At 40.0% G+C, this 144,179-nt stretch overlaps 2 protein-coding genes and 1 pseudogene across 2 annotated transcripts; all 3 read left to right on the plus strand.

Moving 5' to 3' along the window:
* Window positions 1-19,847: 19,847 nt before the first annotated feature.
* Window positions 19,848-69,184, plus strand: ubtd2 (ubiquitin domain containing 2). The gene is made up of 3 exons (NM_001101807.1): window positions 19,848-19,961; window positions 54,027-54,263; window positions 68,412-69,184. Exons 1-3 carry the CDS (start codon window positions 19,892-19,894, stop codon window positions 68,807-68,809), a joined length of 705 nt encoding a protein of 234 aa, NP_001095277.1. The 5' UTR covers window positions 19,848-19,891; the 3' UTR covers window positions 68,810-69,184.
* Window positions 69,185-80,745: 11,561 nt separating this feature from the next.
* LOC105945720 lies at window positions 80,746-82,672 on the plus strand (annotated as a pseudogene).
* Window positions 82,673-86,982: 4,310 nt separating this feature from the next.
* Window positions 86,983-143,212, plus strand: stk10 (serine/threonine kinase 10). The gene is made up of 19 exons (NM_001079155.1): window positions 86,983-87,221; window positions 100,462-100,626; window positions 115,378-115,426; window positions 115,868-116,017; window positions 123,857-123,929; window positions 125,695-125,889; window positions 126,478-126,559; window positions 127,546-127,671; window positions 130,111-130,620; window positions 134,256-134,386; window positions 135,020-135,143; window positions 136,793-136,972; window positions 138,569-138,661; window positions 139,821-139,950; window positions 140,042-140,166; window positions 140,405-140,593; window positions 140,906-141,031; window positions 141,963-142,076; window positions 142,669-143,212. Exons 1-19 carry the CDS (start codon window positions 87,066-87,068, stop codon window positions 142,804-142,806), a joined length of 2,856 nt encoding a protein of 951 aa, NP_001072623.1. The 5' UTR covers window positions 86,983-87,065; the 3' UTR covers window positions 142,807-143,212.
* The last annotated feature ends 967 nt before the right edge of the window (window positions 143,213-144,179 follow it).

The following is a 144,179-nucleotide window of genomic DNA, read 5'->3' on the forward strand; positions in this document are numbered from 1 at the left end:
GATTGGCTGGTGGGCATGTGTAGCTCAGAACAGGAGACAGGATCAAGTTACACACATGCTCAGAGAATAGGAAGGCTGCGCTGGCAGCATACAGGAAGGATAGAGAGATTTCAGTGATGTCACTGTAGTCTTCACACTGCTGTAGGCTGCCAGCACCATATCTCAGAGAAGCAAGCAGGGATCTGGGAATTTAGATATGCAGTAAGTACTTAAAAAGAATGCCTTTAGACTTACTTTTAATTTATATTAACCTTTCAATGTCCTTTAAATACTTTTATGGCTAAGGTGGGTTTATGCATTGATATGGGGTTTTTCCTTATTTGTTTTCTTGCTTTTACCTTTTTTTTTCACTTGTGGGGTTAATGGTTGATTGCCAATTGGTTAAGTGGGTGTGGATTGTTGTGCCTATTTAAACTTTTGAGGTATGGGTCACTGATTCAGCTTCTGAGGAAGTGGCATGTAGCCATAAAACGCGTTAAGCTATGTGGTGAGGACGTTTTGCTATGTTTTTAATAATGGAAATAAACATATGTTTTTACTAAGAAGCAATCCATTGCTCCGCTTTTCACTTACAATTTTTGCACTATAAAGTAACATTTCTTTCCTATTGTAGGACAATTCTTATCACAAAGCCTGAAGGGCAAAATGCAGGTATTCCTAAACTATGCCTGAAGGACTACAAATTCAAATGTTTCCCTAAATTTCTTATGCATACCTACCAACAATTGAAAAACAGAAAGAGGGACAATAAGAAATGTTGTGAGCAGCCTGGTAAATTTTTTTGACCACGCCCATTTTTGCAACCACACCCCCTAAATACCACTCTCATTTTACTAAATTTGGCAGGTTATTTAAAGTCTGAACACATTTCTTGGGGTTTCGGGGTTTTGTTTTATGTATTATTACAGTTTTGCTAATGCAGGTGAAATTGCTGCCAGTCTCAGTTACCCCAAGAGACCTGTTTAGCTTATTAGGTACAATGGTATCTCAGTGCAGGTGTGGCTTGCTAACTTTCTGAGCTCTGCCAAAAGCCCACTGATTTAATTAAATGTGAGAAACAATGTATCAAAGTGAAGGTGAAGCTTGTTAACATTTCTGGGCTCTCTGCCAAAAGCTACTTTTTAATGTTTGTATTTTTTTTAGCTTCAGTGCAGGAGATCAATGGGAAATCAGGGACTTTTCAAGAATCCAGGACTGTGAGCTAAGCTGTTAAAAGAGGGACTGTCCCATGAAAATCAGGACAGTTGGCATGCTTATGAACTATGGAGGAGCTGATGCAAGGTTAGACCTCCAAAAAAGGTTTTGAAAAGAAAAAGTCTAACCACAGTTTACAGTATTAGCATGCCATATGATAAAATACATTAGCCTTTAGAGTGCTCCACTACCCTTAGCTCACTAAACTAACTTGATTTAGTCCACACCTCAATGCAAAGCTAACTGTTACTAATTTAGCTACAAGCTAAGCAGAATAACAGAAAGAAAAGCATACAGTATCTTATGAGCCAAAGAGAACACATCCATCGCATTTTTTACTGTATGTTGTTAGAGTTAAAAGAGAGCAACATAAACCATATGGGAAGTTCAAACGTCTAGAAGAACCGCTGACAAAATAACTGTTTTCTTCATGGAGAAAAAATTCCCTCCTACATATTATAATTTGTTTTATCTGCCAGCACTTATTAAATTACAAATGTAAATAAAATAGAAGACTAAAATAATACTAAAGTGACAAGAGCTTCCTGGGGGGGACATAGGAGATTTGGCTTTGGCTGAACACATTTAGCAATTTTGAGGGGAATAAAAGGGCATTTTCAGAACATTCTGGTACATCAAACAAACGTTTTGGTTTATTTTAATAAGAAGAGAAAAATGATACATTTTTTTATAAATGTAGTATATCCTCATTGGATTTATTCTTAAAGTGATACTGACACTAAAAAACTACTCTTCAAAATATAAATGTACATGAAGTTCCCTATAGATCATGTTGATCATTTGTTGCTGATAGTTTTGTAAGTAACTGTTACTAGAAGTAAACCTGACTGTTTTGCCAACCTGGCTGTCCCTTCTCAGCCTGTCAGTTATAGCTTCTAATGCTAACGGCCTCCTGCTGCACAAATATGGCAGCCCCCTCATAGAGGAACATGGGGAATCAGAGAGATTATGTAAAAACATCAGACAAATTCTTTTAAGACAAAATTATAAATAGCATGCAAAGACAGTGTTATGATTTGTTATGATTTGCGCCCAAAGAACACCCTCACTCTGTATAATTGTGTGTACTACACACACAAGGGGGGCTGCAGTACTGCTTACGTTATATTTCCATAGATATTACTATCTACAAACTGTAGGGTTGTGGTATATATCATTTATTCTATGTCCTTATTAATATGTTTAGCCAGAATTTTACTGGCAATGGGCTAACAGAATAAGGGATGCCTTACAGTATGTGTTTTCAATTGTAGCAGTGAAGAAAAGCCCAATAATTTACATTATTGTGTAAACTTCCTCCATCCTCCTTAAGGAGATGCAATTGGGGGGGCGTTCTTTAGTTTCCATCTACTGGCAGAGCTGTCAATCAAAAGACTTAGCGGCCCACTGAAATTTTTTTGTGATACCCAGACCCACATGCATCACGCAAGTGATGTCAGATGGGAGAATGCTGCTGGGGGACAGGAGATGCAGTAGTGCGGCCAAAATCAGGTAACTACCAAACAAATGGGGGGGGGGGGTTGACAGCTCTGTACTAGTAATGGAAGTGGGATGGGCAGTAGCCAAATGCAAGTGCTCCTGAAGTTTGGGAAGGTGTCCCAGCAGCATCTTCTAGAGACAGGGGTAATTCTGTATGAGGGACTTTAGGAGTAAAGACAAAGTTGTAAGAAGAGCAGGGGCAAAGCTGATCTGTTTTTACTAGTCCACAGAAACCAACCAACAGATACAGTCAAATATTTGCTTTTCAACAACAGACCAGTAATTGCAACCTATTGATTGGTGTCATTAACATAATAAAAGGTGGAATGTATGCTACAGGACTAGTAACCCCTAACAAGTGATCAGCAGTTGATTTATTATCTGTTTGAAAGCAAACATCTCATTGGTTACCAGACCTGGGTATCCTTTGCCCTTTCTATTACATTTCTATACTACTATCCCTTTCTATACTACATTTGGGTTATTTGAACTGGGACAAACGTTGCGCTTGTCTGTAATGCAGACACCAGATATAAATGATACATCCTCAGCTGTCAAGAGTTTGTATGGGTGTTATATATAATGCTGAGAACTTTAAATACATTAAAACCAGGGTATATTTTCATATAACCCCTATGTGAAAGCTGTGACCAGTAACAGTTGGTCTCTTGATATTAAGAAGCGGAAGCAGGTTTAGCATCAATGCAATTTTGTGTTATACATGAAGTATAGCAGAGGAACAATATTCTTTGCCAATAAAAAGCAACCCACTAGAAAGTCCAATTATCATATTCCCCTGACTATGCGGCTCTTCTCTAGTGTCAAATCTGATTTCCTTTCTGGCATTAGTAGGACTGTAATACACGTTTTGGTTAAGAATACATTTTGTCATAAGTTAAAACGAAAAAATGTACTGGGAAAACACAGATTGTACTAATCCTTGAACTAATCCTCTAGGGCAACTTAACGGATTTGTACAGCTGCAAAAATAGATTTGTGTTTGTCATATCAAATAGTTTTGTATTAATTACAGTTGCAATTATTTAAGTATTATTTAAGAGTGCGTGTATTTGTATCATTTGGAAAACATATTCCTCCCAAAATATTTAAAACTAAGGGGGTAATTTATCAATGGTCGAATTTGATTTTTTTTTTTCTTAGTTTTTTTGTGCTTAAAAAAATTGTAAATTGAGTTATGGTTACAAAACTCGATTGTCTGTTATTTATAATATGCAAAAAACCCGAAAACCTGAATGTAAAACTTTGCCATCTAAAAGCTTGCGAGTTTTTATAGCAGTCAATGGGAGTTGTCCTAGGCAAGTCATGCCATATTTGCAAACTCGAGTTTTTTAGTTTTGTAATCGAAAGAGTTTTCCTTATTAATAAATAAGTGACCATTCAATATGTGAGTTTGTTTTATCGTAACAAACTTGAATTCACAAACTCGAAAATTGGTAAATAAGCCCATAATACTCTTCGTTAGCTGTGGGTGGCCCTGACCAAAGGTTGGATTGCCAAATGGGATGTTTTGCAATTATTTTGGCCAAAGGTGCAATCTATTTTCTCAAAACAACTATCCCCAAAGACTAGAAAGTACAGTATTTAATTATAATAAAGGTCAGAATGTGCCGCTTCAGATTACTGTGAATATAAACATGACCACATAGGGGCCAAAATAAACTGACAAGAATACATTTTTTTTTTTTCATAGACTTTGTCATTTTAAGTCATTTTAAGTCATTTTAAGTCATTTTGTCATTTTGTCCTACTGAAGTTGAGGATTGTTGACTACTTGAGAGATCAGTGAAGATTAAGGTGTGTGATTGCTTATCAGTGAATAGTTCATAGTCGCTCCACCTGTAATTTCTTTGGCCCATGTGATTTTGACTCCATTCCAGGAAACATTATGCATTGTGTAGCTTAGGTTGTGTTATTCACAGGTATGGGTGGTATGTGCATTACCTTTAAAAGAGTTTCTGCTTTTATTCCTCCTGATCTTGCTAAGATCTTGCTAAGATGACCTCAGTAGAGACCAAAGAACCAGAAATTTTTTGAAGGGGATATTTTATATATCGGTTGAGAGTGAGTAATCTATAGGGGTGGTTAACCTTTGGAATGTGGTATTGGTAAATCTTTATCAAATTTGCAGGAGGAAGGCATCGATCAATGATCCTTTCTTATGCTCATTTCCAGTTTGCCCCCCTTACATATCACTTTTATTTGACTTCTCTTCCTACTGTTTATTTCTGCAGATACCAGTAAGCACCAACAGTGGGTGAATAGGAATTAACTCTAACTCTAACTTCATTACACAAGCAAGAATGGTGTATAGACATGATGGAATGATCAGAGCCATGGATGGCCTATAACAATGGAAAATGTTTGCCAATTTTAAAATGCCACTTGAATAAATGTACTCAGTGACTTAGTGAGTACCATTTCTGGCTTGCAGCCTTGCCTTCCACACTCCAAACACATACAGCCAGGTTAATTGGCTTTTAACTAAATTGACCCTATAGTCGATTATAGCAATATTAAATAGGTGCCAGCATATTTTTGTAGGAAATGAAGATCATTTTATATAAAAATTAGTTCTATGTATACACAGAAACTATTGCTGACTAAATTAAGTAAGCAATCGGGATCAACAACTATGCTTGTTTGGTTTGTATCACTAAATAGAAAAGTAAAGTTTGATGTGCCCTGATGATGAACAAACTGCCAAAAATCATACATTTTGGTCATAGAACAGAATAGGATGCAACACAAGGACAAAATGATCTGGGAGTCTTGTTTTCTCAGAGACAGACAGGGTATTTCTATAAAGAGCTATATTTTTGCAAGGACCTGAAAAGTATAACATTGTGTTCCTTTACGCAAGAGGTGGCTCAGTGGAAAGACGGATGGAAATTTGGGTCCTTGTAACCTTGAAAAAGTCATAAAATGATACTATCAGCCTAGGAGAAAAGAAATCCTGTTCTGATTCAAATTAAAGCAGAGCCCAGAATAATTATAGATCTGTATTCAGTGATGCACCCAACAGAGCTGTGTGGAGAAGCAAAATAAAACTGCTACTATGTATGAGTAGCAGTGCAACAAGATTTAGTGCATAATAAGGACTACTAGGGGCTGATTTACTAATCCACAAATCCGAATCCCGAATGGGAAAAAATCGGATTGGAAACGAACATTTTGCGACTTTTTCGTATTTTTTGCGATTTTTTCGTCCCCGTTGCGACTTTTTCGTAGCTGTTATGACTTGCGCGAATTGTCGCGACATTTTCATAGCTATTATGACTTTCGTGAATTGTCACGACTTTTGCATAGCCATTATGACTTTCGTGAATTGTCGCGACTTTTGCATAGCCATTAGGACTTTCGTGAATTGTCGCGACTTTTGCATAGCCATTACGACTTTCGCGAATTGTCGCAACTTTTTCGTATTGAGCGCTCGAAAAATTTGCGACAATTCGCGAAAAAGTCGCAAAATACCGATCATTATGAAAAAACGCATGCGGACGCTTTTCGGACGTTCGTGGATTAGTAAATGTGCCCCTTAGTCTTAAAGGGGTATATTTATCATGCTGTGTAAAAAGTGGAGTAAACATTAATGGTAATGTTGCTCAGAGCAGCCAATCAGATGCTTTGCTTTGGTTTTCTAACCGTTGAAATCTAATTGCTGATTGGTTGCCCTGGGGAACATCACTGGTAATGCTTGACCGCACTTTTTACACAGCATGATAAATGTACCCTTTAATGTATCTCTGCCTAGTTTACTGCACCATTTTAAAAAATGAGAGATAAAGGGGAAAAATATACCCTCCTTTTTTACATAAGTTGGTCTTATATAGAAAATAATAAAAAAAAATCGAATATAAATTGAATATAAATTAGCTGAACTTCCAGCTTGGATCCCTGACTTGTAAGAACCATTTCCCAACCTCTCACAGTTTCAAGCAACCCCTCCCTTATTTTGTTCCATTGTGAAGTGATGGATTGTGGGAAATGAAGTTCCTTTGTTTTTCAGAGATTCTGTGCTCTGCACACTATGGAGAGCAGAGAGACATCAAGTCCCACAATTAGAGCTGAAACCAGGGGAAGGCAACAGAAATAGCTGCCTAGGGTACAAAGAGGAGGTGGGGGTGGTAGTAAATGACCAGCAGAAGGGGGGGGAGGGGGAGCAACGTGCTCTAGGAACAATGTAATTGTTATTTGTTGTAACTCTGACACAGGAATAATATACAACAAATTCACACTGGCACCCACTTGCTGGTACTGAATGAACCAGGGTTTCTCTATTGTGACATGGAAAGAGGCTGGGTATCTGGTACACTTTGGTGCAGTGCCTTGTCCTGGTGGGATCTGAGTATACACCAACAGGTGAGCCATCAGGAAACCTATAGCACGAACCCACACAAAACATAAACCTGGTAAACATTTAGGAATAAGGAAACATCTAATAGAACTGACAGTATCATTAAGAACTGTTGTGATCTTGTACCCAGCTCTGCCAGTGATAAAGAGTCACTAACTAATATAGTTCTTGGAGTCTTAAAAACAACACCCACCCTTATACTGCTCTTTGCAGAATAACAGAAATGGCATTCATAATCACAGGATTTGCTTATCTGTTTCCTTTCTCTGGTCCTGACTCTTAGGGCTCTGGCACACACTGTTCAAACAGTGCAGCACCCCTGAGTCAGTATCTAACCGCTATATTATTATATAATGTAGCGGTTATATACTGACTCAGGGGTGCTACACTGTTTGAACAGTGGTTATTAAAGAACAAAGGGAAGATAAGTTCTGCTTTAATTTGCAATTGCATTTCCAAATAACTTTTTAACCAGTGATACTGTTAATTAATCGTATATTGATAAATTGTGTTAAATTACTAACTGTTCTGGGGTAAAGTTTCCCTTTAAGGTTGATTCCAGCATATCACCCTTTCTACGTGCATCTCTCAATCTTTTTCCACCAGCCTGCCTCCTATGGGCTCCCAGTGTGTTCTCTACTGAGGGATAAGGGTGTTTTTTTTTTGTCTGAAGAGGCTACCAATAGAAGGCATTTGCAGAACTTGCAATCACATATGAATGTAGCAATTAATCACTATTTGGGGAAAATATGCCTTCCTAAATCTTCATTATTCTTCCACTATGCTTATCTCTCTCTTTCTCTCTCTGATTTTCCAGGGCTTTCCTTTCAAGCTAATTACAGCTTCCCTGGTTGCCTAGAACAGAAATTAGCAAATTACCTTAATTCCCATGCAACTTTATTTTGAGGAGAGGGTGGGGGACAAGTACAAAGTGTTGTGCGGTTCACTCATGAAGAAATGAATTTGAAATTTGCTTATTATTCATTCTTGCTGGTTTTTCTGAAGGCTTCTGTAATAAAGGAATACATCAACCTAAATGGACAAAACATATCTGTAAGCGTCTGTCATTTTTACACTGGGGGAACTTGCTTCTTAATTGTGTATTTATTCACTGTAAGCGACTCCTGGACAGTTGAACACATATAAGACCAGTATCAGCTATAAGACCAGACTGGATAGATGGAGAGAGAGATAGCCTCAGTGCTGAAGGGCCTTCAGTAAATTGTGTAACTGCCCAATTTTAGGAGTTAGACTGAAAAGGTTAAGCAGCACTGGGCTAAAGCATCTGCTTCATTTGTTAAAATCACAGTATAGTTTAATTAAAATAAGACTGCAATCCCTACTGCTGATTCATCTGTACATTAGGCATATTGAACCTTATAATTTGCTTTTAGGGCAAGAACACATAGAGTGTTAGCTCCACTGCTCTTAGTCGACTTTAATCTGAGAGAAGCAGATCCGCTCCTGCCTGCATGTAGCTACACAGATGGAGCAGAAGCAAAGATAGGCCCAAAAATGCCTTTGTATTTACTTGTGTCTGGTGTGTTGTATTCTGCACCTAGCTCTGGATTGTGAATCAATCTGAATGATGTGCAGATAAGGGCATGGGTAGAGGACAGGAAGGTGAAAGCTACCAAAATGCAGATCTCAGTGCTCTGTTTCTGACAAAGTGCAAAAACTATTGTGGACTGCACACGTTTGCACTTTGCACTCTGCTCTGCAAATAATAAATGACCCCCTATTTTACCTGTTGGGTTACCTATATAAGAAAAAAATAATTCTTAGAAGACTGGATACCTTAATATTCATTGACTTGACTCCTTAATTCCTTATAAGGAACATACTGTCAGCTCTTCCTATTTACATTCCTAAAAATCATGTGATTACGAATTAGTCACTTACTAACAATTACAGCAGTGGTGTAAAGTTTAGGTGACTGTAGAACATAGAAATGGCCACAAGATGCCGCTAGTGGGTTATTTTTAAAAAAGACATTTTTACCTCAAGATGCCAGTATTCACCCAGTTTGTGTATATATGTGTGTGTATTTTTTCTTTTTTGTACGGTTACGGTAAAAACTTAGCCCCCCTAAAGTTTTTTCCGTAACTAACATTTGGATTTTCAGGATTTTATTGGGTTTTTTTTTTCATCATTTACATGTTATCAGTCCCTTCCCTAGTGGGGTTTGCACACTAAGGTGGTCCCTACTATGCATACACTAATGTCTATTTCATCATTGGAGGGTGAAAAGAAACTTGAGTAGCAAGAGAAAACCCAAACTGGGAAGAACATACAAATGTCTCACAGTTGGGGCAAATTTATCAAAATGTGAGATTAAAGCCCTGGTCATTTTTCCAAATTAGAAAAACCAGGCAGGCAGTTTTGGCAACCCTAAAGGGCCAATTTATCAAAATGTGGAGAGTTCTCCAAAAAAAATTCTCCCACTTTCTATTCATTTCTATGGGATTTTCAAAAGCTTATTTATCACATGGGTGAGAGTTCACGCATCTAAAAATCCCATAGGAATGCATAAAAAGTGGGTGAATTTTTCTGTGGAGAGCTCTCCACATTAAGGGTTGCCAAAACTGCCTGCCTGGTTTTTCTAATTTGGAAAACTGACCAAGACTTTACAAGATTGATGCAGCAATGATTGATGCAGTGATTTGCTGGCATTACCCCACCCTCATGATGTCATTACCCAATGCTTGTGACTACACCATTTCCACCCTGTGATGTCACTGCCGAAAGTTAGGCAGGGGGAAAGGAGGCAACCCTAGTCACAGTGCCATGATTGAAATCAATGCTAGAGTCTGTGTTAAACACAACACTACTGTGCTTCAAATTAATGCAATAAATCTGATGTTTTGGTACATTTGAAATAAAACTGGACAATACATATACTTTATTGTAAGGGAATTAACAAGAAATATATATCATTTGAAAAGTATTTACAAAAATTTGCGGTAACTTTAAAATAAAACATGAATAGTGAAGCATTTCAAAGAAATGGCAGAACATTTTTGAACAATGAAGACTTCCCCTTTAAATGTACATTTTAAAAGTACATCTAAAATGTTCCATTGAGCATAAGTAGCAACCAGGTACAAACAATATGAATATTGAATGCTTTCCCCATTACATATTTGGGTCTGTAAATGAATTATGAATTTTGAGTGTATTGATTATGAGACAATTTGCTGTGCTTTGCAGTTTACCATCTCAGGTTGTGCAGCTACATCAGTAATAAGCATATAACTGGACAATGTAAAAGCAACGTGAATTCTAGGGCAATGAAATGAGGAAATGTTATAATGGGTCAAGGAAGTGCTGCAAGGGCAAGCAGCCTGCTGATATAACTACTGATTATGGGACTGTGGTATAATGGCTCCATATTGGATCTTTTTTCTGTCCTGTATTACATGTGTTACAGTCACATATGTGCATTAAAGCCACACATGCCTAGTACTAGTAATATTTGGGAACAAAAATTGTATAGAGGGATCATCAAGTTGTTCAGCAGGGTGCTCACAAATGTGAGGGGTGCTTCCAATCAAAATGGTAAAGCTAATCGAGCAATGTGCATTTTTCTTCTAGAATCAGTAGGTGTAGAAATTTTATGTAAAATGCTCTTCGTATAAATAAACAAGAAGATGCAGAAAATGTATTTAACAGTTATTAAACATTATTATAAAACATTAATGTTAATGCTAAACATTATTAACAGTGTAACTCTGTAAGATAAATGCAATGATTGTGTGATTGTTCACACCCTAAAGTGCAAATATAACTCTCCAACACCCAATGTAAGCGCTGTTTGTATAGTTACCCAGTGGCATTAACTATAGCGGCAACAGACCCGGGGACCCGGGAACAGGTGGGTCCAGACTGCTCCCTACCCGGTTGTGCTGCCTGCTCACATTTTAGGTAGGAGAGTGGCTGGGGAGATTTCTACAACAATAGAGGAGGCAAAGGATGGAAGCTGGCAGGTATGGGGGGGTAGCTCTTGCTGTGCATGCTGGGCCCCTCCAAAGAATTTTAGTAGCTTCTCAAATGTATATAGGGCCAAATATTGATTCAGCTAATATAATTATGTACATCATAATACCCATCCATGGGAGTGTGTTAGCATTTGGAAATAGTCATTATATGGTCCCTACGGTGTGTAATTATATGCTGGGGGTTGCTGTGCTATCCACAGGGGAGGAGGAGGCATATGGATTTAAGAATGTGTCTTAATATGACATAATATAATTCTTAACATATGAATGAAAGGTGATATCCCTACAGTGAGCACCAGCCATTTGGGTTTTTGCTGAACTACCACCATTAGTATGGGTACAGTCTTAAAAACTCTTGTAATAACATGGGTGGGGCTTGAAGGGAAAAACTTGGCTGTACGTTTTTTTATTTTGTACCCTGACCACCATTTGTTAATCTGCCCTCTGGTCCCCATGGGAATAACTGTCAGATCAAAGCTAGTTAAGCTCAGATGGAATCCAAATACATGGGCACTTGTTTCCCCCCTTTCCCTTCTGCAGTTTCCCTACTTGTTCCCATTTATATACCCAGAAATAATCATAAACAATGTATCTTTCATTAAAAAAGAATAACAAATATAATATTACTGATAATTATCCTGTCAGTGTGTTTATCTTTATTCATTTCATGTATTGGCTTTCTCTATTGCTTTAATAACATTTAGGATAGAAAACAAATACACACTCACAGTATAATGGTAATTATGAGCTTGTCTATAAACGAACTGGTCTTATAAAAAAGAATGTGTGCACGGGTACAGGCACAGGGATAAGCACACAGCTTAGGTGAGTTAGAGTGCGATTTGCACAAAACACTTATTGGCTGCCCTAAATATTCTTACAACTCTTTGTGAATGACTGACATCCTTAGCTTTGTTATACAGTGGCCTAACCAAATGTTGCACTTTAAAGGGGCAATGAACTGAAAACTCTGAAACCCTGGCTTAGATGGAACGTTGCTCCAGACTTTACTGCACACTCTGCTGCAATATGCTAAAGATGGTCACATTTGGTTCAATATTTATCCTATTTTATCCTATATACAACCATGTCAGGAGCCCAGACTGATTAAAATCAGGTCAAGATCAATCAGATTACCTTTTTAGACAATGACTGCATGGGCATGCATTGATGGGAACTGGCTGGGTACCCCTATGAATCTGTTGGTTAATCCTACTGACCAAATATTAGTGCCTTTAGCAACCATTCTGGTCAAACAGCTAGATCTGTATGTGTGTGGCCAGCACTAAATCCCCTGTAGGTGTTTAACCAACATATGTATGCTGTCACTATTTTTTGTAAAGTTTCCATTTTGTATGGTGTAACATTTGGTCAGTCCTTCCCCATAACAAACTTTACAATAAATGTAAATAGTATCTAATTTTCATAGTTAATTTATAGTTCAGAGAATAACATTAAAAACATCCATTTAACCCAAATGATTTGCTGGGATTTTAGAAATATATGGGACAGCAAAGAAGGATGGGCCCACCATGCTTTGGACCCACTGGAAAAGGAGGGAGCTTATACGTAATTAGAGGCCAGAGTTCTGGACAATGGGGGAAATAGTGTTGGTGTGGGGCGGGGGGGTAACATTGTTTGCACAGGAGTGAGGTCTGCACAAACTTTAGCATAAACATGCAATCAGAGCAATAAGAACACTGCCATTGTTGCCTCAGAATCTGAGAAATAATTAGATGATTTGCGTATACAGTATGTACTTCATGCAATCCCTGTCAAGGGGTTTTAAATCTGTGTTGCTTGACGTCTTGGCTGTTTCCAATCACAAGGTCTTGTTAAAATATTGCAGCACTGATGAATTTGATGTGCTGTTACTAGGATTTTGCTTTTGTGTGTGCTCGCCTGGTATCTGCAGAGGTGGGTGCTGTAGTACAGCTCTCACTGATAATTGTCAACTCCTCTCCCACTTACAGATGACTCACTAGGGGAAAGGCATTCACTGCAGCAAGAGCGCACATATTCACAGCTGTGTCCTCCGACAGACAATCCACACACAAGCAACACATCTCATTCCTGCGCCATTCTTACATGAATGAGGACAATACAGAGTTAATTGTGCAAAGCTTTCGCTGTGGTCCCTTTACCATGGAGTTTTTTTTACTCTGTTCCAACAAGTTGTCATCACTGGATCAATGGATCATCACTGATCACACCAGTGAAGCTTACAATCTATGGGTCATACCATGAGCACACAAGGCCAAATTTAATCAGGGCCCAGTTAACTTGCATGTTCTTTAGAATGTGAATTGAAATGGAGTAGCTGGAGGGAATCCATTTAGACAAGCAAAAAAAATCTCTTTTAAGTGGCATTTAACCCAGTACATAGTTGATACAGAATGTGAGACTTTAGAAACTAGATTGTAAAATCCCAAATTGCAGAATGCAAAAGTAAAAATAATGCAAAAGTCACAAAGAATAAAATATTAAGACACATTATGACAACAGTCACCACTGTCTACATTTTAAAGTAATATTTCAAGGTCAACTGTTCCTTTGAAAACAAACTTTAGGATTTATTAAGGATGTTAAAATGTTAAAGGAGACATATTGGATAAATGGAAAAAACCCAAGTTTTGTAGGCAATTATGAATAATATATGGTGCTGTTTTTACATTGGTCTAAAATTAATTACAGTCTGTATAATGGCCCCTTTATTGGAACTCCCTATAGGGAGTCTCTGTCCGTGTTTCAAATGAAGGGTGGGCGTGTCCTAACAGTCCCTACCAGAAGCACAGCAGGAGGGGTTTAGTCAATCACAGCCCTGCACTCACACAAGCAAAGACAGGCTTCAGTTCCCTATCAGGTCAGCCTAGCTGCTGATTGGTTCCAATCCTACAGTGCAGTGTACTGAGAGCCGCCCGGTTCTCCTGCACATCCAGAAAATTCAGCCAGCAGGAATGGAACAGATGGGCAGGACTAGTGGGGTTTTGGTGGAATTTCTCAATAAATCAGTCCAAAACACAACTTTTTTAAGCACAATCCTTCTATATTTGGAGGAGTATAATTCACTGGTACATTCTTAATTTTTATATGATATGTCTCCTTTAAAGGACATGTAAAGCCTACATTTGCCTACAATGTATATCAGTTGGGCACGTCTCCCCCACCCAAATGGCATCATTTGTACTGCATATATCCCCTCTGCTTGCCAGCACCATCATATTTTCCTAAAGCAAATAGCAGATTTCAGCCAGTGGCCATTTTCCTCTGATACATAATCAGATACATTTAAATCTGCAAGCAGCATACAAACACAGACCCTTATTCAGGATACATTTCATCAAGAATACAGGCTCATACAGGCACAACTGTTTGTTCTGCTTTGTTTGAGCACTGTAATGGTAAAGCTGAACTCAGGAGAAAAAAATTGAAGCAGACAGCTAGAACTGAGTTTCTATGGGCAATGCCATCTCTTAACTGGCTGCTAGACTGGGGGCGTGTTTAGTAATCTGAGCTTAGAACAACAGAGCATGCCCACAAGCCAACAGAAAAAGCAAGTTCCCGGGGCCGAGTGGGTTACAGGAGGAATAGGAAATGTAATTGATTAAGGGGATGCTGCAGCCTTACTATTAACCTCTGGACAACCAGTGTGGCAGGTATTGAAAGATTTCAAAGAGGCTGTTCACTGATTAAATTTGTGTGTGTGGGGTTTGCATGTCCTTTAATAAAGCTGCCCCTGTATGGCCACCTTAAGATCTAGTTTGTGTACAAAAACATATCTCTTATTTCACCTCTACACATCCCCTTTTTGGGGCCATTCTACCAGCCAAGACTGCTTGGCAACACCCATTGGTCCTGTAAAAATGCTGGGAAAAGTTAGCGTTTCCTTTTGACCAACAGATAAAACATGAAATTACCTGTTTAGCATTTTTGTGCAACAATTTAAAAAAGTCAAATTTTCTGTGCGACAATTTGAAAGAGTTGCAGTTTTGTGACTTTTTCCCACATTCAGATTTTTTTTTAAATGTCAGACATTCGTTAAAATGAGTTTATTTAAATTTAAAAAAAAAGAAAAAAATTAGAAATGTTAGAGTTTTAGTAAATCTACCTCTTAGTGGGAGTAGGCTTGCAAGTGTGTTTGTAAGTGGACATTGCATTGTGCAGTAAGCGTGGTGGGGGCATGGATATTTGTGGCTGCTGCAACAAGGGAACCCATCAAATCCCAGTCTGAACCCTTCTATATTTATTCTGTATGGATTTCACTTCCGATAAGTCACTTCCACAGATTGGCAGCTCTGTTCCTGTTTTCCCGTCCTGCTTCTAATCTATACCAATACATCTGTCAATATACAATTTTTAAAGCATAAAATGTTATATAATATAATAGTGGCTGGCCAGCCTTCTATGGAAACTGTCTCATATAACCCATATAGGTCTTTATTAGTTCCATTTTGGACAGCCACATAAGTGACTGCCTTGCAATTAATCTCCTCTAGCGGTGATGACTAATCTCCTTGATGCTTTCCTACCAGCAAGAATAAATGCCATTGCACGTCTTGGGTCAAAATGTTATCTATTTTATTTAGTAATTATACTGACTTGTCTAGGGTTGTCTGGCTTGTCTAGGGCTTATAAGCTCATTCATTTTCTATAGTAATTATACTGGCACATCTGGGTTTGTTTTGGTATGATGGGTGTGGTTAAAATGGCTGTGAAAGAATAAATACATGCAAATCTTGGTAAAGGTTTTTATAAGTAATTCCACCTTATTGATTAACGCAGTTGAGATAGAGGTATTGTCAAGAACTAATTCTACCCTTTCCCTTAATACCATGATTTAACCGTATTTGCACTTGATATGTCATTAAATACACAGGAGGTATATTATGAGCATACTTAAAACAGACGTGGTTGTGTGTGCTTAGACTGGCTATCACAAAGCATATAATAATTTGAGTTAGTAAATCAGTCCAGACAGGCACCTGTATTTATAAACTAATTTCCATATTTAAACTAGCCCTTAAAATGTGTGCTGTGGATATATAATTTTTTGAGTAAATCAGTCCAGACCTACTAAGTTACTAACTAGTTATTATACGCTTTGTAATTCTTCAGAAGCCTGTGAGTAGCATGCATTAAGCAGGAGGCTTTCATTTTATTGTAACAAAATTTTATCATGCTTTTGAATCTTCTTTTCTTTATGTACCATACTGAATGTGGATTTGGTGTTCATCGTGAAGCCTCTATGTTCCTGCTTTGGACATTATTTGGCATTTATTCTTTTACACAGTTTACTTTATTTGAACAGGTTACATATATAGTGAAATGTCTATAACTACTTACACTTTGTGGTGTGATTATTAGTTGAACATACTACACTATGGGGCAAATTTATCAAGATGTGAATTCAGAGCTTAATACATAAAAACTCACCCACGTTCTATTCATTCCTATGGGATATTTAGGAGCAAATTTATAAAATGTTGGACTCTCACTTTCACCCATTGATAAATACACTTCTAAAAATCCCATAGGAATGAATAGAATGTGGGTGCGTTTTTATGTATTAAGCTCTGAACTCACATCTTGATAAATCTGCCCCTACATATATATATAATGTTTATTTTTTTTTGTGCTTTGTATTATCAAGCCTAATCAGAGGGGTGAAAGGAAGGCAGCTGCAACCAATTTAATCACCTGTTCGGACTTTTACTCACAGAAAGACCATGCACAGCACTGATTGTCTTTCTCTTCTGTATTCATAGGTGACTGTACATGGGCACCGCCTTAGATGCCCACTAGCTTGCCTGTCCTTTAAACATACAATTTGGGGATGTGGGTGGAGCAGAAAACGAGCATTTAATCTGCCCCTGCGTACCATTATAAGCAAAAGGCCACTGTGTGTTGTACTTCCATGGGACTTAAAATGTTAGGACATATAATTATAGGATTTACTATTCCATTTTGTACTGGTTACTATGACTTTTTATGCCAGCTATAACTAGAGAATTAATGCTGGGATCATTGCCCTCTTATTTGCTGCTAGAACACTTATAAGCTTATTTATCAACTTTCAAGTTTGTGAATTCGAGTTTGTTTTTCTAAATCAAATAAAGTTGCATATCAAATGCTCACTTATTTATTAATGTAGTAAGCTCATGCAATTAAAAAAACTCAAATACCTTAAATTGTTGAGTTTACAAACTCAAATATCTTGTATTGAAAATATGACTTGACTTTGCCTAGGACAACTTCCATGGATTTGTATAGAAGCTTGCAAGCTTTTAGATGGCAAATTTTTACATTCAAGTTTTTGAACCATAATTAGAATTCGAGTTTTTAGCACATTTTTTTTTCAGCTCAAAAAAATATCAAACTTGAAGATTGATAAGTCTCCCCCAAAGGGTTGCTACCATTTCTGGGAAAAAATACTGGCCTGTTTTAATCTAATTTCCCTATAAAAGGAGATATATTGGATAAATGGGAAAAACCCTAATTTTGTAGGCAATTATGAATAATAAATGGTGCTTGTCAAGCTGGACTAGTAAGGTCCAGCATAGAAAGGGTTAGGCTTTCAATTTAGAAAGTATGTTTGGAATCCACATTTGAGGGAAACCCCTCACAGTAGGGGGTAATTCACAAATACCCCCTAAAAGACACTAAAGACGGACTGTCTGGCTAGGGGACTGGGAGGTGTGAAGAGCCAGACAGGGCCAAATGAATCAGCAAGGTAACTAAATTATCATTCCTGTGCTACATTGGAGTGGTCTATCTCAGGGCAGATTCTTAGCTAATATTTCTTTAGGCCCATAAAATAAATATCTTTTACTAAAGAAAAAAATCATGGCGCTCAGCAATTAGCTTGTAGCTAGGGTTTCCCACAGACTCCAAACACTCCCATGTTATGATGATCCATCTCAGGATTATCCAATATTCTGATATAACCAGAATAATATGTGTTAGGCCTGGTGTGTTTGGTGTCTATGAAAAGAGAATTCCATTTCCCACATTATGCTCATGGTTCCATAATTCTGAATACCCATAAGTATGTGAGGCTAGCTGGAAAATAAAATGTCACCAGAACACCCAGTTACCAAATGGTGACCTACCTTGTAACATGTATATCAATGGCCCAGACAACTAGGAACATATATGCCTTTGGGGACCGAGCTGCTCGGGAGGTATATGTCGCTATTTTGTCCGTCCCCCCGGAACAGGAATTACATAGGACCATTCTATTGGTGATCTATGTAGGTTTCTGCATTTTTATCCCTTTTTATTTTAGAGCTGTTTGCAACCTGTATGTAATTTTGTAACATTAACTGTTTTTATAATATATATGTCCACTTTGGATTACTAAATATAACATTTATTAAGTTTGTCTTTATGCTCTAAATGAACCTTTATGCCTTAAGCGGAGTGTGTATGTTAAATGTGTTTTAACCCCTTGCTAGTTAGAAGGGAAGTGTGTCTGCTTAACCCTTTGTTTGCTTGCGGGAAAATTGTGATTGTCTGCTGGAATGGCTAGAGTGCCTTGCTAGAAAGTCTAGGGTGATTTGCCTCTGTGAAGCGTCAGAGTGCAAAAGAACATCTTGGGGCCGATTCATTAAAACACGAGTTCGAATCGAATGGGAAAAATTCAGATTGGATACGATAATTTCTAAAGATCGCAAATATCACGAAAATGCTTACAAAAAAATCTTATTAGTCATGATAATATCGTATTGGCGATCCGAAAGTCACAAAATGTTCGTACCGAACGATTGCAAACAGCGGCAGAACCTTTCCGAATTTTTTGTGCAAGCGTACGAAAAAGTTGCGCGGGCGTACGAAAAGTCACGCTCCGAGCGTTCGTGCCTTATTAAATCTCCCCCCTAGACTTGGGTGCTTGCGGCCCTTAAAACATGGTGGTGGCAGTTTTGTCAGGTGGTCAAGAAACTGTATAGTTGATGTGTCAACCCTTACAGCCGCATGTCTGGTCACGTACGTCTGTGGTGGCGTTCGTGACAGCGCTAGTTTCACTTTGGGCTAAAAATTAATCCTATCTGGAGCTCCCTATAGATCCTATAAGTTCTCTGTCCAGTTTGAAATGAGGGGTGGGCGTGTCCTAATGGTCCCTGCCAGAAGCACAGTAGGATGGGGATAGCCAATCACAGCCCTGCAGTCACACAAGCAAAGACAGGCTTCAGTTCCCTATCAGGTCAGCCTAGCTGCTGATTGGTTCCTATCCTACAGTGCCCCCCTGCACAACCAGAGAATACAGCCAGCAGGAAGTGGAACAGATGGGCGGGACTATTGGGGTTTTGGTTGAATTTCTTAATCAGTCCGAAATACAACTTTTTTTAAGCACAATCCTTCTATATTTAGGAGTATAATTCACTGGTACATAAATAATAATAGGATATGTCTCCTTTATTATATATATTAAGTATATATATATACTTAATTTTGCAGCCAGTACCCATAGCTTTCAGTCAGTCTGTGTTAACTTCACATCATAAGGTCGTGACCAAATTCTGTTACTGTTGGTAAGTAGTTGAGAAGCATTAAACGCAGGTTGCACTCACTACCCTTACTATACCGCTGTGCCGCTACCTGTAATCTACAGAACCCTCACAGCCTCACTGCACGTCACAGAATCTGGGGCGGGGACTGCGCTCACGACTGGGAGGCGAGTGTGTGACGTCACATGCGCGTACCCGAGCGGTTATTCGCCTTTCCTGCCCGTGCCCGCTTTTGGGGCCGCGCTTCGTGAGCGCGCCCGCCTGCCACTTTGAAGGCGAGAGAGCGGTAACGGCCGAGGCTGCCCCCGCCGGCGGCACCCATGGGAGGGTGTGTGGGCACTCACCACGACTCCTCGGGAAGCCTGAACGAGAACTCAGACGGGACCGGAGGTGGGTGAGGGAAGGAGAGATGGGGGAGGATGATTGGGAGGGAAAGGGGGAGGAGGGGAGATAGGGAAGAGATCCGCTGCTCTTTTGTCTCATATTTGCCAGATGCAGAGAATCACCCCCTGTGGAGGGCACTGCCAATGTGCTTTTCCGTACATCCCCTCCTGGCTTAGTTACTGACAAGGTGGCAGCACCGTCCTTTCCTAAAGGGCCCTTACTGGCACAGCCAGGGATGCCAGGTACCCCTCATGGGTGGGTTGGGGTCTGTGAGTGCACATAGGAACCAGCATGAATGGACCTCCCTGCATCACTTGCCAACTGGCCCTCATGTTTGGGATAGGGTATTATTATCTATTGTCCCAGCATTTTAATAATAAGAACTCTGCAACTACTGCTCCTAATAATGCACATACTATACTTGTGTGGGGGGTTGGATGGGAATGATATACAGGTGTATGGTTGTATAATTAGTTTTAATATTCAGGCTCTACTGTAGACAACATAGACCGTAGAAGCCTAATATACTTACCTTTTAGATATCGGATAAGTTACTCCTGCTGAAGGCAGTCTTCTTATGGGTTAAAGGACTTTTATTTATTCAAAGGTTATGTAAGCCCATTAATATATGTTTTTTAAATATTATCAAAGACGTTGTAAGCAACTCTCCTATATTCATTTACTGTAACTTTTGAATGGTTTTAAAGTTATTTGTAAATATTAGTGTCGCTAAAGGCTGTATATATAGTCTGCTCCTGTTCTCTGCCCTGAAACACTCTGACTTTCAAAACAATGTAGCAGAATCCAAAGATGAAAAGAAGCATGGCTGACTTCTGCACCGGCAGTGCCAAAAAGGGACAGACAAATAATGCTTTTTACAAATAACTTGGCAAATAAATATATATATATATATATATATATATATATATATATATATATATAATATATATATATATATATATATATAGGAAATTGCCTATCTTTTTTGAAAGAGATGTGGATAAAAGTAACTCCCTCCTTCCATTCATTCCGTACAGGCAGGAAGCATGCTGGCACAGTGTTCTGCAATTCAGGTTTCAGCCCTCTGGTTGTTTGAAGTACAACTCATAATAAATCTGAAGGGATGCTGGGAATTACAGTTAAAATAGGAAGGCTGCAAGTTAGATACCCCATGTCCAGGAAACCTAGCAGTATGCATGCTTCTAATGACATTCAGAATGTCCACCTAGGTAGCTCAACTCCACAAGGGCCTGCTGAGATCAATAGGACAGGTATTGTCAAACATCACTGTCAGCAGAAGAAGAATAAAACAAACCTTAAACTGTTTGTGTCCTGCTGCACCCAACTGCTTGCCGCAAATATATTCACTTATATAAAGGTTGCGCAGCCATTTATAATGCCTTTATTACATCGGGAAGTAAGCCCCCCGGATGTGTGACTGTGTTTTCATTTGGCAGGATTTATTTCTGGAATAAATTTTGCTCTGGGCTTGTCAGCTGGCAGATTGGCTGAACGTTGCCACGAGAATTATATAATAAATGTATCTGTCAGTATTTTTCATTTTTTAACCTTGTACACTGTCAAATGATCTTGACTTGCTGGGCTTACAGATCTACTTTAACTTTGATAAGGCCTTAATTCATTGTGACACAGATGTGGAAGTGTAGCACATAGGGAAGCTGACCCGCTGCAAGGCAGATATTCCTTGAACTTGGTAAATAGACATCTCCGGTGTCTGACAGCTGTGTCAGCCTCCTGCTGATCTATGCACTACCACCGGCCCAGTGCAACTCCTACATCTGCTAGTCTGTCACCCACATGCTCTGCTGCTGCATTTCACTCCTACCCTTCAATGCCACAAGCTTGATTTGTCACTTTAATTACTCCGGCAGGCATACATGCCGCCAACTGTCCACTATTGTAAAGGGCAGATGGGGAAATACAATAGCTGGCATATGTTTTTGTGAACTAATATGATTGTCTCCATCACGCTGAAGTTCTTTGTCAGACTTGGACTGTCCCTCTGATGCATTTCAGCCCACCATCTCCAGAGCACTGCTCTACAGCTGTCATTGGCTGAATGTTGCCCATTACATGCCTAGTAACTCTGTAGCTTCTAATATACTGTATTCATCAGGTCTAGTAACGTGTTTTTAATTAAAGTCTGAAAATTGTCCAACTGCTTAAAAAAAGTAGGGCAACCATGCATTACAGTGTAAAAAGGGGATTTCCAACCTGTGGGTTTCCAGCTGTTGCTTAAATACAACATCGAATGTCATCTGACTATTGATGGTTGAACAATAGCTGCTGAACTGTTCACTGAACCCAAAAATAACATTTTGCCTAATAAAAGTAATTCTAAGCAACATTCCAGTATGCATGTATTGAAATGGTATTGTGTAATCGTGGCTGAAAGCACTATCCTTTGCTGAGAAGCCAGCCAGTCTGCTTTGATAAATTGTACATAAGAGCACTTATTGATGCTGAATGTGGTGGTAATTCCATAGTTTCCACAGTGGATGCTGAACATACAGATACATACCAAAAACCATTACAAAAGGTAAGGAGGGCCCTGCCCAAAAGAGCTTACAATCTAAATAGTTCCTGTTTATACAAGCACAATCAAGCCAAGTCACTAGTTTACCGAGAAGCCTTCATATGAGCAGATCCCCTCCTTTCCCTAAGATGAAGCTTTCGTTAGGCTTTGTGTATTGCTGATTTGTTTTCATTTTGCTCATACAAATGGGTTAGAATGTGACTGCTTTAAGTTTCTGGCTTTGCTTTGTTTAGTGCAATAAATAACACAGATATTTCATAATTAAACCAACTTATACAAGGTATGTTCAGCACAAGCTCTATTGTGGAAAACTATTGTAGTTCTTATGTCATTCACTTAGAAGAGAAAGGACAGAAACAACAATGACTATAGGGTAGTCGAAGAGGTGAGCCTTCTGTGCATGCCTGACATAAAAGACGCTTTCAGGGAATGCATAGTAAGTTAGGCAGTTATGTATGGGTACAGAAAAAAAAAAGCTGCTGCATACTGGCCCCTGCTTCTCTGTGCATTCCCAGAAAGCTTCTTCTCTGTCAGGCATCAGAAGGCTCTACTCTTGACTGCCCTGTAGTCAGAGAGATAAGGAGATTGGAACAGAAAGAGGGGGCAGGGCTTCACAGTGTACAAGGAAGAAGAGGAAAGAAGCTAGAGATTTCAACTCAGGGCTGTGGCACAGGGGGAGACTAGTCGCCCGCGGCATATCTCCCTTGCCGCGGACGACTTATCTTCCCGAAATACCATCCATTTCCCCGAAATCGTGGAAGTTTTCTCTCAAGGCAACTTCCGCAATATCGGGGAAATCGCGGCGCCGCGTATGCTATCCCACTGCCGATTTACGTACTCTCCGGTGGGATGGGATTTCGGGGAGATTAGTCGCCCGCAACAAGGGAGATTCGTTGTGGGCGACTTGTCTCCCTATCTGCCACAGCCCTTATAAATCAGATACCAGATCAGACTGAATGCAGGGACTAAGGTATGTTATTCTGGGGGTTGTTAAGAGTAATTTTAGAGATATAACCTTCTTTAAAGGGGAAGGAAAGGCTAAGTCACTTGGGGGTGCTTAACATTTTAGCACCCCCAAGTGACTTAGCCTTTCCTTCCCCTTTAAAGAAGGTTATATCTCTAAAATCGGGCTGGTGCCCCTGTTAGGAGAAAACTGCACCAGCCCAGGGCACCTGGGGCGGTGCACTTCCTCCTTCCGCCTTTGTTTCGCTGCGACTCCGAGTCCGGCGCATGCGCAGTAGAGTGAAAAAGCCGACTTCTCTGTTAAAGTTCGGCTTTTTACTCTACTGCGCATGCACGCACAGCGAAGGAGGAAGCGATCGCTGCTACCCCGGGCTGGTGCTGTTCTCTCCATACAGGGGCACCAGCCCGGGGTGGAAGGTAAGCGATTCAAGTCACTTGGGGGTGCCTAACTTTTTGGCACCCCCAAGTGACTTAGCTTTTCCTTCTCCTTTAAGGTACTCATTTTTTTACACTGAACTCCCACTGAATTTGTGGGATCCTGTCCCATATAGACTAATTTACTCACACAAGTATCGAATGGAAAAACTGTGCGAATGCCCATGTATATTTATCCTCAATGCAGTATTATTTTCCGGAAATTCCAGGTGCTCACAAAGTAGCATGTGCTGCATCTTGAGTACGAATTATTATTAGTGTGGGCGAGATTGTTTTCTGCATTGGTAAAATGCTCACAAGTTGCATTCACATTTTGTGGGTTTCGGTGTAGGCACAAATTGCATTAATCCAGCTGGTGATGATTGTAGCACTGGAAAAAAATCAGTTGTGCCTAAAGTGTAATATGCAAAGGGTATCCTGGAATTCATCAAGGCAGTTTTGTACACATATACATTAGTAAATTATGCCTATAGAACATGGCCAAGGAACTGGTATGATCTAATAATGTAATTTTTAAAGCCTTAACTAGTATGCACAATACATATGTACAATACACACAATCAAATATATATTCAAAACTTCTATTGCATTGTGTAACTTGTCCTTTATCACCTTCTTCATTACAGCCAGATTTAAGCTTATGTTTGTAAAGCTTTGTTTCAGTTACAGGTATAGAAGCTGTTAACCAGACTACTTAGGGCCTGAGTTTTCCAGATGAGGGATCTTTGCCTAATTTAGATCACAATACCTTAAGGCTGCTAAAAATTATTTACACATTATAAACAAATAGGATTGTTTTGCCTCATATATGGATTTATGCAGCTTAATTAGGATCAAGTACAACCTACCATTTTTTATTATCACAGAGAAAATTTGAATTATTTGCTAAAATTGAGTCTATAGGAGATGGCCTTCCTGGAATTCTGAGCTTTCTAGATAACTGGTTTCCAGCTAAGGGATCCTATACCTGTACTAAACTGTTTAGTACTTTTTAATTAGGGTGCATTTGGCACATACTCCTATCAAATTCCTATTGTACTGGTGTTAACTGGTATACATATGTTCATTGTACTGGTAGCACAATTAAATACTGTATTTATTTTAAAAAAGACTTTCACTGCTAATATTCAAAAATATTCAAAAATTCTTCACAAAAATGTGTTTGCCACATGTAAGGTAAAGTTAGGGAGAGAAGGGCACAAAGACGTAGGAGCACTCTACAATAGTGTAAAATCAGTTATTAAACAGATATAAAAGGTTAATGTACAGCTCATCAAACACAGTGGTCGTCTCACGTGCATACTATTTATATCTTGTACCATTACAATGCTCTTTCATGAAATGCATTGGGCTTTACTGGTAACCACTGTGTCTGATGAGTTGATTGTACATGCCACACATCTATTAAATAAACTTTTTATTATTTTACACTATGGTAGGGTATCCTTCTGTCTTTGTTTGGTTCTAGAAACCTCTGGTCTGACCAACCATTGAGGAGGCTGTGCCCAAGAGTGTCATCGATTGGAACCATTTTGTGGAATTGGATGATATGGACATTTTTTTATCATTGTAGGAAAAATTTATATTTGGCGAGGGTCATTTGACTATTACCTACTTGGAATTTAAGTCCTTAGTTATTCCTTTGATTTAACCTTTATCCTCTGGTTCATCTCCAGTTACTATTTTTCATATTTTATATTCTCTAGGAAGAATGCAGCTCCATGTTTTTTTTTGTTTTTTTTTGTTTTTTTTTTTGCACTGATGAGATCCTAAAAAGATAGGAACATGCTTGCTGAAAGTTTAGCTCTTTAACCAAATTACCAGGCTGTATCTTTGCTATTAATCCATATGTTCTGGATATGTAGTCACAAGGACATTAAGGGGCCGATTCACTAATGGATGAATACGAAATTTCGTACTTCCAATCTGAAAGTTCCGAAATTTTCGTATTGAAACAATCGTTAACGTATGGCGATCCGATAGATACGACATTTTTGTATCCCGACATTTGTAAATGGCGTGAAACCCTTTCTGACTTAGACACTTCAATGCATGATGTGGGAAGCTTTCCAAAGGACTGAATGGCACTCTGCAGCTCCAACCTGGCCAAAAGAAAGTCACAATACTGAAGCTTGAATGAATTCCAAAACTTTCGTACTCGTTGCAACAAATACTATTTTGTCGTGCAAATTGTCTCAAAGTATGAAAATGTGGCGGAAAATACGCACAGTTCTAAAAGTTATAAAAAATAAAAAAATTTCTATTCATAACCAATCGTACATTGATAAATGGGCCCCTTAGTATCCATTTGCATGTCTTCACCCATGATCCCTTAAATAAGTGCTAAGTTCCCATGTGGAGATTAGTCGCCCGTGATAAATCTCTGTTATTGCGGACAACTAATCTCCCCTGCCTGCAGGACAAAATTTATTGCGACTTCGGGAAAAAAATTAGATTAGTCGCTTGCAGTAGCAGAGGTTTAACTGTGGTGACTAATCTCTCTGTGGAGCATTAAAGGAACAGTAACACCAAAATATGAAAGTGTATAAAAGTAATAACAATATAATGTACTGTTGCCCTGCATTGCTACAGCTGGTGTGTTTGCCTCAGAAAGACTACTATAGTTTATATAAGTAAGCTGCTGTGTAGCCATGGGGGCAGCCATTCAAAGGAGAAAAGGCACAGGTTACTTAGCAGATAACAGATAAACTCCCATTATATGGGGCTTATCTACTAGTTATCTGCTATGTAACCTGTGCCTTTTCTCCTTTTTTCCAGCTTGAATGGCTGCCCCCATGGCTACACAGCAGCTTATTTATATAGTAGCTTTTCTGTAGCAAAAACACCAGTTTTTTGCAGAGCAACAGCACATTATATTTTAATTACTTTAAAACACTTAAATTTTTTGATGTTACTGTTCCTTTAACCTAGGGCCAGAGGCACACGGGGAGATTACCATGGGCGACTAATCTCCCCGCAATGCCATCCCACCGGCAAGAATGTAAATTGCCACTGCCCTAAGGGAGTGCTATGTGAAAAGCTTTTTTTTTTTTTTTTTGTGAAGGCTTTTTTATTGTGAATGTAAAAATAAATACTAAACCTTCACTGGTAAAGTTCTGGTTCAAGCCATACATATACTTACAAACACAATAGCATGTTTTATATGCGTGAAATACTGTATTAATAAAAGTGTCAGGACCCTAAATATGAACATAATGCCCATAACAATAAGTTCTTTTTATCAAGATTTGTATATTGCTACGGGAGGAAGAACGTAACTGTTTGAATCACTGAACTGCATCATTTTGGGGCACAATGTTTTTGCCTTTTTTTATGTAATTTCTGCCACCATTGCATAACCCAACCGGTTGGTGCTGTTTATAACAATGTGGCAGTTGCACGTAAACCTTCATGCAGCAATAAAAACTCCAGAAACAGCCTCTACTTATTTAGCAAGCTTCACGACACATGATTTCAGCAAGTTTTACACACCATTTAATAAAGCCTTCCCTTTTGTAAGCAGATGCTTTGCCATTTAGAATGTGTAAGACAGCATAAGTGTAAATGCCCAGTGCTGTATGTAGGTAGCATTCTTACATGGTCTTAATGTTGCTCAACATCAAATATTCCTATTAATCTTTATTTGTTATTTTAATAGTGTTTTTGTAATATTGTAATAAGGGACTAATTCTAGAACAGTGTATCACAGGTATGAGATCCTTTATCCGGAAACCCATTATCCAGAAAGCTCAGAATTATGGAAAGCCTTTCTCCCATAGACTCCATTTTAATCAAATAATTCCTTTTTGTCTGTAGTATTAAAGCAGTACCTTTTATTTGGTCCCAACTAAGGTATAATTAACAAAACAAACCTATTGTGTTTAATTAATGTTTTATTTATTTCTTAGTATCAATAAGGTACGGAGATCCATATTACGGAAAGACCCCTTATCTTCTGGAATACCCTTGGCCCCGAGCATTCTGGATAACGGGTCCTATACCTGTACTAAAATGTTGAATATGTTTAGGGTAATGGGGACCTGCTTTTCTTTGGAATGTGAAAATTGAGGCTATGCTGGACAGTCTACCCTGTCATGGGAAAGCGGTGAGTTAGAATAGTTTGTCCAATAGAAACATTGCAGTACTGGGGAGGCCTATGTCAGTCACCTCTAGTTATGCACTTAAACCGCTACTGACACAATATTTTTAAACTACAAGTTTGATTCCTTAAGTATATTAAGTATCTTTTTCTGTGACAGAATTGTAATATTGGTCTCTCAGTAGTTAGGTGACTTCTGGCTATTGCCTTAAAGGAGAAGGAAAGCTACTGAGGCATTTTATTGGCAATAGATTAGTCACAATAGTGCAAACTAGAACTCTATATTTAATCTGCAGAATGCTTTACCATACCTGAGTAAACAGCCCTAGAAGCAGGTGCCTGTCGTGCCCAAATAAATGTGTTATTTTTCCGTTAGTGCTTATTGCTGTATTTACATAGACCTTTCTAATAAAGCTTACTTAGTTTTTACCTTTCCTTCTCCTGTAAAACATGTGAGGCCTCGGTAAAAAAAAGTTTAAGAAGCGCTTATCCTCAGCCTAACTTGGAATACTTCAGAAGACATGAAAATTAAATGCATTAGCACATGGTTATTTGTGGTTTTACATGGTTACTTGTGAGGTATTCAACAGATTTTCTGCAGGTCCATGAATACTTATAACAACACCAAAAGCAGACTGAGATGGAGCAGAGTGAAATGGTGCCATGTATTATATAAGGGGATATATTGTCAAAAATCATAATCCTTGTGTGTGTTATTTAGACCGAAGAGATAAGATGTGTCCAACAACTCACCACAGAGATGGAAGTCTTCAGGCAAAATTCTTAATTAACCCTTTAAGTGCCAAGGGACGTAGATTCTACGTCCCAGGTACCAAGGGACCAAAGTGCCATGGGACGTAGAATCTACGTCCAATGGCACTGTCGGGTTTACAAGCGCTGCGCTCGCTTTTAAAGCAGCGCTTGTAAACCCCTCAGATCCCCCTAGGCAACGAGCAGAGCAGCACATACATACCGATCCGGGTCCCCCAGCCGCACCGATCGCGTCGCCAGCCAATGACAGCAGTGGACACGCGTTGATGACGTGTCCACTGCTGTCCCTTTAAATAGCGCCGCCTACTGTCGGCTCCCTCACTCCTGCTGCGCACTTTGGACAAGATGGAGCTCCCCTGCTGCCTTCCTGCTGGATTGATCGCCCCTGATCGCCCCTGATCGTCTGCCTGCCTTGGGTAAGCTGAACTACAACTCTCTACCACTGTTTATTTTGCTTATTTCTATCTCAACTGTCTAAAAATTTTTTTTTTTTTTTTTTTTGCATTTTTTCTTCTATCTTTGTCATTATTACACTTTTGTACACATACACACTTATTTACAACTTTCCCAAGCACACACAGACACTTACACACACACTTACACTTTTTTTTTTTTTTTTTTTTTCTTTCTTTCTTTCTTTCTTTTCTTTTCTTTCTGTCTTTGCTTTCTTTGGCAGTCTTTTTTTTTACTAAAACTTTATTTCTGATCTTGCTCTATAATTATCTGATTTATTTGGTTGCATTTTAGTGTTTTTTTGGCATTTTCATAATTGATTTCTGTTTTTGAATTATTCTATTGCACTGTAACTTTTTGTATTGCTATTGGGTGCTGAATTTGCAGTGACGTTGGTGGATCCAGGGCTCTGACCACCGATTTCATTGCAATTATTGTTCTTCTGTTGGTTTAGGTGGTTTTATTGGATTTTACGGTGTTTTATCTTTGCATTGTTCTTTATTGTGTGTTTAGTGCCCCCAAAAAGGTTGCTTTTGCAGTGACATTGGTGGATCCAGGGCTCTTACCGATTTCATTGCAACTATTGTTCTTTGATTGCTTTTAGTGGTTTTATTCCATTTGATTTCAGTTGTTCTAGAAAGGTCCAGAGGTGCTAAGATTGTTCTGTTAGTTTCTGTTGCCAAGGGTTAGGCTGATGCCACACGAGGCGTAGGGCTGATTTTTTCAGCAAGTGGAAAAACGCTTGCCGAAAATTCAGCCCTACGCCTGCTACTTGTTCCTGCACCCGAATGAATGGGATACGCTCGGGTGCAGGCACGTGTAGCCGATATACGCATGAAAACGCGAGACTTTGCATTCTCACGCGTTTTCATGCGTATATCGGCTACATGTGCCTGCACCCGAGCGTATCCCATTCATTCGGGTGCAGGCAAAAAAAAAAGGGGTGCATAGAGTGCAGCCCCAATATTATGCATTTTCAGGTTTGGCGGCCATGTACTTATGTGCAACCAGACATAGGTATCGTTTTATTCAGGGGAACTTGCAGATTGATGGTTAGTAAGTTTTTGGTAGTTGCCATGGAGATTTTGGGGAGAAATCTAGGTTTTTTATCTGGTTTTTCCTTGATTTCTGACCAAAATCTAGGTTTGTATCTGGTTTTTCCTTGATTTCTGACCAAAGCGCTGACTTCTGCAAGGGACTGCGGCCACAATTTTCCATGTAGAAAGAGAAGAGTGGCGTCTCTGAATAGCTGAAGGTGTGCACTTTTCGTAAATATATAGATTGTGGGGGTTATCTCACAGGTAGGGGGGGTTAACACTGAAAAACTGCAGGTAGTGCACATAGAGCGCAGCCCCCAAAATTTCAACTGAAATTGCCCTTATGCATTGCCCCTGTTTGGGGGCATTTGGTGGCCACGTCTTTATGTGCACCCATACATATGGGGTATCGTTTTATTCAGGGGAACTTGCAAATTGAGGTTTAGTAAGTTTTTGGTAGTTGCCATGGAGATTTTGGGGAGAAATCTAGGTTTTTTATCTGGTTTTTCCTTGATTTCTGACCAAAATCTAGGTTTGTATCTGGTTTTTCCTTGATTTCTGACCAAAGCGCTGACTTCTGCAAGGGACTACGGCCACAATTTTCCATGTAGAAAGAGAAGAGTGGCGTCTCTGAATAGCTGAAGGTGTGCACTTTTCGTAAATATATAGATTGTGGGGGTTATCTCACAGGTAGGGGGGGTTAACACTGAAAAACTGCAGGTAGTGCACATAGAGCGCAGCCCCCAAAATTTCAACTGAAATTGCCCTTATGCATTGCCCCTGTTTGGGGGCATTTGGTGGCCACGTCTTTATGTGCACCCATACATATGGGGTATCGTTTTATTCAGGGGAACTTGCAGATTGATGGTTAGTAAGTTTTTGGTAGTTGCCATGGAGATTTTGGGGAGAAATCTAGGTTTGTATCTGGTTTTTCCTTGATTTCTGACCAAAGCGCTAACTTCTGCAAGGGACTGCGGCCACAATTTTCCATGTAGAAAGAGGAGAGTGGCGTCTCTGAATAGCTGAAGGTGTGCACTTTTCAGAAATATATAGTTTGCGGGGGTTATTTCACAGGTATGGGGGTGTTTAGACTAAATAACTGCAGATAGAGCACAGCCCCCCCTTATGCATTGCCCCTGTTTGGGGGCATTTGGTGGCATTTGGTGGCCACGTCTTTATGTGCACCCATACATATGGGGTATCGTTTTATTCAGGGGAACTTGCAAATTGAGGTTTAGTAAGTTTTTGGTAGTTGCCATGGAGATTTTGGGGAGAAATCTAGGTTTTTTATCTGGTTTTTCCTTGATTTCTGACCAAAATCTAGTGTTGTATCTGGTTTTTCCTTGATTTCTGACCAAAGCGCTGACTTCTGCAAGGGACTGCGGCCACAATTTTCCATGTAGAAAGAGAAGAGTGGTGTCTCTGAATAGCTGAAGGTGTGCACTTTTCGTAAATATATAGATTGTGGGGGTATCTCACAGGTAGGGGGGGTTATCACTGAAAAACTGCAGGTAGTGCACATAGAGCGCAGCCCCCAAAATTTCAACTGAAATTGCCCTTATGCATTGCCCCTGTTTTGGGGCATTTGGTGGCCACGTCTTTATGTGCACCCATACATATGGGGTATCGTTTTATTCAGGGGAACTTGCAAATTGAGGTTTAGTAAGTTTTTGGTAGTTGCCATGGAGATTTTGGGGAGAAATCTAGGTTTTTATCTGGTTTTTCCTTGATTTCTGACCAAAATCTAGGGTTGTATCTGGTTTTTCCTTGATTTCTGACCAAAGCGCTGACTTCTGCAAGGGACTGCGGCCACAATTTTCCATGTAGAAAGAGAAGAGTGGTGTCTCTGAATAGCTGAAGGTGTGCACTTTTCGTAAATATATAGATTGTGGGGGTTATCTCACAGGTAGGGGGGGTTATCACTGAAAAACTGCAGGTAGTGCACATAGAGCGCAGCCCCCAAAATTTCAACTGAAATTGCCCTTATGCATTGCCCCTGTTTTGGGGCATTTGGTGGCCACGTCTTTATGTGCACCCATACATATGGGGTATCGTTTTATTCAGGGGAACTTGCAGATTGATGGTTAGTAAGTTTTTGGTAGTTGCCATGGAGATTTTGGGGAGAAATCTAGGTTTGTATCTAGTTTTTCCTTGATTTCTGACCAAAGCGCTAACTTCTGCAAGGGACTGCGGCCACAATTTTCCATGTAGAAAGAGAAGAGTGGTGTCTCTGAATAGCTGAAGGTGTGCACTTTTCGTAAATATATAGATTGTGGGGGTTATCTCACAGGTAGGGGGGGTTAACACTGAAAAACTGCAGGTAGTGCACATAGAGCGCAGCCCCCAAAATTTCAACTGAAATTGCCCTTATGCATTGCCCCTGTTTTGGGGCATTTGGTGGCCACGTCTTTATGTGCACCCATACATATGGGGTATCGTTTTATTCAGGGGAACTTGCAGATTGATGGTTAGTAAGTTTTTGGTAGTTGCCATGGAGATTTTGGGGAGAAATCTAGGTTTGTATCTAGTTTTTCCTTGATTTCTGACCAAAGCGCTGACTTCTGCAAGGGACTGCGGCCACAATTTTCCATGTAGAAAGAGAAGAGTGGTGTCTCTGAATAGCTGAAGGTGTGCACTTTTCAGAAATATATAGTTTGTGGGGGTTATTTCACAGGTAGGGGGGGTTAACACTGAAAAACTGCAGGAAGTGCACATAGAGCGCAGCCCCCACATTTTTAGCTGTAATTGCCCTTGTGCATTGCCCCTGCTTTGGAGTGTTTGGTGCCCATGTCTTTATGTGCACCCATACATATGGGGCATCATTTTATTCAGGAGAAGTTTGTCTTTCAAATATGCCTTTGTTAGAAAATTTTTATGAGATTTTTTTTTGTCAAATCCACATTTGATCATGCGTCCAAGTTTACGTTTTAGAAAAAAAAAAAAATGTCATAAAAAGTTCCAAATTTCACAATGCACTGACAAAAGGTATTTGGCTTTTGAGTGAAAACTACATTGCACCTAGAAACCTGAAGGTCTGTAGTTTCTAAAGATACCAAACATGAGGGGATATTTTAGATTTACATATAAGTTATGCTGCATTAACTGTTACAAGCGCTTTTCTGCTTTGTTCTGGTGTGATATTGTACTAAGTATTGCCTTAGTTTGGGGGTTACTTCTGGACAGGAACTGTGGGGTACCACCACATATTTGGTATCGTTGGAATTGGGAGTATCAGGGCTTTTACAAACAATAAAAAAAAGTGAGTAAAATTAACTTTTCTATGGAAAAAAACCTCAAAATATACAGAAATTTTTCATAATTTTATTTTTTTTTTACATATTTCACCCAAAATACACATCATATCTCCAGAAAAGTTATAAAATTTGGTATGTATGTCGAAGCCCAATTAGTGACGAAAAAAACGATATATAATTTCCCTAGTTTCGTGGAGGTTTTCCTACCAAAAAACATTGTTAAAGTGAATGAGTACAAAATGCTTAAAAAACGTCTGGCACTGGGGGGAACCGAAATGACGAATTCGGCTGGCACTTAAAGGGTTAAATATAGTTTTATTAAAGTTCCATGTATGTATGTATAACTTTATTTATAAAGCGCCACAAGGGTACGCAGTGCTGTTCAATCTTACAAAATACAAAATTACACACAGGGAGCACAAGGGGTATCATAAATAAATACAATAAATATGTATATAAATGCACAGGGAATAAGTGCCATGTGGTATGAGACACAGTAGGAAGGAGGTCCCTGCCCTGTAGAGCTTACAATCCATGCACAATTGCCTTACGTATTTTGTGTTCAGAGACACTTAAAGGGTTTGTTTATGTTCAACTTTTTTAGTATGATGTAGAGAGTGTTATTCTAAGATTTTTTATTATTTGTGGTTCTTTAATTCAGCTTTTTATGTAGTAGCTTTCCAGTTTGGAAGCAACCAGGCTTCAAATTGCATGTGAGAGAGAGTATTGGGTGTATGCCCAAGTTACCTTTACATTCAGTTTACTGCTGGGCATCTAGCACAAGAACCTTCAAGGAGGGCTTTTGTAGCAGCATCAATCGGTAGCAGTCAATAAATAAACTGAATAATTAAAAAAGTGAAAAAATTACTGGGTTTCTGAATGGGGGGGACACTGGGTAGAATTAATTTTGTTTTAGAATTAGGATTTATAAGTAAAGAACAATACTAATTACAACCATATCCATTTTATAAATTACATTATCCTGTACTCTTCAGATGGTAATAAATCTTGGTGACAGTTTTGGCATTGGCGCGAGATGGTCTTGTGCTTTGGTTCCTCTTCCAATAGATATGTTCAATTGCAATAATATTAAACCAGTGACTTTTTTGGCAAAAAAAAAAAAATGGTGCAAAATGTGGCTGTCAAATAAAATTAACCCCTAAGAGATTTTTCGTATAATGAAAATGTTGTGTTTCAATTACACCGCAGGAAAAGACACCTTATAAAATGCAAAGGCTGTGTTATAAGCAGCAGAACTAATGTTTGAAATCAAATACCTCTTCAGCAAATTGAATCCACTCTGTATGAGAATCCTGAAATCGATTTCAGTTGAGAAACCTACTAAACACCATGAATATACAATTCAGGAGGCTGAGAAATAGAATCTCCAGTTGACTAGCTGCCTATTTAATTCCATTATCATTGCTTTCTTTGATTATCATCTGCCTTCAGTATTTCTCTGCCTGTCTGTATTACATCTTTTTATATTTCATTTTCAGATCTGTCTTTCTGTATCTCTATAGATCATGCATTACACCTTCTACTTAACTTATTTTGCCTTACTTCTTGACCCAGTAAAAGGCGCTGCTTAAGTAGAGTGATTATGGCTCACTTTCTAGTTTTGTATTTGCTGAGGATTTGGTCCCACATTTAGAAACAATGGGAAACAATAACAGAACTTTTTAGGCCAGTGACACACACAGCATCCTACCAGCTGAGAAAAGGCGAGTCTGCTCAGGCATGGCATCAAGGTGATTTTGGTGGGAAAATTAATAATTTAGTTTCTGTGCTAAATTCCAGCCCAGGCTGATGCCGTGCTTATAATTCATCCCTAAAAATCATGGATGGATTGCTTGTGCTCACTTTATTTAATATGTACTTTGCAATAAAATCAATGTAATTGTAAGCTGGTAATGTAAATTAATCTAGCTTCCAGTAAAAGCACAATGCTTGTGACTGGAGTAGTCAATCACTACATAGTGATTTGGTAGTCAGTCAGTCCCAGTAAGCCTTAGGGTGAAGACACACTGAGCTACTAGTAGCTGCTACTTTTTCACTACTACTAAACTCAAGCAGATACCCTGCCATAGACAGTACTGAGAATTGCCTCTGCTAAAACACACGTAGAGACAGTTATCACTAAATGATCAGTATTGTCTATTTTAGTAGCCACGACAAGTAGCTGCTGCTAGTAACTCCTTATGTCTTCACCCTTAGAGACTCCAGTGATGCCTGATAGGCTGGGGCTGAATTTCTTTTTAAGTACTTAAAACTTGGTGCCGTTATCCAAATGTAGGCTAATCAGCTTAGGGTTGCCACCTTTTTATAAAACTTATACGGGAAGGGTAGGGGTGGGGCCATGAGTGGGCAGCCAGTGGTATAAACGAGAGGCGCGGAGATGTCTCAGGGTGGAGTTGTGACATGAAAGGGCCGGAGACAGTTTGGCAAGGACCTAAACAATACAGCATTAGGTTGGTTTTGAAACAAAAGGGGGCTGAGTAGAGTTGTTCGGGGGGGGGGGGAGTGAAGAATGACAAGTTATTACAAATTTATATTGCTGGAAAATTTGTAATACTGGACTGGTGACAACTCTAAATTAACAGGGTTCCCTTTACTTTGCAGTGTGCACACATTTTACTCAGTTGTTACTTGGCTACAGATCCAATCATACTTTAATATAGCAGTGGTTAACTCATGCTAACTAAACAGCAGTATGTGCCGCCTGATATATGAGTACAGTGTAATATGAAGATAAGTTACTAGGTGATCTCTATATAAGGTAGCAGCAAGATGGCTGACATAGGGCTCATAAGTGGTATACTCACTGTTGAATTTTCTTGCACAGTTTTAGGCTATCTATTTTAGGGAATTTAAGGAAACTAGGGACAAGGCAGAGGATACACAAAACTGCCCCAAGTACATAACACGGCAAATATAGAGGGATAACATGAGTTTAGTAATAACTAGCAGTGTGCAGAGAGTTGAGTTTGGTGTGATTCCAAAATATATACATTTACAGATACTTCTCATGTGGAAGGAAGGGGGGGGAAAGAGCAGTTTTGCAATCAGCTGAGTAGCTATTCTCAAGAAAACTTTTTATATCAGTTGGCAGATCAGTTATCTAATGGAGAAGGCCCTCTTTACCCAATTAGGAAGTAAAGAGTTTGAATGAGGTTGAGTCTTTTTACTGTTGCGTTTGCCATCCAGTTATTGAATAAAAAAACCTCATGATTTGCCGGTTGCTGTGACGTATTGATTGCCACTCAGTCCAGCAGTGTAAATGTGCCCACATAGCAACAGTGCATTCAATCTAGGTCATGAGTAGAACAGAGAAACGCACTTTGGATTTGCTCATTACAAAACAGTTTAAAGGGCAAACAAAGCCTCACACATAATGTTTTTCATATCTTATTATACTCTTATAATAGGCAAAAACTCCATAAACAGTTATTATGAGTAGTTTTTATGGACTATTTCAATTATCCACATTATGATTTAAAGGTAGTTATGATCGGTAGCCCATTCTGGGTCCTTCTGTCAACACCTATCTTGCTGGATCCTGTATTGATTAAATTCTCTCGGAAACAGCAGGAATTTGTACCGATTGGCTGGATATAGGTAGATATAGGACCAGGGAGTTTCTATTGATGAGTGACCTGTGTTTAATCGCTTAAAACTGGGTGCAGAAGGAGTCTGCGGTGAAGCCAGAATTGCAATTTAAATGTGCATGCAAAACAGGAAAACAACTTACAGAAAACATTGCCACTAACCCAGAGCATGTGGTAAATACTGTAGATAATCAGTCGCTCCGGTTCTCTGTTTTGGCTGATTAAGTGTGGTGCAATCACAACACAGTTTGATGGGCCAAATCACTTAGTAGCATGGCCTGCATGTGGGCTGATGATCATAGATCATAGAGTTCAGAAAATGACTCCTTTCTTTGTATGAAAAAAATCAGTGCATGGTTTAATTAAAATAACTCTGCCTGTCTGCTCACAATCAGCAGCCACCAGTAGCTCATAGGAAAACATCCAGCTTCCTATCATGGTGGGAAATTGTAATTCCATTTGGATAATAATCATGTCTTTCCCAAATGTTGTGGTTTTTTGTTTTTTTTTTTAATTTAGCAAAATTAAGATGTTTGAAGTTGCAGTATAACTGCTCATATTTTTTGTTGTGTGTTTGTCAGATTTAAAATTATATGTGTAACATGGCACTTTGAAATGGATAGTGAAGACTAAGCTGGGAAAATGTTTTTTTGCCATTTTTACAGTTTCACTTGTCCATATTTTAACATGAAATAGGACTTATTGTTATTTCTTGAGGGAAATTTGATTTGATTCTACCTTCAAATTGAATACATAAATGAAGATAGCAAGGTGCAGACTGACCCAACTATATTCACATCTGGCTATAGGTGTGATTAGAAGTTAAAAGGCATTACACTAAACCCCATTTAAGGGCTCTGGCACACGAGGAGATTTGTCGCCTGCGTTTTTTCCCCCTGGCGCTTTGGCGACAAGTCGCCACGACAATACCCACGAAGAGATTTAATGCGAGTTGAGCTCCAGGCGATCTGCTACCCATGGTACACTCAACAGTTAACCCCCCCTCATGTTTACTCAAGTCGCTCAGAAAAGGGTCTGTGTGCGATTTGAAACAGCAGGTGATTTGAAGTAGCCTCGTATGTTTTGACGCTGGCGATTTCCATTGATTTAGCATTGGCGTCTTGTCGCTCGTCTTGTCGCCAAATCGCTCTTTTAAAAATCGCCGGCGACAAATCTCCTCGTGTGCCAGAGCCCTAAGACCCCTACACCCCAGACCTTGAGGAAGATGATGATCGGTTTAGAAAGAATATAAATGCATTTAAATCACACAAGTCAAATCCATGGAATTTACTTATTCTTGTAGTTTGGAAGCTATGTGAGAGTGTGTCAGATTACTCATGAATACACAATACAGCATTCTGATGAATACTGGATTTCATGTGTAATTACTTACAGGTTTAATTCCAGCATGCAAATTTGTTTGTGTAAACCTAGACATTTTTCCCTTTGGGTGACAAAAAACAGAACTCAAACAGCCGTCTGCATCCAATAAAAAAGATGAGTTTGTATTTTCCTGTTGCCTGTAGCGCCCATATACTGAAACAATTATGCAAAGGATCACAATACTTGCTCATGAGTAGAGGAGCAATGTGTCTGCTTTGTCCTGGAGTCCCCCACCCTTTTTTGTCAGATTCCCATATAAAGGCGATCTTCATTAATCCCTGATAAAGAGTAGGTCATCCCCCTAAAGCACTGTCCCACAAGCTAGCCTGCGAAAAAAAGTGTTTAATGTCTTATATAATATCCTATGGAGAGATTAGTTGCCTGCAATAGATCTGTGCTACCGTGAGTGACCAATCTCTCTGAAACACATTTGCACTGGCAACAAAGGGAATCGCTGGTGGAAAGGCCTATGCATCATTTCGGTTTTCCAAAGTTTCCTCCTGTAGGCAACTTCACGTGACTTTGAAAAACCGAAGCAATGGGGCGACTAATCTCGGTGGACCATTTTCCCTAAAGGACATGTAAAGCCTACATTTGCCTACAATGTATATCAGTTGGGCACGTCTCCCCCACCCAAATGGCATTATTTGTACTACATATATCCCCTCTGTTTTCTAGCACCATGACATTTTCCTAAAGCAAATAGCAGCTTTCACCCAGTGGCCATTTTTCCTCTGATACATAATCAGATACATTTATATCTGCAAACAACATAAGACCATTTTTTGTGTGTGGGGTTTACATGCCTTTAAACGCAAACAAGTGCCATCAGTTTGATTATCTTTCTAAGGGAACAACTTAGTGAACCCTGTGACTTTTTTCCAGAACTAAATTTAAAAATAGATGTATTAACTTGATTTAAAACTAGTGATATTAAAAAAAAAAAATTTGCCTACAACTTTTGCCTTCTTGGGTGTTTTTAGGAAGCTCTCTAGAGATGGCAGAGATTGTGGGCCTGTTTAGGCCAATTTTCTACTAAACCAGCCAACGTCGTCTTCAGTATAGTGCCCTGGCTAGTCGGTTTTCTAAATGAGGTACTCTGCAATTATATATATATATATATATATATATATATATATATATATATATATATATATATATATATATATATATATATATATATATATATATAGGACTTTAAGACACAGCCCTCCCCTTTAAACAAAACAGGGGTTGTATGTCCATATATTGCAATATACTTCAAGCTGGCTAACTACGTCACAGTCATCCCCGCTCTGGCCAGTCCTACACTCACTTTCATCTGATTCACTAAGAATTCTACTGCTTCATTATACATTTTACACAGGGACTACATTTTGCCTGCAACTTGCTTGCTTTCAAGGATAAAACTCCCGAATAGTTGCCCTTTTATTGGCCACAACTGGGGTCACCTGACTCTAGCTGTTAATGATAACAGCTACAACATGGAGCTGGCCACTGCTTTTACTTTTCTGGAGCAGAATATCAATTTGGCTCACTGGGAGGTACCCTAATAAATTGGCAATTCCTTGTGAATTAACCTTTTCTTTTGTCCTTAATGAATCTGTGTGATCGTTGAGTGGTAGCAATGGGGAATGATGAAATCCCTAGCTTTGATGGATGTTTGTATCTACTTACTATGCATGCCTGATTAGCCCAAGAGCAGGGGTATTAGTTTTACCAGTACTTTGTCCATTCATTGATTGATGTAAGCTAGCCTGTATATGTGCCCTTGGTTTGTTTGGGCGCAGTGCCTCTTAGGAGCCAGAGGACTTATTTAAAGCAGATATTAACCCAAAAAATGGATGAATTTAATCTTACTCAGTGAATTTCTCTAAGCATGTAGGCAGTTTATGTTCATATTGTTTTTTTATTGGTTTCTAAGATATTTGCATGTCTAGCTTTCTGCAGATATCAGGTGCAAGCAAAGTTGGTTTGGGGGCTAGCAACCCACAGGAACCAATCAAAATTGGCACTGTGCCTATATTACAAGCCTTTACGTGCAACATTTGAAAGTGATGCATTTATTGAGTAATAAATAAGCATAAGAAGACAAGACTTGGCGTTATAATGTAAAGTCACTTGGTGTGAGCAGAAACCTTATCCTGTGTATGCAAAGCAAGAGCTCCTTGCCTGTATACACTGCTTTGTATATGCAAATTGTATTTTGTAATATAATACAAGCCAGAAATATGGCAGGGAATTTTCATTTTTCATGTTTTTATGTGGTTGCATTCAATGGTTTTGAGTGGCGTGTTTTGTGTGTATTGTAAACATAGGATTTTTTATGCGTTTGCCTTGTCTGATGGGAGCAGGGGCTTTCATGCAGTGACTGCTAGATTTATTCCCAGCTGGCAAGTTACTGTGTCCAAGTAACTTGCCAGCTGTGTCCAAGGCAGCACTGGTGTGCTCTGCTTTGGCAACAAGATATTAGTAGATTAGCCCACAGTGCGCCTCATCATGCCCAGTGCAAATCCAAAAGCCACCATTCCAAATGTAAGCAAATGAATTCTAGCTGCTCCATCCAGCAAAATAAAAAGAAAGGGACACAAATAAATTATTTAGTGAATTGTAGATTTAGTCAATGTTTTGCATGAATATTGTAGTATAATATATTTTGCTTTTATGCACCAAATACATCATTTTGGAATAGGCCTAACAGAGAATCCTGTTTGGCCAGATACCATGCTTAATTTGCGTATTCAGATCTGAATTAAACAAATATATTCACATTAATGCCACTAGGTGGAGCAATCAATGAAAGCAGATAAAGATGGCTTTTAGATACAACTGAAACAAGCCCTCTCATCATTGTTGCTAATCTCCAATAAACTACAGCACAGTAAAACAGATTCCTTCCATAGACTTCCTAGAGAGAAGACACATGGGGCTACTAGTAGCAGCTAATTGTCACGGCTACTAAAATAGACAATTCTGATCCTTTACTGATAACTGTCTCTACATGTGTTTTAGCAGAGGCAATTCTCAGTATTGTCTATGGCAGGGTTTTTTCTGGTGTTCAGTAGCTGTGACAAGTAGCTGCTACTAAGTAGCTCTGTGTGTCTTCACCCTTAGGGCAGTGGCACAAGGGGAGTCACCCATGATAAATCTTCGCTATGGCGGGTGATTAATCTCCCCAAAATGCGAGGCAACTTGGGGAAACCGAAGCAACGTGTATGCCACCCCACAGGCGATTTACATTCTTGCCGGTGGGATGGCATGTCAGGGAGATTAGTTGCCCACAATAGCGAGGATTTATTGTGGGTGACTAATCTTTTGTGCCATTTCCCTTATAATGACAGAAGGCAATAAATAAAAGGGTAACAGAATAAAGCAATTAGAAGCCCTCAGTATAAGTGCATTAATAATCAGGAACACAATATATATAAGGCCAGCATTTGTCATGGTATCATTAGTCAGGTATGCTTGCCAACTTTCAGGGGCTTCTTACCAGTGGGTGGGCAAATCCAGAGGGATGGTGGTAGGGCTATTTGAAGGCAAGCTGAAGGCAAAACTGGTCAGGGAGATTGGAAAGTTATTGAAATTACATATATATATTGTAAATGTATTGTAACACCATGTGTTAAATGTGTTGTAACACCAACCCAAACCTTAGCCTTCGTTATTTGCTAAGCTAGTAAAATAATGGCTGGGTGTCAGCCCTAGTGTGCCCATAGTATTTGTGTGCCTTTGTGTCACTCGAATTGTGATATGGTCTAATTTTTTAAGCAGCAGTTTGGGTTGAACCCAATCCATTTCTACCAAAGGAGGCAGGCAGTGGCCTAATCCAGCTCCTTGCTTAGGGCTAATGTATGCAGGCTACAGGAGTGGAGATAGTTTGCACTAAGGAACGCATGACTGAATGACTTGTCTGCCCTACCCACATTTTTGTGGTCTTGCATGGGCCTTTAATGAACCCCTTGGTGCCCCCCTCCCCTGGTTTGTAAAATATTAAAGCATTTGATCTGTATCAAACTATTTAAACTGCAAATGGGAATAATTAGTTTTGATTATTTCATTCTGCAAAGTGCATGGCCTCTCTTTGCTTACATATGACGAACAGCTTTAAATTGGTCTCACATGTCTATATAGTAATGTCTTAAGCCTCTTAGCCAACATTCTTTGGGATGTGACCTCAGAATTCTTTGTTATGGTAACAGAAGAATATGTTTAATTGCCACGACTTGCCAAAATGTGACTACTTAAAAAGAGAGAAAACTTATAAAATGTTGCTTTTTATTTTTTAATTAGATGTGTGATCCTTCCTTTTCCCTTGTAATTAAATGTAACAAGCAAACAAGTCACATTATTTAGGATATGCTGCAGCAGAAATGTATTGAAAGGGAATTTTATCAGTAGAACTTTTTTTGTTATAAACATTTTTTAGGCACAATTCCTTAGTTTCATAGTTAAATGTACACTGTTGTTTATTTGTGCAATAAAATTTATGTTCATTTGTTTTTGTTTGTTTAATCCTATATGTGCTGTGTTGTCTCTTTAGCAAACTAGGGAAAATTATTTTCTAATAGAAACCCTCACATAAACCCTGCACACTATAAAAAGAACATATACTGAGGTGGTACTGCAATTAAAATGTTTTTTAATATTTAGTTATCATGTAATAACAATTTTGCATTCAAAAAGGTATCTTTTTAATTGCAGTACCACCTCAATATATGTTCTTTTTTATAGTGTGCAGGGTTTATGTGTGGGTTCCTATTGTGTATAAATATAATACTCTGTTGAGGGAATTTTGAGACATTGGCACCTTTTTCTATTTTCAATTTAATAAAATTGTGTTAAAGGGCAAATATAACTTAGCCCGGAGTGCCCTCCATTATTCTAATTTAAAATTATTTTCTAAACCTTAGGTAATTTCAGCCACAGGTAAGCAAAATCATTAGAGAGACATTTACATGTATTTTAGGGATCAGGAAAGAAGTTCAGACATAAGCAAAGACCCTTAGGGCCATGACAGACGGGGAGATTAGTCGCCCGCAACAAATCTCCCCTGTCGCGGGCGACTAATCTCCCCGAAATGTCATCCCACCGGCTAGAATGTAAATCGCCGGTGGGATGGCATACGTGGTGCAGCCAATTGCTGAAATTGCCAAAGTTGCCTTGAGAGGAAACTTCGGCGATTTTGGCACTGCATATGCCATCCCACCGGCGATTTACATTCTAGCCAGTGAGATGGCATATCGGGGAGAATAGTCGCAAGGGAGAATTGTCGCCCTCAACAAATCGACCGTGTCACGGGCGACTAATCTCCCCGAAATGCCATCCCACCGGCAAGAATGTAAATCACCAGTGGGATGGCATAGGCAGCTTTGAGTTGCCTTGAGAGGGAACTTCTGCGATTTCGGGGAAATCGTGGCGCTGTGTATGCCATCCCACCGGCGATTTACATTCTCGCTGGTGGGATGGCATTTCGGGGAGATTATTAGCCCGTGACACGGAAGATTTGACGTGGGCGACTAATCTCCCCATGTGCCACAGCCCTTACCTGTTGACAATTGCAGAGTTTGATAAAATCTCTGGCCTTTCGTTCAACAACCATTGCTCCCTATAAGCAACTGAGTGAGGATCTGCAAAAAAAAAAAGCTAATTGATGCCTACAGACCAGGGTAAGGCTATAATAAGATTGCATAACATTTACATCTCCCAATTTTTACTGTCTTTAATTTCATCTAAAAATTGTAGTTTGCAACATAATCTGTGCAAATCTGTAGATCTTAAACATGCAAAACAGCCCAAAAAGATCTTGTAATTAAAAGAGATCAGCAATGAAGAGTGGGCAAAAATCCCTACAACAAGAAGTGAAAGACACTTAGCTGGACACAAAAGTCTTTTACAAGCTGGGATCTATGCCAATAGGGGTGTTACTAAATACTGACTTACTAGGGTGCTCAAACTTTTGCACATGCCACAACGACTATTTTCTTTATTCCTATGTTTTAAATTTGGATAAATAAAATTAGTAAAAAAAAAATAAAATAAAAATGTAACTGTGTGTGTCCATCAAGTGCCTGCACTCCAATGTAAAACTAAAAAGGGAGTTCACAATAGTGCATATGCAACAAATAATTTCAGGAACAGCACTCTTTTTCTTTTTTACACATTGTAGAAAAGTCCAACGTTTGGTCCACATTAGGAGATTAGAACAGTGTAGCAGTAGTGAGCTCTCCTACAGATCAGTTATGGATCATGTATGGTAGGGTGGGAAGGACAGCAGGTGCAAGCCGCTGTGTTTGTTGCACTTTGCGCCTACTTCTGTGGTGATGAGCATAAGTAGGTGTATTTAAAAGCCTATGTAAGTGTCTAGTCAACCTCGGGTGTCCCAGGATTTAGATCCAGCCATGGATCCTTTTCCTGTTTGTGCTTTTTCAGTTTCTATCTTTTGATAAATGACTGCCGTTAATGGAAATGGGTTAATTTGTGGTTTCTTAAAAATGAAAGTTTTAGTAAATCCCCCCTATATCTGTCCTTAAGTATGATATAGTGGTATTTGAAAACAATTTGCTTTTAGTCTTGTTTTTCTTACCTTTTTTCTTAGTTATAAAAGTATTTACAGTTTTAGTTGGCTATCCGTTCGCTTGGTTACTCTAGCAAATCAACAACTATTTGAAGTCAAAATGGAAAATAAATAGTTTCGAATAAAAAAAAACGATTAAAATAAATGAAAATGAATGATAATTTACTTTATTATGCAAGAGTCATTTTTACCCTAAGACATTTTTCAGAAATTGTTTAACTAGTGCTTTGTTATATTGCAGTGAATGCTATATTTTATTTATTTTAAGTGCAGCTTAGATGCATTTTAGTATTTAATTGTCTTGTAAATGTTGTACATTCTTCAAATGATGCTTCCTAATTGCTTTTCCACGCAGAAGTGTTGGATTAAACGGCTCATTTTCTTCTCACTATTTTGTTGCCGTTGTCAGCAAAAAGTGCTACTTTATATAGCTCTCTTACATGGGCTCTTGATTTTGTTAGTAAAAGTAAATGCCTCTTGCTACAAAAAAAAACCTTTTGAAAGGAGAAGATTCTTCACATTTTTATGAGGAGAATAAACATTATACACCCAGGTTGAGTAAGTTTTAGGCAAAGCTACAGAAAAGCATCTCATTTTATGTGTTGTAATAAAAGCACAAATATAAGGGTTTCTCCAGTGAATAAACAGGGTTTTCAGGTAATCGTTGAGGTATGCAGTTTCTAGTTTATCCACGTCCTGAAGGGCAAGCCCGTGTGAGTTAGTGTCTTGGGTATCTAACAGAAATATTGGTTCCAGTAAAAATCAAAACCCAGTACAGTTATGGACTCTGAAGTTCAAGGAAACTAAAGATGTCTTATTGTGATATGTAGACTTTATAGGCCATCTAGTGAAGCCAGTAGTAGTAAGAGTTCTTTGGCTCCCTACTGTGCATATTCAGTACAGTCTTGAAGCATATTCAGCAATGATTTTCTTGATGAAGCATCTCCAGGGGTTTAGCCCTGCAGTCACAAATGCAGCTTTGTTTGAGGCATAAGATCAGATATGTTAAAGCTATGTACAAAACTGTTTGGTTTGCTGGGAAGCTTTTATTGGTTTGTTTTTCCAAAAATTGTATAAATCAGATTTCCATAAAAAGAAACGACAGTCTATTTAGAAGTAGGGTTTATATTATATCTTTTATCTTTTTATTAATAAAAGCTAATAAAATATACTTTTGTGTGTGTGTGCTTGAACACAGTTCAACTTAAACATGGGGGAGGCTATTTTATCAGTTTTCCAATTTGTGACTCGCTTATTTATGTTCATGCATCTGGCGCGGTGGATGCACCTCACAAGCTTGTGTCACATGCATGCACATAATGAGCAAGTTGGGAGCTGCCATGCGGAGTGGGCAGCTAGGTTTTTAATAAATCTGCAGCTTTGACATTTGATTTATGTTGCTATGTAACTTATTTGGCAAAAACCTGGTAGAATGCAATTCTTTGTAATAAGTTGTAATATATGTTGAATTCTGCAGAATTTTTATTTTTAAAAAAAAATTTAGGTTTTGGGGGCATATTTTCTAAGTAACTGCCTTAAAAATCTTTTACTATATTTGGTGGGGTGCTTTTATATTTTTTTGTGCTACTTTGTGGCTTTAAGCTATACAAGTCAAAGCTGTGTGTTCTTGCTCTAAACTAGACATATTGGATAAATTAAAAAAAAAACCCTTATCGTGTAGGCAGTTATGAATAATATATGGTGCTGGTTTCACTTTGGTCTAAAAATGTAAAACTATCTGTAAAAATGGCCCCTTTATTGGAGCTCCTTATAGATCCTGTCAGGTCTCTGTCTGTGTTTCAAATTAGGGGTGGGTGTGTCCTAATGGTCCCTGACAGAAGCACAGTAGGAAAGGGGGTAGCCAATCACAGCCCTGCAGTCCCACAAGCAAAGACAGGCTTCAGTTCCGATCAGCCTAGCTGCTGATTGATTCCTATCCTACAGTGCAGTGTACTGAGTGCCACCGGCCCCCCTGCACATGAAAAGAATTCAGCCAGCAGGAATGGAACAGATGGGCGGGACTAATAGGGTTTTGGGGGAATTTCTCAATAAATCAGTCAGGGAACAAAACTTCTTTTAAGCATTCTTCCTATATATGTAGAGGAGTATAATGCACTGGTACATTCTTAATTTTAACATGATATACTTTACTTTATATTTTTCTATACTACAAAATACTTTTTTATTGTTATGTATGTATATCTTGTTACAGAATTTTTAACCTAATAGAGGAATATATTGTAAGCTTATGTTAAAATGTTATGTAAAATGTTATATATTTATATGTTAACTAAATTTTATTGCTAAATTAAAAGAGCAGAAAAGAATAACAATTTGCTTGATATTTCATGCAAACATAATTAGAAGAAATTAAGAACACAGTGAAAGGATGGGACTACAGCTAAATATGACAAAAATAACAGTTATGGCAATAGAAGTGACAACTAATTTTAAAGTTAATGGTGAAGAGAAGAGGTGGGAGACAACTTTTGCTTGCGTGGATTAATTATTAACAATGTACTCTAGCAGTCAAGAAACACTACACTGGCGCTTTGTAGAACCAGGATGAAAGAACAAGAAAAGATCTTCAGATGTTCTGTTGTATCTATAAAAACAAAAATAGGGATTGTCCATGCTGTGGTTTTTTTTCAGTAAGTCTTTATGGATGTGGAAGCAGCACAGTCAAGAAGCAGGGCTGGAAAAGTATTCATGCCTTTGAAGACTTTTGAGCATACTGTAAACAGCAAGAAAACAAACAAACCCTTGACCTGATCAAACCCGAGCGTCCACTTCAAGCAAAAATTATCAGATTGAAACTGTTTTAGGGCTCTGGCACACGGGGAGATTAGTCGCCCGCGACAAAACTCCCTGTTCGTGGGCGACTAATCTCCCCGAGTTGCCTTCCCCTGCCATCCCACCGGCGAACATGTAAGTCGCCGGCGGGATGGCACAAGCCTCGCGAGTCTTTTTCGGCGATTTTGGGAAATCGCGCCGCCGCGTGTGCCATCCCGCCGGCGACTTACATGTTCGCCGGTGGGATGGCAGGGGAAGGCAACTCGGGGAGATTAGTCGCCCGCGAACAGGGAGTTTTGTCGCGGGCGACTAATCTCCCCGTGTGCCAGAGCCCTTAGGGCAGGGGTACATGGGGAGATTAGTCGTGCGGCGACTAATCTCCCCATGTGTCACTGCCCTTAAGGTGGCCATACACGTTGCGATCTGCTTGTTTGGCAAGGTTGCCAGACAGAACCGGACAAGAGACAACCCTTTTTTTTTCTCCCTGAACTTAGATCCTACCAAATTGTTAGGGTTTGGATATGGTTCAGGGAAACACTTAAACTTATGTGACATCAAGGGACATATTTATAATGCTGTGTAAAAAAAAAAAAAGAGCAGCAACCAAAACCACCACACATGACCAGTAACAATGGTGTCATTATCAAGCTGTGTAATGATTTTTAGTGATTGTGCAAAAATCCAGTGTAAGTAGAAGCATTGGTTGGAAATATTATGGGAAAATGCAGCTTTTATCCATTGCAGGTACTTACTTGTTACTGTGGTAGCCACCTTTTTTGTGGCCCCTTACAGGCCAATGATGTGGAGGTGGGGGGTTCAAAATGGGTGGGGCTATGATGCAGAGATGGGGTAGAGTGGCTAAACTCTCAGGAGCTCCAGAGGGAGCTGTATGGTGTAAGAGGAAATGGATGGGATGGATGAGGAATCTGGTTGAGTCAGAGGCAGAACAAATGGAATTACAAATTTACCAGCAAGTACATTTGTAATTTCAGCCCTAGGCTTGGCTGGTTCTTTAGGCTGGGTGTCGTCCCTACTTGCTGCTTGAATTTTTCCTTTGAGTTTTATGGATTTTTTATGAGGTCTGTAGTGGTGTAAAATAATGGTGGCAAAGTGGTGATCAGGGCATTTATTTTACACCAATATTCTGTTGTTAATCATTTTAACTGACCACGGCCATTATTTCCCCACGGAGGTGTGTTTGCTTGTTTCTTTACAGAAGGGCTGGTGTGGATAAGAAGCAGTGTGTACCAAGGAGGCTGGATGATAAAATTTGATCTGGGGAAAATGCCAGGGCCTCATTAAGTTCCTTTAAGTGTAATGTGTCATCCATTAAAATCTAGTGAAGTTCAAATGCAAGCTGTAACTGTCATGTCCCTGCTTCATCATCTTTTTTTTCGGCAGTTACCTTAGTTACCTTTGTGCTCAATAAATCTAATGTGTGTAACAAGGCTTAGCTCTGCCAAATAGTATTTAATATAGTTTAGCAGCACTCTGCATTTTTATGACTGCTATTTGCTTAGAAAGTGCATCCAAATTTAGACAATTATATATGTGTAAATGCAACTAATATAAACGGTGGAATACTTACCGTCTCACCCTGGGATAAAGGCGACTCTGCTTCAAGATTAGTATTTATACATATGCCTACCTGCTACCATATAGCAAAAACGTTCATTAAGGCTATGGTATATTAGGCTGTGTATATTTCCTGCCGTTTAGAGAAAAAAACGCTGATGCTGGCATGATAGGTATGTGCCTGTCACTGCTCACACTGGCCAGATTTCTGCCACATTGTTTTGTGTGAGCAGCGGGACAGTAGGAGAACTTTATGTCAGTGGGGCTGTATTGGATGGAGTTAGTGTTTTTTCCAACAGAAGTGAGTAATGTGACAATCTAATAAATGGGGGTTGCAGAGGGCTGCATCCAGTAAATGGCAATGAAATAGAACCTTATATTTATACATATAGCAAATCAGAAGCCACAATCTTTAGTATTTTGAGTCTGGTCAATGCAATAGATTACAAGAAATTTAGCTGATACAGCAATGTGTCTTATGTTTCTTACTATAAGCTAAAAGTGGGCCCTGCTCTGTACATACAACGTGTTTTAGGCAGCTGTTGGCAAATGGAAAGTGGATTGGGGTTAGCTCTGGGTTTCTCATGTATCCCAATGACAATTAAAAACTGTAACTTTATTTTTCTTACATGTATTTTTATTATGTAGAAAATTACTAATTAAATCTTCCAGTGCCCTTTAAAGGTCAAGCCAGCATTGGTCATGTCCCACGTAATGTTAGCAAGCTAATAGGGGCTGTACAGTCAATCTTGACATGGCCATTATGCATGGTCTTTGTAATCAGTGTTTAGGTTTCAGCTCAAAACCAAAGTTTATGGATTTCGAACACAACTCTTTCAGCTGGTGTCATATTTCTGTTTGATGCCTTCCCAGTGAAAGAAACAGGATAAACTGGCAGATAGGATTAATAGTCATTTCCTTCCCAATAGCTTTTTTTAATGGTTTGACTCCATTAAGCATTTTGCTAAGGAAGTTACAGAGGATGAGGTTAAAAGAAATAATACATTATACATTATAATGTATGCTTATTAAATGCAAAGATGCCAACCCAGATAATTTTAGATGCAGAATAGCATCTCTGCATTTAATAAGCATAAGTTACTATTGGCTCCACCTGCACCGGCCACACCCCTATTCCACCCAGACCACTCCCCTTTCCAAAATGTTCCTGATAATGCACAAATTATTGACAATAGGTGATGGCCTTGTTGCTGCGGCTGTCCAGGTGAGGCAGGGTGAAATTAGGGTAACTCTCCAAAACTGGTGGGTGAGTTGACGTCTGTAAATGGGCCTATTTGTATTGCTCTTTGATATGTTGTGCTGCACATGGGGTGTCCCGGTTTGCTAATATAATGGGGGCTCTATGGAATGTGTTTGTATTATTGGCAGTTCATTTTGTCAGCCATTTTGTGGTGGATGATATTTGAGAAACCATGCAAACAGAATTTGATCTGGTGGGGTATTTTTTTCTGTACTGATTGTATCCTTGCCCTGACCAATGCCCATGGTGTCCAACAAAGCACTCTGCACACCAGACAAATGCTGTATGACTGGCCATTCACAATGTCATATGGTTCCATTTATTTGGGCCGACTGCTGTGGCTCCTCTTACTTCATCACTTGCTGATGTATCATTCATTGGCCAATGGGAGTTTTTGTCTGGGCAGATCATCTGTAAAACAATATAGAGTTCCAGGAAAAATGCTAAACCAAGTACAGGCTAACCAAAGGGTTTATTCTCTGCTAGTATTTCCTACACAGGAGGCTGCTATTTTTCTAGAGCAAGCAATACTTATGTAATAATAGATTTTGCTTCTCTGCATGTTTTTGTTGTGCAGTTAAACCTCTGAGCCACATAAAGCACAGTAGCATTGGCTTGAGCTGCTTAGCAAGGCTGTTCAGGTTAATAAATAATTTATAAAATTCCTTTCATGTTCATATGATCTTCTCTTGTGGAATAATAAAGGCATGTCATTGACCCTGTATTCTATGAAACTTTAGCCTCCTTCCAAAATTGGATCACAACATAACTCATCTGCATGAACACTGGCTGCAGAATAAAGAAGTCCCATGAACCTATTTTTCTTAACAACTGTTCAAGCATCCTGGATTTTCATCATTTGGCTAGTAGGGCTTTTGTTCAATGGTGCTATAAAAGCTCTCAAGATTATATGAGGCCATAAGACAGCACAGCAGTGTTCTGCATTCTTCATGGCTGGGTGAATCCTTTGAGGAAGCCTTAAACCTCCACTGTTGGCTCCAAGCAGGTAGCACTAAAAGCCTCTCTGCTTTGGGCGGGCAGCTTAAGCAGTGGCCTACACCTATGTTTAGCAAAAGATTAGAAATATAGCTTCTAATTTGGTTTAATGAAAAAATCTGCTCTAATTTTGTAGTTTTTGTAACAAATTGCACACATAGAGAAATGTTTCATATGCCTAAGGTGGCACACTACTGTAAGGGTGTTCTAGTCCTCACACAGTGAGGAAAAGTGGAACTAAATGTTCCTAATTTTCTGCTGATTTTCAGAGGGATTATATATGAAAAGGAAGAAAGAATTTCAGCTATCTTCCCTTTAGTAAAGCATAGAGAGCTGGCAATAGTATCAGTTATCCTTTATCAGCGCATTTAGTGCTGGAAATTGTGCTGCTGGGCATGGTTTAGAACTGGTAAAGCAGAAACTCCATTTCTGGGTATAGAATTATGTTAGAATATACAGTCTGTGAATGCATATTTTAATTTATCGGTGTGAAAGATTTCACATTGAAAAGCATGTGGTACTAAAAACAAAATAGCTCTGGGCATTACTTTTTAATATCAGGATTTGCCTGTGTCCAGTATAAGCCACTTTTCAAGTGTTTTTTTTTTTTTTTATACAGTTTTACAATTTGCCTTCCTCTTTCCAACTTTCAAATGGTGGTCACTCACCTTGGCAGCCAAGAAACAACTTATTCTTACTTTTTATCTCCTTTTCCTCTTGCAGTATCTCTTTCAAAACACTGCCTTTTTCTAGAGAAAATTGGACCCTAGCAATCAGGTAGCTGCTGAAATTCAAAACTGGAGAACTAAGAATAAACTAAATAATTAAATTAAAAAAAAAGCATATATGTTTATTTAGCATTCTGCATACCATATGTTTCAAACAAACATCATATTTGGAAATGCTTTTGTTTCATATAGAGCAAATAAATGGAATAGGTGTAGTTAGCATTTCAGCAACTTTCTTTAAAACTGTGGGCTTCTGTGCCAATAAGAAGAGCCTGATACAACTTTTGTGGTGGGTGAGCACAATCCTTCAGAAAGTGTTTGTGCAGCCAGGCCTTTGTGTAATGTAGCAAAGCAATTATAAGGGATGATGCCTGCAGCTGAACTGGGAGTATTCACATTTTATTGCAGTCACATTTGATCTGTGCCAGTTTGGCATGCAAGTAATGAGCACATCCTCCATCGCTTTGTAAGAAGAAACCCAGGAAACAAGAGCATCGCTTTTAGAAGTTTCCTAGAATCGTTTTTGTTGATATACGTTATGGGTGTTGTGTTACGGCTTCTATTAATATTCTGCTTGTGGCTACCTCACATCCCTAGCTTTCTTGGTGCTAAGCCGCTAGTGTATCAGTGGAATTGTAACTGCTACTGTACATAAATAGGGAGCAAAACACAAAGAAGGAAAACTTTAGGAAATGGAACAGAAGAAATATACAAGTCAGTCTGCAACTGGCCAACGTGTACTTTGTATTTTTATGTTTTCATAGGCAAGGAAATGAATAGGAAAGGGCCTGAACAGAAAGATACATGAAAAATTGTCTTCACGACTATCTTCAATTTTAAGTGGAAAGAGGCAGAACAGAGCAACAAACAATAAACCAGAACAAAAACAATGACACAGTAGTGAGGAATGGAATGGGTGTTAGCGCCCCATGCTGCTGCTGAGCAAGTGAGCTGTGGGAGCTCCCAGTGCGGGCAGCCATGTTTAGTGACACGCATGCGCATAAGTCTCCTGGCTTGCTCATTATGTGCATGTAAAATGTACTAACTAAATTACTAACTTAATATTTTTTTCCTATTCTGAAAAAAGTTGATACTTTTTCAAGATTTACCATGTGCCAAAACGGCACAAAATCTGAATCCAACAATTCTCCAGCTAAAACTTGCCTAAATCACGTAGTCAAATGGCAGAGGTCCCTTCCCTTCGCTAGAGGATCTTGCTTTTGCTTCGAAATATTAGAGCTTTCAGATTTTTGACGTTGGTTTTTAGTGTGACAATTCGAAAAGTCTCAGTTTTCATGCGACAAGTCATGAAAAATGTTCACAACCCGTGCTGACTTTTTCAGTTCAGACTTTTTAGTAAATGTAAGAACGTTTTTTCAAATTTTTAAAAAATTAGAAATGTTGAGATTTCTCCTGATATGGGTGGCCTAGCTATTTGCGGGTGGGGCATATTTTACAAAAAGAAACAAACCTTTCCCCCTATTAGCCCGCACTTCCAGGGAGGAAACAATTTTTGGCTCTGCTTTAATGAATATTTACGCAATGATTTGTGTCAAACTTTCCTAACATTATTTCCTTTTTCAGTGGCTTTAGGTCGTAACCAGCCCTTGAAGAAAGACAAGCCCAAATGGAAAAGTGACTACCCTATGACAGACGGACAGTTGCGGAGCAAACGGGATGAATTCTGGGATACTGCGCCAGCATTTGAAGGACGCAAAGAAATTTGGGATGCTTTAAAGGCAGCAGCACATGCTTTTGAGAGTAACGATCATGAACTGGCCCAGGCAATCATTGATGGTGCAAGTATAACATTACCACACGGTAGGTTTCTCATACTGATCTAGTTCTTAGTATTAACGCTCATCAAAACACAACCATGTGCATGAAGGCACAGAGGGAATGTCACTAGACAACAGCAGAAAGTGTTGGGCAATACTACTGCTTGTTTACATTGTATGCCACTGGCATACTTTCTGCTGTCACCGCTTTTATATCTCTCTTGGTTAAAGGAACCTTTTGTATGTGAGCTCCATTGATTCAGAATACTGTAATAGTCATTTTATCATTCATTTTTTTCTGCCATAATCTGTTTTAGACCATTTCTCAAGTGTTTGTAAGTCGTTTTACATATGTTATTTGTTGTCAACCTAAAGGTAGGTGTGTCCTCTGCAAATTCCTTAAAGGGGTAGTTCATCTTCATCATTTATTTTTCATAGTTTTTCAATTATTTGCCTTCTTCTTCTAACACTTTGCAGCTTTCAAATGGGGATCACTGACCCCTGAGCCAAAAAAACTATTGCTCTTTAAAGCTACTGTTTAATTTTTATTGTTACTTTATAATACAGGTCCTCTCCTATTCATACATTAGTCTTTCATTTAAATCCCATCCTGGTTGCTAAGGTAATTTGTATCCTAGCAACCAAATAGCTGCTTGAACTCCAAACTGGAGAGCTGCTGAACAAAAACTAAAATTATTAAAAAAAAAAAAAAAAAAGACTGCAAATAATACAAAATGAAGACCAATTGCAAATTGTCTCGAAATATTACACTCTACATCATACTAAAAGTTAACTCAAAGGTGGACAACCCCTTTAAGTTACTCAAATTGCTTAGTTGTTTTCTTTTATCTTTTTAAGCTTTGTCGTTCATATTGCTAGTTAAAGGGTGTTGGTATCATTAAAAAAAGTATTCACAAAACTGTATCTGATTCACAAAAAACTTTACAGTTGTCTATATAAGTTACAATTTATTTTTGAGTTCCTTAATGTTACATTTTTTTCTGGGTGCAACCAGTCCTGCTGTGAGTCGCTGGCAGATTTCACCTGCTCTAACTGGCTGATTCCAGCACAAGTCAGCAGATTGTTATACTTTGTTTACAGACAACATAGTTGAATTGTTCGCATTGAGGAGAACAGGTTGAGGAAGCTTATAATAAACCATTATATTTAAATAGAAATTAATCAAACCTTTTTGAGAAAATTTATCAAGCATCCACTACAGTTTGGGTTTGTGTTTATTTAAATGACCATTCCTTTCAGTTTTATGTCATGTCAGCTGCCAACATAAATTTTAAGGGTTACAATTGCTACTTGCAGGCCATAATGGTCTGAAAAGATTCTCTTGTGAAAATGCCTTAGAATTTAAAATTACAGATCTTTTTGGCTTAATTGGCTCTGAGGCAAAAGCTGAAAACCTAAGGGCTCTGGCACACAGGGAGATTAGTCGCCCGCGACAAAACTCCCTGAAAATGTAAGTTGGCGGTGGGATGGCACACACGACTCCCGCGATTTCGCGTAAATCGCCGAAAACGCCTCGCGAGGCAACTTCGGCGATTTGCGCGAAATCGCGCCACCGCGTGTGCCATCCCACCAGCGACTTACATTTTCGCCAGTGGGATGGCAGGGGAAGGCAACTCGGGGAGATTAGTCGCCCGCGAACAGGGAGTTTTGTCGCGGGCGACTAATCTCCCCGTGCGACCAGAGCCCTAACTCTTCAGGCGCAAAATGAGAAGAGCATATTTATTATTAGCTGAGCCCTAAGTTGCTGATATCCAATTGCAAACCATATTACTTATGTTGCAAGTCTAATTCTATGTTGTGTTATCTTGACTTATGTGTTTAGCGGCATCTCTCCGAAGGCAATCCAACCTACTATAAATGTTCAGTGGGAAGCCCTAATGATATCTCGGCTATGTATAATAGCATCCTCAGCTGTTTCATTCTGCACTGTTTGTTTTCAGAAGGGCTCTGCCAAACCGCTGATTTAAGGTTTCCTATTTTGTCTTGAGTGCTGCCAAGCATCCCTAGTGAGAGACTGCAGTGCTCATATACTTTGTATGTAGAGTTCCTTATTTCATTCATTATTCCCTTCACGCACATGAACCTGCTCTGTAGAGCTTATTATCTAATTGTGCTTCTCATTGCCACCAGGAGCAAAATATTGGACAGAATATATTTAACATTGCAATCAAACAGAAATATTGAGCGGGGAACAGAGAGATGCTTACACACTACACTTTTGCATGGGATTACATTTAAAAACATTTTTATTTTAAATGTGATCTGATTTATTTGAGCAAACATATATATACAGGTCAGCTGGTGGAACCTGATATCAATTTTAATTCGGTCCTGCAAGGTATGGCTCACATCCTTTAAATATTTAGGATTCTCTCCCCATAGACATTTGTCTCTGAAGTTGATGACTATGAGGTCACAGACATTCTACTCTTGCCTTTGCTCTAGGGCCTGACTTATCTTACTCAAAATACTACATACAGTATATTTTTCTCATCTGAAGCTTTGGAGGAAGGATGTGCATGTCTTGTCTGTGATGGGTGAGAGCAGGTTAAGAGATTCATACAGTATGTGGTACTTGGCATGTCCTTCAAAAGCTTAGAACTGGGTAGCAATCTTAGCATTCATAGAATAAGTAGCAACACTGACAGGTCATGTTGCCATTGGATGGGTCTTAAAGGAGAAGGTAAATCAAAATTACTGGGGCGATGTCAAAGTTAGACCTGATACCATGGAGCTGTGCTCCTTTTAACAGAAAACTGCACCGACACAGAGTTCTTCCAGTGAGCACCATGGAGCAATCCTCTGTTGTGCTCACTGGAAGTACCCCGGGCCGGTGCAGTGTTCTGCTAACAGGAGCGTCGGCCCAGGGGAACCGGTAAGCAAATACAATCACTTGGGCCATGCGATTGTGACATTTCTTCTTCTTTAAAATCAAAACTCTACCCATGGATTTCTGCTACTATTGGTATTCATGGTTATCATGGCGGGGTCCTTCTCTCATAACTTTCTGGTAAAGCCGTACTGTCATGTTGCCAATAAACATTTGCTGTGCTTTTCTTGTAAAGCTCCATAATGTGATTGCTGCCTCTGCTATGTTTGAGGAGCCATAGTTATCTCCTCGGCCAAGAACTTCCAGTGAAATATATTGCCAAGGTTGTTGTGTTTCTATTTGTCCGTCCTAAGCATAATTTTAGACACATTAGACTATTCCACCTTTAGCAGCAATCGGCTGTCATGTTATAAATATAAACCCAAATGCAGAATTCCACATATAGGCAAGGCCTTGATCAAAATAAAATATTTTTTGTTGAATTGCAACTTTATAAACCTTCGGATTTACTGTGGGGAATTAGCTGTGTAGATATTAACTTTTAAAGAGAATTATGTCTGTGATATATTAGCCTTGACTTTGTTTTGGAGTGGGTGACTTGGTATCATTGCACTGTGGCAATATAATACTTTACAGTCATTATTATTTTTTCCAGTTTAGTTCATTTATGCTATTTTTTTTCTCTGTGGAGTACTACTCATTTCAGGTGCTTTCTAATGGTGGGTCTCTTTTCTTTGGGCAGTATGCCCAGACAGGGCAAGGGATACCTTGGCTTGGGACCTCTTACCTTCACTGCGGGTAAGGGAATTGTATCTCCACCATTCCATAGCCATGCTTGTTTGGCTGGGTACATCTCTACTGAAATTAGGCACAGTGACCCTTAAATATAAATCACGGGCTGTTTGTCTCTTTGTAGTTATTGTTACATTTGCTATTTGTTGGGTATTTTTTTTTCACTTAAAACTTGCAGCTTGCTTTTAAATGCATGGAGACCCTCAGGCATGCAACATAACCTTTTCTAGTACATTCCCCGTCCCACTGACCAATGCCTGTTGCAGCCCCAAAAAACTGCTTGCTTGCTGTATTAATGGAAACTGACATATCTGGGGAGTAGAACTAAAGATCTTTTGGGGAAATCTATCATATTAAGGCACTGACACATGAGGAGATTAGTTCTCACTTTGAATCGCCTTTTCTGCTGGCAACTAGTCTTCTTAGAATGCTTTCCCATCTGCTAAAACTCAAATCAGTAGTTGGAAAACATACCCGGAATGGCTACGTTGTGAAGTAGCCTGAAGTTGCCTCTTGTCTCTTCAGAAAGTGTCCACACCACGTATTTTTCCCCACCAGCAATTTGCATTTTAGCTGATGGGAAGGAAACAAAGGACATTTTGCAAAGGACACAGTGCTTAGATAGCTTTTCCATGGTCCGGTGCAGTTTTCTCCTAAGGGCTGTGGCAGACGGGGAGACTAGTCGCCACTAGTCCCAAAGCGAAGGGAGATTTAGATAGGAAACAGGGTGAAATAGTTAATGGGCAGAATTGAGGAGGACTGGGGGGCATAATTTGGACAGGCCTGCAAATACTTGCCATTAAGTGCAGGAGATCAAAGGGAAATGAGGGACTTTTTTTGAGCTGTTAAAATCTGGACTGTCCTGTGAAAATTTGGACATGTACTAGGTTTTTTCTATAGTTGTTAGAAAACCTCCCTCCCCAGCTGTTTTCTTACCCACCCCGACGTGAGCAGGAAGGGAGTGTGATTGGGCACCTGATGGCTGCTAGGGGCTGTTATTCTGGTCGCGCTGAAGATTTTTTGTGGAGAGGCCTGGTGCAGTGTTACACCACTGTATATGGCTGTTCAATACCAAGTGCAGAAGAAATATTTTTGTTTTATTGCAGTGTAGATATATTGTTTTATTGTCTCTTATATATAGGTAAGCCTGTTTGAGCTGCATACATCAAAATACTTGCAACACCATTTAATGGCTTCAGTTTGAGAGGCTTGTCACCCTATCACACAGGGCAATATGCGCCTAATGTACAGTATAGGACGTGCTATAGTGACCTATGTGTTATATTGAAATGTTTTTTTCCTGCCTACTAAGTTTGGAAGTTGTCATATTAAAATGAATATAGAATTTACAGGCCTTGTGGCCCCATAATATGAATAAACCTTTAGTGCATGGCTCTCTGCTTTCTTCCATAAAAGATTTACAAGATAAAAGATACTTTGCAATGTAGAACAGAGTAAGCTGTTTTTTGTATTTGCATTTCCTGTTCAAACAGATACTGAGCATCCTTTTAGATTCAGTCAGAGGCAATAAAGTTGAAAGTAAGCAAGCCATCCAGTAAAGCAGAGGGGGGAGCAAAGAGAATGCTGCAGTTAGGCATGGCTAACTTACACATTTATTCAAGGCAGGGCTCCTAAAATGGGCTGTGTTTTAACTGCTTGCCTGCCGCTGATTGTAAAATGTATAGCCTGTGGATTAAAGGCTCTGCCTGCCACATACCATATATTTTAAGGTCTGCAGCATTTCCCTCTATGAATCTCTGAGGTGTTTTGTAAGGCAGTTAGGTGTTTCTGTTCAGTTCCCGCACTGTTTGGCAAGAGTAGAGTGGGGGAAGGAATGGCCCCTGGCATTTCCCCAGAGACCCTGGTCAACAGCAGACATGGAAATCACCTCAGCTGTTGTCCTCATTTCTTCATGGGCACTTTAGTAAGAGGGCACATGGGGCATCTGCCATCTTTTATTTTTTTCCCCTCCCTTCCTCTTAGCCCTACCACCCATGTCATCGCCTCTGCTGCCTTCCTCACATCACATGGCTGCGTGTTCCATTGTGGAATGCATGGCCATTTTGGATTACTCACAAAGAGAGACAGAGAGAGTGCCAAGTAGCTTGGGAGCACAAGGAAAGAAGACAACGTTGCTATTGGTATTCTGCTTGTTCAAGTAATGCTTTTAATCTACTCACTGATCTTGCATGTCTGGAGTTAATGGAATGCTCATTTGCTATTTTTCATGCATCTTACAGTCGTGTGGAGTTAAGTGCTCATTGGTCATTTCTACAGTGATATTAACGCAGCTGGGGTTAATATGCAGATTATCCATTTTCTGTAGTAATTATACTGCCATGTCTGGGTTATGTTTTGGTAAAATGGGTGTGTTTACAAAGTGCTCAAATATGTTTTTGCCGCACTACGAAGGAAGAGGGGGCCCACCAGTCGGATCTTTGCCCAACTATATGGAAGTGCAAGGAGTGCATTTTGACACAAGTACCTAATGAAATGGGTTAAACATGCAACTCGTCAGTGCTGGGCCTAGCCAGCCAGGCACCCTGGGCAACATGGCTGGCCACCCCACCCACTGCACAACCCCCTCCCATACCGCTCCCCCTTGTCTCACTGTTAGCATGTGTTTGTTACCTTTCACGGGCTGACTGCGAAGTAGGGAGCGCATTGTGGGACAAATGCGGCATGACTACGTGCCAGGGAAGCAATAAGGCAGTGGGGGGACGAGGGCAGAGTAGGGTAGTAGAAGATGTACATGCATGGTGCCTTCCCCAGCATTTGCCCTAGACACGTGCCTCTTCTGCCTGCCCCTAGTTCCGGCCCTGCAACAACTTCTCATGCATTTGGCCTGAGGCATCTGTGTTTGTTAGGAAGTTTCTTTTCACTTTAGTTGGAATTTCTGGTGGAATAATGCCTACAGGTCCAAGCTATCCCTGCTCACCACCAGATTTGTATTTTTATGTTACTTTATATTAGTGTTTTATGTTTTTTTACTTTGCATTTTGTTCAGGTAGTCTGCTCTATCTTGCCACCCTTGATCTATATATAGGGTTGTCAGGGGCAGGGTTGGTGGCATGGCAAGCAGTGATTGGTTGATTGCTGCGCCATACACTTTAAAGCCCTCTCCAGATTTCCTGATTTGGATTTATCCTGATTTATATATAAAAGAATTGTGATGCTTTTGTATGTATAATCCCATTAATCTTGATTGAACTTCACATAAAATAACATGACTTATTCCAAGTTATTTGGTTTTGTTACCTTGTTGTACTCATTGTGTTTCAGCTGTGGAATATGTCGGGGCTTCATAAATAATACAAGATAATACCTGCAATGTACCTTTCACTGCTTCTGTACACCAGTGCATTGCTTCTAATCATATATCATTTACTAATTGCTCTGTAAAAGGAGACTCAATGGAGAGGTTCCATTCCTCAGTGCCTGGTGCTCAGGTGTCTCCCACTGAATTATCTGACTCAAAAGAAGTGGATAGAGAAATGCTTCTGGATTTCAGTCTTAACTTAGCCTTAAATTGATATGTACCATGTTGTAATACCTTAAGGTTTCATTAAAAAGCATGCCTCCTCCAGTACTACTTGCTTAGTTCAGTATGCTTGGGGAATGTCTGCCCTCCCATATTGCCTGCTGACTGGACAATTACTATTTAAATTTGGAAGCACTTTACAGTAATAGGGGAAACTAGGGCAAGAGGTAATAAAGGTAAAAAAACTGGTAAATGGGTAAAAGAATCCTGTACAGAATTAGTAGAAGTAATTAAAAGCCATGTTTAAATTCCTGGCATAATGAACATGTTTGTGGGAGATTTTGCTCTCCCCTGTAGCATGACAGCCCCTGTAGATGGGTTTCATCATGCCATTTTTATTAGACTAACGGGTAGATTTATGAAAATGTGATTTTAGAGCTTAATACAGGTATGGGATCCCTTATCCGGAAACCTGTTATTCAGAAAGTTCCGAATTACGGAAAGGCCATCTCCCATAGACTCCATTATAAGCAAATCATTCTAATTTTTAAAAATGATTTCCTTTTTCTCTGTAATAATAACACAGTACCTTGTACTTGATCCCAACTAAGATAGGGTTGTTAAGGGTTCATTCTATTGGGTTAATTTAATGTGTAGCTTATGCAAAATAAAATACAGGAACGATCATAGGATCCTATTGATGTCAGATTTCGGTGGACATGATTGTTCAGATATACAGATCAGTAAAAGACAATGGCATTGTCCCTCTGTGTAGGGCTATAGATTGTGGTACAGCTCTAATAGTTTTCTGCTTTGGGATACTATACAAGAATTAATTTTAAAGGGGTAGTTTACCTTTAAATGACTTCTAGTTTGATGTAGAAACTGATATTCTAAGGCAATTTGCAGTTGGTCTTTATTTTTTATGTTTTGGATTTTTCAGTTATTTTGCTTTTTGTTCAGCAGCTCCCTAGCTTAGAATTTTAGCAGCTATCTGGTTGTTGGGGTCTTGTTTACCTTAGAAACCAAGCAGTGGTTTAAATGAGAGACTCAAATATGAATCATTCGGAAACTATGAAAAATAAATAATGAAGACCAGTTGCAATGTTGCTAGGAATAACATACTAAATGTTAACATAAAGGAAAAATACAGGGAAAACATGACATCTTGTGGGGCAATTGAACTGTCTGTGGCCAAAGAACTTGACTAGAGACCAATCACTTGTGTGACTATTTATGTAATTTTGGGGGTATATTGAGGGTATATTTGGCATCATGTCTGATATGCATGATGTTTATAACTGATTTATAGCTAGGCTAGGGTGAGGCACTTTATGTTTAGAGGGGTAGTTTCATTACCTGCGATACCTCAAACACTGACTCAGCATTGGAACGTGAAAGTGCTTATTATTTCTTGTTTAGTGCAAGTAATAAAAATCACCATAGGTATTTCTTAGGTAAAACAGTAAAATATGTACAACCCAAGCCATCTTCATTCAGCTGATGTATATGCTGCTCATCTGACATAACAATAGTAATATGAATACAATAAAGGTTTCTACTGAATGTAACACTACTTTGTCAGTGTTTAGTTGAAGGCAACTTACTGTGTGTGCTGCATTGCTTTGTAGTTTTGCCTGAATTCTCTTATTCTCATATTATTCTTTATGATCAATGGTGACACTGTTCCTCAAGCCATTTTTCCCTTTTGCAGGATGTCTGTTTTCTCTTTAGTGGAAAAGCGTATTTTGTTCTCTCCACATGAACTAACCACAAGTCATTTGCAGGGCTGCTCATTTTGCTCTATCAAAGGGTTGTTTTAAGTTTAAAGAGCAGAAAATGGATCCATGGAGCCGTTAGATTTCAGATCTCTCCAGTCTGTGGTTGAAAGATAGCTCCACTTTGATTATAGGTAGAGTATTAGTGGGAAGCAAGTGTTCCTCAAAAATTGCCCTCAAGGTCCCATGAAATACCAGTGCTACATGCCTCTCCCACAAAGCCCTGGAGTATCTACCCAAGTCAAAAGACATGGCTCAGCTCTCTGTTCTGCAAGAATCAGCATTCATTTATTCCAATCATCAACAGGGATACTGCATATGAGGAAGCAGAGGAAGCTGTGTAATGTTGATCACACAAATAAATCAGTTGTAGCCCTTACACTCATATGCAGTACAAGAAGAGTCAGTAGTTAGTGGCTTCGAAATCCTAACAGTATGAACCCCATACATAAACACACTTATAATATGGACCCTTACAGAAGTCAGCAGACATGTTCTGATTGCTTTGGATTATTGTTTTTATGAATTGTGTAAGAGTGACCCTCAGATGGTCCCCCAAATACACTTCTCATGGCCACTATTCCTATATGCCTTGGTTGGGCAAAGTTATTTGAGCTGCACTGAGCGGTGACCCTGTTATCTGTGCAGACTTCATTTTGCCCCTTTTGGAGTCAGCACATCTGAGCTGGTCCACCTAACCAGTTGCAAGGTACACTGTATGGGCAAAATATATGACAATCCTGGGCTTCCTACCTTGTGGCAACAGATTGAGGAGGGCTCTTTTCTGTATTAGCATAAGAATGTCCCCATGCACAACGATCCATGCAGAATGGGTTTGCAGATATGGGAGTGGAAGAACTTGGAGCCCAACCCAAGTGGTCACTTGTAGGATATTGGAATGCTGACTGTGTGCCAGGCCTGATCCCCAACATCAATGCCCAACCTCTTAGGTATGAATAAAAGCAATCCCACTAACAGTGTTCGAGTAGCTACTGGAAAGGCTTCCCAAAAGGTTACAGGGAAAAGGCTATTTTTGCAGCAAAAAGAGGAAGAAATTCACAATAGTATTCTTAGTTTTTGAATGAGATGTTGGACGGACAGGTGTCCATGCACCCCCACCAGCCCAATAAATAGTGACTGTCTATGGCTTCTGACAGCAGCCCTTCTGGCATTTGCCAAAATCCACAGACAAAGTGTGAGCACTGATTAATAGAACAGTGTAATCGGGAACTGGGGGGTTGTTTTTCACTATTATTATTATTAACATTTATTTATAAAGTAGAAAAGTCTTGTTGGAACGAGTAAATACCAACTGATGTTGAAGGAATGGTACAATAAAACACAATGAGAATATGGTGATTGATACATGGAACAGCAAGTTTCATGGGGAAATATACATTATTTATACATTTTTAATATTCAGGTGATCTTTCTGTACATCTTCAGTAAAACATACTGGTATCATTTTTTCTAAACAGTTAGTACTGTATATCTGTGTATTGGTTACATTGAACCTTTCATTTTTGGGTTCAGATGAATAAGTGCTAAACCCCACAGGAGATTTTAATCAGATTTTGTGGGTATATTTTGTCTGATCTTGTCATGCAGCCACACAAAACACCATGCAACAGCACAAGATTTTGTAGGATCCTACAAAATCTGATCTCCATTTGCTGTAATGTAATGTCGGTTTAGATAAATTTGGATGGTGGGTTTTGTTTCTGCATCTACATCTAACAGTCAATGTATTTCAATGAGAAAAAAGTCTGTCAGACACAATCAGATTTTATCTCGTAGGATGAAGACGCAGAGTTCAGCGTTCTGTTCTGACAGACACGTCGTGTCGGATGGCAAATCCTTCTTGTAGTTTACACATCAGGTTTTTCTATTAGTGTTATTATATTTTGACCCTCGAGACTACATCAGACTTGTAGGATGCCTTCTGTCGATCTTACAAAATTAAATCACCATCAGAAAAAAAACATGTTGCCTTCAGTCCTGTGTTTTAAAGTTATATTAATCAGAACATGTACAAATGAGATTGAAAAAAAAAAAAGCCATGCCATCTAATTACAGCCAGCTTTTTGCAATTTCTATGAAGCAGACCCCTCAGAGATAGGGAACCTATAACATGACTCCCACCTGCTAATAACCTGTGATCTGCTACTCTTCCTTCTCACTGGCACAGGGTATTGCAGTGCTCAGGATAGCAGGGCTCAGCTCATATTGGTGCTGGGGGGCTTAAGGGTGTGTGTTGCAGAGGGCTGGTGTGCATGGATGACAGGGGCCCCATGGGTGCAAGTACCAGGGAGGCACTAAGGTGGTTCTTATATGGGTATGGGTGGCAGCTGGCAGGCCAGTGCATGGGTAGGGTTGCCATCATGCTGTTGAGTTACTTCCAGGTGATGCAGAAGGTGAAAAAAGAAACGGCATAATGGGGGGGGGGGATGCTAGGAAAGACATCCAGAACACCTTAGCGTGTCTCTTTAGGTTATAAATGGCACTTTCTTTTGTCAGAATGTACCATTTATAAGGACATAATTTACTGTTTGTCTCCTGGGGAAATAGCCAAATGGTAAAATATAATAATGTTAACATAGCTGTTACTATTTATATGTTATTTTGAGGCTGTATGATGTAAGAGTTGAGCTCAGAGACGCACAATTTCTAAAGGCACCCGTGCATAAGCAACAATCATTTATCTTGGCTCAACCAGTGAAACAAGCCATAGCAACGTATTGGATGTTTGCTTTCATGTCTCTTACTGCACTATACTGATCAGAGCTGTTTGGTTGTGGGACGCTACACTGGAACATATTTGTCCTGTGTTTGTAAAAGAGCCATCTTTTCTATTTAAAGCAAACCTATAATTTGCATTGAACTAATTGCAGAATAGCCCTTGAACTCAGGTGGCACATATGCCAGCCGCTCCGCTCAGTGCCTACTTCAGTGATTAACTTTCTTTCTGTTCTGGTGAGAGCTAACAGCCCATCTGCATGCAATATCAGATGCCAGCTTGGGGTACTGGGTGGTACTGTTCTAGACCACTGGGTTGGCTCGGCTGCAGTACATCTTGTAGCAATTGATTGCTTAGCTAATGTGGGCTATAGTGTTTTCCCCTCGGGTGCAATTGAGTATTGTGGTGTTATGGGGAGTAAATCTTGATCGGCTAATACTTATTCCCTTCCATGTACTTCGGTCTTTACATTGGCCGGGTTTCACGTTGTAACTTCTCTGCAGAGGAACCTGATCACCAGAACTGTATCATTAGTGCTTATTTGTGCCATGGAACATGAGGAGGTCACTGGGCTTGCACAGAGGATGTGCCAGGAACCGCACACCCTTCACTTCCATATCTGCTCGTCATGCCCAGGCAGCACAGCGCCGGCTGACGCCAATAAAGGCAAAGCAATCGCCTTGCATTGTTAATGGGAAGCAGCTGAGAGACGGGTGTGCTGCAAGAGTCACATAGCTCATCAGAGTGCTTGTGTTCCAAGCTCCCAGCCAGATGAGCAAGAGACATCTGCTCAGCTCATGGGTGCCATCTGCAGGCAGCAAAGGGTGTGTGTTGTGTAACTGTAACAGATAAGATTGAGTACACTATTTATATTAAAGAGGGTGTCAACCTACAAATACCTTTTTCCCTAATGAAAGAAAAAATTCATTCTAAGCAACTTTCCTATTTATATTTATGATTTTATTTATCATTTTCAGTGTGTTTCAAGTTATTTGCAAATGTAATTGCTATTGAAAGCAATTGTCCCTTTCGGCTGTGCTGGTTCTGACCCTTAAAATAATGTAGCAGAAGATAGTTCTTATCAGCTGGCTTTTGCTACATTGTTTTAATAGTCATAACTAGCAGGGCAGAGAGTAGAAAATGGCAGACAAATGTATAGTCACAAATAAATGGACATGCGTTATTAATGTATATTGGAAAGTCACTTCCCCTTCAACTCCAACAAAGATCCCACGCCAGTGTAACTAATCCCCAATGCTAGATGTGCCAACACTATATGTAATGCTTGTCTGCACAAGGCAACATTGGAACTGACACCAGTTCATCAGGTTCAACCTTTGTGTCTTATATAAATGGCGCCTATGTGCTAGCTGATCCAGAGGGAGTGAAGCTAAACCCCATCTGAAGCCTCAGGGAAAGAATGGTATCAGTGCAATGCATTGTACTTTGGCTTTCCCCATAGGTATATGGGGAAACTACTGATATAGCCATGTTATAATAAAGGCACCTTGTGCAAACTACTAACCAGTCATTTTGAGGTTTGGCTAAGGTAGCACCTAGCTGGTGCCCTTTGCCTTATGGTCCCAGGATACAATTGAGCCCCTGGTTTTGAGTAGAACATTTCCTAGGTTTCCCAATGAAACCTCAAATTCCAAGGATTTTACTGTAAATGTAGGCCCGGGAGCTCACTTCTTTATAAGCTGAAGTGTCCGTTATACCATTAAACCCTTTTGAAATGAAATTCCAAGAGGAAGGTGTAGCCCCTGCTCTGAGTTCAGCCTCCCTGAGTGAGTCCTTTATGACAAGGACCCCTGCTGTGTACTGTGTAATATTAGAAGGGTAGGTCACCTTAAGGGCAGTGTTGTGTCCAGTGGTCCATGATCGTAACAAGCAAATAGCAGTGCCTGCCACTCATACAGGTGCTTAGTAGATGTAATGTTCTATACTGACCGCTTGGTGGCGCTGTACTTTCACTATTGAAGCTATTATACAGCAAGCAGCCAGCTAGTGGAATATTCTGTAAAGAAAAGCATTGGTTTAGGAGCAGCCAGTTAGGATCACAAGCCTTTCCAGAATGCTATGTATGTATTTGTTGATGATCCCATGGAAAGCATATGCTACCTTCCAAAAGGAACATTTATTAAGAAGGTCAGTGTGCAAAGCTAGCAACTTTACCCCCCCACGCTGGTGTTTGGCCTTATAGGCACAGGCACTTTTACATGCACAGTGGTTTTCTTTGCATTTCACTACGTGGCAGCACAAGGTTTAATTAGTTTCTGCCCTGTAGGTCCTTTACTCATAGGAGCAAATATAAATGTTACACTATTTTCCTCTGTATCCATCGCTTATGTGCAATCCACACTTCTACATGACCTGCCCCATGGGGATAATAGAAAACAGACTACAGTGAAATAAATACTGGAAGGATGGGTTCATGCAGCTTTTGTCAGCTCTTTTCAGAAAAAAAAGGTTCAAATATATTAAGAATAGATAACATTAACAACCTTATTTGTACCCAAACCTATTAACACTTTTTTTTTTCCAACCCAAAGGTGCCCTTACAGAGTGCTACGACGAACTGGGAAACCGATACCAGCTCCCTGTTTACTGCCTTGCTCCACCAATCAATATGATAGAAGAAAAAAGTGACACAGAGACTCTGGATATCCCCGAGCAACCCCCAAACTCTGGGCATGAATGCCAGCTACGGCTGCGCCTCTCCACAGGAAAGGACCTTAGGCTTATGGTGCGCAGCACGGACACAGTGTATCACATGAAGCGGCGCCTCCACACAGTTGAAGGGGTGGAACCTGCCAGCCAGCGCTGGTTCTTTTCTGGCCGGCCACTGACAGACAAAATGAGACTGGAGGAACTAAAGATACCCAAAGACTTTGTAGTACAAGTTATAGTGAGCCAGCCTGTTCCAAATCCCACACCGGTAGAGAACTGAGCCGCCCTAGATACCCACAGCATTCTTTTAATCCTTACTCCTTCCTTCAATCACTCCTTGCTCTGTTTGTACGCATACTGTATCCTCCTCCCCCCCTCCCTTCTTTTTATTTTTAAAGGTAAAAAATGGTTCTATATCTTGAGCTGTCAGAGCGATGCAATGCATTGCCAGGCCCTTGGGCAGCCATAGGATTTCATATTGGATTTAGTGCACATTTGACTACAGAAGGAAGAGCCGGGCCTTCCACTGAGGTCATGGGGCAGGGGGGAACGTTGTGTTTCATAAAACAGCAACTAAAGACTTTTTTATCTGGATAAATGATCTTTTTTATCTTGTTGAACTGTATGTTGAGCATTTAGCATTGCACTTTTAAAAGAAAAAAAATCTAAAATGAAGCTTTGTTATCATTCTTATAATAGCACCAACAGTGCGTATTTCTCTCAGTATATTCACCAGGGCAAAATCCACTTGGATTCTGGTTAAAAAATATCAGTCACTGTAAGGGTCTCCAATATTACCGAGTTTTATTCTGCTGGCTAAAGTAGCTGTTTACAGGGTCCTAAGTGTTTACCTGGAAGGAACACATTGCTTAGGCTATATTTATAAATACTGGACATATATGTAGTTACCCATAATAACCAACCAGTGATTAGATTTTCAGCCAGTTATATTTTGCACAATGAAAGCAAAAATTACTGCCCAGGTGCAAAGGTGATAAAAAAAAAAAAGCCCAACAGTAAGCAATAATGTGTCCACAGAATATTCCTTCTACAGTCGAAATATATTTCTTGGAAGCGTTCCACAGGCCAAAGCATTTAGGGCTATGTCAATGATCACTAGGGCTACTGCTGCACAATATTATATGGTATAGAATCTCCTACAGAAACAAGAATTTGTGTTCCTATCAATGCAATATATATGCCTTTATACTTAAATATTTCTGTAACGATAAAGGAAATCAATCAGGAGTATCAATGAATGTTCAGGTATTTATTTTCCTGATGATTCCAAGATATTAAGAAAAATATGTACTGCTGATACAATGAATATAATACCAACAACGCTGCCGATTGGTCCGTTTGCTGACTGATCTGGTTGGCAGGGCCCACTTTGACAAACCTCCCCACCCTCCCCCCCCGGAACATTTTCTGAGGACTCCCATGTATATGAGCAGTATGCATTTTTCTTCTTATCTTGGAATAATCACTACAGTAATTAAAGGGGTGGTTTACTTTCAGATTATAGCATGGCCTTTTTAATTGGTCTTTATTTTTTATTTGTATTAGTTCTTGAATTATTTGCCTTTTTCTTCAGACTCTTTCCAGCTTTTAAATGGGGGTCACTGACCCCAGCAGCCAAAAACTGTTCCTCTGATAGGCTACAGTTTTATTGTTATTTTATATTGCTTAGCTTTCTATGTAGGCCCTTCTCTATTCATATTCCTGTTCCTTTTACAAGTGACTGCCTGGTTACTAGGTTGGGCCCTAGCAACAACATTGTTACTAAAATTCCAACCTGGGGAGGTGATGATCAGAAAGCTAAATGATTCAAAAACTGCAAATAATAACAAATGAAATTGCAAGTTGCCTCAGAATAGCCTTCTTTATATCATACTAAAAGTTCATTTAAAGGTGAACAACCCCTTTTAATATAAATTTTGAAAGTTCTTAAATTATCACTCTGATCCTACATTCCATTTCTTTTAACTGAAACGGCCCAAGTGCCCCATTCCAAACATAAATTAGACCCCCCCCCCCCATTCCCATCATCCTGGTTTGGTATCATAGTAATTATACAGTTATGTTGATTGGCTCTTTCTAAATAGCTTTTGACAGACTCGCTTACTGCCAGTGGGGGGGAGGGGTGTATATTCCAAAGTAATACTTTGCATTTTATGGTTAAAGGGGAAATTAAAGGGGTGGTTGACCTTCAGGTTAACTTTTAGTATGTTTTAAAATAAAAACTTTTCATTAGTTTCCATTTTTTGCCTTCTGACTCCCTTCCAACTTTCACTGACCTTGGCAGCCAAAAAACTATCGCTCTGTGATGCTACAATTTTATTGTTACTTGTTATTACTTATCTTTCTATATAGGCCCTCTCCTATTCATATTCATGTCTCTTTTTCAAACCACTGCCTGATTGCTAGGTTAAATTGGACCCTAGCAACCAGATGGCCACTGTTAATTTCAAACTAAACAAAAAGTAAAATAATTTAAAATCCACTAATATTAAAAAATAAAGACCAATTACGACTTTTTTTAGAACACACTAAATCATACAAAAAGTTAATTGAAAGGTGAACAACCCTTTTAACTTTGTACTGTCCTAGTGGTGCACAAGGGACACATCTGCCCCCACCCTCCTCTTGTGGCCCATGGACCCAGGTGTGGAGCCTAGGGGAAGCCCACTAGAAGGGGCAGATTTGTCAAATTGTGAGATTAGAGTTTACCATAGAAGAACTCACCTTCTTCCTCTGGGATTTTTACAAGTGTATTTATCAAATGTGAACTCTAAATCTCTTTCATTGATAAATACACTTCTAAAAATCCCATAGGAATAGGAGAGTTGTTCTGTGGTAAACTCTAATCTCACATTTTCATAAATCTGCCCCTAAATGTCTCAGGGTTTGACATTTATTACATTTAAATAATTTATGAGTACAAATTTGCAAGCTTTGTCTCCAGTCACTACTTCCTCCCGACTCCTACACATTATCTTGTGTATAGACTCCTACACATGTGTATAGAGAGCACGGCTGGGGATTGTACGTGTGACATCCTGCATTATGTGGATGATAGAATGTCACTGGACTAGAAAATAGTCTTTCCTACTACCAACTGGTTGCCCCATCCCCACAGAGACCTAAGACAATATGCAGTCTTGATTTATCTTTAGTGGTTGTATATATTGCTAGAGGTTTTCAGAAAATGAAAAATAAAGTTTAAATCATTGGGGTGCCAAAATGTTAGGCACCCCCCCTTACACCCTGGGCGGGTGCTCCTCTTCAGGAAACTGCACCGCCCCAGGGGATTTCTGCAGAAGAACCTCATTGCCATCTTCTTCAAATTCTTTCATCAACTTTTGGTTCTGGCCCAGGCAGGAGCACACAGTACAGTGAAACCTGAACTTAGAAACGAAAAGTCTGCTCTTCCATTCTAGTGCGCATATACATGCCTGTGCCCGGCAACAAGAAAAAAGAAGAGGGACTTTTGCAGAAATATTCCGGGCAGGTGCAGTTTTCTGCTAACAGGAGCACCAGCCTGGGGTATCAGGTAAGTGATTGTAATCACTGGGGGGCGCCTAACATTTGGCATCCCCAGTGATTGAGATTTTAGTTATTTAATATCATTAAGCATTTTACCTTTTTCCTTCTCCAAGAGTCAGAATGTTGCAGCAGATAGAAATCTAAAGCAGATTTGCTCATTTAGTGAGGTTGCTAAATGAGCAGATCTGGGCTCAATTTGGCCACCCAGAGGCTGGGCCAAATTAGGCTGATCCGAGTGTCCATCCTCAAACCTGCCCAACTGATATCTGGCTAATTTTCAGGCAGATATTATTCTGGTAGGCCCCATACACAAGCCAATAAGTGCTGACTTGGTCTAGAGGGATTTTCTCAACAGCTTTTATTGCCCCGTGTATGGCAAGAATAAGCTGACTTGCAATTGTACTTTGTGTCTAATATCCCCCATCTCCATTTAGATTGTAAGCAGTATTGAGCAGGGCATTTTATAAATATGTTCTAATAATTGCAAATTGATTAGAAATTAGATTTCTTCTGCTGCAGTAGATGTGGGGATGTATTACATATCCATATATTAGAAGAAAACACCTTTTTTTCCTCATGTTGCAAACCTAGCAACCTGCTGTAATCATACCAGCCATAAAAGGGGTCCTTGGCTGGAGAATAATATATGATGAAGTTTACAGGGGAATTCAGTTGCTAATTCAGGATCTTGTGTTATCTCAGCACCTGAACAGTCCTGAACACGAAGGCACATGGGGCTAAAAAAAGCTACCACCTCCCTTGCTCTAGAAGGAAAAGTACCAGCCAATGGCAATGCAATAAAAAATAATGGTAAGTGAATAATGGTGAAGTGAGGCTTAATGAGTGCCATTCCTGTTCTGATGGCATTGAAGTGTATAGTGATAGCCTGCCAGGTATCCAGGGACCTGTGGCAGGTGAGTATACAAATGCCATTACTGCAGCTTCTTAGCCCCCCCCCCCTTCCTACCCTTCAATGCCTACTTCTATACCAGTCAAACGTTAGCAATAACTTGACAAAAAGGGGGTGTGGGCAACAAAAGTAAAATAAGTAAAGTACAGGGTGGGCCATTTATATGGATACACCTTAACATAATGGGAATGGATTCCCATTATATTAAGGTGTATCCATATAAATGGCCCACCCTGTACAGTGGAAGTACCATTCAGATTTACTACAAACATACAAAAGAGGACTGATCAATGCACATTCCCTGCTGGCAACTGGTTACCTATTGTACTACATGATCAGTATTATTTTTTTCTTGAAAGTGCGTAGGGTGAAACGGCAGTATAGTGAAGGAGATAGACAAGGGGGATATGGAAGTTATTGAGAGATGTCTGCTGGTCCTTAACATCAAGGATACAAAAGGGAGAGGGATTGATCAATGCATATTCCCTGGTCCCCTGCTTTCCAAGTCATTTAGATCTGTGCAAGTGGATGTATTTTCAATAATGGGTTTTTAGTCACAAAATTGTGATTATAAAATTTACAAGCCAACATAACCACGTCAAGGTATACCCCATAAGGTGGAACTAACTATTTACCTCTGCTCAAATCTTTTCAAAGGCTGGCATCTCCCCACATAGTAGCAAATCTTGGTGTCCAACTGGCAGTGACCTGGTCCTTAATATCACACTGACCACCAGTTACCTGATGATTTAAGAGACTTAACAGAGTGATTTTCTTACAAGGTTTTTTGGAAAGTGCATACGGTTTCCCCTTAGGATATCTTTGTAGTAGCTGAAGGCATCCCAAAAACAGAACAAGACAGAAGCTACTGACAGCCAGTTTAGGCTGAGATTCTCATTTCAATGTCTATAATATGTACTTTTACTTCTTGTGTGGGTGTGTCTCTTATAACTATAAATCTCGGGTTGTTTTCACTTAACGGCCCAGCACTAATGTTGAGTCGTTACGTACATTAAGGATACCAAAGCTCAGTTTTCTTAGCATTATAGTGATTCTGCAAATCCTGACCTGAGGGAATAATTACATAATGATTTCCTATTTGTGATGGGGCTGCAGTTTTGCTTCTCTGAGATGGAAATTATCAGGGGACACAACCTGGATCTCTAGGATACAAGATAATAAACACGCCTCCTGCATGTGGTGGCACATTAGCTGGGAATCCTTGCTGAATTAGTTGGTCACCAATGTCACTTATTCTACAATATAACTGTGCCTCTACCAGCCTAATAATGTGGCTAAAATTTATACTGGCAGCACCATTGTGCCACAAGTGGGCCTATTACTACATCTAAGTGATATGATAACACAGGCATGATATACTGTACCTAATTGTAAAGGTCACACCAGTTGCTTCCATGAATGCAGCTAGCTCACACCATCCCTTTGTGCCACAAAAACCATGTGGACATTTAGGGAACCCTAAATGTCAGCATAGAGTACAGGGTTCCTGAGGCAGCATGCACAGCTCTTAAACCACAAGGAAATACTGATTGAAGACTCCTGTATGGAGTTTAATAAGTGCATATTTGTGTGTGTTTTTGTGCCTATTACTGTGCCTGCTAATAGTAAGTAAAGCTTCAGGATGCCCTTCATTCAAATGGTGAAACTATGTAAGTTTCAATAAAAAAAAGTAAACCAGTAAAAGATCGCACTATTATCACATATTCACCATATTTTGCAGTGCTGTACAATAAGTGGGTGTATACACTGAACATACAGGTTACACACAAAAAAACTGATACAGGCGGTAAAGGACACCCTGCACAAAAGTGTTTACCATAGATTGAATCTCCAACCCTACAAATTGTACCATAGATTGTTTTTTCAGTCCATAGATTTCCAACCTTACAAATGTTACTATATATTGACTCTCTAGTCTCTACACATTTATCCCTATAGATCTTGTCATTTATTAGTCTTCAATTGGTAGCCCTCCAACCCTATAGATCTTACTATAGATTGTATGGTAAGCCACTATATCTTCAACCCTACAGATCTTACCATTGGATCTCCAGTCACTAAACCACCAACCCTAAGGGGCACATTTACTATGGGTCGAATCCGAGTCCGAATTGGAAAAATCCGATTTGAAAACGAACATTTTGCGACTTTTTCGTATTTTTTTGCGATTTTTTCGGCGCCTTTACGACTTTTCGGAAATTATCGCAACTTTTTAGTTACCAATACGATTTGCGCGAAAAAACGCGAGTTTTTCGTAGCCATTCCGAAAGTTGCGATTTTTTCGTAGCTTTAAAACTTGCGCGAAAAGTTGCGCTTTTTTCGTAGCGTTAAAACTTAAAAGGCGCAACGTTTCGCGCAAGTTTTAACACTACGAAAAAAATCGCAACTTTTTGCGCAAGTTTTAACGCTACGAAAAAATCGCAACTTTCGGAATGGCTACGAAAAACTCGCGTTTTTTCGCAAAAATCGTATTGGTAACGAAAAAGTCGCGTCAATTTTCCGAAAAAATCGCAAAAAACCGATCATTACGAAAAAACGCAATCGGACGCATTCGGCCCGTTCGTGGGTTAGTAAATGTGCCCCTAAGGGTAAGAACCCACGGACAGAGTTACTCACCTGTGATAGATTTCTGCTATTGTGGGCAATTAACCGCTCCAAAAAAGCTTTCCACTGGCAGCAGTCAAAGTCGCCAGTGGAAAGACCTTTGCATCGCTTCGGTAATCCAAATTTGTGCATACTTTCCTACTGCAGGCAACCGCATGCAACTTTAGTAGCTGAAGCGATGTGAAGGGCTTTCCACTGCCGACTTTTATTGTTGCTGGTGGAAACCTTTTCAGAGTGGTTAGTTGCCCGTGATAGCAGAGATCTATTGCCATGGACTAACTCGCTCTGTGTGTTCTTACCCTAAAGATCTCAGTGTCAGTGATCCCCATTTGAAAACTGGAAAGAGTCAGAAGAAGAAGGAAAATAATTCAAAAGCTATAACAATTAATAAATGAAGACCAATTGAATAGTTGCTTAAAATAGGCCATTCTATAACACAGTAAAAGTTAACTTAAAGGTTACCCACCCCATAGATTGGATCTTAAGTCGCTAGACCCAGCCTTACAGACCTTACCATAAATAGATCTGACCATAGATTGGATCTTAAATCACTAGAACTCCAACCCCATAGATTGGTCTCCAGTCACTAAACCTCCAACCCATAGATCTGACCATAAATTGGATCTTCAGTCACTAGACCTTCAACCCATAGATCTGACCATAAATTGGATCTTCAGTCACTAGACCTTCAACCCATAGATCTGACCATAAATTAGATCTTCAGTCACTAGACCTTCAACCCATAGATCTGACCATAAATTGGATCTTCAGTCACTAGACCTCCAACCCATAGATCTGACCATAATTTGGATCTTTAGTCATTAGACCTCCAACCCTTAGATCTGACCAGAAATTGGATCTTCAGTCAATAGACCTCCAACCCAATGGATTTTACCATAAATTGGATCTTTAGTCACTAAACCTCCAACCCTTCAGATCTTACTACAGACTGAATCTCCACTCACTAGACCACTAACCCTACATATTTTAACATAGGCTGCATCTCCAATCATTAGACCTCCATTCCTAAAGGTACAACTGTAGACTGGTCTCTAGTTACTATATCTCACATAACATAACAGATATAACTCAGTTTCTCTTGACAATCAGATATTGTAGAATGAAATAGGGGCCTGAGTTTATGGGTAATACAAGCAACACTATGAGGCTAAATAAATAATATGATTAATCAGCTATAAGAAATGTAACATTGTTGGACAATTGTTTCCAAGCTCTCATTCCATGGAATGTCTACACATCCCCAATTGTCAAACAGCAGCGAAGTGCTCAGTAGATTGTATGATCGCATTTGCCATCCCATTTGCTTAAATGCTGCCGTCAGGCATCCAAAGAAACACGTTGAGGTGTCAGGTAAAGATATTCCAAGCTCCACTGATGATGTGACGTTATTGTGCAATGGATTTGAGGCTGCTTTAAAAAGAAATCTCTGCACAAAATAACAACGACTTGCAATTCACAATCTGCTGGAACAGTTTTCTTGCATTTTTATATTACAAAGTGATTCTGACACTTGCAGTTTATTTTCAATGTTTTAAAATTTCAAATCAATTGTGTTTTTCATTATGATGAAAAAAGGCTATATGGGTGATTTACATAAAGGATAAGTAAACCTTAAAAAAACCACTTTTGCAATTTACATTCATTATTCATTTAACAGTGCATGCTGGTCTGTTTCTGACTATGATGTAGCCAGTGAAGTGTCAGGTGAAATATAGAGGGCTGCTCTATTGTTCTTCTGGTTTGGAAAGATGTGAGAAAAGTTATGAGGCTTCTAATGTTTTTGGGGTTGGAGCATCCCCACTTTAATTGAGGTTCTGTATATTATCAGTGCCAATTGCTTATAATATTACTTTTATGAAATGTAATGTGTTTTAAATGTGTATATTCCTCTCTCTAGTCGGCCGGTAATTCAGGTATAGCTGTTACAATTTGCTACATTAGTTGATAAATCTCAGTGCCATCTGTGGCATGTTAGAAATTCTTATGTATCAATTATAACAGCTGCCTTTAAAGGAGAAGGAAAGTAATTTTGGCATTTTACTGGCAATAGATTTGTCACATTAGTACCTAGAAAACTATATTTATTCTGCAGAAAGCATTACCATACCTGAGTATGCAGCTGTCATTTTAGCTTGGTCTTCATACATGGTCTTCCTGCTGCAGCTCTAGCCGTTGTAGCTCCAATTACACATTCCTAAGGGTGGGGGGAGTGAGTCTTATGAGGAAAGGGGAGAGAGGAGAGAACTCTGGCCCCGGGAATGAAGGATTTTTTGATAGAGGAAGTCAGATACCCTAAGAACATGTTTACAAAAAAGGAGACTAGAAATCCTGTGTGTAAGGCGCTCTGCCGGGCCGGCGCGTTCTCCTACCTTAGTTCGCGCCGGCCGGCAGACGCGCTCTGGTATGGGCCCACGCTTCCGGGTTCGGCGGGGACGGCGCGACGGTACTGCGCATGCGCGATGACGCGCGGACATGCGCAGTTGCGCGCCTTGAAGCTTTGGGCGCCATCTTTGTACAGGTTTTTAGTTCTTCCGGTTCCCTTCTGTTTTGGCGCCAAAATACTGCTATTTAAACCCCTTCCTTCAGTGTTTCATTGCCCAAGCTGGCTTCTGGTTTATTGTCAGTACCTGCTTAAGCATTTTGTTGTTGTTTTCGGTTTTGACCTTTGCCTGTACCCTGACCACGATTCCTGCTACCTGCCTCGACCTTTTGCCTGTGCCCGACTACGATTCTTGCTACCTGCCTCGACCTTTGCCTGTACCCCGACTACGATTCTGCCTTGCCTTGCCGGTACCCCGTTTTTGTCTGAACTCTGAAAGTTTGCAGGACCCCAGCTTGGACCGCAGCAGAAAGTTCCGGGGCCCCAAAAGGGCGTCGGTGAAGACCGGGAAGGGCTGGGAGTTCCTGTTATACCGTAAGAGTCAGACTTTGCATCCAGCGGTCGCACACTGGTTCCTAACTAACTTGAACGTTACACTGTGTTTCTTTTGATAGAGCAGCTTTTCTGTGAGTGCTTATGGCTGTATTTACATAGACCTTTCTGATAAAGCTTGCTTAGTTTTTACCTTTCCTTCTCATTTAATGAAACTCAGGGATTAAACTCTGAAGGGTCAAACATAAGAATGTACTTGTATTTATTGTAGAGAGCCATGATTGGCATTAGACCCTTGTTTAGCTGTTTGTTTGCTATCTAAATGTATGCCCGCTTTCAACTAGAATAGCTGCCCCCACGGATACCCAGCAGCTTATTTATGTAACCCATATTTGAGCCTCTGATGGAAACACCAAGGTTTACCAGGGAAGGGCACTATACTTCTATATGTATCTTAAAAGTAATGCATACTGGCAAGAAACGTAAAATCACTGGGTGATAAAAATTCATTAGCACCTGCAGTGACACTAATCACGAATGCATTAAAGCTCCTAAAATAAAAGTGCACCAGCCCTGGTTACTCCTGTTTAGAGTGGGACAGCACCATCTTGATGTATGTTATTGGCAACTAGGGATGCAATGAATCAAAAGATTTGGCCAAATACAAATCCCAGACCTTAATTTACTAAATTTTAAAATTTGATCAAAATACCCCCCCCCCCCAAAAAAAATCACATCAACTGAAAAAATATTGTTTCTTTCAGATGTCCAGGGCTTAAAAGTCACATGACATTAAATGGGTCACTTTTTAGTCTGACTTAGTTTTTGAAATATTTACACTTTTTTCAACTGATTCAACTTGCTAGGGTTTAAATATCTAAGTAATTGGGCAGCAGTTTGAAACTATGAATAAAAAACAGTAGGAGTGGGCCTACAAAAAGTAAGACAAATCATTAAAAATAAGTTTAAACCCTCAGACTTCATCTTTTATTTCTATATGCCAGTGCCCCTTTTCTGGTTTGCCAATTGTACCTGTTCTGCCACCTGACAGGACTATATCTGCCCCCCCAATGGCAGCTTGCTCTAGCAGGCACATACAATATCTCTCTGCCAGCACATTTCATGTAATGGAGAAACACTTGATAACTCTCTTTGCTGTCTGTTTGTCTGCCATAAGAGGCGACAGACTTCCATTCATCTTAATAACAAGCAGTTATTTGGAAATGTCCTTTTTCTCTGATAGGTGCACTGTTCTGATTCACCAAATACAGAAGCACAATTGCATGTGTTCAGGCCAGGACTTACAATGTACGCCCCTAGGCCAAAGTCTTACCGCCATGGGCATCTACAAATAGGGGCAAAGGAGGGCACTAGAAGTTTTGCATACTGTACCAACTGTCGTGGCTTACAGCTCACAACCCACTGGGTAAACAGATAGCTGTTTAAATGTCCCATGTTGCCCCACTTATCCTTAGTATTTCTCAGCTCCCTGCTCCTCAAGAGAAAATCCAAGATGGCCATGCGTTCTACTAATAAGATAGTTGCCCCTAATGAAAGGTGTGACATAACAAACTGTATAAGTTGGATGAAACTATTAGATATTTCTGTTTATGCTGAAATGTACCCCCTGCCCCCCTCCTACCTGTTGTAGCAAATGCATTGTGTAGGTTAATCTCATCTAGGTGTGTATTGTGTGTAGCCAGCCGGCTCTGTCTGGCCCTCCCCATGTAATTGCCCCTATTGTGAGGGCACACAGAGCCAGACCCCATAGTGACACAATACACATAGTTACCCCTTGTGAGAGCAGTGCTCTGTCTAGTAAATGCAATAGACTGAACTGGGCATGCTCACTAGGTGGCTTCCCATAGGCCCAGTGGGATTAGCTATGATTGGCCCCTCTGGAAGCTGCCTTTGGGTTGGCAGAAGGAGCCAAATCCTGTTTTGGTTTTACGACAGGGGCTGTTCCCTTTCTGGCTACAAAGGTGGCTGCCAAGAGTTCCAAGGAGCCTTTTGTCTGGGGTGTAACCTTAGCTACGGCAGGACCCCCTCCCCTGTGTTCCCTGGAATCTACCTTAGCTGGGGCAAGAAGATTCCCCCCAACTGTGTGTATTTCCCTATTCCCTAAGGAACAAGAGTGCAGGCTGGCTACCACCTACTGGCTTATGGGAACCTGCTGATGGCTACTTGCCATTTCTCCAATAAACGCCTCATCCTGTGATACCAACTGTTTGCTCTTTGGGTCCTGCCCTATGTCTGGGAACTCACGGCCCTGAGGTTGTGACATAATTTGGTGGCAGCGGTGGGATAGGATCCCAGGACCCAAAAGGCACCATGAGCACCCCACCTGGATTCTACGCTGACCCATTGGATCTCTTCGCTCGAATGGATTACTCCTGGACTCCAGAGATCCCTACTGATCCCAGAGAGAGGACCCTGTTCTGACTGAGATGTGAGTCACTGGGACTATCTGGGGATGAGGGGCTGGCATATGGAGTAGGGCAGTTAGTGGCAGGAGAGGCAGACCTGGAGGATGGGTACTATGTTCTGCAGCGCACCATGCACCAACCAGGTGGGAGATATTGGCACAGTCCCTATACAGTGCTCCCGCTTCCCTGTAGCTTGGCGGAATGGCACGGCCAATGGGAGAGGCTGAATTTCTGTGACTATAGCACCTTTGTGGGTAATCCAGAGGAGGAATTCCATACCCTCTATGCACAGCGCTTCTTTTATATAGGAATGAATGATACAGAGGAACGGAGGGACTGGCTTGCTGACCTGGTGTATCAGGAACTGGAATTGATAAAAGAGTATGGAAGTATCCAGGAATTGGAAAACCAACGCAAGGAAGCACTGAGGGTATGTGCACCATCTTTTTGGGGTTTTCAGCAGGCACAGCCATGTCTTGGTACTGTAGGTCCAAAAGACTTTCACTTACCCCCCAGTACAGTCAGTGCCGGGGTGGGGAAGGAACAAAAAGCTTCCCAAACAACTTTATTTTGGTCCCCAAGGGAAATCCCTGTTTGTATGGAGTCCAGTGGTTGTGTTACCCCTGTGCTGGCAGAGCCGGAGAGTGGGTGCTGCCACTTTAAAGGCTTGGCAGAGGCTGAGGCCTCCCCGAGTGAAATCCCAGTCTGTATGGAGTCCAGTGGTTGTGTTACCCCTGGGCTGGCAGAACCAGAGAGTGGGTGCTGCCACTTTAAAGGCTTGGCAGAGGCTGAGGCCTCCCCGAGTGAAATCCCAGTCTGTATGGAGTCCAGTGGTTGTGTTACCCCTGGGCTGGCAGAACCAGAGAGTGGGTGCTGCCACTTTAAAGGCTTGGCAGAGGCTGAGGCCTCCCCAAGTCAAATTCCTAATTGTGTGCAGCCTGGAGCTACTCAGTTTGAAAAAAGCTCCAAGGAGGGAAGAGATGAGGATTCCCCACTACCTGAGTTGTTGCTGGCTGGAGAGGAACAGGACCAAGAGGAAAGCATTGCTCAGCATTCCCCAATGTCTATCAGAGCAGTCAGTTCTGGGAATGGAGTAAGGGGCACCCCAAAAGCACAACGTGTAACCAGGGCAGTTGTTCCGGAAACCCCCTCTGGCAGACAACAAGGCCAGAGAATTACCCCACAGAGAAATAAAACACTGGTGAGTCCCCGTGCTGTCCCTACAATATCTCCCAGATGGAGGGGTCCCCCATTGTGTAATGTTACAGGGACCGGGGCCTTGAGAGAGGTTGGGTGGAACTTAGAATTAAAGGAAAAGCAGGGGGGTAAAAACTTTGGTAATACTCTTTGGGGTCCACTGGTCATTGGGGTCACTTGAAGATGAGTCACCTTGGCCTGACTGCTTGGGGGGGGAATACAGACTGTACCACCTGGGATTGTTCCCTTCTCCCTGGAAGGCCCCTTTATTGTCCTGGAGGCCAGAACTGTGACATTACAGGGTCGCCCATATGGAGGAGAGAGGGTTAATGATGGCCACCTGGAAATATCCCTCTTAGATCCTGTGGGTTCTGTTTACACCCCATCTTTTTATTCCTGTCTTGCCAATATGCACCCCCCCAAGGAACTAAAGACTTTTGCTTTATGGGAATTGGCTAGTGAGGCTGCTGGGAACCTGTGTAGGCCCCCAGCAGGCTCACTATTTGGGAAGGGGGAGAAATGTGACATAACAAACTGTATAAGTTGGATGAAACTATTAGATATTTCTGTTTATGCTGAAATGTACCCCCTGCCCCCCTCCTACCTGTTGTAGCAAATGCATTGTGTAGGTTAATCTCATCTAGGTGTGTATTGTGTGTAGCCAGCCGGCTCTGTCTGGCCCTCCCCATGTAATTGCCCCTATTGTGAGGGCACACAGAGCCAGACCCCATAGTGACACAATACACATAGTTACCCCTTGTGAGAGCAGTGCTCTGTCTAGTAAATGCAATAGACTGAACTGGGCATGCTCACTAGGTGGCTTCCCATAGGCCCAGTGGGATTAGCTATGATTGGCCCCTCTGGAAGCTGCCTTTGGGTTGGCAGAAGGAGCCAAATCCTGTTTTGGTTTTACGACAGGGGCTGTTCCCTTTCTGGCTACAAAGGTGGCTGCCAAGAGTTCCAAGGAGCCTTTTGTCTGGGGTGTAACCTTAGCTACGGCAGGACCCCCTCCCCTGTGTTCCCTGGAATCTACCTTAGCTGGGGCAAGAAGATTCCCCCCAACTGTGTGTATTTCCCTATTCCCTAAGGAACAAGAGTGCAGGCTGGCTACCACCTACTGGCTTATGGGAACCTGCTGATGGCTACTTGCCATTTCTCCAATAAACGCCTCATCCTGTGATACCAACTGTTTGCTCTTTGGGTCCTGCCCTATGTCTGGGAACTCACGGCCCTGAGGTTGTGACAAAAGGCACTTTAGATGTGATACAGGAAGCAAAAATATACTTAATGCTACAGCAGTTCCTGAGTACTTACACTGACTGTATTTCCTCAATGCCAGAGGACAGAAGGCACATTATGCAGGCAGGCTTCTGATTGGAGGAGCCTCCTAAACAAATGGAAAGGGACATTCATCTTAGGGGAAAAAATGAACATAAAAAAAGACTTGGAATTTAAATTGTGACTGCTAATTACAGTAACAGTGAGAGAGTATTATAAAATATGAACACTAGAGGGTGCAAGTACTAAGCCTTGTGTGGGATCAATATAAAGGTTAGGTTAACTGCTTTTCCCAATTTCTGTGATATATTCTGTATCAGGAAGTATTGCAGTACTCTAGCTCTTGCCAAACTACAAATTCCTGTAAATGGATAAGGGTACATTTCCACGGGTGGTTGAACCAGTGTTTCCTCATGCAGTGCATTTTTATGTGTTCCATTGCACACCAGCCCAAGTGCTAATTGTTATTGGCCTGCCCTTTAGATCTGTACCTGCATGAGTGGACAGCACACTGGACACAAAAAAATAGAACATTTTATTTCTTTTTCTGTGTTCCGCATTGCTGCCTGCTTATAATGGAATCTATGAGAGATGGTGTTTCCGTAATTTGCGACTATATGGATAACGAGTTTCTGGAAGATTGCTACAAGAGAGCAGGAGAGAGCTTGGAATGAGAAGGCTTAATGCTACATTCAGGGGGACAGGGAAAGGGGCTAAAGCAGTGTGTAGACATAGTATTAAGAGGCAAAATATGGGGGTAGCCGAGAGAATATACTGTACAGTGTCAAGTTACACAGTAACACAATAACAGCCTTAAGCTCATAGTCCCTGTGCAGCTGCAAGCGCATGTTGAACTCAAGCATGCCGGAGGCCTAAGGGCTCTTACACATGGGATTTCAACATGTGCCCTGTACTTATGGCACTGTACTAAATCCTTAAACACAGGTAAGACACTACATGTAGGGCTGTCCCCCAGCTTTTATTTGACCGACCTAGATCACCAGCTTTGGCGATATTACTCATTTACTGGTAATGTACTTGCTAGTACATTTGTAATAACCTTCAAACCCCCATTCATTTTTTTAAACGTTTACATATCCTTAAACTGACTGAAGTTTACTCTGTGGGGACTGTGCCGACAGGAGGTCATGTAAACACTGAACACAGATATTATTGGACTGCACTCTTTTATCTGCACTTGGTGTTTACATGTGTCTACAGCCACTAACTTCACTGTTAGAAAACTAAAGCAGAGGTCTAAGGCTCATGGCACACGTGGCACATTCTCCACTGGCATTTTCAGCTGTAGGAGAAACGCCTGAACCCGAACATGTAACCTGTCATTTGCTTTCATTGAAACCGCCTGTTGCTGCTCGTTGCAAATAGAAAGCTCTTCTGGCAGCCATACTCTTCCAGTTAATGAAAATAACTCCCTTACTCTAAACACCCTTGAAGTGATTTTTATTAGTACACTTAGCCCTTGGCACATGTTTACTGAAAGCCAGGTTCTCGCACTTGCCAGGAAACTAAGGCCAAGGCCTAAGGAACACCTTCACTTACTAAGCTGTGGTTAGGGTATAGAATGCTATGTGCTTCCTCATAATCTCTTCTGCACAACAATTTCACTTCCACTATCTTTAGTAGCAAATTTACAATAAACGCCTAAGTCCCGTAAGAAGGATTTTCCTGTGGAGGATTTCATACATATTATTTTACAGTTACCACGTTTCTTTGGCACTAGCTGAACAGGTCAAATGTTCAACACATCACACAGGCATTCCTGACTGTTACCAAACTGTAGAATATTTACAGGTAGAGCAAGAAATACATGGCTTCCAAGTTTAGCTTATTATGAGTTTAGAGTTATCATGTTTGAGAGTTTTTTTAAAGGTGAAACCAAGGATGTAAAGAACAAAAATAAATCATAATAATAAAGTATTTCCTTTTAATTGATTCGTTCAAATTATGTGGGGGGCTCCTGTTTCTTCTTTGGCATCTTAGGGAACATCCAGCTGCATTAGATCCCTGCAGCCTACTCTGCATCCAGAATCAGTGAATCCTAAACACTTTAGGTCTGTTCATTGGCTGCTTTGCAAGTCCCACCCCTCAGCCGCCCCCATTCAGCGCCCCTCTATCACCCCCCGCCGTACGAACGCGCATGCTCAAACACCCCCCCCCCCGCCGTCACGTGAACGCACATGCGCAAGTGCCAAAGTTAGAACTCCCATACGGAGCAGTGGGGAGAGGTCCCCATTGCTCCATATTGGAGCAAAATTTGAAAATTCGCCTGCGGCGGGGCGGCGTGCCTTAGTGGCCTCGCCACAAATCCGGGCCTGCCTGTGTGTGCCATACTCTGTCTGTCCTATGCTGCCTGTATGTGCTATACTCTGCCTGCCCTATGCTGCCTGTATGTGCCATACTCTCCCTGCTCTATGCTGCCTGTGTGTGCCATACTCTGCCTGCCCTATGCTGCTTGTATGTGCCATACTCTGCCTGCCCTATGCTGCTTGTATGTGCCATACTCTGCCTGCCCTATGCTGCTTGTATGTGCCATACTCTGCCTGCCCTATGCTGCTTGTATGTGCCATACTCTGCCTGTCCTATGTTGCCTGTGTGTGCCATACTCTCGCTGCCCTATGCTGCCTGTGTGTGCCATACTCTGCCTGCCCTATGCTGCATGTGGGAGGTGAACCTGGCAGGGGTTTGTTTTGGAAGTTTGTTAGCAGTTGGAAATAGCCTTTAAATGGTCCCTAAGGTGTGTAATTATATGCTGGGGGCTGCTGTGCTATCCACAGGGGATACATTTAGATTTAAGGGTGTGTCTTAATGTCATAATTTTTATTCTTTCACATATGAATGAAGGGTGATATCCCTACAGTGAGCACCAACCCTTTGGGTTTTTGATGCACTACCACCAATAATGTGGGCGTGGTTTTAAAAGCACTAGTGATAACAAGGATGCGCTTTGAAGTGGGTGCTCAAAACTGGCTTCCATTATCAGCCCTCCACCATGTAGGCCAGAAAAATTCTGGGCCTCGGTAATATAGAATTTGGACAGAACTGAGGTTGCGGATAAGAAAGCAGCCTATGTAATGATATGGTGTTCATTTATCATGGCTGCTGCTTGAAATTTTCCCACTGAGTTTACCGAATCACACGGGGTCTGTAGTGTGTAATAAGGGCATCAAAGCTGGCAATCAGGTGGTCTAAAAAAATTTTTAAAAAAACTTTTAAAAACCTTGATAAATTTGACGCCATTTTCTGCGCTCTTCATACTGCGCTCTACAAACAATAATAAAGAGTCCCGTTCTTCAGACAAATCCTGCTGGAGAGCCCACAGGTACAGCGAACGAAAGTTTGCGGAAACTCGCTAAGGCAGCGCTTTAATCTTGATGCCCGACACAGCGAGAACAACGCCCACAGCTGACCGGACACGCCCCTAAAAGGATTGTACTAGTCCGCCAGTCGTGAACGCCCCTCCCATGGGCTCGGTGAGGGCGGGGTTAGCAAAGCGGCGTCTCTGACCAGGGGTGAGCATCTGGGTTAGTACGCGGTAAGCTGCAGTGACTCCTGGGCTTGGGCTGCGCAGCCTCACCTCCGCACTGTGGGGGGTAGCCCCATTAGTTTCCTGACGCTAGGAAAGTCCACTCGGCGAAAGGCAATGGCTTTCGCCAACTTCCGCCGTATTTTGCGGCTTCCTAACTTTGAGAAAAAGCGGCTGAGGGAGTACGAGCACGTCCGGAGAGATTTGGACCCCAATCAGGTGTGGGAGATCATTGGGGAGTTGGGCGACGGTGCCTTCGGCAAGGTGTACAAGGTGAGTCATGCCTCTCATGTACCAGAAGTAAGAATACGCCTTCCTGCAAGCTTTGGGCTCTCCCATGGGGCTCTCATAGGGAGAATGGATACTGCCGGATTGGCACTACTGGGGTTCACTGGGGACTGGCCACTCGCAGCCCCTATGGAGAGGCTAAAGCTGGGAAACTAGAGCAAGTCTACCCTTTGGCTGCCAGTGGTTTCTGGGAGATGTGGTTCCGTAACAGGTGGATAGGTGAGCATCATTGCTGCGTAACATGTAGCTCTCTAGCTGTAGTGTGACCACTCCGACAATGCAGAGGATTATGGGACTTGTAGTTCTATAGGATCTAGAGAGGTGCTGGGTTTTGGATGAACGGGATGTTGCACCTTGTCCTCATATTGTTTCTCCTGTTATTGGGCACAAGTGGATCAGACGTTATTCTGGCAGATCCCAGTCACACAGGCCAATGAGAAAACATTCAAGCTCTTGCATATATGTATATGTATATATATATATATATTGGTTTGTTGTAATATTTCTGCAGCAGGATGTGGATCCTAAGCGTTTTATAGCGTTCTAATCCCCTGCATCCTCCAGCAGCCAGAGTCTCAGGGGCTTGTAGCTCAGCAGCAGCTGGAGACTGACCTGCACAGTCCAACCTGTTGGATAATGTGTAACCTGTATAATGTGTGGCACATTCATTGCCCATGCAGTGAATAATCTCACATTTATCAGTTCAGTTTGGAAGATACAAACACTGGAACTGAACAGAATATTGTACTTGGAGTTACTGGTGTAAATGCCAGGCAGAGCTATAGTGGCAGTGGGCAAAACCATTTTTTGAGTAATGAAACCATAAGTATTTTCTGACGTCTCTACCTAGGAGGGGCCCCCAACAGTTTACAGATTAACAAGATAACATACTGCCTAAGGCGTTCCCTGTCCTATGGGGTGGGGGGTAGCATAAAGGTCAACTAAGGTAAAATTTACTTTTGTACTATCTCAAGTATGCCTGGATGTAAAGTAGAGGAACTGTTAATGGAGGCATTTTAATATATTTGCAACAAATCACTGGCCTTAAGGGCGGCCTTACCCAATGTTGCATCATAAAGGGATACTGTAACCCAAAACGTTTGCTAATGTAAGGAAAAAATGGCAACGCACAGGTATAGACTGCCATTAAATTTAATGACTATTGTCATTGGGCACATGAGGTGGATTTTGTACCTAAAGTGCACACTAGATTATTTTTGGGTCAAAATCCACCTGTGTGCTTAGTGACAAGGTGGTTGGTTATGTCAGTGACCACGCATATGGGTGGTTCTATACGGTGTGAAGTGTTGTCCTGCCAAGAACACAGTGTGTGACACACTGGCTCTGATAAAACACTGCCAGAATTTGAAAGCGTTACATGTAATTTAATCTTTCTGTTTGTCTTTGAATCTTTGGTATAGTAAATGCCCCCCCCCCCCCCCCCCCCCCATGGTAGAAAAACTGGAAGACCCTCTTTCCATTGTCAGCTGACTTCCTCCCTTCCTTTGATATCCTTTTAACTTTTCACGTTGCTTGCCTATGCTTTTACATTGCTTACAATTACAACATATCCTAATAACATTGACTTCACAGATGTCTTCTTTTTGGAAGTTATTAGATGATCATACAAGATTTGGTGAGGAACTCGGAAATCAAATGTAATGTGGTGTTACTTTATGTAAAATGTTTATTTGGATAGCACTATATATTTAAATAGTCCGTGCCATACTGTAGGATATTATAAAGCATAGGGTAAAAGCAGCTAACTGGAGATTATAGAAGCATGTCTGTGTTTATGATGCATACAGGATATGCCTTTCAGGTTAGGATTCTCTATGCTTTCACCTGCGCTACAGGGTGCTGAGTACAGTAACCATTCAGCATTTGTGCCTGTAGCTAATTTTCAGAATGAGCATGTGACACTGCAAGACTGGATATTCTAGATTTGCTAGGAAAGCTAATATTTTCCATAGGACATTTTCAGATTTATAAAACATTAATGTGTGGAGCGCTGATAGTGTAGAAGTTCTAGGGGTCGGGAACTTTTTTGGCTGAGAGAGCCATAAACACCACATATTTTAAAATGTAATTCCGTGAGAGCCATACAATATGTTTGGCCGCGGATGCTGCGGGGCAAGGTAGGGTGGGTCCCAAGGCTTAGAACACGTCTTCTATCTGCCGAGCGCAGGGGCAAGGTAGGGTGGGTGCCAAGGATGCCGGATGCGATGCGGAGGAGGGTGTGGCCTGCGTTCGGCGGCTAGAAGACGTGTTCTAAGGCTTAGAACATGTCTTCTATCCACCTAGCGCAGACTACGCCCCCCGTTATTTTTTTTATTATAGATTTGGCAGCGAGCCAGATGCAGCCATCAAAAGAGCCACATCTGGCTCCCGAGCCATAGGTTCCCTACCCCTGAGTTAAAGGATGATGTTGGGAGGTATTTGTAGCCACATGCTGCTCTCCATCTCGCAAAACAGATATCTGTTGGAAGCCACTGTGGCTGTTAACAGTAGATCTACGTACATATCATGCAGTAGATCTGCTGAAACACTTTTGGGAGGCCCACACCCTGACCATTAATCATATAAATGGTCAGAACTGATCAAATGGTTCATGTGTTTATAGACATTTCATCTTTACATGTTTTTGGGATTGTTTAGTGTTTGTATATAAAATTAATGTAAATAACCCTGATTTACTTACTGACATACACACACATTTACATACTCATTAACGTCATCCAAATCGGTGACTTTGTCAATAACAATCCATCAGGATGTAAATACAAACCGTTGTTGTACCTCACTCATCCATCTAGGTGTGTCAAGGCTGCCTGGTCACGATAAAGCAAGGGAAGTGTAATCAACATTCCATTAAAGGCTTAATGAGGAATAATAGATTTTATAATACTGAAAAATCCAGTGTAATGCCTGGGAGACAGTCCCGGACTTACTGATTTAAAGATGCCTGGTACAAAACCTGACATTTTAAAGTAGTGGGCAATGTAGGATAATTTTACGTACATGCCTAGATCCCACTCATGACAGCCTTGTGTGACCACATTGTTTGCAAGCGGACAGCTCTCTCTTATGCCCAAGTTATGTCAGAAACCGCCATGGAGTGGGAGCTTACAGTTGGTGCATTGTAAGCTGTCAAAGGATAGTTGTACTCTCACACTGCTTGTCTGTTTCCTGTAATCCTTGCTGGCTGAAGTATGAAGCCATGCATATTCCCAATGTAGGTAGAAAAGGTCACAAGCTGGTTAAAAAACCACTTCTGGGGTATTGGAGTTATGAGCAGAGCATGATGGGAGTTTGTGTCTGTGGCTCTCTGCTTTTTACTGGATTAATTTTCATTGAAAAGTTTCTATATATACTTTGTTACAGTACATCCCCTAAATTTTGTGCAATGGGATTATAATTCTGCAAGATGTTGTAAAAAAGTTCATTTATAACCTCTTCTATGAAAATGAACAATGCGTTAGCCTATAATCATTGGCCGAAATGTGCGGAGCCTTAGGGGAAATGAGTGCCTTATTCATCTTTCTCTTCTTTTGTGACCCAAGATAACCTGAATTTTAGCTGTAAACAACTTGAAAACAATTGGCACCTTCCCAAGTATGCATTGTAGTTTACCAATCCTTTTCCATTACTTCAATAAAATGTGTATTTCTTTATATCATTCCATAAAATCATGATGAATCAGATATACCAGTGAGTGAGTTAATATTGTCTGACGCATTTTACGGCTACCTGCCACTTCTTCAGAGAAATATATTATTTCAAAACATAAGCAGATTAAAAAACTTTTAACCACACCCCACTCCATCTCTTAAAGGCAAGGTACATGTTAAAACCATTACCTAATACATTAGATTACAGTATCAAAACCTGACACTGACAGCCATAATAACCACTCCTGTAGTTAGTCAGTTGGTATAAGATGTATTTTCATAGCTCTCCCCTGTATTGGTATTACTAAATGATCATGGTACATATATCACAGGGTAGAATTTAAACAGAGACCTCCATGGAGATAGCTCTCTCATATGCGTGCATTACGCTAGTAACTGTTTATACATTAGTCTTCTAGTTCCTCAATAACACACCCAAAATGTGGTTAAGTTACAGGAAATAGCACCATATAAGCTATTTGTTGTTTATAATTTCAATGATACAACCGTGCTCGCAGCTTTCACACTTTGTGGGCCACTGACCCTTTTCTTTGCATTGGGTAAAATCATAGAAATATAGCAGAGAGAGACAACTTTGCTGTTGCCATTAAAATTTTGGATTTATGATCTTTGTGCCTAGTTGATGGTTAATGTGTTTTTTTTTTTATTTTCAGTTGGGTGGGTTGGCTAAAAATACATTAACAGAGTAGACTGCCTGGAACTGTTACCTATTAAAGTGACTTCTTGGAATCTTAGACATTTAGTCTTTCTTTAGAAAAAGTGCAACAAGTGAATTTTTCATTAGCAGATAAATATTAAGGGAATATGCAGGCACACTTGGGGGTGGAATCTGTAGTTTAGAAACAGCTGGAGGGCTGCAATTTGCCTCTTGTTGATATAAATCCTAAGCATACCACTGATGTGATGATTGTACATATAAAGTAGTTGCCACAATGTAAATGCTCTAACCTGTTTCAGGTTTACAAAAATAGAAAAAGCAGCACCTACATTTCTGAGATACAGGTATCTGAATGTGCATTCCAGCCTTTCTAAATATAGGAGTGCCTCAACTATTGCACAGAGGCAGTGACATCCCGTTGTGTGACCGGAAGAGTCCACTTTTGGCGCTTGATAGCAAGAATGCAGGAGTGAAGTACTCATCAAAAAGTCATCAGCACAGAGTGAAGCATAAGTGTGTGTATGTAAACATGGCCATCACTTACAAAGCAAAAGTATACATGTTGCCAGTTGACAGAGCATGGTGATAGTAGGGCTATCCACTTGACTAAAGTGGCTTTAACTCCAGCGTATCTCACATTGCATGAGAACCCTCTTCATTCATCTGATTTCTAGAAACATAACTGGCACATTTACAGCCATGTGCTGGATCTCTGCCAGCCTGCATGTGACTACTAAGGCTTTCAGTACTTGCCAGAAATTTCCCAGAGTTATTACCCTGGCCCTGGAATTTTCAAAACTTTTTTTTGTTCTCACAATAATGTTGCGGCATTTTCCAGAATCATTCATTAAAATGCTTTTTGATTACATCCCTGTGGGCACATTACATGTCAGCAGTGCTGCTGTGAAAGTAAACTAAGCTCGAATGACCTAGATGTTGTGTTTTAGTTAGGAAAATAACCACGTAGTGTCTGCCCACGCGTGACATTAGAAGGGGGCACAGCTATATACTGTATATGTGTGGGTGTGTCCGGCTTATGTGTTAGTGAGCTGAAAGTATACAGTGAGCCACTGGTGAATGCAATTGATAATGGTGTAATTATAGCAGCAGGAGTGGTCACTATTGTATGTGTATAGCCTCATATTCACAGGTGGCTTATTAACTGCAACACACCCACAGGGCTACATGTCGAAACTCAGGTGTTTGTGACTATTTTAGTTGTCCATTGTTTACATTTTATTTTATAGCCCCACAGAAACGCCTAGTATATGTGAAGTAACAGGCCCACTTTGTTCATTTTGGCCCTCTGTGCTGTGATCTTTTACCTAATGTATACAGTGCAAAGCAGCCAACCTTTAGTGCCTATTAGTGGTGTCCCACAACCTACTTGTCAGGGACATGGCTGTGTATGTTTGTGGACTTCATTGGGGCAGGGAATGCCAAGAAAACATTATTTTGTCATTGGGAATAAATGGTATGTCCTTCACCAAACCATGGCACACAGTGCTAAGTAACTAGTTAATAAACTACTATTAAAGTATTGTTGGCATATAGGTTATAGAAAAGCCCTATCAATCTGTAAAAAGCTATGGGATATATTTTTTTTTACTTTTTACTTGAGTCAGAGCAATATTCTTCATCAGTCCCCCCCTATATTAGGGGAATATAATGCTTGTGTAATGAAGATTGGCACAGTGCTGGGATGTAGAGAATGTGGTGGTGCCGGTATTGCAGGATATAACACTGCTGTCTAATATGCAGGGATGTAATTATGCGAGGGGTCACAGAACACAAAAAATGTTCTTTCATTACAGAAGAATACAGTTTCCTAAATTGGTGGATAAGGTCTATGGTAGGTTATGGTGGGAGAGAACAAAACTTTTAAGCAAACCAACACCTACAGCCTCCACACTGAAAGAGTAAAAGGAAACCTGGTGAGGGATGCGCATCACATAGAAACTGCCATGTCCAGCTATACTTGGGGAGCCACACAGTATAATCTATAGTATGATTGTTTCACCTACTGTTGGCCTGCAAAATGACTGTACACAACACAAGCAAAATTCAGTCTCTTTGTTTATGGAAGAATCAGGGTTCCACAAGTGGAGCGCATGGTTCAGTAGCTAATTACAATATCAGCAGAGGGGTTGTGAATTATTGGTAGAAACTTGTTGGCTATATCCATATACAACATGTATGTCTGCCTTGTTTCCCTGCTTTCAGAGCTAGCATCCTGAGTGATTGCTGCCATTGCTGTTTTTTTTTCTGTAAACTGCTTTATTTCATTGACTTAATGCTTTGCTACTGTTATCTTGGTTAAAAATGAATTGCTGCTTGATTAAATAAGCTTTTGAAGAAAGTATTTATGCTAATTTATTTATAGTGAAAGCTGTCATAATGCTTGCCACAGCCAAAGTATTCTGTACAGACACCACTGCACCAGCATTTTTTTTTTTTCTCTAAAGCAATTTAGTGTTATTCAGTTAATTGTGTCCTGTTCATCTTTTATTCTATTCTATTTTTTTTTTTTAAAGAGTTGTAAATGCTCCTGTCATCTTTTTATTAAAAGGAATTAGATTGGAGTCCCTGTTACTGCCGTCAGCATGTTTGTCTCTTGGCAATTCAGAAGCCTCAAGTTTTACAGAAATGAAACTTCCTGCACACACCCTGCTTCAGCTTCTTATCTATGGCTCTGCCTCTTTCTGCAGCTATTGATAATCTGTATAGACAGAACTAAACTAACAGCCCTTCATTTATCATTTTCAGTGTTACTTTTCTGCATGACTGGAAGATTGTCAGACAAGTAATATTGGGGGTTTGGGCAGAGGAGAGGCTTTTGAAGGCTTAAGAAATGGGATTTTTGTAAATCATATTTTTTTTCTTGCTGAATTCTGCGTAGTACAGAAGACTACACATTTTCTCTGGATCTCTGTATAAGCTATAGGGAAACTGGGGGAGGGGGGCTGCTGCTGCAATGCCTGTAATGATGGACCATATGACACATTAGGCCAAGTCACTACTGGTTTCTTGTAATAGGATTATAACATTGCACAAGGATTATTGCAGAAAATAGAAAGCCAAAGAGGAAGAAGACAATGATTCTTTATGCAAAGGTGAAACTGCAAGCTAAGTTGATAAAATACAATCCTCTGACATGTGGAAATATATAGCAACAGTAAATCATCATTAACTTATTAATAGTTTCTCTATACAAATTAAAATCAACGTTTAAGGGTCCTATTAATGGGAAGCCTTGAAATATGCATAAGAGTAGTGAAGGAGCCTGCTCATTGGTGGTTTATAACTGTAAAAATAGATAAGACCATAAGTAATAACATTATATATTAAGGTGTGTGTGGCAGAGAAAAATAAAAGGACTCTGAAAGTAAATGTAAAGAAATAGGAAAGCAGAGGAATGAGTTATGCATAACATGTCAGCAGAAGTAGATGAGAAAGGGTGAAGGTGTGAATAAAAAAGGGATGGAGAAATAGAAGGACGTTGGGTAAAAGAATGAGATAATAGAATAGGAATTGGGTGGTGATACAGGTGGCTTTCCCTATGCAATACGTGTTTGTAACCCGGAGGTACAGTTCTCCATTGTTGGAAATGACACTTCAGGCAATCCTGCCATCTGAGGTGGAAAAGCTCGGCAACTCCCGCTCCCTTACTCACCTGTCCCTGTTTTTTGGGCCAGGCAGCAGCCAGGAGTTTTGCTGTGCTGTTATACACTAAATAGGTTTCCCTTCAAAGCCTTAAAATGATTACACATACCTGAAAGTAAAAAAATAAATCTCGCTCCAAAATTTAAGTGATGGGGGTTATTAAAGGAGAAAGAGAGGTAAAATCTAAGTAAGCTTTATCAGAAAGGTCTATGTAAATACAGCCATAAGCACCCAAAGAAACACTGCACTTTATCAAAAGAAACAGTATTTCTTGTCTCCTTCCTTGTCTCTGTAATTCCTGTGCCAGAGTCTGCACAGCTCTCTCCTCTCTCCCCTCTCCTGCCCCCCTCCCTCATGAATGCTAAGAACTCCCTCCCCCCCTTAGGAATGTGGATCTGAGCCAATCAGCAGGAAGCTTACTCATAGTCTTACACACTGGGCTTGTACAGGGGTCTTGGTCTCGGTGCAGGGAAATTTCTTTACAGGGCTCAGCGGTTTTTTCCTATGAGGCTTCTGATCATCTGAACAGGAGACTTAAGGGCACTATTGAGAGAACTGAAGGTCTGCCTGCAGCTTGAGATTAACTCTTTATTAGCTTTTCCTTTTAAGGTGGTCATACACTGGCAGTTTTCAGCTGCCGATTTGGGTCCTTCAGACCGATTTAGCGTCTTATCTGCCCTTGTAAGAGTTGATCTTACCATGTATGACCACTTTTAGATCATACTGGTGTTACCCTAATCTAGAGGTAGTGTTTTGCGCAGCACACCTGGACTTCAGCCCTTGGACCAGGGCTTGGATTAGGATTACTGCCCAAAAACATTGGCTTTTCTTTTAGATAATACTACGAAGAACGAACAATCATTTTACTTTTTATATTTGATTCTGATCTAGATTTCTTTGACTGGGATATATGGACCCTTTAGCTGGGGTGCAGGCTCAAGGCCCATAATTACTAAGTGCTGTGAGTTAAAATGGTACCTTGTGTTTTTTCCCCCCATTGTTTTTCAAGTAAAAAAATAAAAATGACAAAAATACCACATGCACCACTGCCCTAAATTCTGTAAGGCACCAATATGTGGGAGCCAATTTGATTGAAACTGTTTTCATGGTAACAAAATAGCTAGGGTAACCCTGTACATCTTAATCTTATTGCATCAGATTAGGTGAGATTAGTGTGTGAGCTTCTCTGCATGTTAGATGGATACTGCTTACTCAAGGCTTCTTTGATTGTATTGGGTTGAGCAGTATAATAGAATGGGCAGCACTGAAGATGTAGGAGTGCCGTTCATTTATTTTTTACAGACTAGCTAGAAAGGCTGGACAAGGCTGTTCTCTGCCAAGTTAATGGGCATCACTGTGAGATTGGCATCCAAAAATGGCACAGCTGCAGGTTTATCTGACTTTCATGCACAGGTGCCCCCCTGATCGTGATTCCTAATAGGAAGAATTCCATGGCAATCAGTGCTGTTTTACTTTCCGAGTAAATAGACTATGTGGCAAAAACACTATACAATATTAAACATGCATTGTACAATGTTTATTGCATCTCCAGATTGCATATTTTACCCATCTCAGATACTATTGGGTTTATTTAATGTTTTAATGGAGATCTAAATTACAGAAAGACTCTGGAACACCCCAGGTATTGAGCATTCTGGATAAAATTTCCCAAGTCTGTACTACTATTCAAACTGCTTGCCATCTTTCTCTAGTTTGAAGCCGGTGTCCTTGGCCACCACAGCAGTGTCCTTTATACTGACAAGTGCTGATTATGCACATAAGGGCTCTGGCACACGGGGGAGATTAGTCGCCCGCGATAAAACTCCCTGTTCGCGGGCGACTAATCTCCCCGAGTTGCCTACCCCTGCCATCCCACCGGCGATTCCCTGAAATTGCCCCGCCGCGTCTGCCATCCCGCCGGCGACTTACATGTTCGCCGGTGGGATGGCAGGGGTAGGCAACTAATCTCCCCCGTGTGCCAGAGCCCTAAAGCTTGCTGCTTGTGATACTATACAAAATGTGCTGAGTAATGAAACAAGTAAATGGGATTACCCAGACAATTGCCCGATTGAAAATTTGGCTCAAAGGCAAGCGTTTAGGGCTCTGGCACACGGGGAGATTAGTCGCCCATGACAAATCTCCCTGTTTGCGGGTGACTAATCTCCCCAAAATGCCATCCCACTGGCGAAAATGTAAAACGTTGGTGGGATGGCATACACGGCGCCACATACACGATTTCCTCTCAAGGCATATGCCATCCCATCTGCGATTTACATTTTTGCCGGTGGGATGGCATTTCGGGGAGATTAGTCGCCCGCAAACAGGGAGATTTGTTGCAGGCGACTAATCTCCCCGTGTGCCAGAGCACTTAGGACTGAATCGTCAGATAGGGGCAGAATTCCTATTGTTTCTATCTCCATATCTGACTATTCAGCCCTGAACATTAGTGGCGGGTACGATCATAATTGTAACATGTATGGGCACCTTAGTTGGCGCCACTGCAGTGTGAAGATACGGCTTTGGCTAAGGATACCAAATCTTACTTACTTTTTTAGTTTTAAGGGTTTTTGTTTAACAGATAAACTGTGAATACGCTGTAAAATATATCCTTCGAAATGGTGCTCAGTGATGTCATATCAGTGCTGTAACTAGTGATGTAATTTGCGTCAGCTTGTGGCCTCTACTTAATATGGTCATAGAAATTCTTGTTGATTTGTAATATCCTTAGATATTATGGGGTACGTTATGCTCTATGTATGTATATTCCTATTGTACATAAGCATGCGAGGCATACAAAGAAATGGTTACTTACATCATATCAATGGAGCATATGATGATGCACTTATTGACCAAAGTGACTTATGATGTTGACAATCCCCAGTCTGCCTTTTATTTCAATGCTCAGTTTACTATCATTGCCACTGAGTTGGGAAATGCTGCCAGTATATGTGATACTGCATGGTATGCCTTTCTTCAGGCTGGGGAGAATGCATTTAATCTGGGTTTATTCCTTGTTTAAGTAGATCAGTGTCCTTATCTACTAAAAGGTTATGTAGCAGTGGTTTCAATTTCTTTTTGTACTTGTATACATTAGGAATGGTGCACCCACCCTGACAAGGCTTTTTTCCTCCATTCATAATAAATCCTGTTTTTCTTCTTTGATGCACCTAATCTGAAGAGTAATATTTCTTGGACACAGGAATGGACTGGCAATCTGTAGATTCTGGCAAACACCAGAGGGGCTGTTGTAAGATTCCCCTCACAGTCACTATTTAGGGCTCTGGCACACGGGGAGATTAGTCGCCCGCGACAAATCTCCCTTGTCACGGGCGACTAATCTCCCCGAACTACCATCCCACCAGCGAAAATGTAAGTTGCCGGTGGGATGGCACACGCTGCGCAGGCGATTTCGGCAAATCGCCGAAGTTGCTTTGCGAGGCATTTTCGGCGATTTGCCGAAATCGCCTGCACAGCGTGTGCCATCCCACCGGCGACTTACATTTTCGCCGGTGGGATGGCAATCCGGGGAGATTAGTCGCCCGCGAACAGGGAGATTTGACTAATCTCCCCGTGTGCCAGAGCCCTTATTGGGCTGGTGGAGGGCTGTTTGGGCCACTGTGTACTGGAATGCAAGAGCTTTTAAATCTCAGGCTAGAGTGTGAGACATTAAGAGGATGTTTACCTTTAACTAAAGGAACAGTAACACCAAATACATAATACCCAAAATACACAAATAATAAAATGTAATGTACTGTTACCTTAGGATTTCTAAAGGAAACACATAGCTTTTACCAGTTTAAGGTAACAGTACATTACATTTTATTATTACTATAGTTTATATAATAAGCTGCTGTGTAGCCACAGGTGGCAGCTATTCAAGCTGGAAAAAGGAGAAAAGGCACAGGTTACATAGCAGATAACATAAGCTTATTAGTTTTGCCTCAATATTAATTTGCCACCTTCTTTAGATAAATGAGGGTTAAGTAATACCTTGAACCTCCGCTTCAGTGTATTCACTAATCCTTTATTTTCACTGGTGAACAGACTTGTGCACCTAGAAAAAGAAGGGCTATTATATAAGAATATCAGTGTTTACGTACTAAATGTTATTTTAAGACAAGCTTCCTCTAATTATGCCTCAGTACCTGAACACAATTAAAAAGGCTACTATATTATTACTAAAAATGCCGCAAAATCTTGTTGTGTGTATATTTTTAAAAAATGTACGTGCCTTTTGTGTGTCTTTATATATATTGCATTGTTAGTTATTCTGGATGCTTTCAGAAAACATGATATACTCTTTAAAACAGTACATTTATGAAAGTGAGCTACCCCTTCATATGCATGCAGACAGTTCCGTATACTCGGTAGCAGAAAGATTTAATTTGCTGATAGATTCCCGAAAGTAATATAACTAGTAAAGGACCATTCACATATGTTGGACATATGAAATTTGTGACTACAGTTTGCTAAACTGCAGCTCATTGTCTTGACAAGGCTGCTGGAAGTTGTAGTTAAACAAAGCTAATTCATGTTTATATAAAACTATGTATCACATAAGTCTCCACATTTATTTTTTGTGCCTTGCCATTTAGCAAAAGAGAAGCTGCATTAGACTGTAAGCTCATTTGGTTGCAATATGCTTTTAGAAATTTCTTTCTATGTTTACTCTTCTAATACATGCACACCCTGATGGGTGGCTTGGGAACTGAAACTTTATGTATGTAAAAATAGTCTTAGTAATTCTTACAGATCACTGCTCCATTCACAGGTAGACAACGTATAAATTCACACTTATGACTCTTTACAACTAAGATACACATCAGGGTGTTTATAAGAGATTGCTGACATCACAAGTGATATATAAGTATACAAAATCACAAAATTTACATTTCACAGTGTATTAATGTTGCCTACACAGTTTATTCTCAATATTAATTGAACATTAAACAAAGTGCCAGTTAGAGAAAAGTTTGATGCAGTCTAAAACTTCACTGCTCAGAGGTTTGTTCTAAGGCCACAGTTAACCAGTTGGGCAGTCTGTTATCAGAGTGTTGCAACATTGTTTTATATGAAACCAAGACACATTTCACCATTGGTGCTGCCTAGCTGTTGGGAATAATCCTGACATTCCTATAAGCAGATATAGTTTATCTCTGTTGTTGGGCATATTACTTGGTGTACGTTTACTAATTTCTATTTTATTTTCTAGGCCAAGAACAAGGAAACTGGCATTTTAGCAGCTGCCAAAGTCATTGAGACCAAGAATGAAGAGGAGCTGGAGGACTACATGGTGGAAATTGAAATTTTGGCCACCTGCAACCACCACTTTATAGTCAAGTTGCTTGGCTCCTACTATTGGGAGGGGAAACTTTGGGTAAGAAGCCTGTTTATTATTGTAACTGTAACAAGATGTTTGCATGCACTTTCCCTACCAGGGGAATACTAGAAGTGCACATTACAGTACACATCAAAGAGAGTTACTGCTGGGAAAAAGCGCCACCTCCCAAACTGGGACACCAGTGTAGCATGCCGCACAATGTATCTTCCCCACAATGAACTTTTATCATTATCAGGCTTCTTTTAATCTAATATAAAACATGCTCATTAGTCACTGTACAGTTCAGGGAGATATTATACTAAATGGTAAATAAGCACCTCGCCCTTAAGTTTTTAGCTTTCCACCCCTGCATTGCCCCAGCCCCATAGTTTGGATAATACTTGACTAGAGATATAATCTCTTCTTCTGCAAAGAGTAAAGATTTTAGTCATTATAACTTGTTAGGGAACAGCGCAAGAGACATAAAGGCAGACATTGTGGATTACATCCAATTAATCATATTTATCTGTAATTTGGCCCCATGAAATATTCCCTAAACTATTTTTGGACAAGGCCCAAATCAAATGTAGGTGTCAGACACAAGAATTGGGTTAATGTACCTAATGATCCTAAGGCTAGGATCTCGGTTACAGCAAGAATGAATTCACAAGCTGATGTTTCATGTTAAAGGGTTTGTTCACCTTTAAATTAACTTTTAGTATGACATGTAGAGAGTGCTATTGTGCTTCATTTTTTCAGCAGTTCTCTCCTTTTTGTAATTTCAGCTGCTATCTATTTTCTAGAGTCAAATTTAATCTAGCAACCAGGCACAGGTTTTAATGAGACACTGGAATATGAACAGAAGATAGACTGATTAGTAATGAAACATAAATTATGTAATAAAACATAAAAATAATAATACAATTGTAGCCTCACAGATCATTAGTTTATTTTGCTGCTGGGGTCAGTGACCGCCATTTGAAACCTGGAACGAGTCTAAAGAGGAAGGCAAATAATTCAAAAACTAAAAGAAATGTAGAACAGTTGAACCGGCCATTCTGTAACAAATTAAAAGTTAGCCTGAAGATGAACCACCCCTTTAAACTTATTTTGCCCTATCAGGCAGTGGTCTGTTATTTTAATTGGTTCGTCAATGATATTTGTATGACGTTAGCCTAAAGGTGGCCATACATTTACAATTACGATCTTACAAGGAAAGATTTCACATACCCTCCACTAACGTTCAGGGCTGAATCGTCACATACGGAGGTTGAAACAATAAGAATTCTACCTCAATCTGACAATTCATCCCTAAACGCTTGCTGACGCTTGGGAGCCTTCAAAGGCACCTGATCCAAATTTTCTGTCCCACCCGTTAAACGAGACAAACAAAATCCAAGGCTTTTCTGATAATGGTGGCCTCATCAGACCACCATACACGCACCAACTATCATGTGAAACCTTGTTTTGTATGATATCAGTGTGTGTATGGCCAGCTGGCCATATATATCAGGGAGCTATTTCGACAGACTGCCCTGTGATCCTTTTGGATTGCAGATAATCAGGCTTGTTTAAAAATTGTCATCAGTGTACCATGTTGGGAATGTATGAAGCATCTGCAGATGAGGAAGTTAAGAGGAGAAGCCGTGGTTCCTATCACCTGAACGATACAATAGAAGAAGTCTTAGAGGATCAACCACTGTATGGCTACTTAACGTTATGTCTCAGACCAGGTTTTGTGAATATTTAAAAAAAAAAAAAAAAATCTTTGCATCCCACAATTTTGCCTAGTTCTGCACTTAAGGGCCAACCTCCAAAGCTTGTACTCTTTTACCCTCCAATTTGTGCCTGTATGTTATCCACTCACTTAATTGTAACAAGACAGAGACCTACTTCCTACTGTGTCTTATACCACACGGCACTTAATCTCTGTGTATTTATAATTATTAATTGTATTTATTATAGTGTGACCTACCTGTGTGTACTTTTGTACATTGTAAGATTGTGCAGTGCTGTGAATCCTACATACATGCATACATACATACACACACGTGGATTTGATCTCTTGTTACCACAGCATTTCGTTGAAAAAAAACAAATAGCTACGCAGTGTCTGACAGATGTGCCTAACTACAGAGTGTTTACTTTGTCATGCGTGCTGACTCATTAAGTGTTTTCATTCAACAAAATATTAATTACCCAGCTCTACAGCTTTTTTTTAGTGATAAACGTGTGTGTCATAGCTGGAAAAGGTATTTCAGATTATGTCATTAAATACATAATTTCCTTATCCAGTCAGTCTTTACACGCCACTCTTCATTGTTATTGATCTTTGCAGGTGGCTGGGAATATAGGAGGAAGGATTAAAGGAACAGTTACACCAAAAAATGAAAGTGTATTAAAGTAATGTACTTTTGCCCTGCACTAGTAAAAGTTGTGTGCTTGCTTTAGAAACCCTACTATAGTTTATACAAATAGACTGCTGTGTAGCCATTGAAGTTGAAATAGGGCTAAATGGCACAGGTTACACAGCAGATAACACCACTGTATTCTTCAGAGCTTATCTGCTATGTAACCTGTACCTTTCTCCTTATTTGCAGCTTGAATGGCTGCCCCTGTAACTACACAGCAGTTCATTTATATAAACCATAGTAGTCTTACTGAAGCAAACACATAACGTGGCAGACAGGGAAATTAGTCGACCGCAACAAATCTCCCTTTTCGCAGGCAACTAATCTCCCTGAATGTAAATCGCCGGTGGGATGGCATATGCGGCGCTGCGATTTCCCGAAATCGCGAAAGTTTCCTCTCAAGGCAACTACCACGATTTTCGGAAATTGCTGTGCCGCATATGCCATCCCACCGACGATTTACATTCAAGCCGATGGGATGGCATATCAGGGAGATTAGTCGCCCGCGAAAAGGGAGATTTGTCGCAAGCGACTAATCTCCTAGTCTTCTACAGTATTGTTTTTCCCTTAATATACTAGAACTTCTGCAAGAAAAGTTACTGTAACCAGTGCTTATCTCTTTGCCAGTGACTTATTTAGGTGCAGGATACAACTCAAGCTTTACAACAGTATCTCAGTATTACAATATAATTGTTTCTTGTCAAAATCTGTAAATTATCCTTTTACTGTCCTTATGAGTAAGAAGTTAGTTATTGTCTGTGAATCCTGAACTATCCGATTTCTCTTTTTTCTTGTGTGTTGCACTCTCTCTCCTTGCTGTGGCATATATTTTATTGATTAATAACATGTGGGAATGCTGGAACAAAACATGTGTGCAAGTAGGAGAAAGCAATGTTTTCCATTGTTTTGATCATTGTGTTGTTAAATCAGCCCTGTAAATAAAAGCCGCAGTTAAAACCTCGATTCTCGGGCAGCCATAGTTCAGAAAAATATGGAATGGCATTATAATGAAAAGAAATCTGTTGCATTCATAAACAATATAGGGTTGATTCACTAAGGTGCGTTAAAACGTGCGCTTTTTATCGCATGCGTTAAAAATGTTATTGTGTCTTAACACACAATTCACTAAAAGGATATTTGTGTTAATTTAGACGCAATGCTGTTTGCGTTATTTAAGTTGCAAAGACTATTTTCGTGCGGTATTTGATGCAATGCGCGCTAATTAACGCAGCGCGCTACTTTTCGCACGCGCTAATTAATGCACGTGCGCTACTTATCACGCGCATGCCATATTAGCCATACACACCATTATGTTCGTAAAGCTACTTTTTTTTTTAAAAATGACCATTTCCCTGCAAACTGGAGGCTACATCACTCTAGGGCCAACACAGACTTGAATAAATCCCACTGCAAAGTCCATATTGTGTTGCCAAATGCTCATGAAGTGTACTTTTCTATAATTACCACCTGCCCCTATTAGGTGTTAATTTTCGCATAGACTAATGCGGTATTTAGCGCATCTAAGTGTTTGTGAATCATGCATTAGTATTATTTCTGCGCAAGAATTAACGCAATGCGTTAAAATTAACGCATTCGGTTACACGCTATTTAACGCACGCGATAATACTTTGGCGAATCATGCAAAAAAGCATGCGATAAGCGTTATCGCACTTTAGTGAATAAACCCTTATATGTCTTAATGTAAGTAGTGTAGTTTCACTCTGTTCTGCAGGTACAAATGAGCTGCATCGTCTAAAGTAATGCAGTGCTGCTCTGTTTCTCACTGTGAGGAATATTACACCATAGAGGTGTTCTGGCCTGCTCAATGTGATAACACCGATTTCCTTTTTGGCAATGTTCTGTTGTGTATTATAAAAAGAAGGAATTACAGTTATCCAGAAACCCATATCTAGAAATCTCTGAATTATGGGAAGGCAGTCTCTCATTGACTCCATTTTAATTAATTTTTTTTTTTTTTTTAAATGATTCTCTTTTTCTTTGTGATAATAAAAAAAACCTTGTATTTGATCCCAGATCAGATATAATTAGTCCCTATTGGGTTTATTTATTGTTTATCATTTTTAAGTAGATGTAAGTTGCACTCTGCAACTAAAGGTATGCCCACTGCCTACTGTGTTTCCCTTTGGTTGTTTGGCCCTGGTCATTTCATGTGTCCTATGCTATGCACTTTTGTAGTGTTCTAGATTCCAAGCACACGTATGTATATTCTGATCTGGGCATTTGCTAGGTATTGCCATAGGGTAGTCACCAGCCTAGACAGGACTGTAACTACTAGGGAGATTGACAAGTGGGAAACCGTGCAGAAGGCACATGTACAAATAAAGCTTCAAATAAAAGCCGCTATTTTAATATTTGATTCCCTCATTACCCTGATTCCCTCATTCATGTCCTGAATGAATTAAAGGGGTGGTTCACCTTTAATTTAACTTTTAGTATGTTATAGAATGGTCATTTCTAAGCAACTTTTCATTTGGTCTTCATTATTTATTTCTTATAGTTTTTGAATTATTAGCCTTTTTCTTCTAAGTCTTTGTAGCTTTTAAATGGGGGTCACTGTCCCATCACCAAACAGTTGCTCTGTGAGGCTACAGTTTTATTTTTATTGTTACTTTATTACTCTTTTCTTTTCAGTCCCTCTCCTATTCATATACCAGCCTCTCATGCAAGCCACTACCTGGTTGCTATGGTAATTTGGACCCTAGCAGCCAGATAGCGCTTATGGCTTAACTGGAGAGTTGCTAAACAATTATTGAAATAATTAAAGAACTACACATAAAAGATGAAGACCAATTTGATGTTATTATTGTCATATGCCTCAACAGAGGGAGGATTTGAACTCTGAATTCACAAAAAGCATAGACGCTGCATAGAAGTCTCATATTTGCAAACTTCCTATGGGTTTTATGATACATAGTTTCTGTTTACTTGCTGCACCTTTACTGTGCACTAAATAGCTGCTTCTAGTCACCTTCCCTCACCTGACGTGTATCTCACGTCATGCATGGCTTAATCTGTTTGTTAAAGGGTGTGATGTACTGCTGTTTGTTTTGCTGTCAAGGTGCGACCTTTTGAAGTGGCAGAATGCAGTGAATTACTTTACTCTCAATATATCGGATGTTATCGATAAGTGAACTTAAAATAACCGTGTTGTGCCATTTCATTCTCTCGACCATTCCCTCATTGCTTTGTTTCTAGAACCTGCTGTGTTCATCCTTAGTATTGTATCGTACCTATTTTTATTTGCAAACTCTAGAACTAGTCCAGTAGATACAAAGTTAGAATTTATACAAATGTCACAAGCTGCCCCTGAAAGAATGAACCAGCTGAAAGGGTGCATTGTGTGCTGTAACCAAAATATTCAGACTAGACTCCCACAGAAAGGGCCTTTACGAATTAGAGGACAGGAATACTGAAACTCACTATACCAGAATATTAGTAGCCTGCTTGCAAAAACAAGAAATTCATTCTTAAAGTGATGCTGACACATTTGAGGGCCAAATTATAAGAAAATATTATCCTGCAAAGAGGTCAGGGGCCATAAAAAATCTCTGAGACCACTTATGGTCGACAGGCCTCCAGTTAAACAGGTTTAACGTAATATATTTGTATATTAGCATTAGAAAGTGTGCCAATTCAGTATCTCTTGCACATGCTCTCTCACTGTTAGGGCGAAGACAGACGGGACAATTAGTCGCTGTGATTCTGAAAAACCCCAGTCGCAGCAACTGATCGCGGTGACTAACCTCCATTCATAAATATACAAGAAGTTGCATTTGTGGTGGTGATTAGTTGCCATGGCTGTTTTTTTTTTTTTTACATCTAATCGCCCTGTCTGTCTTCTCCCTAAGGGCTATAATACACAGTGCTAGTTGTAGCCAGCTTCTTGTAGTGGCTACAAAATGCCATAGATAATACTGAGAACTGTCTCTGCTGAAACATCAGTATTGTCTATTTTGTAGCCATGACAAGTAGCCCCATATGTCATTGCCCTTACTGATACTTGCACAATGCCTTATGACTCCCACACTGCAAAACAAATATTTTTACAGGGTTTGCATGCTGTCTTTGTAAATGGAGAATGTTCACATTGCTTCTCTGCCTGCATTTTTCTTGCCTGTACATTAAACAATACATTCAAGCTTTTTCAAGCAGCGTCTCACCGGACATTGCCATAGCTCTGTGAGATTAGGCTAATCAAACAAAGTATTAGCACAGTGCCTCTGCCCAGAGTTCATTCCATGTACTGACCCGGCCATGTTGCAATAAGGTCACTGTTTCACAGATCTTTCTTTCTTCTCTCTCAGAAACTTTCTGGTTTCATTGTTAAGGGAGAATAGTTAAGATTTCAGATGAAACCTTACTATAGCCTCTCAAAAAAATATGAATAAAAACCTTGGTAACGTTAATGGGCGACACAGCAAACACGGTTTCCTCTGGTGCTCCAGAAGGTATTACTGTGGTCCCTGTATCTGGTCATGAGATCAGTAACTTGAAGAAATCTAAGTTCCAATAATTATGGGCCAACTGCCTATATACCCATAAGTGAGAAGAGAAGCCTGTTCCTGTGTGTGTGCTTCAGTATCCCAAAGGCTGTGGCATAACAAGAGAGAACTAATGTTAGCAGCTTAATCTGACTCTGATTAGGTAATCATGGTTGCAATGTATTGCCAGGCATATAATTCATTGTTTACATTCCATCTTGGTTTCATGTTTGCTTCAGCAAGGATTTGCTCTGACTTCATACATTTTTGAGTGTTTCTTGAATGTCAGGCAAATCAGAACATTTCAAACACTTCCATTTGTATTGTGCTGATGGTTTAGATTTAAGCCTCGCAAAACATATGGCTGTTTCAGTTCTGTCATTATGGTGGGCTCTTGTACCATTTTCCCCTACCTTTCTTTAAGGCCTGTGGTACATGGGGCATATGATGGTGCAGAGCCTAAATGTTCACTCCATGTAGCTAGTGCCACACGCTGGTCTACACTGGTTCTACTGTGCCTGCAGCATTGTATCTGCCTGGGTCGTCGGCCTGTGTTTTTCTACAGGCCAAGAATCTGCCCTGTGTGGCACTACTAGCCTAAAGTTTCTGCTATGATCCATGTCTGTTTCAAATGAGGGGTGGGCATGTCCTAACAGTCCCAGAAGCACAGTAGGATGAGGGTAGCCACAGCCTTGCAGTCACACAAGCAAAGAAAGGCTTCCATTCCCTATCAGGTCAGCCTGTCTGCGGCTCGCTCACCTGCACAGCCTGGGAAAGCATCCAGCAGAGGGACAGATAGGTGGGACTAGTAGGGTTTTTGGAGACATTTTCAATAAATCAGCCCTAAACACAATATTTCTCAGCACATTCCTTCTATGTTTAGAGCAGTATAATGCACTGCCACATTTTTTGTTTTTTTACACAGTATGTCCCCTTTAAATGAAATTGGCCTGTTGGTAGAAGTAACTGATGGATTCCATTTAACAACACAGCAGGCTGCATTGGGTGCTTACATTCCATGTGCAATAGGCCTTAGGTTTCAGCTGTGTGACCCTTTTTCTCCTCCATGCTGCCACTGCCAAACGCTTCTCAATAGCCTGTAGTGATGCCCCTTTACTTTTCTCCAAATCAAATGGCCAAAATTTAACCTGGAAAACCTACCACATGTTTGTCTTCACTGCTGCAGAGCCCTACTTGGCCTCCCTGCTTCTTGATGATTGCATGATTATTCTGGTGCCTCCTTGGAAAATACCAGTAGGTACTGCATGCAGTAGATTGAGAAGGGTTTCAAAACAGAGATACAACACTCACTACCACATTCCCTTACTTTTCTATTCCACCCTTGGTTTCGTCTTTTTCCCTCTTATTTTTTTTTTGTGTTCAACTTTAATTTAATAAATAAAGAATTTATTTAAGAAAAATTAAAATCAGCAAAAACAAAGACCAGTTGAAAATTCCTAGAATATCTGCAGCATTCTAAATGATAAGGTGTTCATTCCATTTGAATCAGAAATCAGTTGACGCAAGATTTTTTTACTTGAACATTAGAAACAATATTTCAAGTTGTTCTGGGTACTTTATATTTACGGCAGCATAATTTATCTCTGTCACGCTGTGTGACCCATCCTTGGCATGCAGATAACTGCCAAACCTTTACAAATAGCGGGGAACTCTGCCAACTATGATATAATTAACATCTAATTGCCCAATTGCTGTTGTATTTATAGAGCTATGCTCCTTCCCATCCTGTAATTCAGCAACGCATTCCTGTACAGCATATATAGGGTTACAATATGTATATGGAGATATAGAATATCTGCTTTTCATTCTATTAGAGTAACTGCATCCCTTGGTGGAATTGCAAAAATTCTCTGGACATAGCAAGGAAGCGTGTGCTATTTCTCAAGGGGCTCATACGATATTAACTTTAATGCTCGCTGTTACACAAAAAACAATCTCACAGCCACAGATCCTATATATATTTCTACTTACTTCTGGCGCAGCATGGGTGCTAAGGTTTGACATATAACATTCAAATTTGGTAGTGCCACAGATAGAAATGAATGTTTCAAATTTTAGCCAGAAGAAATAATAGACAAAGGGGTTGCATTTACAGGTTAGAAATTGGGACTCTCCATTTTCCATACACTACCAATACAAATGAATTATATAGCAGCAGCACAAAGACAGATCCCATACTGGGGTGACAGTGGAAGAAAGGCAGATCCCATTGTAATGCACTAGCAGAACCAGGGCGGTGACCCACAGCATTAAGCAGAGCACAGTGACTTTCGGCATTAAATGGCATGGTGACTTCCAACTTGAAATGGCACAGAAGGCCCCAACACTATATGCACAGCAGAAGTGCAAAAAAAAGAGGGGCATGTGTACTGTGGGCAAAAAACATGGCCATCCCAGGTAGTAAACGAGCCCTCCTAATCTTGATGGCTTGTTCATACATTAGATATCATATGATGAAAATCACTGTTTTATTGCCTGCTCAATGTATCATCATGAGAATTCGATGGTTCTGATTAACCTAAGCAGAACATCCATTGGGAATCTGTGCCATTTAGCATGGAACAGGCATTGATTTCTCTTACATTCCTTGAACCTGTTTGCTCTATGGCATTCTCCATGGAGAATGTGTGGAATGGGGGCATGGAAGATTCATGCTTCCTGTTTGTCTGGGTGCCACTTGCCAAAGCTATCACTTGCTATCACTAGCAACGGCTGCCAAAGATCTGAGCCAATTGCAGTCAAATCTGGTTTGCACATAGATTTTTTTTTTTTTTTTTTTTCAAATAACTATGCTGAATATCACCTTTGGAATTCACATTACTGCAGGCCACATATGGTATGCATTAAAATATGAACTTTTCATTATCGAACAATTTAAATCTTTACATTTTGTCTTTTTATTTCTCTTGTGCGCTTTTGTGTTGTCTTCTGAGCACACAGCTGCTGGGTGTGTCTGTGGTATTATACATGCCATAGGCTTGTGCTGCTGATATACAGACCTACACTGCTGTATGTAACTAGAACCAATGTCTGTTTAAAAATCATGTATGTTAGGTAAAATCTAACTAAAAGTTGATAGTCTCTGCCCTCTTTAATAATAGCTTCTCCCCATCTGCCGTAAGCAGTGTTTGTGGGAGACATGGATTGGTACCAAGGCTTGGAACTGGCAGGATTGCAAAACAGCACTTAATGAATCAATTGCTGGAAATCTTTGGGATAATATGTGATTATTATTGCCTATGCCGCATCACGTGTGATATTAGCAGTATGTAAGATCAGTAACTAAACTAAACTAGTTGTATACATGTCTAGGGTACTGTAGATTCTCAAGCTTGTGTACGTTTGATACCAAGCTAATATAGCATTGCCCAATGTCAGAAATAGCCTAACGTGGGGCGAGGCTTACAGTTGGCAACTGGTTTTGTTGCATTTCATTTTGAGTTCTCTGTTTTTGAGGCCAAGTAGACTAATCAAATGCAGATCAACACTGGGGAGTTGTAGCTATTAAGCCTGTTATGCATCTTATTTCTGTTGTTCTGAGTTATCCATCAGCAGTTCTGCAGCTATGAAGTTATTCAAGCAGCTCTTTCCAATATTCTGTGAATGCCTTGCATACCATACACATATCATTCCTTCAAGATAGATAGCCGATTTGCCAAAGCCTTATACTTTTGAGGAGCAGAATACATGCTTTGTGTCCTGCAACTGCTGTATGCCAAGACTTAGCTACATACTTACTCATGGCTTTGTTGTGTTAATCGTGTAACCCCTGTGCTTAAACGCTACAATTATTAGATCTATTATCTGGGCTTTGTTCTAGCACAGACTGAACTTTAGAGTAAAAGCAGCCGTAGAGATTTGCGGCTATGTGCCCCGACAGCTTTTCCTGCGATAGAATGGTGTAGAAAGCACTATATAGCCACAAAGATCTTTCCAGAGATCAGTGCATATTTGTCCATAAGCAACTGGTATGGATTTATCCATATGAGGAGTGATGTTTATTCTCCACTTATTAAAGAAGAACAAAGCCTAACTAAAGAAGTAGGGTAGAAATGCTGCACATTATGTTTTGGGCTTCTGTACCAAACCAAGGCAACAACAGGCCTTTAGCAGGGAAGATCTGTGCCTCCAAAGATGCCCCAGTAGCTCCCCATCTTCTTTTCTGCGGATTCCCTACACATGCTCTGTGCTGCTGTCACTTACCTGAGCTTAGGGGCCCACTCAAAATATACTGTGTATATATGTATAAATATAAAAGTCACAATATAAGGCTGATTAGTAATTAACACACATAATTACTGCATGGCAGCTCAGAAACCAGTGCAGTTAGCATCAGAATTTAATAACCAGTCCTATAGCATTAGCTTATATTACAGGCCAGCCTCATATTCTGCTTGATAATTTGTGACAACCCCTAAGGCTGATGCCACACATGGCGTTTTTACGCTGCGTATTTTCTAATTCTCTCAGCGGCTGAGAAACGCCCGATATCATCATCCATAGAAATAACTTGAAAAGACTCGAGGCAAACCACACAATGCGTAAATACGCTAGAAAACGCCTTAGCGTGGATTTTTCAAGCGTTGGCTGAAATACGCCAGTATTTGCACAGCAAGCTATTCCTATGTATACACAAAGGCAGCTGCCAGACCTAGCTGAAATACGCAGCGTTTTTTACTATTTTGCACTATTGGCACCATGGAAACGGGATTTGCTACATCACCAGTACTAGGCTGAAAAACGCCAGTCAGGGGCTGTGTGGCTTGTGCGGTGTTATTAGGCTGAGAAAAAACGCAGCGTAAAAACGCCATGTGGCATCAGCCTAAGCTTTCCAAGAGCTGCCCAGAGGACACTGAGCACGTGAGTGTCACAGTCAATTTCCAAGATGGGGAGCAGCTGTGACGAGTTTAAAGTCCTTGATTTATGTTTTTTTAAAGCGGATGTTCACCTTTACTAAATGTACACTTAAATATCAGTCTTCCTTATATAAATCATATTTGCCAATTGGCCGATTGATGTGTGGCCAATTGAGAGTGCCCATAAACATGCAGATAAGCTGCCGAATCATTCTAAAGGACCTGAATCGGCAGCTAAAATCATTCCTAGTAGGCCATGCCTACTAGTGTTAGTAGCACCGCTACATTCCAAGCTTTGAAAAGAGCATTGGACCTGCAGGACTGCAGTTATCACTTACGTAATATACCGACAACTAGGCATATTACTCAACAACAATACTTTTTTCCCTGATTGTGAACTGAAAATATGATTTACATGAGAAAAAGTTGTTTAAAGGAGAAACTAGTCCCTACATCATACTTAAAGTTGACTCAAAGGTAAGCAGTCCCTTTAAAACGAAAGGGGAAGAAGAGCTGAACTGTGCAGATATTATCGGAGAATTGATCTAATAGGATCACTACATTCTGATCTCAGAGCTCCCATATCCCAGCTAGGTTGCCTGAGTATCTCTACTGGATACGTTAAGATGTGGATGTAGTCTACATATTAAATGTATTGTCTTGTGCCTTTGTGCGCTTGCGCAGTAGAGTGAGAAAGCTGAACATTAACAAAAAAGTTGTCTCTTTCACTTTATAGCAAATGCCCTGGCCCCAGGATTCAGAAGACAGAAGGGAGAGGAAACACTCGCAGCTACCCTGGGCTGGTGTAAAAGCTAACATTTGGCACCCCCAGTGATTTTCACCTTTCCTTCTCCTTTAAGAGTATTTCTAGTAATGAGAGGGGTAATTGCCACCTTTAACAATATATTTAATTGTTAAATATTTAATGTAGACTACAGAAAACAAAATGAACCACTAAAACACATAGTGGCGTATTTTTTGCCACAAAAATAAGGAAGCTTTCCCCGTTTCCTCGCTCCATCTCGGACACACCCATTAGAGTCAGATCCAGTAGAGATACTCAGGAAACCTAGCCAGGAGATTGGGGCTCTGAGTTCAGAATGTAGTGATACTATCAGATCCATTCTCCGATAATATCTGCACAGTTCAGCACCTCTTCCCCTTTGGTTTTAAAGGGATTGTTTACATTTGAGTCAATTTTGAGTATAATGTAGAGAGTAATTTTCTAAGACAGTTTGCAACTGGTCTTCATTATTTATTATTTGTTAAAAACAATTGAAAAGTTGCTTAGAATTGGCCATTATGAAACATACTAAGTTACCTTAAAGGTCAACTACCGCTCCACGGTGCTACGACGCTTCCCAATAGCCCCCGACAGGGCCAAAATTCAAAGAAGGAAGTAGGAATAGAAGCGGAGCGCCAGGCAGCAAATTTAATAAAAACAAGTATTTCCATTCCATTAAAAACATAAAAGGCATAGAAGAGCGTCCTCACACATACAGCTTGACGCGTTTTGTGGCTAGCATGCCACTTCCTCAGAAGCTGCTGCTTCTGAGGAAGTGGCATGCTAGCCACGAAACATGCTAGTTTGCTTTTGAATCTGACCTGTCTTCTCACAATCAGTTATGTTCCATGAGGAAGTATAGTTCTGGCTATTATGACATCTGCCCACTCCAGCCTTTATAGATTACATTTTTGCCTAACTTACTGTATTACCATTATTCATTTTGCACAGTCTATCTATTTTACCCAGTTTCACTCTGAACTGTTCCTTTAAATCACGATTCTATCTGAAATATCATGGGGAGCTTTCCATTACTACCTATAACTAACACTGCCATGGGGCATGGTACAGTAATTATTTCTCTGAGGGGAAATCTGAAATTGGTGGCATTCCTAACTCTTGAAAACCTTCCCCCCTCCCATTGCTATAGGAAGACATAAGTGCCACTTAGCCAGCTGCTAAGAAAAGTGCTAGAAGCCTGTAGTAAGTGTCGAGATCTGCAGCAGACTTCAACCTAGTGCCAGGCAGCTGATAGAGCTTGTCTCCGGTTTTCAAACCATACTGTTTACCCCAGAAGACTTTTAAAATTCAGCATTAAAAAACAAAATCACAGATGGTAAAGTCTCTTGTGGAGTGGCTGTATTACACAACTTCCTCCTAAGGCCCACGCTTTTATCTCAAGGAAGCAGTTGTATCCTATAGGTCTGCTACAGTCATTGCATGGCTTGTAGAATGAAGGAACGCTGTGGCAATGCACCTTGTCTTGACTACTGGAATATGCAGACATCCTGTAAAGTATAATATGGAAGCATTGCACACTTTATTTGGGCATAACAGTTTCTTACCTTTAAAATAAATGCAGGGATTTTGTAAAGAAATAAATAAAAAAAATAGCAATGAATGTTTTTTATTCCAGAGCTGAGAAAAAAAAAAGAGAGCTAATAGTCTGTGGTGACCCTAGGACCTGTAAGCCAACTGTTGTTTACAGTTTTGTAGAATCCATTTTTATCTGTACCTACATTATATTTAAAGTGTCATTAACTTCACTAGAACCCCAAAGCATCATTGATCTGCTCCAATTTTTGCCAGTTAGCAAGGTGGTGTTTTTTTGTTTTTTTTTCTAATTGCAAACTTTATATATTGACCAATGTGGGTAGTTAAATCAGAGATGCGTCTTGGACTTCTAGATCTTTTTTTGGGTGCTATCTCTTTACTTTATTATATTTCTTATGTTGGAAACTGTAATAAGCAGTTGTTAGGTTGTGTTAACTTCCATTCACTAACTAACTGTTAAGTACGAGTGTAAGACCAACTGCAGATCATCTGCTAACATGTTAAAAATCTCTGTATGTTATTCAAGCTGTTCATATGCTGAGAGAGAAAATGTTAAAAGGAATTTTCCTCCCCAGTGATTAAGGTTATCAAACAGTAGCTTCTCTCATGTGCTTTCTGATCCTACCTGCTCAGGGTGATTATAGTAATTCATTGTTCTGAACGCCTTTCATTTTTTCCAGATAATGATTGAGTTTTGCCCAGGAGGAGCCGTGGATGCAATAATGCTTGGTGAGTAAGAAGGAACCTTTGAAAAGCATGCCTCAGCTTTGTTATGAAGTGTTTTATTTGAATCAAGTAAATACCAATCACAGTTTTTGTAAGCCGTTATGGGCACTTGCACATATAAGTTTTTGTCATCCTAGTGTTAGCAGCTCCATGATTAGGCAACAAAATGCTCAGAATCATTCTCTATTTGAACAGTGATCACTGATGCAATTAAAACACTGACTGCCACATCCAAGTGACAGTTGTAGAGCTGACTGACGAGTGTGTCCCTGATTACCATTTAAATGAATGGAGGTGACTGTGCTCCTTTATGTTGCCTGCCGATGGAGCTACTAATTGTTGGCTTGACAAAACATGAGGAATCTCTCCAGCATGCAGTGTGAATTCTTACTGACTTCCTAAATTTGTATTTGCTAAATGACAGGTCATTCTTTTTTTCCTCAGAGCTTGATCGTGGACTGAAAGAGCCAGAGATCAGAACTATCTGTAGACAGATGCTGGAAGGCTTAACATACCTCCACAGTATGAAAATGATTCACAGAGACCTGAAAGCGGGAAATGTGCTGCTAACACTGGATGGCGATATCAAGCTCGGTAAGAGCTGCTTTTCATTTTTGGGTCGATATTCTCCAGGTGATAGTGGGTAGGAACATACAAAACCACTCAAGTTTGCCTGAAGGCTGTCAATCACATAAAAAAATCTTCAATACACTTAAGGTGGCCATACACGGACCGATTTTTTACTTACAAACGACCGATTCCCGAACGATCCGATGCTATCGTTAAGTTATCGTATAGTTGGTGGTGTACGAACGATCGTCGGCCCACTAAACGAGCCGACATTATCGTCCCCAAAATCGATCGGCCAGGTTTAAAAATTTTGGTCGTTTAACGATAAAATCTGCCAGTTGGTGTGAGTGTCAGACATTTGTCTTTCAACGATTGTTCTCTGCGCATGTCACGATTGCCAGCAACGACATCGATCGTACGTAGATGTACGATCGTAGGTATTTTACGATAATGATGCGACAAAATCTTTCCCGAATTATCGTTGCCCGTGGATGGCATATCGTATGGGAACTCGATCGCCATACGATCGTTTGTCGATATAATCGTTCATCGCACAACGAGCGAAATCGCCTCGTGTATGGCCACCTTTAGATCGGGGCAGTGATTTAGGTGTGATTAACTAGTCTCCATCCGTCACTGTTCTTGTATCTGAGATTGTTGGGGTTCTTTTTAAACCAGCTAAGATGGACCTTTTCAAGGATTAACAAGCATAGCCCTCCTATATTTTCTTCTGTAAAAACAGTGGGTATAATTAGCACTAATGGTAAAAAGGCACAAGGCCACTTTCTCACAATATAGCATACAGATGTATATTCTTCAAGCTCTACTCTACAGATGTGTAGAGCATGAGCTTTGTGGTATGCTACAGTGGAATCACAAATCATACTTGTGGTGAATGTGTTTTATTCTGGTCTCTGCTTCTGCAATTTGCCCTTAATCGCCCCAAATAATATGGCCTTACAAGTATATATTTGTTTCTTAGCCAGCCTCACCCACCTGCTTTTGGCCTGCCTTCATATAACTGGGGTGACAGGATTTTTATTGTGGTTTAATGTGCTAAAGTAAGCACCCCCCACCTTGGCAACATACAACCCCAGCTCAGAAATTTCCCACGTACCAGTGCAGTGAGGAAGTGCTCACTGACTTAAACCACTTCTTACAGCAGCTCAGCTGTGCAGAAATCTCTCTTATGCAATGATCCAGCTATATATTGTGCCAAGTCTCTAATTGTTTGATATTATCCCTTAAGTTGCAGTGAGAATGCCCCACCACTCTAATTAGTTGTGTTTAACCTAACCAATTCTAAATTAAGATACTGGGATCCTATAATGCTAGCACTTTATAATTTCATATAGCAGAAAGATGCTGCAAACAAAGCGGCTTTTAATGTGTTTGACTGGCGCTCTGCCAGAATTCTTTATAGAGACTTGAGCAATGATCTGTCTGCCTTGTCATTAGTCTGTACACCATTCCATGGTTGTATACAGGATAAATGCACTCCAGCAAAAAAGACACAGTATTAAAATAATATTTCATTCCTGACCGTGTTTAATTTAGCTATTTCATGCTCTGTGCTTGAAGTATTCAATTTGGGCTTCTCTGTGGAACAGAAGCACTTTATTTTATAAAGAAAATCTTATATGGGTAGATAAAAGAAAATCAAATTTTCCGCTTGTGGAATTATTGAATCCACAAATGTTAACAAATGTAAAAAGCCACATTTTGACAGTAAAAACCACTAAAGAGATACGGACACCAGGAATTAAACTGTTTTTTAAATATGTCATAACATTGTCTTTGCATGAGCCTTATGATTTTGCCTTAAACCTATTTTCCCGATGCTTTTACATTTCCTGTCTGATCCCCCATGTACCTCTATTAGGGGGCAGCCATATTTGTGCAGCAGGAGTCCGTTAGCATTAGAAGTAACAGGTTGAGAAGGAACAGTCAGGTTTAGGAAGTTTATGTAACAATTACTTACAAAAGCAGCCCTATTAGTGAAAAATGATCAACGCAACCTATAAGTAACTTTTTATGTACATTAATATTTTTAAATTTAGTTTTTTCATGTCAGTATCACTTTAAAGTAGAAGGAAACCCCACATCTAACAACACAAGAAATCAGGCTTATCTAATGGTGCACGCTATGATAGCGGATCAGTTGGCTCAGGTGGGAAGGGTTAAGTAGTGATTTATAAGAGTTCTAGAAAACTGATCCCCTCATTTATATAGGATTTACTATGAATCGTGTAAACCCAGTACAGGTATGGGGCCTGTTACCCAGAATGCTTGGGACCTAGGGTTTTCTGGGTAAGGGGTCTTTTCACAGCTTGGATTACCATACTTTAAGGGGCTGATTTACTAAGACACGAATTCGAATCCGAATTGGAAAAAATCCGATTGGAAAACGAACATTTTGCGTCTTTTTCGTATTTTTCGCGATTTTTTCGGCGCCTTTACGACTTTTCGGAAATTGTCGCGACTTTTTCGTTACCAATACGATTTTCGCGAAAAAACTCGAGTTTTTCGTAGCCATTACGATTCGCTCGTATCTTTTCGCGACTTTTTCGTATTGAGCGCTCGTAAGCGGCGGCCGAAACTTTCAGACTTAGCATGATTTTTGAAGCCTCCCATAGGACTCAATGGCACCCTGCAGCTCCAACCTGGCCCAAGAAAAGTCACCATACTGAAGCTTGAATGAATCCGAACGCTACGAAAAAAATCGCAACATTTTGCGCAACTTTCGGAATGGCTACGAAAAAGGCGCGACTTTTCGCGCAAGTTTTAACGCTACGAAAAAACCGCCATATTTTACGCAACATTCGGATGGCAACGAAAAAGTCGCGATAATTTTCCAAAAAAATCGCCAAATACCGATCATTACGAAAAAAACGCAATTGGACGCATTCGGCCGGTTCGTGAGTAAGTAAATGGGCCCCTTAGTCTACTAAAAAATAATTTAAACATTGAATAAACCCAATAGGATTGTTTTGCTTCCAATTAGTTATATTTTAGTTGGGATCAAGTACGAGGTACTGTTTTGGATAAGGGTTTTCCAGATATTGGATACCATGCATGTACTTATTCAAGTTGGAGCATGACTGATCTACACTACAATGTGTCTGTGTATGCATTTGCTACTATTTAATTTCTGGCTATTGTACTGGCAATTTTACTAGCAATTGTGTCTTCTTTCACAAGTCTTCTTGCATAGAACTATAAAGCTCCTCCTTTTCTAGATAGCATCTCTGTGGTTTGTTGTAGGTTACACTTCCTCATTAAACCAGCAGGCCCCACTGATACCAACAGACACTTGGATATTTTGCACATTTCCTAAAGCTCATAGAACTATAAAGCTCCTCCTTTTCTAGATAGCATCTCTGTGGTTTGTTGTAGGTTACACTTCCTCATTAAACCAACAGGCCCCACTGATACCAACAGACACTTGGATATTTTGCACATTTCCTAAAGCTCACATTACTTTGATGTGTTTGAAATTATCTTTAGTCTTCACTTTTACAGCTGCCTGTCAGATTCAAAACCTGAATAATGATCCCTTAACTGTGGGGGTTCTTATGTAGGAAACGTAGCAGTTTTCGTTTTAATGGTTCCCCGGCGCAGACTGGTTACAAGCAGTCGTGTCCTTGTTAGGGCAATTGTTTTTCACCTGTGTAAACGCAGGGCTTCCTCAGCCCAGGGAGAGAATACTTAAGCAAACAGGAGATTTCATTTTTTTTTTCTAGCATAAAACAATGTCACATTGAAAAACTAACTTTGAATTCAGTGCTTTGAAACATTTCAGTTAAGGATTTGTCACAGTTGTGAATAATATGTAAGGCACAGTGTTAACCCCTTTTAAGCAGTTGCTAATTGCTTAAAAGTATGTTTATCACTTACATGCTAAGTATTGGTGCTGCCGATTGGGACAGTAAAAGGATTGATGAAATATAATATAGTTCATTCAGGTCTTTGCGGCCTGATCTTAAGCAACTTTTCTTTGGTAGCTAATTTACTTTATTTGTATTGCTCTATTTCACTTTGTTTTCTTTGACACACCCATATTGTTTTTCAGTCTTGGAATCACTCTTGCCCAGTGATTTTTATATGGATCATAATGAAGATCTTGCTTCAAGCATTAAGTATTAAGTCGCTTTTAAAGCACATTTAGGAGCTAAATGCATCATGACTACATAATGCCCAGAAGCCTATTAAAAAGGAAATACTCCGTGTGTATTTATATTAAATGAACAAACAAGATACAGACAAATTTATCAAGGCATGAAAGATAATTTTTCATAATTCTCCAAAAGCCCATAAAACTGGTTCTTTATTGGGTGACCATTTTTTCAAACTAAGACTCAAAGCCAAGGCTATAATTGTTGATGATGGGGTTTTTTTTGGCCATCCTTATAAATATGTGTAATAGGATTAATTTGAGTATTAAGAATGCTTGAGTATTTGAGCTGTGTTTCAAAATATATCGTTTAAAAAAAATGATGAAGGAGTTGAATTTTTTTGGACTTTAGTCTTATTTCTTATTTCAGCCCAGCATAACTGTGTAACTATGTATATTGCTGAAACAGATAGATATGTTGTAATCTTTAAACGTGCTGCATCACTTACTTACTTACTCACGTCAAATCTATTTTTAGTGAATATCTCACTCACCTCCTTAGACAAGGAATAGTCATGTTTGTGCAATGTACGACAATCTTTAATCCATGTAATAGTGTAAATGCCAGCCTCCTATGACATACATTGTCTTTTGAAACTAAGTTATTACAAAGGAACAAGTGTGCATTTAACAGAAATGGGGCCCTTTTCTTTGTTCAGTGTCTTCAGAGGAGTCACTTATTGTTTATTATATGCTCTGTATGACTTTACCTAAAATGGGAGTGCTTGTCAGACCTTCTTATGCATGTCCCATGAGCTCTGATCCATAGTAAAACCTAAAGTAGTGTAACCCTTATATTTTTAACCCATGTACCAGGATTTCCTAACCAAAATGGAGGGTAAACCAAATAGGAAAACCAGTAGGGGAGTTAACCCTTAGGGGCACATTTATCAAAGTACAATCGCTTCCGAATACATAAAATTCATATTTTTTCTAATTTATAGAACTGTGTGTATTTTCTGGGTTTTTTTTTTTTTTTTTTTTTGAGCAGTAGAGGACTTGGTGCCAAAGGTGCAAACAGTATTTTACAGATTTTACTCCAACCAGCTGGTGACAACAGAGGGGGAAAGCCCACTATGGCGTGATTGGTGCAAGTGTTAATTTCACCAATTCAGCTTCTGCATTGTGTTACGCATACATACTGAACATATTTGCAATTTACAATTAGTGTAATATTTACGTAATGGAATTTTGGGGAAAAATAATTTTAGTAATGTATTGTGCCAGTGTGGGGAAATGTAAATACCTTCCCTCTGTGCCAAAGCTTGGTAGTTCTGTCATGCCTTATGGGTGAGATTCTGCTTATAGAAATGAGTGCAAAAGTTTGTCCAGGTTCATGGCAAGAACAAGGCATTTATTTAAAAACCTTCTTTTTCCTTTTTACCACAGAAGAAAAAAGACTTAAGATCTGATTCTAGCTGCCGATATATCTGTCCCTCAGACCGATTTGGCAGCTAACCGGCCCGTGTATGGGCACTACCTATAGGCCTACCCGACCGATATCTGGCCTGAAATCGGGCAGATCTTGATCGGGCAGGTTAGAAAATCTAGTCGGATCGGGGACCGCATCGGCTCGTTGATATATACCTGCCATAATAATTTGATTGTTTGGCCCTGGTGTTTTAGCCTGGATTCTCCTGATATCGCCCACCCGTAGGTGGGGGATATCGGGAGAAGATCCACTCGCTTGGCGACATCGCCAAGCGAGCGGATTTTATGGTGTATGGGCACCTTTAGGGGTGCTTTATAAAGGTCACAGGGTGATAACAAAATAAACTTGCCAGTGTGCCTCCTTTATCCCCCATCTGTATCTTAAGTTTCTGAAAGATTTAGCTTCTTTATAACCCAAAAACAAAACAAAAGGCATAAACTAAAATTGTGTAATTATATGATACGTCCATTTATGTATAGATTATGCAATTTAATGTTTCAGTAAAGCCCCTTCTTGCTCAGCTAAATGTCAGGAAAAAGTCTGAAAAGTGCTGTGTTTGCTGTTATTGGAAGGTGCCCTTTGGTTGCAGAGAGCATGAAACAGAAAATGGACTTGTCAAAGAACTGCTGAGAAGCCATAAATGCACAACTCCAGTAATAAACTAAACCCAGAAAACCAATCTCTAGCTAGGAGGAAAGAATGGCAAATAAATTCTATGTGGTATAAAGCAGGGGTCCCCAACCACCGGTCTGGGGCCCGGTGCCAGGCCGTGGGCTGTGCTGAACCGGCCACCTCTGGTCCCAATTACCTGTGATCCCAACTCCCTGATGTGTTACACAGCCATGACAACAGCTATGCGAAGCCCAGGAAACTTTCTACAGATCAGGACAAGGACCAAAGTACTTTATTAAAGGAGAAATATTGGATAAATGGGAAAAACCCTACCCCTGTAGGCAATTATGAATAATATACAGTGTTGGTTTCCCTTTGGGCTAAACATTAATCCTCTCTGTAACAATGGCCCCTTTATTGGAGCTCCCTATAGATCCTCTCACTTCTCTGTCCGAGTTTGAAATGAAGAGTGGGCGTGTCCTAACGGTCCCTGCCAGAAGCACAGAAGGAGGGGGAGAGCCAATCACAGCCCTGCAGTCCCACACGCACAGACAGGCTTCAGTTCCCTATCAGGTCAGCCTAGCTGCTGATTGGTTCCTATCCTACAGTGCAGTGTACTGAGGACATTTAATAATTACCTTTACATTATATATGTAATAATGTAATAATTAAATTGTATACTATGCACTAGTTGCGCCCCCCCCCCCCCCATCCCCGGTCCTTGGAAAATTGTCTTGCTTGAAACCGGTCCGTGGTGCAAAAAAGGTTGGGGACCACTGGTATAAAGAGTATGAGAAGAACTGGATTCAGCTGTACAAACTGAAAATAGCTACTTTTTATGGAACTGTTGTGCTAGCAATATTAACAGCCAGGTTGCCAAGCCTAACAAAATGAAAATAAAGTGGAAGACTCTGTGTTGATCTCTTTTTGTTTACTGGGGACAGTGACCCCAAGAGGCAGAAGGACAGTGGTTTCAGTGCCATAGAAGGTAAAGACTAGTGGGAGAGTTGCTTTGCATAGGTCCCTTTACTACAGTCTAAAACTTTAATCAAGGGTGAACTTCTTCTTTAATGTCAGTAGAAGTCCTGCTTTTTATCCTAGTGTGTACAGGTATGGGACCTGTTATCCAGAATGCTTGGGACCTGGGGTTTTCTGGATAAGGGGATGTTTTTGTAATTCTCCATACCTTAAGTCTGCTAAAAATCAACTCAACATAAAAAAGTATGCCCAATAGGATTGTTCTGGATCCAATAAGGATGAATTATTTATTCTTTCTAGTTCTTAGTTGGGATCAAGTACACAGTACTGTTTTATTATTACAGAGAAAAAGGAAATTATTTTTTAGTAATGGAATTATTTGATTAAAATTGAGCCTATAGAAGATGACCGGTAGTACCTGTACTTATGTATAACAAGAAACAGAAAATGGAATTTCACTGAGAAACCTATATTTAAGTGTAATCCATAGTAAGAAATAATGATTATTCTGTGTGCAAGCAATCCTTCTAAACGCAGTGGCAGCAGTTTTATGCTAGCAGAATAACAGGAAAGCACAGTTTGTGCTTCTCTGGGGTCATTGTCTTATTGAGACAGCATGTCCCCTGTCACTTCTGTGCTAACTAAAATTTCTTCTTTTTTTCACCAGCGGATTTTGGAGTGTCAGCTAAAAATGTCAAGACCCTGCAGAGAAGGGATTCATTTATAGGGACACCATACTGGTAAGAGAACAGAACACCAAATTTCGCTAAACATGCAAGACCCTGGGCATTTTCAGCCTCTAGTTTTCACCCAGTGTACATGTTTCTAGTCTTGTCATGGCAGTCAGGATATTTACAAGTGTTAGCCTGCCCTGTCATAGGTTTTAGCATTCTGGCTGCTTGTTATCATGGGCTAAAAATTGTACAGTTGGTAGAAAATAAAAAGTAATTATGCTATAAGTTATATATGCATTATAAATTATATGTTAATAATAATCACTGCAGAATATGTAGATTGATTGTAGTGTACAAACTGGCCCACACTGTCCTTCACAGAACTTAACTGGAGGCCTGAGTGATCAGCTTCTGAGTTCTTTCTAAAGCGAGAGATGTGTAGCTGAGATATGGAACTACATAAAGAAAAAATAAAGTCTAAAAAGATTATGGCTGTATTGTATATATTAAACTTTATGCTATTGAACTGCTGGTATGCATACTATATTTGGTATGGTGGTATGCATACTATATTTATGTCCCCTTGGCCATGATCAGAAATGTTTCCACAAGTTGTAAGTGCAGGGTAAGGTACAGTTTGCTGTGCTTTATTTTGCACGTCTGGTACAAACACCTTTTTTAAAAAAAAAAACGGCAAGAACTTTAAATGACATTAAATAGTATAAGACATTCCCCCAAAATGCTGTTTCATGTATGGCTACGGTTGAAATGATTGCAATGGAAAGCTGCAGGTATATTCAGTACTCGCTTGGCACTGGTGCATTAGCTAAGGAGCCAATAGCCAGCGCTAGACATTAACTAGATGGGCTGCAGGTAGTCCTGTAATATTGTGAGGGGCAGTCTAAAGTGGTGAACCCTGCCATCCAACAGAGCCCTCTGCCTGTAGCCAGTAGTTCCTCACCTGAGCAAGCTGCAGTAAGAGGGTCATAACCACAGCATACTCAACTGTGGGGCAGTTCTGTGCATGCACTCTATTACACCTCAAAGTCTGTTGCACAATTTATAATTATCCTTCAGGGATTTGATGCATATTTATATTTTTCCTGTGCTCTCCACCTTGATCATACAGTAATAATGCCATGGCCATAGCAGGGAAAAATGGCAAACAAGCAGTGAACCAGCAAAACAATGGGCAAATAACACATGTTGGATATTGTGTGTGAGTGTGGGTAAAACTCATGGAAAATACTTGTGTGAAAGACTGAGAGGCTCATATGAGTTGCATTGTTAAGCTTACGCTGTTTACATTGTATAGTCTACTTCATCCTTTATTTTTTTTTCTTGGTTTTGACATTACTGTGGGAAAGTTCCACTATGCTGAAACTGTAGAGCAGCACTTAGGAAAGAACCTTAGCTTCCATCTAATGCTTACATCATGCAAAATTCTTCAGACATAGCAAGTAGCCATAAAAACTGCCTCTTCAATATTTGTGCTCTCAAACGGCTTTAGAGCTGTCAATCTGTGTCTGGTTTACAGAAGCAGAGGGGCATTACCTTGACTTGCATAAGGCCCAGGGTCATTACTGCAGTGAGGCAAGACAAGGCCCTTTTCTCAGGTGGCATAGTACCAGAAGCAAGGAGAAGGAAAGATGCACAAGCATGTTTATGCTAAATGATTGACCTTCATAAGGCATCCAGAAACACAATATTAATTTTAAAGAAAGTGTTAATGTTAACATATACCAAGGTATAGAAATGTCCTGATTCCCTGACTTTGCCTCTTCTTTTTGTTTTGTTTTGATATGAATCATTGTGTTCTTATCTGTTACAGGATGGCTCCAGAAGTGGTGATGTGCGAGACCATGAAGGATGCTCCATATGACTACAAAGCAGATATCTGGTCTCTAGGAATTACTCTCATAGAAATGGCTCAGATTGAGCCCCCTCACCATGAGCTCAACCCCATGCGGGTTCTGCTAAAGATTGCCAAATCTGAGCCCCCTACCCTTTCTTCCCCCTCCAAGTGGTAAGGCCCATACTTCCACATATCTAATCTTTTCATGCCCTAATTACAAATAATATCAGTTTTTTTTTTGTTTTTTTTTTATACATAAAAGGCCCATTCACAGCAGTAGGCGTGGGCATGTTCAAAGCCAGATGCATTTATTTGGTGGTTCTTCATTTTTTAGGTATTCTTGGTGTATGAACCAAGTGAAATAATATCCTCCTTTCCAACATGTTTGAAAGCTGATGGTTGCACCTTAAACATATATCAAAGTCTGCAAATGTTTGAAAACTTGTGACATTGTGATAGAGGAGCCAATTTAAGAAAAAGTAAATGCATTGAGGAATTCTTGCTAAATTAACAAACAGGAATGTCGGATTACAATAATAACAATGTTTTCTAGCTATAAATATCACTGTTGTATGTGTCCCTTTATGGATGTTGGTCCTAGCATAACTTGCCAAGAGATTAGTCATTTTCCTCTCATCCAAATAAAAGTGGCCCCTGGGGGATGTTTCTGGCAATTGTGACCGAAAATGCCTGGTTTAGGGCCTTGATTCTCCTCAGTCGTATCACTAATGACAACACCAATTTTTGTGTTGCTGGAAGGTCTCCGGAGTTCCACAATTTCCTGAAGACGGCACTAGATAAGAATCCTGAAACCAGGCCAAGTGCTGCGCAGCTACTGGAGGTGAGCCAGAACCATCTGCAAAAATCACTGTATATACTGTTTTTTTTTTTTTTTTTAAAACAAGATCTGCAACAGGAATGTGGTTAACAAACATGCATCCTAACACTTTCAGAGACCACACATTTAGCCACAGTTTTTTAATGCTAGAGAGAGTGACCACAATTATTTATTAAATCCAGGTAAGGTCACAGATGTTGCTATATAGAGACCACAATGGCACCACATACAAACTTGTGTTCTTTTTTGAACCAGCTTATCCCTAGACATGGAAGGGACATGGAAGAGTTAATTTTTTTCAGAGGCCTGATTAGGGGACACAGTGGCCACTATGCTTCCTCTATGACGCAGGGCCCAATCCGGAAAAAGCTGGCAACTCCACCTGTGGTAACTGTAACATCACTGTAGCATAGCTTGTTCCATATGTTCTTTTCTTTGTTTACCACATATTAAATGCCTTTTTCCCTTTTTTTTCTTTTTTTTTGTTTCTGGAAGATTCCCCTTCCAGAACTGTTTTGTTTCTCCCCTTATAATGCAAAACATATGGGCGGATCAGTACACTGCATGTGTACAAAGGGTATAACTTTATCTATATAGAAAAGGTGCCCATGGTCACTGGTGCAACAACTCTCTGAATTAGAACTAATACACTGGCCTACAGCTTGATTTGTCTTTTAATCTTACTGTTGGACTACCATCCCTAAGCACCCAAAAGCAGACAAATGCCCCATATTATATAAAATACAAATCCGTTTTCTTGCCCTTTGCAGCGTGCCTAAATTTAAGTTCTGGTGTAGTATAGTTTCTCTTTTTGTGGTATGCTTATAATTAAGGCAAGACTGCTGAAAGGAAGTATGTATATTCATTGTGAACTGCCACTGATGTTGGAAAATGGTGGTTAGGTTAGTTCAACCACAGCTGTAGAGTCACACTAACGATTTAAAGGGAATTTTGTGTGTATGATATATTTCCTTTTTCTATGTTACCAGCACCCCTTTGTGAAGAAAGTATCTGGTAACAAACCTTTGCGGGACCTGGTAGCAGAAGCCAAGGCAGAAGTGCTAGATGAAATCGAAGAAAACGGAGAAGTGGAGGAGGAAGAAGCCTCAGACACGGTATCTATAGGGAGATATTTTCCATATTTGCTACAAAAAAGTATATGTGCAGCTTTCATATATCTGAGTTACCCCTCTCACATGAACCCTTTCATCATTCCTTCATATGAGAGCATCAGCATTTGTCTTAATGCCTATTTAAACCGTATTGAATGAATGTAGTATTCACACCCCTATTTAACATGCCAGATAATGCTTGTTATTGCAAAAAAACATCAGCTATTTTTATATATATATAAATAATAAATAATTTTATATATATATAAATAAACCATAATGGATCATCTATAGTACCAAAGGTCAGCACTGTCCTCCTTAAAACAAATATTAAAAAGTATAATGAAGAATATGTTTAGGAAATACCAATGATAAAAGCATTTTTGCTAGAATCTCTAACATTTTGCTTTTGCAAAAAACTAGAGAAAGTACCTGTATGTAAATCCCATTTCCTGTTTATCTGGAAGAGTAGGGTAGAGCCTGCTACCAGAAGTATAGGTGCCCATACACGTGAAGATCCGCTTGCTTGGCGAGGTCGTCAAGCGAATAGATCTTCTTCCGATATCCCCACCTACGGGATGTAGGCTAATTCGCCCCAGGGCCAAATGATTGAATTATAATGGCGGCAATGGGGCAATTGGTTTGAGGACCACATCAACGAGCCGATGCGGTCCCCGATCCGACTAAATCTTTTAACCTGCCCGATCGATATCTGGCCAATTTCAGGCCAGATATTGGTTGGGCATGCCCCTCGTTCCTGCCCCTACACGGGCCGATAAGCTGCCGAAACGGTCCAAGGGACCAATATTGACAGCTGCAATCGGCCTGTGTATGCCCAGTGGTATGCAAAGTGGAATGCTCTCCCGCTCTTACTGCAGTACAGGGGCAGTGCTGTGCAGAGTAAATTACAGAGACAGTAACATTTAGATATGTAGCTGGTGGATAAGCTATGAAGTGAATAGCAGTTTACTTAGTGCGTAGGTTCCTTTTAAATGCTTGCTTTTCCCTCCTAAGTGACGGCTCCAAATAAGGTGCATACTAGGAAGCTGAAAAAAAAGTTATTTAAGAATACAGAAAGCTTTGTGTACGTAAACCATAACATTGCTTTATACTATCTTCAATAGCAGATGTTAGTTAGGTTTTGCTGCCTCATCCATGGCGGCATGGAATTTCACACTGGTGCTATAGCTTCAGTCATTCTTCTGTTTTGACACAAACTTCCAGCACACTTAGCAGGCAAGAAAAATCAAAAACCACAGTCCTCCAATTGTTAGGAATTAAGAGCATTCAGATAAAAGACAAGTATCTTGCACTGGAATGTATGCTGGCATTACATCAAATGGAGCAGTTCATTAAAGCAAACAGTTCATCTCTCAGCTGCCTATATATTGTCAGCATGCTAAAATGTATCTGTAGCTGAGTGCACTTATATCTTATTCATTTTTACTTTCCGTACTTATATAACCAAAGGAAAAGAAACTTTTAAAAGTCCAGTATATCTTAGAAATAGCTGAAACCGTTATTACTCAATTCTTTGCAAGTTTCTCATATTTTCAAGCAGTTTTAAAGGAGGTGTCCTACATGAAGTAGATTCCACATGTATTGTACTTTGCCCCAAATGTGTTGCAAATCTGCATCAGTCTAGAAGAGATGCCTAAGGCAAGCACTTCCAGATCACAAGCTCACCTTGTGTTCATCCTTAGCTTAGCTTCCATAGGTAATAAAATAGTTCAGTGCTGTCCAACTGGTGGCCCGCGACCCCCCTCTGTGTGGCCCCCCACCTGTCTGGCTGCTTTGATGGCTTACCTTTGAGTAAGCTTTAAATGGTATCAGTACTGAGATTAACTGGCCCCCTGCATGATTCAAACCTTAGATTCAGGCTGTAAACCCTCTGTATTGTTTAAAAATATAATCCCCTGTGTTGTTCACACCTTTTAATACCTGCATTGTTCAACCCCTACAGTGTTCACACCTCAGGCTCAGACTGTAATCACTCCCATTGTTCACTTCTTCACACCTCAGTGACAAGACCTGTAGCAAACCTTTTATTACATAACCCCAATACAAACCTTAGGCTGGTATGTAAGTTAGTTGGTGGTATATAAACATTTGTGCTTAGTGCAGGTAGCTGGTTTATTGACTGCATTTTAAATGTTTGATGCTGACATGTCAGCTTGCTATTAAAGTAATAGATTATACCAGCCATCATTCTTTCCCCTGTTATCCTGCTATAAAAAAACACTTGTATATCCACTTTCATGCAGACCTTTTAGCTATACATAGAAAATAGGCTCTCCCAGGTGCTGGGAAATACCAATAGCTTTTGCGAATATTTTGAAAATGGGATGTAGATAGCTCTTCTGTAATAGCATAGCATTGTTTTTTAGATTTGTTGTGCAAAGCTATTTTAGTAACTGACTGACATGGATTCTCGTTTTTTAGCCTAGTTCAAACAAGAGTGTCAGCCAAAGTGCACTTGGGGAAAAAGACAAACATACTGGAAAGGAACACGTGGGCAATGGGATAAAAGCAGAGCCACAGAACACTGATTCCCAAGCAGACATTCATTCACAGAAAAGAAACCATGAAGGGAAGAATTATCCTGAACACAATAGACATGATGCTGTGAATGGGAAGCCAGACATAATAATCTTGAACCCTGTGAGCAGCAACCATGAACCAAAAAGAAACTCTGCAGCAGAGAGTTACAGAAATGAGGAGCACGGTTCTGCAGTGTCATCCAACCAGAGGCCAAAAAGCAGTCAGTCTGACCGTCAGTCTGTGGAACTTGTGCCCAATGGAAGTTTTGATTCCCCCACACGTTACTTCACTGGCTGGTCCAAGAGGGATTCGGATTCTGGCAGCAATTCAGCTTCTGAAAGCATGGACATCAGTATGAATTTATCTGCAGACCTGTCAATTAACAAAGAGACTGGCTCTCTGTCACTCAGGGTAAGAATAGAATAAAACAGAATGTTGATACTTGTACAAATCCTACTCCTAGAATCCTAGAATTCTGTATATTTGCACTTGGAGAGACACTGGTATTTAGCTGGATGTAAATGTGTAGTGAAGGCACTAATAATTATAAGGGCACCGTGAGCTATGTTATGTACCACATATATGATACATTATTTATGCTGCAACATCACCACTCCCAATCAGAGGCTTCAGTGCTGGTCTCCTGCAGGAATACTGGCAAAAATCATGGAGAAAGTATTTTTCGGCTTGTGCAAATTCCACTTTTGTCAGTAGTCCAGCAGCAGCTTGCAACATATTTTCCCATGGAGAGAGGCCCCAACACAGGACATTTTTCAGAGAAAACAGGTCAAATAATAGTCTAAGGCAAGGCTGAGTGCAAAAGTTTTAATTTGAGGCTCCAAGGCTAGGGCTCACTCAGCTCATGGTGGCTTTTTTTTAGTAGAGTTGCAAGGTTAGATCTGAAGCTGCTAGATCTGAAGATGTCACCTGATGCGTTTCAAGCCATTCTTTGGCTCTTCATTAGAGTTGAAGTAACCTAAATATGATAGCCCTATACAGCTCAATATTAATTCTCTGTAATGAAACAAGAAGCCTCCCAATCATTAAGTCCATTTTGGATAAAGGTTCTCAGTGTAAATGCAGAAGCCTGTGGAAATCACGACATCTGGGCCCCAACCTTAAAGCCTCTATACTCTCGAACTTGACATGGCTAAAACTTCCCTTGTAATCATACATAATATGTCTTACCACTGCAGATACATGTTTCTTATTTTTGCATTCATTTTATTTGCTGTGGAAAATATGCCCTAGCAACCAGATTACTGTTAATATTTCAAACTCAGAAGCTGCAGAACACAAGTTACACTATGTTAGTGTAAGTGAGAAGCAAGACAGTTCAGGATTCTGGCGATAACCACATAACATATAGAGGCATAGATCCTATCTTTTCACTGCTGAATGCTCACATATTCTCTATATCCTTACATTTTATTTCGTGACAAAGGGGTTGATCAACTTCCTACTTTGTAAGATAAAATATGACACCTTTTAATCCTTGCTGAAGTTGTTTCTGAGACAGATGGGTATCATTTTCCCAGTAATATCTAAACACATGAAGTCCCCAGTGCCCAAGCCTTTGGATAAATTAAGGTCAAACACAATCATGTTGCTATGTAGATAATGTTTGTATGCAGGTATGTAGTAGGAATCTTTAGGAGACAGGGTATGCTGAGCCTGGTGAACATTGAAGGCTTGGCTGGGGCACCCTTGGAAAGAATTCTGCATATCCTAAAAAGTAGTAAGGAAAAGATGAAAACATTGTACCCTGTATTTAATTTAGCATACGCTTCTCCATAATTCATTTTTCATGGAGCAGTGGAATATCTATGAGAACTGGTTACCAAAACAAACAGGGTGCCGGTGTGTGCAGTTATAAAACCAGCCCAGGAAAGTTACTGATTAATCCCTGCTGATATCTGCTGCTGAGTTCCTCTTTATTGCTGACTGATGGAGAGCACCACCTCACTTTATTGAGGCGAAGAATTATTTTTTTGTCATGCAGGGTGTGACTGTGTTGCTGTAGTTGGTTTACAAAAAGGAATGCAGTATTTTCTTATGGCAGAGAAATGCCAGAATAAGTTAATGTTATAGAACCTAAACTGTAGAATCATGACAGGGGTTTCCTCTTCTGAAATGTTAGTAAATAGATCAGTAAAAGCTGTCTGCTCATTGATTGCTGTGGGTTACATTGGCTTTTTGTGGAGAGCAGTTGGAAGATGCATAATTCAGGAGCAATTAAAGATGTCATTATCTGGTACTCAATGTTTTTGCTTCAATCAGAATGCAGTTAAAGCCAACAATCCCTTAAGTGACATTTGGACATGTCCAGTGAGGCTCTGGTGAACGCCAACATGTTTTAAATTCAGTATAGTTTAACTGTTCTGGTAGGTAGAGGTTTTTTTATGCTGGCTTTTGTGCAGAAATATGAAAAAAGCTGCGGTTTCACTCGACAAAACGTAAAAGTAGCAGTTTCCACATCTTTATTTTGTTTGTGCTTTTTCAATTTGGATCTTTTGATAAATGACTGCCATTTGTGGAAATGCATTTAGTCATGGTTAAATGCCCCACCAAGTGTGATTTTTTTTTTTTTCATTTAGGGCAGTAGACATATTTTAGCAACCTAAAGATTTGGGCTGCTGAAATGCCAGAGGTTAAAGCGCCAAAAACTGGACAGTCTGCCATTGCCCCTGTAGTATTTTGCTTAGTACTGTCTTACGCTTCTTCTTCTTCAATTTTGTTTTCTGTATCTGAACTGTTAGTGTGATTATTAACCTAAAGCTTTGAGATTTATTTTTATTCTCACTGGTTATTTACCCGGTTGTCCTTATGCTTTCCATCTCGGAATAAGGATCCCTTTCCTTTTGAACCAGGCAGTGGTTTTATTAGCGAATAGAAAATGAATAATAAATGGTTTGTATTGAAAAATAAGTGCTAAAAATATGACTACAAAGATAGATTAATCCACTTTCTGGTTGCTGGGGATTACTGGCATACCGTAAAGTAGAAGTGCAATAATTTAAAATAAAAAAAACGAAAACGATTTGCAATGATAACTGTTAATGTAAAAATTTTAAATGAATTTCTACTTCAAACTGCACAGATCCTGACATTTATTTTCTGTGCTTCCTCTACTCTTGATCCCATCAATAAAATACACATAAATATATTGCTTTATTTTGGAGAGTAGAAGAACTTTGTACTGATGCCCTAAAGTCTCTGAATATTTGCAGCCGACGGCCCCACTATAGGCTGTTCAACAAATGGTGATCTTTCTTTTCTTGTTTAACTTATTTTTTTTATATATTATTATTGAAGAGATGATTTTGACCTTAAATGTCATTTTTATTTATAATGCAAACAGTAAGCAGCTGAACTTAAAAATGAAAAGATTAAAAACTTGCTGGGGCTCATTTGCACTTAATAACTAATCAGTGATTGGCTTTTTTTTTTTTATCTAGCTGCAACAATGCATGGGTTACTGCCCATGGGCAAATTTGACAAGTGATGATAAATGAACCCCTTTGTGTGCAACCTTATCTTTTTTGTGCGGTTTTCAAAAACTGTTTGTACAAAGCAGTGCATGGTTACAATCAACATTATGAAGTATATGTATAAATACCAGTTTTTCTATATGGGGGTGTCATAACCTTTCTAGTTAAGTGTTTTCAAGGCAGTGTTGATCGTTGCTAAACAAGCTCCCAAATTGTAGTGTATAATTAATTTTATGTCAAATATTTTCCCATACAGTTGTTAAGATATTAATAGTTAATTGTTGTGCTGCCCCAACATAATAATCTCTTCCTTCTGCAAGCAGTTTAGAATGATGGTACCAGAACTAAACCCCACACAGTGTTTATGATGAATACAGTGTTCACTCCAGCATATGGATAGATGTAAAGATGTTGTGCAAACCATAAATTTAAAAATCTTGCTGTGAATATGCTTTGTACCGTTTCTCTGTCTGACCACGCCGCCATGGGAAACTGCTGACATGTAGCTGGGGCATGCCTTTAGCCGCTTTCTGCTCAATTGCTCTTTGTTCTTAGGAAAGTCGTTTGCACAAAAAGACCTTGAAGCGAACAAGGAGGTTTGTTGTGGACGGAGTGGAAGTGAGTATTACTACCTCAAAGATCATCGGTGACGATGAGAAGAAAGATGAGGAGATGCGCTTCCTGAGGTGAGCCGTGCAGCATAGACTGATCACCCAGTACCAGAAAAATAGGCCAGGCCAGGAATTATTCTAATTTATTTAGTGTTACTATGTGATTTTGATCAATATAAACCACAATTCAGGTGTTTTATGAAGAGCAGGTTGCTTGGTACTTGTCCATTTGTTAAGCATGCAAGAGCTTCTATTTTTGGAACTTCAACGCCTGCCTTATAGATTTTAATATTGGTCTTCACCCCATAATGGAATGCTTGCCTGCTCTATGTAGGGGTATTTTCAGAGTACCACACGGGATCTAGTTGTGTCCTTCAGGTTTATTGTGAAATGAATAAACAGAGTAATTTCTATTGTAATGCTACTTGTCCCTCTTATTGTGGACAATAACAGCCCTTTTATGTTTTGCCTATGCTTAGATTCCTGTGGCGGTAGTGTAAATGTTTGTTTTGGTTGGACAATATATAGAACTAAAATAGGCTCACAATGGAGTGTTTTATAAGAACACGGCTTGGATCTGTATCATAAAGCATAAGGCCTCAAAGAGTGGTCTATTTATAGAAAGTATGGTTGTTAGCAGCCCATTATGTTATGTCTATTGTTATAAAGGAATCCTGATGCATTTTCTCTCATTTTGTTGCCTGCCAGACGCCAGGAGCTGCGTGAATTGAGATTACTACAGAAGGAGGAACACCGGAACCAGGCTCAGCTGACCTCTAAGCACTCATTCCAGATGGAACAGATGTTGCGTCGCTTTGAGCAAGAAATGAATGTATGTGTTTGCTCTTTAATGCTGTTAACAAGTATTTTTAAAGCAGCAAAATATTCCACAGCACTGTGCTACACAATGTTGATTGGCAAATCATAAGGATCATCTTGGTCATTATCTATAGAAATCCCAGAGCTTTACAGAAATTGTTCATTGGCCTTTTCATCCACCATGTACACCCACAATTTAGTCTATCAGGAGCCTTCCTGGATGTTTTTGGAGGAAAGGAGTACCAGTTTAAATGTGCACAATAAGCACTTCATACACAGTGTTACTTTTCTGGTGTTATACTGATGTCAGTCATGAGCCCTTAATTGCTAGGTTGCCACCATGCCAGTTAATGGTAACAATACCTTGTTGTACTGATTTTTTTTCCTGTATTTTTTGTAATGTCTTTTAAAATGATATTAATAATATAGGAGAACATTACTCCATATAAAACATATATGTTGGTCTAAATAAAAAGGACATTAGACAACTCTTCAGTTCTACCCCTAATATCCAGTAGGGCTGTGTTATCTCCTGTATGAGAGGCAGGTTTTGACAAATTAAACACAATATTAATAGCACACTGATTTAATCCTGAAACATTGCTTCATGGTGACCTATTTCAGTGTACAGTATTAACAGTGACTGCTACAGTGACAAGCGGCTGTGTAGATGTGAGGCAACTTTTTTAGCTACTTGCCGTACTGCTGCTGCTTAGCCTCTGTTCAATAAGCAGTTCAGCAACTACCGGAAGGTTGCAGGTGGGACATTTTAAACACAAAATATGCTATGTGGGTGCAAGTTGGTGTTCCCAAGTCCTAGGTAGCACAGAAGTGGCTAGTAGAGGTTATAAGAAAGTGGGATCATACAAAACTAAAGAAGGGGTCCCTATTTAGAAGCTAAGAGCAATCATGAATATGTGAGCAACTTAACTCCCCTATTTAGAGTGTGTCATTTAAGCTGTCCTTCATCTTAAGGTGGAGCTCCATAGACTAAGGGCTCTGGCACACGGGGGAGATTAGTCGCCCGCGATTAACTCCCTGTTCTCGGGCGACTAATCTCCCCGAGTTGCCTACCCCTGCCATCCCACCGGTGAACATGTAAGTCGCTGGCGGGATGGCAGACGCGGCGGGGCGATTTCCGGAAATCGCCGAAAAAGACTCGCAAGTCTTTTTCGGCGATTTGCGCGAAATCGCGCCGCCGCGAACACCAAAAATGAAACTAAATATATATACAACATTTAGCTCATAGATCAAATAACCAGAAAAAAGGAATATCTGTGTGGAAGGTGTTACAACATGTGTGGAAGGTGTTACTTCACACTTCAGTAACTTACCCTAATTTATATCAAGTCACTTTGATCCACATTATCCTGTACCTTATCTGTTTGTCCCTTGCAGCCCCCCCCCCGTTTATATGACTTTAACACCTTCCACACAGATATTCCTTTTTTCTCTACCTGTACATCATTATTACAATCGATAAGTGATGCCACTCATTTAACATTGTGTTTCCATATGGTTGTGGTCCACAGCCCACGATTAGGATTTACCAGACATTACAATAGAATAACCATCATTTATTTAATCTCATCACATGACTCCCTTCCTACTGTGGCAATGATATGCAGCCTTAAATGTAATGGTTCTTACCTTACTCTACAGAGTAAACGGAAGTTTTATGACTCAGAACTAGAAGCTCTTGAGCGGCATCAGAAACAGCAGATTGAACGGATGGAGCAAGAACATGCATTGCGCAGACGAGATGAGGCCAGGCGCATCAGAACTGAGCAAGAACGAGACCATGTCAAATTCTTGGAGCAGCTAAAGCTTAGGAAAAAGGAGGTCTGATAATATTCTATAAATGGCGCAGCAGAGACTGCAAATAAACATGTTTAGGGCAATGGCACTCAGGGCAGTGTTAAAGGGATTCTGTCATGATTTTTATGGTGTACTTTTCATTTCTAAATTACACTGTTTACATAGCAAATAATTCACTCTACTGTTTAAAATTTTATTCTTGAACCAACAAATGTATTTTTTTAGTTGTAATATTGGTGTGTAGGCGCCATCTCAGTGCATTGTGCCCGAGTCTGAGCTTTCAGAAAAAGCCAGTGCTACACATTAGAACTGCTTTCAGATAACCTATTGTTTCTCCTACTCCCATGTAACTGGAGGAGTCCAAGAGTTTGATCTCTTACTATTAAATGCTATTCTGATACCTACTGGGAGCTGCTATCTTGCTCCCTTCCCATTGTTCTGCTGGGAGGGGGGTGATAAGACTTCAACTTGCAGCGCAGCAGTAAAGCGTGACTGAAGTTTATCAGAGCACAAGTCACATAGCCCCATGTGAAATATGAAAAATGAATTTCAATGCAGGATTCTTCTAGAAAGCTCTATTAACTAATTTACTAATGTGTTAACAAGTGACCAGTAAATTCTACCTGCTATGGTTGCTATGGGTTACTATTCCTGGGCAAACTTAGGGGTATATATATCATGCTTTGTAAAAAGTGGAGTAAAATATTACTGGTGATGTTTCTCCTAGAAATCCAAAGCAAAGCATCTGATTGGCTGCTAACTGTTGAAATCTAATTGCTGATTGGTTGCCATGGGCGACATCACCGGTAATGCATCACTCCACTTTTTACACAGCATGATAAATATAACCCATAGCGTCTTTGAATACATAACAAAGTCTGCAATGAAGTATCTAAAGCCAAATAAAACCCATAGCCCTGCAGACTTAACAGAACAGTAACACCAAAAATATGAAAGTGTATCAAAGTAATTCAGATTTTAGTTACTGTTACCCTGCACTGGTAAAAAAAAAAGGTGAGTTTGCGTCAGAACCACTACTATAGTTGATATAAATACCCTGTTGGGTAGCCGCAGGGGCAGCCAATCAAGCTGGAAACAAAGAGAAAAGGCACAGGTTACATAGCAGGTAACTGATAAAATGTCATTTTATTCTATAGAGTGTATCTGTTATTTGTTAACCTGTGCCTTTTATACTTTTCTACACAATAGCTTATTTGTATAAACTATAATAGGGTTTCTTAAGCAAACTCACCACACACACTTTAAAACACTTTTTTGGTTTTAATGTTCCTTTAAGGCAAAGTACAGCAGTTGATCAAAAGCTTCCAGCATCCTCATTGGTATAGGGACAAAGTGGCTAAAATCAAGTCCCAAAGGCAGAGCATTGGGAATTGATTGGGCATATTTCAGTGAACTCCAGAGTGTTTTGTGGCCCAGTGACTGGCTGGTGCCATCTAGGTCAGTTACAGCAAACAGCCCATATAAAACGGTATTGGCTATTAACCTAAAAGGATAATATGCATTTTAGAGCTTGCATTTTTTGTTTTTGCAATTTAGTATAAAGTTCTTTATATCCCCATATGAAACCAAGGTAACATTTATCATTGATCTTTTATAAAGTTGAAAGCACAAGTGGAGAAACTCCCCCGGCAGCAGCGCAGAGATGCAATGAAAGTGCAAATGGACGATTTTGCTCAGAAGAAGCATATAGAGGTAGGAAAGTAATAAGCTGACTAAAGTGGTGTACTGAGGCTTTCCTTCACCTATACTGTATTTAAAGTTGACATTTCCCAGGCCTAAATGACCAGCATTTCTGCAAGTTAGCCTATATTTAAACTGTTTATAATTCCAGTAATTTTTCTGCTGGTAGGGTGCACATTTCCTGCGTTTACGATGAAGCTAAATTCTTCATTTACACTTCTGATGTAATATTATTTTAGCACGGCCTTGCTAACAGCATATACAGTGCAGAATACATAGCCTGTTTAACATCTACTGTCCCTGAAATGCAGAGAGTCAGCCTTTGATCCTCTTCTTGATGTTTTCTGTTTATGTAACCTTATCGGTGAATGGATACATTCTGGAAGGTGCTGGCTTACTTGTAGATAAGTGCTCCCCTGTTCCAGAGAACACTAGCTTCTATCAGTATTTTGGAGTTCAGAACCTGATTCTGAGTAACTGCCAAGCACAGCTTCTTTGCTTCTTTTGTGCTGGCAATAATTTCTGGAATTCAGTGTCATGATCTGCTGGAAACCAGCAAGCGGTAAGCTGCTAGGTCTCCATACTCTGGCCTTTACTTTAAAAGGGAAAAGTGACCTCCAAATGACTTAATTAGCTGAAACCACTCAGTACAGTAGAATGACCCTTAGTGGAACATTAGCTATAATCCCTGTTTCTTTCCTTTGGAAAGGCTATATGATCAGGAATGCTGTCTGCTGGCACTGTTTGCTTTGTGTCCAACGTAACATATTCATTTGAAATCAGAGCTAGGCTGAGAAGGTCTTGTGGTCCTAATCCCATGCCCCTCACATCAATGCAAAGAAAATAGGGTCAGGCCTAAACACCAGAAAATACCCTGCCATAGACAGTCTATAGCAAACATAATCCAAAGATCTAGAACACATATGTCAAACAAAATTAACAAGAAATTCCCTGAACGCTGCACATAGTAGTTTATGCATTTAGCCTTTTGCTCTTCGTGTTTTGCTCTTGGTTTTCTTTTATTAGTGAAGCACAAAACCCAATAATTTTTCAGTTTGCAATGGAAACCATCCTTTCACTATTTATTACATTTGATTATTTCCTTTTGGGATCATTGATCTGATGTACACCTACAGTGTCTTAAATGCTCATTCCCTCCCTCTGACTGCAGGAACAACAATTCTTAAATAAGCAGAAGGAGGATTTGACCCTGGCCCTGAGAGTGATTGTTCTGGAGAACAGGAAGGAGATCTATAACAAGGAGCGGGAATTTCTAAACAAAAAGCAGCAACTTCTTAGAGGTAAAATACCTTCCCAGAGCTGGTACACTTCTTACGTTTTACTATTAGAAAAGTAGAATGTTCTAACCAACTACAAATACTGTTTTCTCAGACAGAGAAGCGGTCATCTGGGATCTGGAGGAGAGACACTTGCAGGAGAGACACCAGCTAGTGAAGCAGCAGCTGAAGGACCAGTATTTCCTACAGCGTCATGAGCTGCTGAGGAAACATGAAAAGGTAAACAGATTGTACACATGCATTTTTTCTTGGTTGTTAAAAACTGTATGGATTTACATTCAGTGTAGTAATCCACCCTATCAGGATGGCTTGGTATTTAGTTTTCCACATTGAAAATAAAGACAGAAAATAGCTCATGTGCATCACAAAAATGGTCAAGAGAAAGAATTACCTTATTATAATTTATGGCAACTTGTGAAATAAGCTGACAGAAGACTGTCATGTCTGTACTTTGCAGGAGCAAGAACAGATGCAGAGATACAACCAGCGAATGATGGAGCAGCTTAAGTTGCGCCAGCAGCAAGAGAGGGCCCGTCTGCCAAAAAACCAAAAAGCAGAGGCAAAAACCCGTATGACTATGTTCAAGAAGAGCCTCCATATCAGCCCAAGCGGCAGTGCTGCAGAGCAGCGGGAGAAGATAAAGCAGGTAGGACACTGGACCAGCTATGACTGCTTTGTGGGTAATTTCCTGCATTGCCTTTGCTATTCAAATAAATGGCCCAGAACAGCCATTGGTAGGAAAAAAAAAACTTTATAGAAAACAAAAATGACACTGCTCCCACAGTGCAGTGGCCCTGTCACCAAGGTAGTCCTTGTGCATCTTTACTGCTATCCATGTTTCTTGCTTTCCATTCCTGATCTAAATTCCAAGTCCTGCACAAGCACCTAAAATTTACGGGTAAAATGAAACACCATTTTTTATGTTTTCTTAATGTTATTGCTTACTTTTAATTTACAGTTTTCTTTGCAAGAGGAAAAAAGACAGAAAGCAGAAAGGCTGCAACAGCAGCAGAAGCACGAGCACCAGTTGCTGGAAATGCAAGCGGAGTGTGACTGCAACGTCCGAGATCTTCTGCAAATGCAGGTGATGATGTCACACCCTAGTGGGAAAATGATGGTCAGACACACACATCATTTGCTCAGTGTTGCAGGCTTGTTCTCCATAACTGCACAGTATAGCCTCAAGAAACATACTGCTTCCATGCAAATGCATACCACTAAAGCATAGTGCTTAAAGTGGTTTGTTCACCTTAAAATGAACTTTTAATATGATGAGTAGAGAGTGCTATTCTGAAACAATTTACAATTGGTCTCCATGTTTTATTATTTGCAGTTTTTGAATTATTTAGCTTTTTGTTTAGATTGATATTTTGAGTCAGTTTGCAATTGGTTTCTGTTTGCCAGGGTTCAATGTAACCTAGCAATCGGGCAGTGGTTTGAAAGAGAGACAGGAATATGAAAAGGAGAGGGCATGAATAAAAAGATAAGGAATAAAAAGTAACAATAACAATAAGATTGTAGCCTTACAGACCTGCTTGGATCAGTGACACCCATTTAAAAGCAGGAAAAGGGCAGAAGAGAAAGGGAAATAATTTAAAAAACTATAGAGCAGTGATTCTCACACTTGGGTTACATGTTGCTGGAAGGGTTAAAGCATGCTGGTTTTCTTAATCCAGGAAAATCTGGAGACTAGTTCAATAAAAAAGCCTAGAAGGTTCAGGTTTTGCTACAGTTGTAATTCTGTGTGTACAGGGTGTGATCTCGAAATCAGACAAAGCCAGGAAGAGTGCTGGCAACAAAAGTAATAGCAATGTTATCTATTATAGGCATATATATTGACTTTACCGAGTACAATAAAATACTGAATAGGGTGTATCTATCAGTCTAACATTGTTGGTTAGTATAAATTTCCATCAAGTCCTACATATGTGAAACCTTTAAGGTAGAAAATATACTGTGGAGCAGCTTAGTGCTTTTTGCTGAATGTATTGCTGACAGACCCCTCTCCTTTGCAGAATGAAAAGTGCCACCTGCTGGTAGAACACGAGACGCAGAAGCTGAAAACCTTGGATGAGCATCACATTCAGATGATTAGAGAATGGAGAGAAAATCTTAGACCACGAAAAAAGGTATTAAAAAAATAAAATAAAAATAAAGAAAACTTATACTGAGCATTGTTCAAAAACAGAACACAAGGCACCCCATGTCTTTATTACCCATGGGTAGGAGCTTTACAGGCTGTTTTTTTTTTTTTGCATTAGCCCATTGGGGATTATAAACAGGCTATGGTATTCCTCTTATATTTGTATGGTGGGTTGAGAACCCTCAACTCTACATACATTCTGGAATTAAATTCTGAACCCATAGGCTTACTTGGTATTCCAGATAAAGTGTTTATTTAATAACAAAACATTTGTCCATACAGAACATTTTTCCATGCAGTCCAATTTAGTAAGCCAAATATTAAGTTCATGTGACTGTACCAAATAGTAACCTATTAAATGAGGTTTTATTATTGCATTGGTCAACCAAAGACATCATCTTTTTACTCCAAGAAGCCGCATATTTGACAGTTTGTTATTCTAAAAATGATAATTAAGGATTTGGTATTCAGCCAAATACAAAAATAGTATATTGTTATTTTTAGGTTATGCACAAATTGCTTTTTCTCCCCAGACCCAGCCTACATGTGTAACAGCCATCACTTTTGCTTCCTTGCAGGCTCTTGAGGATGAATTAGAACATAAGAAGGAAGAGCAAGAAATGTTCTTTCGGATGAATGAAGAAGTTGCAGGACATCCATTCCCATCCAACAAGCCAGCCAAGTTCTATTCTTTCAGCTCTCCTGAGGCCTCCTAATTTCTGCAGCTATAAGACAACTGTACAAACTAAAGGCCAAAAGCCACTTGGCACAGAAAACTTTTCCTCACGTCTTTCCTCGTTGGTGCTTAGTGCGATTTCGAAGTGATGAAGGGTGGACAATACTAAGGAAGAGAGTCACTTTGATCTGAAGGCGGGGCTATGAAGGTGGAGCTCTATGCACAGAAAAAAGAATCCTGCTGTTGGAATATGCCTTTATTTGTTGTCTGCCTAGAGAACAAACCTCTGTACTTTATTTAATGACTTCAGTGCTTACAGGCCAGCTACCAATCATTTCTATAGTGAAATTTATTATTTTGGTCATGCAGACAAGCAGTTCAGCATCAGATATTCTGTGCTCAGGCTATGCTAGTATACAAATTAAAGGAATGCATTTCTTCCTAAACCAGAATCCTTTGCACATTTCTAGTTATTTCTTCTTCCCAGGGAGAGGCTACCATATGGGGCTGTTTCCTTTACTAAAAGTAGTACCTTAGTGGTGAATGCATGTGTGCTCACCAGCAAGGTGTTTTCTGCCATGTAGGGAAGATATATATTTAGAAATATTTAGAATATTACCAAAACAAATCTAGATTTTACCAATCTAATGTTATTTCCAGGCACTTATAGTAATGTTGAATGTTGTTATTCTAGATATATATATATTTTGAGCTTGTTGGAATTTAGTTCAGTTAACAAATTCTTGCTTAATAATCGACTGCTGGCCAGTCATGAACATAGGGCCCTGTAAGATATGCAAGAAGTTAATAGTGTGAAAATGATTTTACTGACTAGCGGTCTAGAATGTCGTTGAAAACCAAAGAAAACAAAATAACAATATTTAGCATGAAAAAATGCACCATTTATAGGTGTCAGTGATAAATGAAGAGCATAATACGGTGATCACTGACACCCCTAAATGTAATAAAAGGCATTAAGTTTGCCCACTAGTAGTAAACCATAGCAGCCAATAAGATGTTTGCTTTTAAAGGGGTGACTAGTAAATTCTACCTGCTAATTGGTTGCTATGGATTACTGCTCCTGAGCAAACTTAATGCCTTTTATTACATAACCCCCAAAGACTCATACATGAACTATATAATGTTTTTTTATTTTATTTTTTTTTTTATTACATTTTGGGAAGCCAGTTTTAGTAGAATATGCCTGTTCTTTTTTGTGTCTTGCCAGCGAAAACTACAAGCCAAAAATAGGTGGAAAGCAATTTCTTTCTCAAAAAGAAAATTCATGGCATTATACATTTTGTCTTATGAAAACGTGACTATTGAGACTTGCATCTCAGATACTACTTGTATCTTGTGCTTGCTGCGTGTTACATTGAGACTACATCAATAAAAGGTTGTTGGGGGTTTTTT

The sequence above is a fragment of the Xenopus tropicalis genome, chromosome 3 (genome assembly GCF_000004195.4).
Source record: "Xenopus tropicalis strain Nigerian chromosome 3, UCB_Xtro_10.0, whole genome shotgun sequence".
Taxonomy (NCBI): domain Eukaryota; kingdom Metazoa; phylum Chordata; class Amphibia; order Anura; family Pipidae; genus Xenopus; species Xenopus tropicalis.

What these genes read in the sequence shown, in the direction of transcription:
- ubtd2 (NM_001101807.1), top strand. Translation starts at nt 19,892, where the DNA reads ATGGGAGGGTGTGTGGGCACTCACCACGACTCCTCGGGAAGCCTGAAC. An exon ending in GAACTCAGACGGGACCGGAG is followed by an intron (nt 19,962 to 54,026) that starts GTGGGTGAGGGA and finishes TTCCTTTTTCAG; the next exon opens with TGGCTTTAGGTCGTAACCAG. An exon ending in AAGTATAACATTACCACACG is followed by an intron (nt 54,264 to 68,411) that starts GTAGGTTTCTCA and finishes TCCAACCCAAAG; the next exon opens with GTGCCCTTACAGAGTGCTAC.
- stk10 (NM_001079155.1), top strand. Translation starts at nt 87,066, where the DNA reads ATGGCTTTCGCCAACTTCCGCCGTATTTTGCGGCTTCCTAACTTTGAG. An exon ending in CGTGGATGCAATAATGCTTG is followed by an intron (nt 115,427 to 115,867) that starts GTGAGTAAGAAG and finishes TTTTTTCCTCAG; the next exon opens with AGCTTGATCGTGGACTGAAA. An exon ending in GCTTTGAGCAAGAAATGAAT is followed by an intron (nt 135,144 to 136,792) that starts GTATGTGTTTGC and finishes CTTACTCTACAG; the next exon opens with AGTAAACGGAAGTTTTATGA.